A 144179-nucleotide genomic window follows, 5' to 3' on the forward strand; every position below is an offset into this window, starting at 1 on the left:
GTGGCCAGAATTTCTAAAAATTCGAGTTTGAGTCCAGATTCAGATGTGGGAGACATGGACGAATGAATGCCAACGGGAGTAATCCTGTTGAATTTATGTCTATATTTCATTTGGTCATGATTCCCACCTCCCCACCATCAGAAACAAATTGTCTGCTTTATGCCTAAAGTCGACCAACAGGAAAATGTTTCTTCTGTGGCTTTGTTGGAGTTGCTGTCTTTAGGATGAAACTTTAAACCAATGCGCTGTCTGCCCCCCAGGTGGTCATAAGATTTCGTGGCACTATTCAAATAAGAACAGTAGAGTTCTCCCTAGTGTCTTGGCCAATATTTATCCTTCTAACAACATTACTAAAACAGATTATGTGGTCATTATCGCATTGCTGGGAAAAATGTTTGTGGGAGCTTGCTGTGTGCAAGTTGGCTGGTGCTTTTCCTAGATTACAGCAGTGACTGAGGTAGCCGAAGGATTAGATCCCAGGCTGTTCGAGTAGGCACATGTTGGTTGTCCTGTGACATTTTAATAAGGTAATTCAGATCTTGAGGGAACGGGGCATATGTAAAATTATCAGCGAGCCCATGCTCGCTGGTATTGGTTTATTGAAAAGCTGATATAAAACGAAGGAAGATGCTCCATGCTCCATTTTAACACAAGTACAAGGGGATCTATGCCAGGGAGACTATCAGAAGCAAATGGAAACCATGGAGGACTACATGTCGGCAACTGGAGTGGGGAGATTGAGTTTGGATCAATACATAGACGAGTGTTGACTGGACATGGTATTATATATTTGAGGAAGACAAAGTGGACATTGAAAAGGCAAAGGAATAGAGGCATAAGTGACTGCAAGAAAACTTAAGTCTGCTGTTCACATTTATTAATCCTGTTTTGACCTTTCGTGTTTAATCTAGATTTGATTTCAATCTGATGTTGGTCTCATTTACATTTTAGATTTGACTGTATATCATCTTCACAAGTCATCGTGCCGCTATTTTTAATCAAAAAGGTGATTATAATCCTTGCTCACTATGTTGTCATAACTGAAACACTTCCCATGGTTACAGATCTATGCTGCAATAATCAGACCATTGTGAGGTCACTGGCACAACATACGGAACAAAGGTCATTAGGATTCATTGCTTTTTAAAAAAAACTCTTGCAAACATGGAAACAAAGTTTACTTAAATAGTGATATGTTGTAAAAGCTGATGGAGTATTCACTTGTGGAAACCTTCATCACTGATTATATCTGACAGAGGATCCTGTACAAGTGTTCTGTTAAAGGGCCCGACATTTTACAAGACAATGACACTCAACACTACCAAGACTTTTGTCACAAGTGCATGAGGGAGAAATGAATAGAAGGATATGTTAACAGGGTGGGATGAAGTTGGGTGGGAGGAGACATGTTGGAGCATAAACATCAGCAAAGACGAGCTGGGTCCATATGGTCTGTTTCTGTGCTGTCAGATCTTATGTATTTCTGTGTAATTGTTTAAAGCAAATATAAGTGAATGAATGGAAGCAACCTCTTTTGCCACAGATATAAAGATAGATACATACATATCTGTCAATTTAAACATTTTATATTGGACAGAATATTTTCGATTCAAACATTTGTTATCACTATCAAAAGAAAAGTCATGACTGTAGCAAGGACCTGGCTAATTTTTGCACTCATTGTTTGTGTGTGTATGTACTTAACGACTTGTATATAGATCTAGAGCCAGAGCAGTGAAGTGCATAAAAATGATCAGTTAAAAAAAAAACATTTGTGTAGCACCAGCAGGGAGGGAGGGCAGTGGTGAACTTTTTAGCCTTTTGGCTTTTACTGCTTCCAGCCCTGACCATTAACACAATACCATGACAATGATGCCAGCACCCTTGCAACAGTGGCAGCAGTCTTCACCTCTCAATCAGAAGTTCATGAGTTCTAAAGATTTGAGCACATAATCTAGGCTGACAATTGTGCTCAGTCCTGAGGAAGTGCTGCACTGTCAGAGGTGCTAAATATCAGATACTACGTTGAACTGAACTCCTGTCTGCCCCTTCAACTGTCCATAAGTTTCCATGGCACGGTTTGAAGAAGAGCAAGAGCATTTTCCCTGGTGCCCTGGCCAATATTTATCCCTCAACCAGCCAAAACAGATTCTCTGGTCATTATCTCTTTGCTGATTGTGGGATCTGGCTGTGTGCAAATTGCCTGCTATGTTTCCCTGCATTGTAACAATGACCACACCTCAAATGTACCTGATTGGCTGTACATTGCTTTGGGACATGCTAAGATTCTGAAAGTTTCAAGTGCTTTCTTTCAAATTAATAAACTGTGCGAAAAGAAATGTGGAAGAAAAAACTTGCAAGAGCTGTCAAAGCTAACAGTAAAAATTTGATAACTATATTAAGAATGAATATGGTGAGGTGAGGCTACAATGGAGCTATAAGGAAACTGCAGACCTGTTTGATATGTTTTCATAGTAGAAGATGATTAAAATGTTAGCAATACTGGGAAACCTAAAAAATAAATTCAGGGAAGGAAGCTATTGGATTGAATACAAGTAGTAAAATGATAATGGAGAAATAATGGAATTTCTGTGAGACAAATTTCCAGGAGTTGATGGTTTCCACTCAATGAACTTGAAGGAAATAGATGAGGAAATTGTAGGTGTGTTGGATATAATTTCCAAAGTTTTCTAGATTCTGCAATTGTATGGTTGGAGTGTGTATTAGGAAATGTCATTCCATTATTTATTGTTCAGAGAGGCAAGGAGAAACCAGGAATCTGCAAACTTATCAGTTGAAATTTGATTCCAGTAGTTTCCCTGCCATATCATCAGAAACAGAGTGACCGAGGATTTGGACAAGTATGAACTGATCAGAGAGTCAGCATGCATTTGTGAAGGATAGGTCACGTCTGACTAATCTAGTTGAATTTTTTGAGGTAGTCACTAATGAGGTAAATAAGGAAATGTCTGTGGATGTTGTGTATATGAGCTTCCAGAAGGCATTTGATAAGGTTCCATAAAAGAGGTAAATAAAAGCAGAATACTGCAGATGCTGGAAATCTGCAATAAAAACAGAAAGTGCTGGAAATACTCAGCATCTGTGGAGAGAGAAGCAGAGTTAATGTTTCAGGCACCTGCTGAGCATTTCCAGCACTTTCAATTTTTATTCCATACAAGTGGTTATTGGTAAAAGTAAATGTTTTCACTGTGGAAGGAGAAATAAAAAAACAGAATATTCAATTGAGGGACGAGGAAATGTTGGTATTCAGAGGAAGCTGGGTGTTCTTGTTCACAAATCAGCAAGTTAACATGTAGGGACAGAAGGCAAATAGTGTGATATCCTTTAAATCACCAATCCCTTTGTAATAGAGTGAAGAAATCTAATGACAACCGTGGATAGGGTCTTAGTTAGATCACACCTGCAATACTGTTTATAGTTTTGGTCATCATATTGTAAGGGAGGATACACTTCGCTTGGAGGGAGTGCAACAATGGTTTACTACGCTGATTGCTAGGATGAGGGGATTCTGTTATGAGGAGAGACAGAGTAAACTAGGCCTAGATTGCCAAGAATTTTTAAATTTCTTCATGGGATGTGAGCATTGATGGCAAGGCCAGCACTTGTTGCCCATCCTTAATTGCCCTTGAGAAGGTGATGGTGAGCTGCCTTCTTGAACCCCTGTGCTATTAGGAAGGAGGTTCCAGGATTTTGACCCAGCGACCGTAAAGGAAATGCGATATAGCTTCAAATCAGGATGGTGTGTGGCTTGGAGGGGAATTTGCAAGAGGTATTATTCCCATGTGTCTGCTGCCCTTGTCCTCCTAGTGATAGAGGTCACAGGTTTGGAAGGTGCTGTCAAAGGAGACTTGGTGAGTTGCTGCAGTGCATCTTGCAGGTGGTTACACTGTTGTCACTTTATGACAGTGATGGATCAAGCGGGCTATTTTGTCTTGGATGATGTCGAGCTTTTTGTGTTGTCGGAGCTGCACTCATCCAGGCAAGTGGAGAGCATTCCATCACACTCCTGACTTGTGCCTTGTGGATGGTGGACGGGCTTTGGAGAGTCAGGAGGTGATTTAAACGCTGCAGAATTTCCAGCCTCTGACCTGCTCTTGTAGCACGGTAATTATATGGCTGGTCCAGTTAAGTTTCTGGTTGATGATGTGGTTAACAAAAGAAGGTAAAGATTGCATTAGATGAAAGGAAGTGGTTTATAAGGTTGCTGGAAAAAGTGGTGAGCCTGAGGATTGGGAACAACTTAGATTCCAGCAAAGGATAAAGAAAGGGAAAAGAGACTATGAATGCAAACCAGTGAGAAACATAAAAGCAATTGTAAAAGCTTCTTTAGGTCTGTGAAAATAAACAGATTCGTTCGGACAAATGTGGGTCCATTACAGGTGGAGACAGGACACTTTGTGGTAGAGAGACTAAACAATGACTTTGTGTTTGTCTTCACGGAGGAAGATACAGAAAATCCCCCAGAAGTACCAGGGAAACCAAGGGACTTGTAACAATGAAAGAAATTAGTATAAATAAAGAGGTGGACCCGAAAAATTAATTGGATTGAAAGTTGATAAATCCCCTGGACCAGATGAGCTACATCCCAGATTATTGAAAGAGGTGGCTTTCGAGATGGTGGATGCATTAGAGGGGCTATCTTTCAAAATTCTATAGATTCTGGAAGGGTTCTTGCAGACTGGAAAGTAGCAAATGTAACCCAACTATTTAAGAAAGGAGTGAGAGAGAAAACGGAGAACTACAGACCTGTTAGTTTGACTCCAGTCGTGGGGAAAATGTTAGAATCTATTATAAAAGATGTGATAATTAGACACTTGGAAAATAACGATATGATTGGACAGAATCACCATGAATTGATGAAAGGGAAATTTAGGTATGCCAGGTGCTGTTCCTGGCCTGCTCTCCTGCACGGATCACTGAACTAAGATTGAATCCCTGGTAATGGTATGGTGAGGGATATGCCAGGCTGTGAGGTTACAGATTGTAGTTGAATACACTTGTGCTGTTGATGGCCCAAAGAGCCTCATGGATGCCCAGTTTTGTGCTGCTAGATTTGTTCTGAATCAATCCCATTTAATGCGGTGGTGGTGCCACACAGTACAATGGAAGGTATCCTCAGTGGGACAACTGAAACATCGTCCACACAAGGACTGTGTAGTGGTCACTTCTGCCAATACTGCCATGGTCAGATGCATCTGTGGCATGTAGATCGGTGAGGATGAGGTCAAGTAAGTTTTTCCCTCTTGTTGGCTCTCTCACCACCTGCCGCAGGCGCAGCCTAGCAGATATGTCCTTCAGTACTCTGCCAGCTTAGTCAGTAGTGGTGCTACCAAGCCACTCTTGGTGGTGGACATTGAAGTCCCCCACCCAGACATTCTGTGCCTTTGCACTCTCAGTATTTGTTCCAAGTGGTGTTCAACATGGAGGAGTCCTGATTCTTCAGTTGAAGGAGGGCAGTAGGTAGCAATCAGCAGGAGGATTGCTTTTACCTGATATCACGAGACTTCATGAGGTCTGAACCACATGTTTAGGACTCCCAGGGCCACTCCCTTCCAACTGTATACCACTGTGCTGCCACCTCTGTTGGATCTGTCCTGCTGCTGAGACAGCACATATCCAGGGATAGTGATGGAGGGGTCTGGGACATTGACTGGAAGGTATGATTCTGTGAGTATGATATGTCAAACTGCTGTTTGTCTAGTCTGTGGGACAGCTCTCCCAATTTTGGCACAACTCCTCTGATGTTAGTGAGGAGGACTTTGCAGGGTCGATTGAGCAGAGTCTGCCTTTGTTTCCAGTGCTTTGGTCGATGCCAGGTAGTCTGTCCAATTTCATTCTTTTTCAACATTTCTATAGCAATTTGATACAACTGAGAGGCTTGCTCGGCCATTTCAGAGGGCAGTTAAGAATCAACTATTTTGCTATGGGTCTGGAGTCACATGTCGGTCAGACCAGGTAATGACGACAGATTTTCTTCCCTTAAGGTTATTAGTGAGCTAGATGGGTTTCGAAAAATGAGAGGTGATCTCATTGAAATGGATGAAATTTTTAAGGAGCTTGATAGGGTGGATGCTGGGAGGATGTTTCCCTGGCTGCTGACCCTAGAACTGAGGATCACAGTCTCTGAATAAGAGATGAAATGAAACTGAGATGAAACATTTGTTCACTCAGAGGGTTGTGAATCTTTGGAATCTTCTACTCCAGAAGGCAGTGGATGTTCAGTCGGTGAATATAATCAAGATAGTGATCAATAGATTCTTGGAGACTAAGGAAATTAAGGGCTATGTGGAGGGTGTGGGAAGCTGGAGTTGAGGTAGAAGATTAGCCATGATCTTATTGAATGTTGGAGCAGGCTCAAAAGGGCTGAATGGTTTTCTCCTGCTCCTATTTCTCAGTTCTTTTTATGTTTTTTGGTCAAAGACACCCAGAAATCGAGGTAAGCTTGTGGCATTGATCGGTAATTGGTTGGGAGGTAGGAGGTAGTGTGGATGAGGGTTCATTATCTGATTGGTGGGAGGTGACAATTGGTGCTCCCCAAGTATCAGCATTGGGACGTCAACTTTTCAGCATATACATCAATGAATTAGATGAAGGAATGGAGTTACATATCTAAGTTTGAAGATGGCACTAAGTTAGGAGACACAGTAAGTTGTGCAGATGACTACCAGAAGTTATAAAGGGACATAAACGGATTAAGTGAGTAGGTAAAATTGGCGGATGGAGTTCAAAATGGGAAAGTGTGAGGTAAACCACTTTATATAAAAGAGAAAGAAATTGGAATAGTTTCTTAGTGGTGGGAGATTAGGAGAGGTGAATAAACGGAGAGATTTTGTGTCTTTGTTCAAATAACTAAAAGCTAGTTCATAGATATTAAAAGTAATCAAAAAGCTAATGGAATGTTGGCCTCTCAAGGAGGTTTCATACAAAAGAGAGGAAGTGATGCTTCAGTTGTGCAGAGCCTTGATCAGACTCTATCTGGAATACTGCATTCAGTTTAGGGCACCTCAGGATGGGTAGATTGGTTGTGCAGGAGATACTGCACAGAATGATATGGTGGGTTAAAGGGCTACATTATTCGGATAGATTGCATAAACTTGGCTTATAAACTTGAGTTTAGGAGGTTGAAGTGTTACCATTGATTTGTTTAAGATGATAAAGGGATTTATTGGGATAAATGAAGATAATTTCCTCTGGTGGGGGAATTCCAAAAAAGGTGGCACAATCTGAAAATTCGAGCTAAGCTATTTAGGTGTGAAATTGGGATGCAGTTGTTCATACAAAGAGCATGGAAATCTGGAACTTCTAAAAGGCTAGGAATGCTGGGTTAATTCAAAATTTCAAGGCTGAGAGATAGATTGTTTTGTTGGGTCATGGCTAAAAGGCAATGGAAAAAATGGAATTGAGATTCCAAAGAATGGAATTGAGAGAGAAAATAGTTATGATTTGATTGAATGGCCCAAGAGGCCTCCTGTTTCTATGAATGCAAATAAGATGGTTTAAGTCTTTAAGGTTTGCCACAGAGAATATAAGAAGAAGAGAAGGGTAAGGATATTCAAGGTGCCAGAATAGCAAGCTGCACAAACTTTGGTGATTAACATGAAATCAAGTAACAGTGTAAATAATTTTTAAAGAATCTTTCATGATGGTGGTCTAAATCTAATTTCCTGTATGTTCCAGACTTGATTTTTTCATCCTCTATGAAGGCAACACACATCAACTATATGCAACCACCAAAACAGTATTAGGCCACATGATGTAAAATGGTGGCCGGGATTTTAGGGTCCCAGTGAGGCAGAATCGGAGGCGGGGGGACACGGAGTATTGTGACCAGTAGCAGAGGGCAAGGCGGGCCAGAGGGCCCCGTTTACCAGCGATCTTCCTGGAGGCAGGATAGGCTGACAACCACATTTGCGCCCAGAGGCCAATTGACACCTTCAAGTGGCCAATTAATGGCCAATTCAAGGCCTCTTCCTGTCGCCGCTGGGATGTTACCAGCAGCGAGGGGGGCCTCCGCCGTGCAGGGAGGACACTTTGTAAAACAAGGTGCTCTCCCTGCATGCTTTGAGGGGGGGTGTCCCTCCTCCGTGGGAGGTGGAACAACTTTACCCCCCCGGAACCCCTGTTCTCCTGGACTGAATGACCACCTCCCCCCATCCTTGCTGGAGCCTTCCGGACTGGCCCCAAAGACCCCACCTCATCTACCTCTGTTCTGGGGTTCCACTGCTGGGCCTGGGTCTGAGACCTCAGCAGTACTGGCAGTGGCCACCGGTCATGGTGGCGCTGCTGATACTGCTGAGCTGCCTGCCCTCTGATTGGCCAGCAGCTCTTGGAGGCAGGATGCCCGTCTCTTTAAAGTCTTTAAAGGGATGGAAATCTCAACTTCTAAAACCTTGAATCAAAAGGACTGGAGGATCACCGCTGGGGGGCACAAAAAGGCAGAGGCGGGGTTCTCCCCATCTTTTTGGATGGGTGCAGTGAGTCCTGCCTCCAGCACAGAATCCAGCCTGGTGGGTGTAATGAAGATGACTGACTGCTACAGTTTTTGTTTCTGTTTCTTTGAAAATTACTTTTTAACCACTAACTGCAGAGGAACTTTTTCACCTTTTAATCGGGGTTAATGATGGATCTTGGACAGTGTTTCATTTGTGGCCAGCCTCCATTTGCTCTCCCACGTGTTCTCCCGAACAACATTCGGTAAACAAATTCCAATTTCAAACCAGATTTTCAAACCATCAGAGGTGTGCGACGAGGGAATATATTCACCAGAAATAACTAAATATTGCTTTTCCTCTCTTTAGTGCAATACAGTTCCACAGGAACCAGTTTCCAATATCAACCATAAAGCCCAGGTGATCTTGGACAGTGAAGTCATCAGTTCAAGCAGGAGTCTCTGGACTGCAACATGGTGGGTTTCCTGGCCAACTTTCCTCTCCCTATCCCAGAGATGCCGAGACTAATTCAAAGACTTTTATTGCTATTTCAGTGAACAGTAGCTACCTCAGCAGTCACTGGGCCTTTATAGATTGTATAACTCCTTTCCCTTCCCCTCCCTTACACCTCTGCAGTGCCTTAGGATGCTTCTCTGCATTAAAAGGTGCTAAATAATTGCAAGTTTCTGTCGCTCACTGGATAAACCTCCTGAGATGGAGGCTTGGGGGTAAACACTCCAACATTTTTGACCTCAGAATGTCCCAAAGCACTTTTCAGCCAATCAAGTACTTTTTGAAGTGTAGTCATTAAATGTAGGAAACACAGGAGTCAATTTATTCCCAGCAAGGTCTCACTAAGAACAATGAAATAATGACCAGTTCATCTGATTTTGAAGGTGTTGGTTGAGGAATAAATCTTGTTCAGGACACAAGATGCTTCCCTGCTCTTCCATCAAATAGTGCCATGGCATCTTTTACACTCTCCTGAGAGCATGGACAAAAAGAAACTTGCAAACAATAGAGTGTTATCTACAAATTTAGCCACCATAGATTCAGTCCCTACATCCAGGTTATTGATGTGGATTGTAAATAGTTGAGGCCCCAGCACTGATCCCCCTGGCACTCCACTAGTAACATCCTGCCAAACTGAAAATGACCCATTTATTCCTACTCTCTGCTCCCTGTTAGCCAGCCAATCCTCTGTCCATGCTAATATGTTACCCCCTACACCATGAACTCTTATTTTGTGTAGTAACCTTTGATGTGGCAGCCTATTTAATGCCTTTTGGAAATTCAAGTACACCAAATCTGCAGGTTCCCTTTTGTCCACATTGTTTGTTACATCCGTAGCTGCACTGATGTCTGTTCTTTTCACAACAATCGTACACTAATCTCTTGCTCCTTTTCAGGCAGGATTTAGAGAATAGAATCATTTAAATTTTAATTCTCCAAATCACATTTATACTGTTGATTTCTGTCTCTATTGTTTGAAAGTTTCTTTTTGTCCATGCTCTCAGGAGAGTGTAAAAGATGCCATGGCACTATTTGATGGAAGAGCAGGGAAGCATCTTGTGTCCTGAACAAGATTTATTCCTCAACCAACACCTTCAAAATCAGACGAACCGGTCATTATTTCATTGTTCTTAGTGAGACCTTGCTGGGAATAAATTGACTCCTGTGTTTCCTACATTTAATGACTACACTTCAAAAAATACTTGGTTGGCTGAAAAGTGCTTTGGGACATCCTGAGGTCAAAAATGTTGGAGTGTTTACCCCCAAGCCTCCATCTCAGGAGGGTTATCCAGTGAGCGACAGAAACTTGCAATTATTTAGCACCTTTTAATGTGGAGAAGCATCCTAAGGCACTGCAGAGGTGTAAGGGAGGGTAAGGGAAAGGAGTTATACAGACTACAAAGGCCCAGTGTCTGCTGAGGTAGCGACTGAACCTGTCCTGCCACCTTCAGATGCACATGTACACCTGGGCCCCTCTGCTCCTGCACCCGCTTTAGAATCGTACCCTTTATTCCAGATTGTGTCTCCATGAACTTCCTCCCAAAATGAATCATTTCACATTTCTCCGCATTGAACTTCATCTACCACCTGTCTGCCTATTCCACCAACATGTCTATGGCCTTTTGAAGTTCTACACTATCCTCCTCACACTTCACAATGCTTCCAAGTTTGGTATCATCTGCAAACTTTGAAATTGTGTCCTGTGCACCAAGGCCGAGGTCATTAATATATCTTTGGAAAAGCAAGGCTCCCAACACTGATTCCTGGGAACTCCACGACAAACCTTGCTCCAGCCGAAAAGCATCCATTAACCACTAATGTTTGTTTCCTGTCAGTCAGCCAATTTCGTATCCATGTTGCTCCTGTCCCTTTCATTCCATGTGCTACAAGTTTGCTCACAAGTCTGTTGTGTGGCACTGTATCAAATGCCTTTTGAAAGTCCATGTACACAACAGCAACAACATTGCACTCATCAACCCTCTCTGTTACCTCCTCAAATGACTCCAGCAAGTTAGATAAACATGATTTTCCCTTCATAAATCCATGCTGGCTTTCCTTAATTAAGTTGCATTTGTCCATGTGACTATTGATTTTGTCCCAAATTATTTTTTCTAGAAGTTTTCCCGCCACCGAAGTTAAACTGACTGGCCTGTAGTTGCTGGGCTTATCTTTACAGCCTTTTTTGAACAAGGGTGTAACATTTGCAATTCTCTAATCTTCTGGCACAACCCCCAAGTCTAAGGAAGACTGAAAAATTATGGCCAGTGCCTCTGTGATTTCCACCCTCACTTCCCTCAGTATCCTTAGATGTATCGCAGCTGGCCCTGGTGAAGGCACTGCACGCACACCCGAGCAGCTGACTGAGGCTGAAACAGAGTGGCCCCTGACAGTCAGGGAGGCCTGTGAGTGGTCAGGCCTATGCTGAGCCCCAGGCTACTTGTGATCCTCTGCTGTTGACAGGGCATGCTGGAGATGATAAATAAGTTATAGCAACAGGAGGCAAAGATGCCACTGACCATTTTTTTTTTTTTATTTCCAAAATATACTTTATTCATAAAAATCTGTAAAAATTACATTGCCAAACAGTTTCCAAATAGCACGAAAAAATACAAACATTGCAAAAGAGATCAGTTTCTTTCAATAATGTCATGAGTTTCTTCCCAACCCTTCCGTTTCACAATTGTCATGTCAATTACAGTTTTACATTTACAGCAATTGAGAATATTAACGATACAGTTCGAGGGGCTTCCCATGGTTCCAGCCCCTCAGTCCAGCTTGGTGGGGGAACCTTACACTGTGGTCTTTCCCCATTGAGCCTTTGCTGCGGCTGCCCCAAGCTTTAGTGCGTCCCTCAGCACGTAGTCCTGGACCTTGGAATGTGCCAGTCTGCAACATTCGGTGGTGGACAACTCTTTGCGCTGGAAGACCAGCAAGTTTCGGGCAGACCAAAGGGCGTCTTTCACCGAATTGATAGTCCTCCAGCAGCAGTTGATGTTTGTCTCGGTGTGCGTCCCTGGGAACAGCCCGTAGAGCACAGACTCCTGTGTTACAGAGCTGCTTGGGATGAACCTTGACAAAAACCACTGCATCTCTTTCCACACCTGCTTTGCAAAGGCACATTCCAGGAGGAGGTGGGCGACCGTCTCTTCCCCACCACAGCCAACGCGGGGGCACTGTGCGGAGGGGGCGAGACTTCGGGTGTGCATGAAGGATCTGACGGGGAGGGCCCTTCTCACCACCAGCCAAGCTACGTCTTGGTGCTTGTTTGAAAGTTCTGGTGATGAGGCATTCCGCCAAATGACTTTGACGGTCTGCTCGGGGAACCATCCGACAGGATCCACCGTTTCCTTTTCCCGTAGGGCCTTGAGGACATTCCGTGCAGACCACTGCCTGATGGACCGGTGGTCAAAGGTGTTTTTCCGCAGAAACTGCTCCACGAAGGATAGGTGGTACGGCGCCGCCCAACTGCACGGTGCGTTCCGCGGCAATGTGACCAGGCCCATCCTTCGCAACACCGGGGACAGATAGAACCTCAGCACGTAGTGACACTTGGAGTTTGCATACTGGGGATCTACACATAGCTTGATGCAGCCGCACACGAAGGTGGTCATCAGGATGAGGGCCACGTTGGGTACATTTTTCCCGCCCTTGTCCAGAGATTTGAACATCGTGTCCCTCCGGACCCGGTCCATTTTAGATCCCCAGACGAAGCGGAAAATGGCTCGGGTGACTGCCACGGCGCAGGAGTGGGGTATGGGCCAGACCTGCGCCACGTAGAGCAACAACGTGAGCGCCTCGCACCTGATGACCAGGTTCTTACCCACAATGGAGAGAGATCGCTGCCCCCACATGCCCAACTTTTGTCGTACCTTGACTACTCGCTCCTCCCATGTTTTGGTGCACGCCCCGGCACTTCCGAATCATATCCCCAGCACCTTCAGGTAATCTGACCTGACGGTGAAGGGGACAAAGGATCGGTCAGCCCAGTTCCCAAAGAACATGGCCTCGCTCTTGCCGTGGTTAACTTTGGCTCCCGAGGCCAGTTCGAACTGGTCGCAGATGCTCATCAGTCTGCGCACGGACAGCGGATCCGAGCAGAAGACGGCGACGTCATCCATGTACAGGGAGGTTTTGACCTGAGTGCCTCCGCTGCCTGGGATTGTCACCCCTCTTATGCTCACATCCTTCCTAATAGACTCAGCAAAGGGTTCAATACAGCAAACAAACAAGACCGGGGAAAGAGGACAGCCCTGTCTGACTCCAGAAGATGCCACTGACCATGTGCAGCCTTAAGCAGACAACAGAAGACTCCTTCCACACCATGACTGCTGCCATGTCCCAGGCATATAAGCTCCTGGCAACATCTATTAAGGTGGCGACGGCCCTCTTGATGAGGCAGTTCCCACTGAATGGCGCTGACCTGTAATCCCTTGTCACAGCCATGACATCCAATCAGCAATGGCAAAGCAAGAGAGGGACCAGGGGATGGAGACTGTCCCTGCCCCTGGTCCCTCGCAGGAGAGCAGAGGAGTTCCAACGAACCCTGAGACGGAGGAGACGAGGCAACGCACCAGATCTGGGGCCCCTCTCCAGGTGATTCCAGTGTGGACGCTGACCCCTCCGCCACTCCGCCAGACCCCTGTAATCCCCCCCACCTCCATTCAAGTATGAGAGTTCAGACCCCTGTAATCCCCCCTCCCACCTCCATTCAAGTATGAGAGTTCAGACCCCTGTAATCCCCCCCCACCTCCATTCAAGTATGAGAGTTCAGACCCCTGTAATCCCCCCTCCCACCTCCATTCAAGTATGAGAGTTCAGACCCCTGTAATCCCCCCCCACCTCCATTCAAGTATGAGAGTTCAGACCCCTGTAATCCCCCCTCCCACCTCCATTCAAGTATGAGAGTTCAGACCCCTGTAATCCCCCCTCCCACCTCCATTCAAGTATGAGAGTTCAGACCCCTGTAATCCCCCCTCCCACCTCCATTCAAGTATGAGAGTTCAGACCCCTGTAATCCCCCCTCCCACCTCCATTCAAGTATGAGAGTTCAGACCCCTGTAATCCCTCCTCCCACCTCCTTTCAAGTATGAGAGTTCAGACCCCTGTAATCCCTCCTCCCACCTCCATTCAAGTATGAGAGTTCAGACCCCTGTAATCCCCCCCCCCCACCTCCATTCAAGTATGAGAGTTCAGACCCCTGTAATCCCAGCTCCCACCTCCATTCAAGTATGAGAGTTCAGACCCCTGTAATACCCCCTCCCACCTCCATTCAAGTATGAGAGTTCAGACCCCTGTAATACCCCCTCCCACCTCCATTCAAGTATGAGAGTTCAGACCCCTGTAATACCCCCTCCCACTTCCATTCAAGTATGAGAGTTCAGACCCCTGTAATCCCCCCTCCCACCTCCATTCAAGTATGAGAGTTCAGACCCCTGTAATCCCCCCCCACCTCCATTCAAGTATGAGAGTTCAGACCCCTGTAATCCCAGCTCCCACCTCCATTCAAGTATGAGAGTTCAGACCCCTGTAATACCCCCTCCCACTTCCATTCAAGTATGAGAGTTCAGACCCCTGTAATCCCCCCTCCCACCTCCATTCAAGTATGCAGAGTTCAGACCCCTGTAATCCCAGCTCCCGACTTCATTCAAGTATGAGAGTTCAGACCCCTGTAATCCCAGCTCCCACCTCCATTCAAGTATGCAGAGTTCAGACCCCTGTAATCCCAGCTCCCACCTCCATTCAAGTATGCAGAGTTCAGACCCCTGTAATCCCAGCTCCCGACTTCATTCAAGTATGAGAGTTCAGACCCCTGTAATCCCAGCTCCCACCTCCATTCAAGTATGCAGAGTTCAGACCCCTGTAATCCCAGCTCCCGACTTCATTCAAGTATGAGAGTTCAGACCCCTGTAATCCCAGCTCCCACGTTCATTCAAGTATGAGAGTTCAGACCCCTGTATATCTGGACTTACTTTCACTGTCAAGTACTCCTGCTTCTGATGTCCCATCGGCTCTTATGCTTGTGAACGGGACAGCACGTGATGACTGACCATTCAATGTAAAATGTGGAAGTGTGCAGTGAGAGGCGGCGAGATGCATAATCAGGAGAGTTAAGTAGTGTTTTACATACAGTAATTGAGGTGCTGCTGCCGTGTGACGGGGGAGTGGGTGCCGGACCGAGGTCCCACCGCTGCCAGTAATATGCGGTGGGGCCTTCTTGGTGTCGTGGATCGAGCCGGGCCTCTCCCACAAGCATTTTACGGACCACACCTCCCCCCACAACCCCTCACCATGACCCAGGGTGTGGAGGGGCTGGTAAAATTCAGCCCATTGTCTGCAGTCAGTTGAGAGGTGAAAAGTGAATATCATCCCTCTCATCTCCCACTTGTCTGTAACACAGCAGATGTTTTTCTTTTTAATAATGCAATGTGAATGTTTCAATTGAGTTGGCCTGATTTTGTTTGTTCTTGCAAGTCTAAACAAGCAGTTAGTGCCTGAAAACCCGCCTCTTTCCGCCATTCCTTCCCTTTGTTTGAAGGCTGACAAAAGTGTCTTTTTCTGTTCAGAACCTGCCCCACAAGTGGCTCGGGTCCAATCTTGCTTCTGAAGTTTCGTGCAGATAAACAGAGTGTGTAAAGGAGACGGGCTGTTGTGTGGCCAGAACAGTGGGCTGGAGTTTATCATTCCGCCACTGTAATCGGGGTCAAGAATTAGACATAACATTGTATTTGAATTCTAGCTGCAAAATGTCAGCAGCTGCTCCAGAGGGATTTACTCTGTTTTGGGTTTGGTTCTTCCACAGAGCAATTCAATCCAAGACTGGGTAGAAGAGATAGAAGAAGGAGCCAGTTACAACGTCATCTTGAAGGAAGAGCGGATACAGCAAACACCGAACAAGAGTGCAAGATGGCAGGGAGTGAGTACAGTTTTTTTTTCCTTTCTTCCTTTCCTCCTCTGCAAATAACAAATTGACATATATATAAATGCCTATATCAGGATTATTCTGGGGCCTGGATAGTTATATTGTAGAGATTAGATGCGAATTGTCCATTCAATTACATCTGGAATATATTGACCAAAAATTTGGTTGATAGCGTATTGAGGACCGAGGGAAGGAAAACAAATTGCAGCAAGATGTAGCATCTAATGTTAGCAAGAAAACTTAAGCTTTCCCAGCTTTCCCATCTTTGGTAATTGCTGTAAATGTACTTGTATTCATCTTGTTGATCAGTTATTTCCCAATAATTGATTATGGTCATGTTTACATGTGTGCTTTCATATTTAATCTAATGCAAATTTCAGATACATCCAGTGCGCTCTATTGCCCAGAGGCTTGTGTGACTTTGGAACTCTCTGTCTCTGAAGGTGGTGAAGGCGGAGTCATTGAATATTTTTAAGGTGGAAGTAGATGGATTCTTGTTGGGCAAGGGAATCAAAGGTTATCGGGGGTAGATGGGAGTGTGGAATTCGAGATACAAACAGATCAGCCATGATCTTATTGAAAGGTGGAGCAGGCTCGAGGGGCCGAATGGCCTACGTCTGCTCCTTATTCATATGTTCGCATGTTCATATATTGATATTACACAGCCGATTCTTTTTCCAGTGATCTGGGGTGTCAATCAAATAATTTACTTTACCAATTCTCCTGACTACTTTATGTGGATCACTGAACCGTACTTTCAGCGGTTCACTCTGTAAAGGCAGGAATATTAATACCTCATTCCCTGTTTGAAATGTTCGGGTCTTGGCATGCTTGTCTGTCCATTTCTTCATGGTCATTTGGGAAGCTTTAAAGTGTTCCTGAACCACTTTGCAGGCTCTCATGAGCTGTTCCCAGACACGGATATGTAATGGAACACGGAATATTCATCCCTCTGTTCTAAAAACCTTTCTTTAATTAGTTTTAGAGGACCTCTTATCTCATGTCCATAAACTAATTCAAAAGACCTGAAACTGGTTGACTCATTAGGCGCATCCCTAGTAGCAAACCAAGGAAATTCTATCCCTTTATCCCAACCATGATATTACGCCCTGATCATCGTTTTGAGGGTCTGATGGTACCTTTTGAAAGTTCCTGTGTCTGTGGGTGGTAAGCTGAAGACTTTAACTGTGTTATACCCAATTTACACATCACTTCCTGAAAAAATTTAGACATAAAATTGGAACCTTGATCCAACTGAATTTCAATCAGTAATCCATATCTAGTGAAGAACTGGGTTAACTTCTCTACCACTACCTTAGCAGAAATTGTTCTCAAAGTATGGTCTCTGGGAACTGAGTAGCCATATCCATGATGGTGAGTATTGTTACGACCAGGTGAGAAGGGGTCTAGGGATTCCCTCTCAGCCTTTGCCTGGTTTATCCGTATCAGGGTTTAATTTTAAAATACCATTAAAATAGCTCTCCCTTAGTGAATCCTTGTTCACTGCTCCAATTGTAAGGCAAAGAAATCAAACAGGTTTCTTAAGATTTAAACAAGAAAGGCAGAAGTTTATTAATCTTAAACTCTAATGCAGTTAACTACGAATATGCGACGTGACAATGCGAGCATGCATACATGATAAACACACACGCAGATGGAAGGAATAAAGAGGAAAAGCTTGAGGCAATATCTGGTGGTTACCATCCTTTAAGTTTAATGTGGAGTCTTTGGTTGCCAGGAAGTCTTGCAATTCGTTGCGCCTGAAGTCACGCTTCAACTTGTTCCAATGTAGGAGTCTTTTCTGTCTTGAGGTTTACGTGTCTTCCATGGGTCCGGTGGCTTGGGAGAAGGTGAGAGAGACAGCCAGGAGAGAGAGGCTTTCTTATTCCAGGTTCCTCTTCAAAATTGCCTTCTGTTCCTTTCTCTGTTGTTTGACATTTCAAAAAACCCAGGTTGCCCAGCAGGTTAGTCATCTGACTAGCTCGTTATTTGGAACAGTCTCTCCTGTGAAGTTTGTGGACTTCAAAGATCTCGTGGTGGGGGGGGGGGGAATGGGGTGTAATGATATCTCTGACCAACGAGATGTGGAACCGTTGTCACACCAATCTCTGTTAATTGAATCGGTGATTAATTCCTTTGTCTCTCCAAGCACTGTATCTTAGTATGCAAATGTTCTTCCAGCCAGATTTCTGGTGACCTTCAAACACGTTATTTCTTCACTCCAGCAACAGTTTAAAATCAATGTTCATATGACAAAATCAAAAGCCTCATTCTTGGCAGGTGGGGGTCTACATGACAGTATATATTGATATTCCACTTCTGTTTTCGGTTAAGACACTACACAGGATACCAACACCCTACTAAATTGTTCCCCAATAACTGGTATGGAATTAGAGGTGCTGGTTTTATGGCAGGTTGTGGTTTTCCCACAATCTGGCACATATGGTAAGTTTTACAAAACTGCATCACTTCCTTGGAACAATCTGGTCAGTAGAAAGTTGACATATATGTGATTGGGTCTTCCGGATCCCCACATGTCCCACTATAGGAAGTTCATGGGCTATCCTTAATAGTTCCTGCTGATATTTGGGCGGTGCCACTATCTTCGTTCACAGGTCTGTGAGGAGGTCTCCAGTTCCTCAGCAGAACCCCATCTTTAATATAGTAACCTCCTGGAACTCATTTTGCCTCAGCTGGAGTTAGAGTGGATTGTGCCACTTTATTTAATTCTGGAACGGCTTACTGAGCCTTGATCAAAGAAGACTTACTGAACATTTCCTTCAGATTACCCAACTCCCCAAAGAAAGTTTCAGATATTCGGGTGCCAATTTTACCTCTGACAATGGAACTTGTTTAGCCATTGCTCGTGTCACGAAGTATGAAGGAAAAATTCCTGGAAACTTTTCCAGCAACTGTTCTGACATTTTAACTTCACTTGTTTTTTCTCTCCCTCCTGGAGAAGCTTCTACCTTTGCTCTGGCCAAATCATTCCCCAGGAGTAGGTCAACTCTGTCTGCAGGCAAACTATGGACAACACCTACAGTTAGCAGTCTAGACATGAAGTCACACTCCAGGTGCACCTGATATAAAGGTATGGGTATGCACGCCCCCCCCGATACCATTCACTCAAAACTTGGTATTCAATGCGCTCCCTGGTGGAAAAGTCATGCCTTTTTAAAATTCATTCATAGGATGTGGGTATTGTTGGCTAGGCCAGCATTTAATTGCCCATCCCTAATTGCCCATGAGAAGGTGGTGGTGAGCTGCCTTCTTGAACCACTGCAGTCCATGTGGGGTAGGTAGACCCACAGTGCTGTTAGGAAGGAAATTCCAGGATTTTTACCCAACGACCGTGAAGGAATGGCGATATAGTTCCAAATCAGGATGGTGTGTGGCTTGGAGGGGAATTTGCAGGTGGTGGTGTTCCCAAGCATTTGCTGCCCTTGTCCTTCCAGGTGATCAAGGTCACAGGTTTGGTAGGTGCTGGCTAAGGAGTCTTGGTGCATTGGTGCAGTGCATCTTCTAGATGGTGCACATTGCTGTCACTGTGCGTCGGTGGTGGAGGGAGTGAATGTTTGTGGATGATGTACCAATCAAGGGGGGCTGCTTTGTCCTAGATGGTGTTGAGCTTCTTAAGTGTTGTTGGAGATGCACCCATCCTGGCAAGTGGAGAGTATTCCATTACACTCCTGACTTGTGCCTTGTAGATGATGGACAGGCTTTGGGGAGTCAGGAGGTGAGTTACTTGCTGCAGGATTCCTAGCCTCTGTCCTGATCTTGTAGCCACGGTATTTATATCGCTACTCCAGTTCAGTTTCTGGTCAATGGTAACCCACAGGTTGTTGATAGTGGGGGATTCGACGATCATAATGCAGTTGAATGTCAAGGGGAGATGGTCATTGCCTGGTGCGAATGTTACTTGCCACTTATCAGCCTAAGCCTGGATATTGTCCAGGCTTGTCATTGACTGACCCACTGTGTGTTTGTGACATTTTCTGTTCTTACTCAAAATGCGTATAATTTTAGCCACATACCCAGTTGCACTTACTATAGAATAGGTAACAGTGGGGAGATCAGTGGTTTCCTGGAAGAAAAATTGCATGATCCTGACTTTTAGATGAGCCTGTATGAAAAAATAGTTTTAACAGAAACTGAGGCTGATTGCAAGTGCACTAAGAAATACAAGACTGATTACTCGAGAGTAAAAGAGCAAGCTGCAGGAATAAATATGTGCACGATTATTGGTAAGTAATGTGTGATTAATCTGGTGGTGTAAAGTGTTTATTGACTGAAGGAATAGATGTGATTTGACTAAAGCTGGTGTTTTGAGTTTGCAGAAGGCGAGCGACATTGCAATGCACATAACTCCACAATATCTGATTTAGTAAACTGCATAGAGCTCTCAGTACCAGTTCTCCTTCCTTTATGTTGAAGAAAAGACAGAAAAGCAAGGATGGATTTGAAATAAATCACAAATAAATTTTGAATTTTCTGTCTTTCTGTTGATTACTGACATTGAGGAGTCAGCCGGGAGAAGTCGGTGGACATTACTGTGTGAGAGCTAAACTGACACGGACAGTTCAAGTTGAAACATCCCAGGTTAATGGCTGGCTGACTCCAATGATCATTCCATTCCCACATTATCACCTGTAGTAACCCCCCTGAAGACCAATTCTCCTGAAATCACTGTTCAATGAAAAAAAAAACTTCAAGGAAAATCATAAAATTGTGAAGATGATTGGAATTCAACGTACAGTTTGATGTCAAAATTAAGTTCCCCTTTCTGGATGTACCACAGGCCAGCTACCCACTGGTACCACATCCAGGCGTCAGCCTGAATACGGCATTGACAGTCCATTCAACCAGGTGGGGGTGCAGGGGTATTGCAGCAGGTCCAATCCTGGACTTGTCTTATGAAAATGCATACTTTTCAGAGAGAATTGCTGGATTGCAATCACTATGATTCCGAGCTGCTCTTTCTCCCCCTCCCCTTCCCCCCGCCATTCCTGAAGTTAATTGTAATACTGCTATTACTGCTCCAACTGAACAGCTTTGAGCCTGGGATATTCTTGTTCTGTGTCAAGAGGGGAGCTGTTTGTTTTTTCTTTTCAAAAGCTTGGGAGTTAACCTAGAGCTGTTGGTGTACTTGAGTACAAAGGAATGCAATCACCTGAAAACCAGTCATGTGTCTGCAATGTTTCAACTTTAACTGTTAAAGGAGATCATTTCACTAATACATGAAATGACCAGTTCCTTTCCAGTAAGAGTGAAAGGGTCCATATTCTGATGGATTTCCTTCCTATCTCTGTATCCTCCTCCAGCTCTGAAACACACAGGTATGTGATGCTCCTCCAATTCTAGCCTCTTGTGCATCCCTGAATTTCATTGTTGGCGACCATGCTTTCAGCTGCCTTGTCCCAAAGCCCTGGAATTCCCTCACAAAACCTCTCTGCCTCTCCACCTCTCTTCTCCTGTCAGACACTCCTGAAAATAGATCTTTTTAACCAAGCTTTTGGTGATGTGTCCTATTACCTCTTCATGTGGCTTGCTGTCAATTTTTGCCTGTTTCCATTCCTGTGAAGTACCTTGGAATGTTTTTACTATGTCAGAGATGCTATAGAAATGCAAGTTGTTGTTGCGATATCTTTTGTTGCATTGCACTAATTTGTTTTTCAACACCCTGTAGGTGGAAGGAGACCAAGTTCCTCCAGGTCACACCAGCAGTCAGGCAACAAAAAAGATCCGTGCAATAAAGGCCGGCACATTACAACAGCTTGTAAACAATTTGTTGACAGCTTCTGGAGACGGTGATTCGAATTATACCAGAATCTTTTTGTCAACATACCGAGCATTTGCTTCTCCAGAAGCTGTATTGGATCTGCTGCTGGACAGGTGAGAGCAAATAATCTTTGTTTAATGGCAATGACAGGATTCTTCAGTCAGGTTATTTTCATATCATGAATCTACCAATCTGGATAGGAATTACTGAGGACCATCTACTGGAAGTGTCAAAGTTCACTGCTCATGGGCTGGGTGTCCCTCCCAGTTTTTGAGAAGAAGGGCAATGCTTTACTGCATGGAAGCTCTCCTGGTACAATACCATCTAAACACTTCTGCTTTCAATGCCCTTTCGTGAAATGACGTACAGTCCATTCCTTACTGATGCCTTGCAACAAACATTGGTACATTCCAGGCTGTAGACTCAGTTAGACAGAAGTTATTTGAAGGCTAACAAAAGATTGTGCCCACTACATTTGGTCTTTGCACGTATTTACGTTTTTACCCGAATTCACAAGCAATACACGACTATTCTAGTGTTCAATATGGAAAAATGTTAAAATCTCATAGTCTGTGACTTTCTTTTATATTCTCAAGCATTTGTGTAAGATACTTTTTAAAGAGGAAAAATTTGTGACTGTTTTGGACCCATCGGGCTGAATTTTACTGACCACCGCCGCCCCCCCCCCCCCGCCCACCATGTCGGGGGTCATCGCAGGGAAGCTCAAAAAATCCTTCCGGGAGAGGCGCGACATAAACCTCGAATCCGGGAAGGCCCTGCGCCATTTTACTGGCAGCGACGAGGCCTCAGGACGGCCCTCCCTCACCGCTCAGCAAAAAAAACCGCATTAACATATGTAAATAAATTAGAACGGAAGAATAATTACTTACCTCATCGTGACAGCCATCCCACGCCGATATTCTGGTCAACTGACGGAAATCCCACGCCTTCGGATCTCCATTCGGAGATCCAAGGCGTAACACTGGTGTGGAGGAGGGGAGGAGTGAAATTTTCAGGGCAGGAGGGGGTTGGAGTGGGGAAACCTCCGACTATCGGCTGAGGGGATGGTGGGAATGGGATGAGGGTCAAAGGTAACAAAGTTCAGGGCGGAAAGTTTGGTATCAGAATAAAAGTTTGTTTAGGGGAGATCGGGCAATTTATATATTGCGTACTCGTTGGCGGGTGGAAGAGTGGATTCAAAGTGAGATTACAATTTTTATTTTTATTTTTCACACACTGGCACCTTTAAAAATGTAAATGATCTGTCAGGACTTTTTGGCCCTTGAAAAATGGCATTGGCGCCTGCACGGTGGCACCTGATGTCATTGCTGGGGACGGACCATGATATTTCGTGTGGAGGCTCATTAATATGGAGTGGGTGGACCATCCACCCCCTATGACGTAGAGGGTGTGGGCACTTCACCTCCAGCAACGGCATTAAAAACAATCATAAAATTCATTACCTGCCGTCTCCCCCCTCCTCACAAAACACTTACCTTGTGCTCCGACCTTCCCCCCTCCAAAGTTCATCAACTTTAAACTTTACCCCTTCCCGCCAACCACTAGACCAATGAAATTAGTTTTACCCCACTCCCCCCACCCCATCCCCGTCCCGCACTGAGTAACGTACCTGCTCCCACCTCCCCATCAGTGTCCCACCTTACATCACCGGATGGAGATCCGATGGCACCGGAATGGACGGTGGGAGAAAGTAAGTATTTAATTCATGAATTGTACAAAAATATTTAAATTTAGGTTCTATCGCCAATTGGCGGGGGGCAGGGGGGGAGTCGCCTCAAGACCTCGCCGCCAACAATGTCAGATCTATAGTTGAAAAGGAAAACATTGTCGATGTGTGGGAAAGAGTGAGACTAATTGGAAAAGCTGCCTCAAAGAGCCGAGCACAAGTACAGTCGGCTGAATGGCCTCATCCTATACTGTACGATTCAATAATTCTAAACTTGGAAATGATGTAACCATGCTACACCCCACTCCTCTCTCCCCACAAGGCTTTCCATAAATATGTTTTCATGAAGATTTGTGTATCATTGGGCAAACAGGTGCAGGCAGAGTAGGCACATAATCATGTAAAAACTGTGCAAAGGTAATGATATTTCAAGATAGTGTTGTAACATGCTAAGTCAGAGTTAAAGTGAAAAGTTTGAACAAAACTAGCTGATTAAGGTTTGAAATACTGAATCTGTATCTTCAGTGTTTTTTTAATGTTTGACAGCCAATTATGGATCAAATAGTTGTTTAAAATGACTTAATTTATCTTTTATGACCAATTGCAGGTATAGAGAGTGTGACTGGGAGGAAAATGATGAACAAAGGTCTCCTGAAACAAGAAAGTAAGTTCAGCCCGATGTGTGACTGAAGTATGCTTCATTCAGAATACAATAATGTGAAAGGAAATTGCTGGAGAGCCAGCAGTTCCTGTAAATTTATGTAGGAACTTCCTCATGAAGGCATCCCATAGCAGTACAGTGAACGCCCTGCCAGACCATAGCAATCACATTAAAGAAGCTGCTTGACTGCCTCTCTAATATTTACATTATTCTGAAAGATCATAGAGTTAAAAAAATATTGGATCAGCACAAAACATCCAAAACTCTTCAACAGAAAATTTCTTGCCCTTCAATATCAAGGTCTTGAGTTGATTACCTCAGATTGACAATTCTGGACTAAACACCCAGAGTAAAAGAAATGGCTTTCGCTCCTCCTGCCCCCTCGCTTTTTGCATCGCCCAACCCGCTCCCGCCAAGCCACTCTCACTACGGTGTCCTGCGTACTTCCTGTGAAAGTTTGAAAAAATAAATCGCCATTTAGTGCAATCATACATCTAGAGTGTGACTTGTTCCTGGTATCATGGCTTTGGCAGAACTCCCATTCTGTTGCCATTGAATGTTTTGCATTGTGCCATAATCTAACTTGCCCATCTGGCTCCTGAATTCATGAAGTCAAGTACTTTGTCCAAGTAATGGTTACTCATGTTCAAATTGTGATAGTTAAAAGCTTTCAATGGTATTTGACAGCAGACAGCATCACATCCATGCAATTCTGCATAAATCATCAGAGATGAACAGGAACCCTGGTTAAGTTTTTGCACCCCACAAGATTGCTGTGATCATTTTAGTGCCCTGGATCTGGTCAGTTAACTGAGTAGAGGCCTGGGATTAAACCCAGGATTATTCTGGTCTGTACAGCTCATTAACTAAACTCAGAGCTATTAGAGAAACAGCCCATAATTGCAAATATGTATTCAGCTTCGGTGATAATTGGAGGATGTGCATTGTGAGAAATGCTTGATACATTGGTGTTCTCGATCAAACGTTAAGTTGTGTCTGCGATGCACGTTGCATGAGCAGTGCTCCATAATGAGCTTGATCAGTCATGATCTTATCAAATATGGAGCAGGCTCAAGGGGCCGAATACTCCTGCTACTAATTCGTATGTTTGTATGTATGCATTGGAGATGGAGACTTTAGTCCAGTGGGACTACAGAAGAGTGCTTTGGGCCAAATTTTCTAGACTGCACAGTACAGATTAAATTCTACACATTGTGAGTCAGCAGGGTAGAGCCTCTTTAACTTAGTAATTTATTGTCACCTGGGATGTTGTTCATAGGGTACCGTCTTGGAGTCGTGATCTTTTGAATTGATTTTTCTTTTAAAACTTTTTCTGGAGGGTTACTGGTTGAGTGTTTATTCAAGTCTATGTAATGTGTCCTCCTAAAGAAGTATGAAAATGGTTAAGATAGAGAGGCTTCCTTGACATAACAAATGAACCCTGGCTTCTTCTTCGGGTCATGTTTCCAGTGTGTTTTAACCTAGAGATGCTGTTTTCTTTAACAAAGTTAACTCGCCGCCCAAAAACTTTAAAATTTCCATGGCCTTGCCCTTCTATCTCTGCAGCCTCCTCAAGTCCAATACTGGAATTCCTGTGTTCCTCCAATTCTACCCTCTTGTGCATCTCCAGTTTCCTTTATCCTTCCATTAGCAGCCATGCCTTCAGCTCTCTGGGCCCTAAGTTCTGAAATTCCCACTCTAAGCTTCTCTCCTTTTCTAAGACACTCTTTAAAACCTACGTCTTTGAACAAGCTTTTGGTAATGCAGCTGTCTTCACTGAAGTGCATACCAATGTTTGCAAGAATTATAGTACTTCATTTCATAATCTGTATGTTTTGATAGCCAACATGATTCAGCAACCTTAAAAATGTGGACCATCAAGGTTTTGGAACTGATGTAAAAGAGTTTTAATCCCTGAATTTAATCTGTGCCATCTGACTTCAATGCTGTTGCACTGAATTCAGATGATGTGAAGACAGTTCCTGCAGTGCAAAATATTTCGACAAATATGAGGCATCTTTTTCTTTGAACAGTGCCAGTCTTTTACTGCATGTGACACTGCAGACTACTGCACCCCCCACCCACCCCACAACATCCTCTGCCTGCTAGTTTAATAGGAATGGAATCAGTTAGTCTCAGTAGAGCCCATGTGCCTGTATGATGGTCCACAGAATATGGAATTGCTGTGTAATTAGAATAGATATGTTATATATGCAACTTTTAAAATACAATTTCATCTGTACCCAGTAGTGGCAAGAGTCTGTAGAAGTGAAACTATGTGTTACTGGAACAGCACTGTCAGTCTCACTAAGTCTCAATTGTTGCAAGTAAATTGTTTGCTAATTGCGTGAAGAATAGTTTGCTTTTGGAGCTTATTCTTGGCAAAATATGAAGTGCCTGTCACATACCCCATCCATAAACTTCATGTCATTTCGAACTCTGTCCATATCCTAGTTTGCATCAAGTCCCATCACTCCTGTGTTCACTGACCTACATTGTCTCCTGGTCCACCAATGCCTCAGTTTGATTTTTTATTGATAATTCTCACTTTTATGTTAAAATCCCTCCACGGCCTCACCCCTCCCCATCTCTGTAATCCCCTGAAGCTCCAAATCTCTCTTGGAAATCTATATTTTCCACCAACTCTGGCCTGTTGTATATTTCTCACTTCCTTTTCCCCACCATTGGTATGGTTTTCAGCTGATTAGGCCATAAATTGCATAATTCCCGTCCCCTGCAAACATCTCCACCTCTCTCCTTTAAGAAGCTCATGACAAATCATTCACTGGCCAAGCTTTTGGTCACCTATCCTAATATGTCCTCCTTTGGCTTGGTATCGGGTTTTGTGTGATTAACCTCCTGTGGGATGTTATATTATGTTAAAGGTGCTATTTCAGTGTTGTCATGGCTTCACTGTACAACTGATGTCCTCTTCTGCTCATTTTTTATGACAAGACCAATTAAACTGCCTGGTAAGTAATGCTATATGGTCACCAGTACTAAACAAGGAGCTGAAAGTGAGTGGCAAGCTGACCATATTGGAGCATCTCATTAGATATCCTTATATCTAATAGGGAGGAATAGGGAGAGAGAGGAGTTGAACACGTGGCTGCAGGGATGGTGCAGGAGGGAGGGTTTTGGTTTCCTGGATAATTGGGGCTCTTTCTGGGGTAGGTGGGACCTCTACAAACAGGATGGTCTTCACCTGAACCAGAGGGGTACCAATATCCTGGGGGGGAGGTTTGCTAGTGCTCTTCGGGGGGGGTTTAAACTAATTCAGCAGGGGAATGGGAACCTAAATTGTAGTGCCAGTGTACAGGATGTTGAGAGTAGTGAGGTCAGGGATATGGTTACAAGGACGCAAGAGGGCACTGGCAAGCAAGAACCTGGTTTAAAGTGTGTCTATTTCAACGCCAGGAGCATCCGGAATAAGGTGGGTGAGCTTGCAGCATGGGTTGGTACCTGGGATCTCGATGTAGTGGCCATTTCGGAGACATGGGTAGAGCGGGGCAGGAATGGATGTTGCAGATTCCGGGATTTAGATGTTTCAGTAAGAACAGAGAAGATGGTAAAAGAGGGGGGGGGTGTGGCATTGTTAATCAAGGAGAGTATTACAGCGACAGAAAGGACGTTTGAGGACTCGTCTACTGAGGTAGTATGGGCCGAGGTTAGAAACAGGAGAGGTGAGGTTACCCTGTTGGGAGTCTTTTATAGACCTCCGAATAGTTCCAGAGATGTAGAGGAAAGGATAGCGAAGATGATTCTCGACAGGGGCGAGAGTAACAGGGTAGTTGTTATGGGGGACTTTAACTTTCCAAATATCGACTGGAAATACTATAGTTCGAGTACTTTAGATGGGTCAGTTTTTGTCCAGTGTGTGCAGGAGGGTTTTCTGACACAGTATGTAGACAGGCCAACCAGGGGCGATGCCACATTGGATTTGGTACTGGGAAATGAACCCGGCCAGGTGTTAGATTTAGATGTAGGTGAGCACTTTGGTGATAGTGATCACAATTCGGTTAGGTTTACCTTAGCGATGGGCAGGGACAGGTATATACCGCAGGGCAAGAATTATAACTGGGGGAAAGGAAATTATGATGCGATTAGGCAAGATTTAGGATGCGTAGGATGGGGAAGGAAACTGCAGGGGATGGGAACAATCGAAATGTGGAGCTTATTCAAGGAGCAGCTACTGTGTGTCCTTGATAAGTATGTACCTGTGAGGCAGGGAGGAAGTTGTCGTGCGAGGGAGCCGTGGTTTACTAAAGAAGTTGAAGCGCTTGTCAAGAGGAAGAAGAAGGCCTATGTTAGGATGAGACGTGAAGGCTCAGTTAGGGCGCTTGAGAGCTACAAGCTAGCCACGAAGGATCTAAAGGGAGAGCTAAGAAGAGCAAGGAGAGGACACGAGAAGTCATTGGTGGATCGGATCAGGGAAAACCCTAAGGCTTTCTATAGGTATATCAGGAATAAAAGAATGACTAGAGTTAGATTAGGGCCAATCAAGGATAGTAGTGGGAAGTTGTGTGTGGAATCAGAGGAGATAGGGGAAGTGTTAAATGAATATTTTGCGTCAGTATTTACAGTAGAGAAAGAAAATGTTGTTGAGAATACTGAGATTCAGGCTACGAGGCTAGATGGGATTGAGGTTCACAAGGAGGAGGTGTTAGCAATTTTGGAAAGTGTGAAAATAGATAAGTCCCCTGGGCCAGATGGGATTTATCCTAGGATTCTCTGGGAAGCTAGGGAGGAGATTGCAGAGCCTTTGTCCTTGATCTTTATGTCGTCATTGTCGACAGGAATAGTGCCGGAAGACTGGAGGATAGCAAATGTTGTCCCCTTGTTCAAGAAGGGGAGTAGAGACAGCCCTGGTAATTATAGACCTGTGAGCCTTACTTCGGTTGTGGGTAAAATGTTGGAAAAGGTTATAAGAGACAGGATTTATAATCATCTTGAAAAGAATAAGTTCATTAGAGATAGTCAGCACGGTTTTGTGAAGGGTAGGTCGTGCCTCACAAACCTTGTTGAGTTTTTCGAGAAGGTGACCAAACAGGTGGATGAGGGTAAAGCAGTGGATGTGGTGTATATGGATTTCAGTAAGGCGTTTGATAAGGTTCCCCACGGTAGGCTATTGCAGAAAATATGGAAGTATGGGGTTGAAGGTGATTTAGAGCTTTGGATCAGAAATTGGCTAGCTGAAAGAAGACAGAGGGTGGTGGTTGATGGCAAATGTTCATCCTGGAGTTTAGTTACTAGTGGTGTACCGCAAGGATCTGTTTTGGGGCCACTGCTGTTTGTCATTTTTATAAATGACCTGGAAGAGGGTGTAGAAGGGTGGGTTAGTAAATTTGCAGATGACACTAAGGTCGGTGGAGTTGTGGATAGTGCCGAAGGATGTTGTCGGGTACAGAGGGACATAGATAGGCTGCAGAGCTGGGCTGAGAGATGGCAATTGGAGTTTAATGCGGAAAAGTGTGAGGTGATTCACTTTGGAAGGAGTAACAGGAATGCAGAGTACTGGGCTAATGGGAAGATTCTTGGTAGTGTAGATGAACAGAGAGATCTTGGTGTCCAGGTGCATAAATCCCTGAAGGTTGCTAACCAGGTTAATAGGGCTGTTAAGAAGGCATATGGTGTGTTAGCTTTTATTAGTAGGGGGGTCGAGTTTCGGAGCCACGAGGTCATGCTGCAGCTGTACAAAACTCTGGTGAGACCGCACCTGGAGTATTGCGTGCAGTTCTGGTCACCGCATTATAGGAAGGATGTGGAAGCTATGGAAAGGGTGCAGAGGAGATTTACTAGGATGTTGCCTGGTATGGAGGGAAGGTCTTACGAGGAAAGGCTGAGGGACTTGAGGTTGTTTTCGTTGGAGAGAAGGAGGAGGAGAGGTGACTTAATAGAGACATATAAGATAATCAGAGGGTTGGACAGTTTGGATAGTGAGAGCCTTTTTCCTCGGATGGTGATGGCAAACACGAGGGGACATAGCTTCAAGTTGAGGGGCGATAGATATAGGACAGATGTGAGAGGTAGTTTCTTTACTCAGAGAGTAGTAGGGGCGTGGAACGCCCTGCCTGCAGCAGTAGTAGATTCGCCAACTTTAAGGGCATTTAAGTGGTCATTGGATAGACATATGGATGAAAATGGAATAGTGTAGGTCAGATGGTTTCACAGGTCGGCGCAACATCGAGGGCCGAAGGGCCTGTACTGCGCTGTAATGTTCTAATAAAAAAAAAACTCGGCCTGACTGTCCTCTATTATAGGGGTGTCCAAGTCTTGGTGATCTAACCCTCAGAGCCCAAGCAACCAAGTTATTTTTATACTTATATTTTTTATTTGCTTGGTTTGTCCTGTTTGAATATTGTTGAAGGTTTATAAAGATCTTTTTGTAACCCACTTCTGCCTTACTGTTGGAGAAAGCCAAATCCGAACCCCAAGACCTGTTTCTATAAGTATCTTCAAATGCATGCAAAATAATTTTATATGAGCCCCAAGGCTCATATATGTAACCTCCAAAGATGAAAACTTGGGAACACCATTACCTCCAAGTCCCTTTCCAAGTCAAACTTCATCCTGACTTGGATTTATATTGCCGTTCCTTCAGCGTCATTGGGTCAAACTTCTGGAGCTCCCTACCTGATGGCACTGTGGGAGTATCTTCACCACATGAACTGCTGCAGTTCAAGAAAGTAGCTCAGCATCACCTTCTCAGGGCAACTAGGAATGGGCAATAAATACTGGCCTTGCTAGTGACACCCTTATCCCAAGAATAAATTAAAAAGAAACAGCCTTAATTTATTGAGTTTAAAATTACAGTATTAGAAGTTTCCAAATTGCCAATTAGAATTTTATTTCTAAACATTTTTGCTTCCCCTGAAAAACAGCTACTGACTCTATCTTGCATGTATATTTCTAGTGCAATCACCTCAGTTCTGCGAGCCTGGCTGGATCTGTGCTCTGAAGACTTCTGCGAGGTGCCAAATTACACGTGCCTGCAGAAGCTTCTTGAACACCTGAGGCAGACAATGCCAGGCTCGGACCTGGAGAAACGTGCCCACCAACTCCTCGAACAATTTCAGCAGCAAGATTTGGCAGCACAGGAGCTGGACAGTAAGATTAATCCTTGTGTAGCAATGAAAAAAGTTGTTTCAATTTTAAAAGCTATGGAGGTGGAGGGTGGGACTGGGGGAGATATGTTCCCCTTTTTTGATGATGGCTGCAATTGCAATTCTGGAGCTTATTTTCAATTCATCACTGAGAAGTTATATTACACCATGCAGGTAGAGTAACATAAGAGCCAGAAACACTCTTACTCCAAATTCCATTCCTTCAAAAGAGAATCTGTTTTTTTACTGTATTGCAAATCTCACCAGTCAGCTTTTGATGTAACATTTAAACTATTGCAGCAGGACAAAGGAACCAGTTAGAAGAGTTTTTTTAAATGACGAGTTATTATAGTGTGGAATGCTTTACCTCAAATAACATCATTTAAGAGTGAATTGGATCATCATTTGAACAATATAACAGGATCTGGGAAGCAGGACAGGAAAATGAAATTGCAGTTGATGGATCCAGTTGAGAGTTAAGGACCAGCACAGACAACTTTGGCCAACTGACTGCCTTCTGTGTTGTAATTTCTGTGTTTCAAAGTGAAGCATCTTTATAAATAGCTTGAATTGCTGCCAGTTGAATAGTTAATTCCATGGCTTAATGGCAATCAAAGGTATTGAGTATTTGAGTCACTATGAAAGATAAGATAATTTAATTATGCAATGGATTTTGATGAAATTAATGAAATTGATATAATGACATTTTGCCACTAAATTCACCAATGATCTTTTAGATCAGTGTTGTCAAATGGAAATCACCAAGGTGCCAAACATGTGGCTACATCAGCACCATTTTAGCCATTTGTACTAATTATAGTAAAAACATCCCAGTGTTGCAGAATTACCAATTGAATATTGTAACGGCCGAGGTGGGAGGAGTGCACTGTTTATTCTAGTTCCCCTTCTCCACAGGTCACAACATATATTTACATTTTTTCCCACTTTCCGATACGGTCAATCATGGACTCCATTTTTATCCCAGAATAAAACACAGCAACCAGGTTTCTTTAATAAACAACAAAATGATTAGTTTATTATAAAACAAGTCTTAATTAGTAATGAATCAAAGCATAAACACACAGATCAAAATATAAATGCTCGCTTTTTTTATTAGTGCCACCCACCCACCTCCCTCTATCTCGCACACGCACACACACTCACACACTCACACACACACACACACACACACACTCACACACACACACTCACACACACACACACACACACACTCACACACACACACACACACTCACACACACACACACACACACACTCACACACACACACTCACACACACACACTCACACACACACACACACACACACTCACACACACACACTCACACACACACACACACACACACACACACACACACACACACACACACACACACACACACACACACACACACACACACACACACACACACCTCTTGTCCAAAAGAACAAAAAAGAATGCGTTGGCCAATAGACTTGCTAACCCTTGAAGAAAAACAGGGAAGATATGAAAAGTTGTCAGAAGTCCTTTTCTGGTTTGGCGTCCCAAATATGGGTAAACAGCTGTCACTGGGATCTTCCTAAAACAGTTCTTGTCAGGCAGCGTTGAAGATTAGTATGGGCAGGCTTTCCAGGGAAACTGCAGTCACAGGTTTCAGGAGGTTTCTTACACTTGCTTCTCAGCTTCTCAAGAGATGGAAAACTGGCATGCTTTTTCAAAGAGCTGGAACAGAGTGAACTGGGTGTTGCTTCCTTGGCAAGTTCCTTTACTCCAACTGCCTTTTCAAACCATTGTCCACATCCCAACTCACAGTCCAAAGTGAAAGCAAAACCAATGTCACAAGAATCAAGCTTCCTGACCCCTATCAATCTTGAGCTGTTCCTCCTTTGTGAATGTCTTTCTCCAAGTCAAAAACAACCCCTGCTGGGTAATTATTTGAAGATAATTCCAGTAACTTTTTATAATCCAGACCTCTCAGTGACCCTTGTTTTAAAAAAACCATACATGGACTCCTTTTCAGTTTTAAAACACAAATCGTCAAAATTTAACAAAAAAATGGAAGCACTCCGAATAATATGTCTGCACAAATGAAAGAATCAGTTCTGAATGGGATAGTGATGCAGCCAAGAGTTCATTTGGGCATGTTGTGTCAAACTTTTCATTTTGAACAGTAATCTGAAGTAAACTAATTCACGACACCCATGAGTTCATGCAGACTCTGTCCAATGGTTTTGAAGTTCAGTTGGGTTTCCTTTTGGATTTTTGAAATTACTTCAGAATTCATATTTCAGTTAATTTGATTAGAAATAAATCATGGAGTGAGTGCTGTGCTGATGTTGATTGGAAGAGGTTCCTTTTTGTCTTTTGTGCCAAATTCTTATTTTCCACTCAAATTTCAACTTTTTGTAAAGTCTAAATCTGTCCAAGTATCGCAGAGGCCCTTCCAACACATCACTGCACTTCTGGAAGGGACCCAAGAAAAGTTTACCTCTCCTTCTCCAAACCCCAACCTCAATTCAAGGGATTACCATTATTTAATACACAAGAGCAAATTCTGCGGAGTTCATCTTCCGCTTGAGGTTGCATTATCGTCTGATTCACAGAATTGTTACAGTGCTAAAGGAGACCATTCAGCCCATCGTGTCTGCACTGGCTCTCTGAAAAAGCAATTCCCTCAGTTCCATTCCCCTGCCTTCTCTTGTAACTTTCTGGGTAATTTCCTCTTCAGCTGTTGCTGTCAATGGTATTATTGTTATACTCTGTGACTTACTGTATTGCAAGGTTATTTTTGAAACAAGAACTGTTAAATCAGTTGGAAGATTTGATCAGGCAGAGATTACTTCCCCGTCCATTGTGTCTGCTTAATGGGGACGCATCAATAAACAAAATTGTTTTCTTGCCACTTCAGTGCTCTCATTAAGAGGCTTTGACTGAAATATTGTACAAGACTAATTTTACCAAATCTAGATTAAAAAATACAGAAGTAAGAACATTTTTAAAGCAGTGAACAATTTCCAATCACGCAAGTTTGAGCCAATTCTTTTGTTAGATGTTTTAGTTAAGTGCTGTGAACTTTGGGCACAAAATAAATGTTCTTTTTTCAATTTGCACAGATAGTTACCATGGAAAGATCATGTTCAACCGGGGTGAGGAGGGCGATGCAAAGGTTGAGGAAGTTGAAGATAAACAGGATATCTTCTCCTTCCCATCAGGCCTAGTTGCAGAACAACTGACATATATGGATGCTGTGAGTAAAGAAGAATTTGAGACCATTTTGTCGGTCCAGTTACTCAATTACTCTAACTGTGATGTTTCAGTCTGCAGTAAGCATTCTGATCTCTCTTCACATCATTAGTACTATTAGTGCTCCATTAGTCTCGATAACTCAGAGTTCACTTCACAATGCAGCGTTCTAAAACTTCAAAACATGTTTGACATGTGACTTCAGTATGAAGATTGGAATGTCTGTCAGTGAAAACTTCAACAGCCTTCTTCGTTTTTCTGAATATGAATGTCATGTGAAATAAGTAGCTTGGGAGAAGACTGAAAACCCCTTACTGCAACATGCAATACTGAGCTTCTGCACGATGGATAAGTAATAGTTCACGATTAAAGCGACAATGTTCAGAGTTGAGATAAAAATTGTAACAAATATGAGCAGGCCAGTGCATTTTTTTTTAAATTTGCAGATAAAACCTGATTCCAGCTTGTGTGAAAAAGCTTGGCAAACGTATCATTACAATGATATAACATGTTATACATGTCGAAATGCAACCAATCAGTTTGAATGGGATATGATTGTGACGAGGTTGATCTGACAGATTTCAATGGACAGTACAACTGAGCAGGTTGCAAAACCAACCTTTCACCCCATCCCAGCAGTTTCCTATGGGCAGGTTGTTAAAGTTATCACCCATGATCTGCTTCTCAAAGAAAATTTTTTTAGAAATACTTTTCAACAAAACTTTTTATAATCTAAGTTAGAAATATAGTGTAACTGAAACTCTTACTTTATGCAAGTCTTTTCAGATTTCGAGGATTTTGGAAGAGGGGAATTTTTTTTCAATAAAAGCATTCTACAAATTGAGTTCCTTTAACCAAAGTTAGCTCTCCCCCAGATCAGGTAGCTAAGTATCTGCACGTTTATCACCCTTAACCCACTCCCTTTCCTCATCTACATGCTGCCCCATAGTGATATCATCTGCAGACATGAGGGTTAGCTTCTACATGTACGCTAACTCTACCTCCCTGCCATATCTCTTGACCTCTCCACTGCCATTGTGCTGCTAGACTGGTAGTTTATTATTCAGTTGTGCATGAACTGGAAATTTCCTGCCATTGAACATGGGGAAGATTGAAGGCATTGCCTTTCTTCAATAGCCACCTGAAACTGCCGCCTGGCGGAACCAAACTGTCCACATTCTAAGTGTCCCATTCAAACCCATCAAAAAGAGAATTTACTTCCACCTCTAACATTGCCTCCCTTCATTCATACTTCAGCCCATCTTCCACTAAGACCATCATCCATGCCTTTGTCATCTTCGTATTCAACTGTTACAAAGCTCTCCTGTCCAGCCTCCCAAGAATCCAAATTTCTGCTGTCTGTATCCTATCCTGCACAAGGTCTCATTCCCCTATCATCCCTGTCCTCATTGACCAACACTAGCCCTGTCTCCCAATGCCTAGTGTTTAAATTTCTCATCTTTGTGTTTAATTTCTTTCAGTTTGTCCCTTCCTATCCATCTGAGCTCTTTCAACCCCTCACCATTTCTCTAACTCTGGCCTTTACACTGATGTCCCATGCTCAAGTTTCCTCTCTAAACCTTTTTTGCCTCTTTGCCTCCCTCTGCCCCTTTATGACCCTCCTTAAAACCTGCCTCTTCGACCAAGCTTTTAGTCACCCATCCTAAAATATTTTTTTTTGGACGCATCATCCATTTTTTCTGATTATGTGTTTTTGAATCTATTTGAGAGGGTCTCCTATGTTGAAGGTGGAGCCACTGAAGTTCCCTCTTGCCTTATTTTTGGCCTTTCCCAAAGCTTCTGTTCAGACAGTGATCTTGGTTTTCATTTGAAGAGCATGTCTACCAAGTGTATGAAGGATGAGGTGTTCTTTTGCATCTGTTAATAAAGTGATTGTAGTTTGTACTACCAAACATTTTAATTTGTGCATTTGTGGTTTGTGAAGAGTAGGTAATCTGGTCAAAAATAATCTTTGATTTCCCTTTGTGCACATTCTGGGCAGAGATTTGTCTCGAATGGTGGCACAAAAGGTGTGGTATTGGATCGGCCACCCGTGATACATAGCACCCAATATTAGCGGGCAGCCAATCCAATAGTGCACATTTTGTGCCACCAGCCAAGGCAAATATCTCCTTCTATATCTATGTGGTCATCATAAACTTGGTCGCTGTTAAACCATGTCTTTTAGCTTTAACTATTATTATGACCCAGTGAGAAATGTCTCGGGGTCACTCTCAGCCTTCACCTGGTCTTACCGTAACAGGGTTTAATTTTAAAAACACTTTTTTTAGCTCCCCCTTGGTGAATCCTTGTTCACTGCTTTCCAATTATAAGGCAAAGAAACTAGCACAAACAGGCTTTCTCAGGTTTAAAGAAGAAAAGTTGAAATTTCTGAAACTTAAAAATGAACTCTAATTCAGTTAACGGCTATGGCTACATGACACACCCATGCTAACATGCATATGCGATACACACATGCAAATAGAGACAGAAAAGAGTAGAAGAAAAATAAAGTGGAAAAGTTTGAGGCAATATCTGAAGAGTTGTTGTTCTGGTTCGTTGAGCTCACTGCAGAGTCCTTGACTGTAGGCAGATCTTGCTTTTTGTTGAGGCCCAGTATTCTTCTTAAACCTTGTTCGCTGTCGGAGACTTTTCTCTTTTGGGGTTCATATGTCTTCAGTGGATTCAGAGGCTTGTGAGAAAGAGATGGGAGCAGATAGGAGAGAGATCTTCTCAGTCCAGGAACAAACAGACACTCTGCCTTCAAACTCTCTGTGGCCAGTTCAAAAGAACAAGCTGGAATAGCGAGAGAGTCACGTGACCAGCTGGTCTAACCAGTCCTGGCCCTTGTGGATTGCATCTTCCTTAGCAGGCCCTGGAATGCACTTCCTCACCTTCGATGTCTGTTAGTATGTAAATGTTTTTTTTCAGCCACGACTGATCTGTTTAACAAGTTATTTCCTTGCTCCAACAAGTTATAAATCAATGTTCTTGACAATATTGATGTACCTTATTCCTGGCAGGTGGGGGCCTAGTATGACATTATGTTATTGCAAAGCAGCATGGCTATTTGACCTTTAAATGGATAATTTTTGTTTGTACTGCAGTGTTTAAGTGGTCCATGGTACTGGAAACATCTTTAGTCTTTGTCTTTTTCACTTTTGATCAGGAACTGTTCAAGAAAGTAGTGATCCACCACTGCCTGGGCTGCATCTGGTCACAGCGCCACAAAAAACAAAATCAGCACCTGGCGACAACCATCCGGGCCACAATCACACAATTTAATAACATCACTAAATGTGTGATCAGCAGCATCCTAAAAGACCGAAATCTGAAGCCAGACCAGAGAGCCAGGTTGCTTGAGAAGTGGATCACTATTGCTGAGGTACTGCATTGTTTATCGATGAGACTATATGAAAGGCCAAAGGCCACAGTAAGGGAAGCCACCAAGGTGGAAGAGAGCCTATAAGTCAAGACCAAGCAGCTCAGGAATCGGTGATTAGATGTTAAGCTCAGGTTTTGAAAGCCTATTAGTAGATTGTAGGAGAGGGAAGATCTGAGCAAGGGAGGTTTATGAGGAAGAAGAGTTTGAATGCTTCTGTAGAATGGTGAATCCTGGCACTATTTCCATTCTGCTAAACTTTGTCTTTGCCCTATACCTGAATATACGCACATTCCTACAGGTATGATTGGAAAGAGATAAAGAGTGGGAATTTTGACTGACTTATTTTTCTCTCTGCCTCCATTGGGCCAAGTGCATGGAGGACACTCTCGCTGCTGTCTTGGCTGAGATTAGCTAACTCAGTATCAACAGTTTTATTTTAGTCCAAACGTAGCAAATAGAAGTGCATTTGGTTTTCTGATTTTTGTATGCTTTTCTTTAGATGGTTGTCTTGTGCTGCCAGTCCTGCCCATCAGCTCGTTACACTAGACATTACAATTTATTATTCATCAGCCAAATACAATGAACAGGAAGGCTTCCCCCTCCCCTCTTCCCCCCCCACATTACGATGTCCCAGACACCGCCATCACCATCTCCGCGTATGTCCTGTTCCACCGGCATGACAGACCTAGCAGAGGTGGCGGCACAGTGGTATACAGTTGGGAGGGAATTGCCGTTGGAGTCTCATGGCATCAGGTCAAACATGGGCAAGGAAACGTCCTGCTGATTTCCACCTACCACCCTTCCTCAGCTGATGAATCAGTAGTCCTCCAGGTTGAACAGCACTTGGAGAACCACTGAAGATGGCAAGGGCACAGAATGTATTTTGGATAAGGGGCTTCAATGTCCATCAACAAGAGTGGCTTGATATCACCACTCCTGACCAAGCTGGCCGAGCCCTAAAGGACAAAGTTGCGATACTGGGTCTGGGGCAGGTGGTGAGGGAACCAACAAGAGGGAAAAACATACTTGACCTCGTCCTCACCAGTCTGCCTGCTGCAGATGCATCTGTCCATGACAGTAGGGTAGAAGTGACCACCGCACAGTCCTTGTGGAGATGAAGTCCCATCTTCGCGTTGAGGATACCCTCTATCGTGTTGTGTGGCACTCCCACTGTGCTAAATTAGATAGACTTTAAACAGATCTAGCAATGCCAAAGTGAGCAACCATGAGGCACTGTGGGCCATCAGTAACAGCAGAACTGTACTCAACCACAATCTGTAACTTCATGGCCCAGCATATCCTCCACTCTACCATCAAGCCAGGAGACCAACTCTGGTTCAATGAGGAGTGCAGGAGGGCATGCTAGGAGCAGCACCAGGCATACCTCAAAATGAGGTATCGACTTGGTGAAGCTGGAACCCAGAACTACTTGTGTGCCAAACTTCGTAAGCAGCATGCAATAGACAGAGCTAAGCGATTCTATAACCTACGGATCAAATCTAAGCTCTGCAGTCCTGCCACATCCAGTCGTGAATGGTGGTGGACAATTAAACAAATTACTGGAGGAGGAGGCTCCACAAATATCCTTATCCTCAATAATGGGGGAGCCGAGCACAAGTGCAAAGCTAAGGCCCTTCAGCTGCTTGATCAATGTAGAAATGTGTAGAAATGCAGCAAGACCTGGACAGTATCCAGGCTTGGGCTGATAAGTGGCAAATCACATTTGTAATAATCTTCAGCCAGAAGTGCCGAGTTGATGATCTATTTTGGCCTCCTCTTGAAGTCCCCAGCATCACAGATGCCAGTCTTCAGCCAATTCAATTCACTCCGCATGATATCAAGAAATGACTGAAGGCACTGGATACTGCAAAGGCTATGAGCCCTGACAACATTCTGGCAACAGTACTGAAGACCTGTGCGCCCAAGCCAAGCTGTTCCAGTACAGCTATAACACTGGTATCTACCCGGCAATGTGGAAAATTGCTCAGGTATGTCCTATACACAAAAAGCACGACAAGTTCAACCCGGCCAATTACTGCCCCATCAGTCTACTCACAGTCATCAGTAACGTGATGGAAGGTGTCATTGACAGTGCTATCAAGCAGCGCTTGCTTAGCAATAATCTGCTCACTGACGCTCAGTTTGTGTTCCGCCAGAGCAACTCAGTTTCTGACCTCATTACAGCCTTGGTTCAAACTTGGACAAAAGAGCTGACCTCAAGAGGTGAGGTGAGAATGACTGCACTTGACATCAAGGCAGCATTTGACCGTGTATGGCATCAAGGAGCCCTCGCAAAACTGGAGTCAATGGGAATCGGGGGGAAAACTCTCCACTTTTTTTTTATTAATTCATGGGATGTGGGCATCATTGGCCAGGCCAGCATTTATTGCCCATCCCTAATTGCCCTTGAGAAGGTGGTGGTGAACTGCCTTCTTGAACCGCTGCTGTCCCTTTGGGGTAGGTATACCCACAGTGCTGTTAGGAAGGGAGTTCCAGGATTTTGACCCAGCGACAGTGAAGAAATGGCGATATAGTTCCATGTCAGGATGGTGTGTGACTTGGAGGGGAACTTGCAGGTAGTGGTGGTGTTCCCATGTATTTGCTGCCCTTGTCCTTCTAGTTGGTAGAGGTCACGGGTTTGGAAGGTACTGTCTAAGGAGCCTTGGTGCATTGCTGCAGTACATCTTGTAGATGGTACACACTGCTGCCACTGTGCGTCGGTGGTGGAGGGAGTCATACTTAGCGTAAAGGAAGATGGTAGTGGTTGTTGGAGGCCAATCATCTCAGCTTTAGAACATCATTGCAGGAGTCCCTCGGGGTAGTGTCCGAGGCCCAACCATCTACAGCTAGTTCATCAATGACCTTCCTTCAATCATAAGGTCAGAGGTGGGGATGTTTGCTGATGATTGCACCATGTTCAGCATCATTTGTTACTCTGCAGATACTGAAGCTGTCTGTGTAGAAATGCAGCAAGACCTGGACAATATCCAGGCTTGGGCTGATAAATGGCAAATCACATTTGAGCCACGTAAGTGCCAGACAATGACCATCTCCAACAAGAGAGAAACCAACCATCTCCCCTTGACATTCAATGGCATTACGATCGCTGAAACCCCACTATCAACATCCTAGGGGTTACCATTGGCTAAAAACTGAACTGGAGTAGCCATGTAAATACCATGGCTGCAAGAACAAGTCAGAGACTGGGAATCCTGCGGCGAATAACTCATCTCCTGATTCCCCAAAGACTGTCCACCATCTACAAGGCAAAAATCAGGAGTATGATGGAATACTCTCCCCTTGCCTGGATGGGTGCAGTTCCAACAACACTCAAGAAGCCCAACACCATCCAGGACAAAGCAGCCCACTTGATTGGCACGCCATCCGCAAACATTCACTTCCTCAACCACCGACGCACAATGGCAGCAGCGTGTGCCATCTACAGGGTGTACTGCAGCAACGCATCAAGACTCCTTAGACAGCACCTTCCAAGCCCGCGTCCTCTACCACCTAGAAGGACAAGGACAGCAGATGCTTGGGAACACCACCACCTGCAAGTTCCCCTCCAATCCACACACCATCCTGACTTGGAATTATACTGTCATTCCTTCACTGTCGCTGGGTCAAAATCCTGGAACTCCCTTCTTAACAGCACTGTGGGTGTGCCTACCCCACATGGACTGCAGCAGTTCAAGAAGGCAGCTCACCAACACCTTCTCAAGGGCAATCAGAGATGGGCAATAAATGCTGGCCAAGCCAGCGATGCCCACATCTCATGAATGAACAAAAAGAACACCCCACCACTCCCTAAAAGAGTCTGTGTCTGGGTCATGCTCATTCTGAAGTCTCCTTTGGTGTCAATCACCATAGCTGTAGACCACCCATCAAAAATTGACAGATGATGAACTGAAGAGGTTGTTATAGCATCAAAATAAGTGAATAGCAAACTGTGAGTTGTCAAGAAGTGTGAAAATGTTTTTTCCATGAATCTGATTTTAATGCTGTTATTTTCACAGCTGACCTTTTTGGTAGAACAGTTCAAAGGTCTGAGGTATCAGGAAACTAGCAGGCACTGATATTTACAAAGAACTCTCTTGTTGTCCTTCTAGAAATCCAGAACAATTAACAATTACTCCTCACTCCGGGCCATTGTTGCAGCCCTGCAGTCCAGCCCAATTTATAAATTGAGGAAGACTTGGGCTGCTGTGTCAAAGTAAGTTCCTTTTCCAAAGTAGCCATGTAATGTTTGTCATAAAAATGTGATGATGAGTTGCAGATTCTACCCTGAGCTTCCTTGCACAGTGAGCGTCAGATTCTAGATGTGTTGGCAGGGCTACCAGAGACACTATGGTGCACCTCTAACAACTGGCTCATTGCCAGAAGTCTGTCTTCCTTTTGCTCGAGAATGTGAGTTACTGAGCAGTTTTCTTCAGTCGAATAATAAAACTGTTCAGCAACTTAAACTTTAAAGTACTGTGTTCCAAAATTGATCTGCTGTTAGATGTAACTGGCCATAAAATACTCCCTCTGTGGATATGTTGTGTCCAGTAAAGGGCTGCTACCTGACCTGAACCCAACAGGACCCGACGACATGTGTCGGTTTCGGGTCGGGTCGGGCTCCTCTTCCAGGTCCGGCTTTCAGGCTCGGGTCGGGTGGAGCCAGGCCGAGTCCAGGTCGGGCTCGGCTCGGGTCGGGTCGGGTCGGACACAGGCGGTAAGTGCTCTGCAGGTAAGTATTGAAATTAAAAAACTTACCTAAGCTGGGAGATCGGGACGAAACTGAGTCTGCGCAGTGAGCGAGTGACGTCACCATGACATCATCACGCATGCGCTGCAGCTTCCTGAATTAAGTAAAGGGATGGTCAGGTTGGGCTCGGGGGGGGTCGAGTTGAGGTCAGGCTTGGGTCGGGTCGGGCTCGGGTCGGCTGTGGTTCGGTCGGGTTCAGGTCGGGTTCTTTTTCCTCACCTGAGTAGGCCTTTAATGTCCAGTGATGTACGATGGTGGTTTGACACAATCTTTTATCTCCTGAGGAAGTGCACTAAATCCTTTAAAGCACGTTGCCTCAGACAATTTGATCCTGTCTGAATTTTTAGGTTTCTTGAAAGTTCTGCCAGGAGATTTACAAAAAGCTAGCTAATGCCCTGCATTGCATTTAGTTCTGAGAAATACTTAAACCCTTTTCAACCCCCCATTATCTCTGATTAAGAAGGGGAAAATCGAGTACGAGAGCAAGCTTGCAGGGAACATAAAAACTGACTGTAAAAGTTTCTATAGGTATGTGAAGAGAAAAAGATTAGTGAAGACAAATAAAGGTCCCTTACGGTCAGAAACAGGGGGATTTATTATGGGGAACAAAGAAATGGCTGACCAACTAAATGCATACTTTGGTTCTGTCTTCACAAATATCATACCAGAAATGTTAGGGAACACAGGGTTTAGTGAGAGAGAAGAACTGCAGGAAATCAGTATTAGTAGAGAAATGGTGTTGGGGAAATTGATGGGATTGAAGGCCGATAAACCCCCAGGGCCTGATGGTCTGCATCCCAGAGTACTTAAGGAAGTGGCCCCAGAAATAGTGGATGCATTGGTGGTCATCTTCCAAGATTCTATCGACTCTGGAACAGTTCCTACAGATTGGAGGATAGCTAATGTAACCCCACTATTTAAAAGGGAGATAGAGAGAAAGCAGGGAATTATTGACCAGTCAGCCTGACGTTGGTAGTGGGGAAAATTCTAGAGTCCATTATCAAAGATTTTATAGCAGAGCACTTGGAGAACAGTGGTAGAATCGGACAGAGTCAGCATGGATTTACGAAAGGGAAATCATGCTTGACAAATCTACTAGAATTCTTCGAGGATAAAACGAGTAGAATTGATGAGGGGGAGCCAGTGGATGTGTTTTGTTTGGACTTTCAGAAGGCTTTCGACAAAATCTCACATAAGAGATTAGCATGTAAAATTAAAGCGCATGGGATTGTGAGGGATAGAAAATTGGTTGGCAGACAGGAAACAAAGAGTAGGGAACAATGGGTCTTTTTCCGAATGGCAGGCAATGACTAGTGTGGTACCACGGGGATCGATGCGAGGACCCCATCTATTCAGAATATATATTCATGATTTAGATGAGGGAACTAAATGTAATATCTCCAAATTTGCAGCTGACACAAAACTGGGAGGGAGGGTAACTAGTGAGGAGGATGCAGAGAGGCTTCAGGGTGATTTGGACAAGTTGAGTGAGTGGGTAAATGCAAGGCAGATGCAGTATAATGTGGATAAATGTGAGGTTATTCACTTTGGTGGCAAAAACAGGAAGGCAGATTATTATCTGAATGGCTATAAACTGAGAGAGGGAAATATGCAACGAGACCTGGGTGTTCTCGTACACCAGTCGCTGAAGATTAGCATGCAGGTCCAACAGGCGGTAAAAAAGGCAAGTGGTATGTTGGCCTTCATAGTGAGAGGATTCGAGTACAGGAGCAGGGATGTCTTGCTGCAATTATACAGGACCTTGGTCGTGCCACACCTGGAATATTGTGTACAGTTTTGGTCTCCTTATCTGAGGAAGGATGTTCTTGCTATAGAGGGAGTGCAGCAAAGGTTTACCAGACTGATTCCTGGGATGGCGGGACTGACGTATGAGGAGAGATTGAGTCGGTTAGGATTATATTCGCTGGAGTTCAGAAGAGTGAGGTGGGAATCTCAGAGAAACCTATAAAATTCTAACAGGACTTGACAGTGTAGATGCAGGAAGGATGTTCCCAATGGTGGGGGAGTCCAGAACCAGGGGTCATAGTCTAAGGATACAGGGTAAACCATTCAGGACTGAGATGAGGAGAAATTTCTTCACCCAAAGAGTGGTGAACCTATGAAATTCATTATCACAGAAAGCAGTTGAGGCCAAAACATTGTATGTCTTCAAGAAGGAGTTAGATATAGCTCTTGGGGCGAAAGGGATCAAAGGTTATGGGGCGAAAGCAGAAACAGGTTACTGAGTTGGATGATCAGCCATGATCATAATGAATGGTGGAGCAGGCTCGAAGGGCCGAATGGCTTACTCCTGCTCCTATTTTCTATGTTTCTATGTTTGCTGCTACATGTCTGAGTCTTTGACAGCCATTGATTAATCTGCCTCTATTCTCTCATGATTAATTTGTCTCATTCTCTTGATTAGGAGCAGCATGGGATTGTTCGAGGAGCTTGAGGAACAATGCTGCCATCGAATTAATTATCATCTGGGTGAAGAGGTAAGATGTTGCACTTGGTCCAGTTTATCCATATTCATCGGGTGTTCAGTGTTTAAAAATAATACCTGCAATGTGTTAAACTGGTGGCTGACTGCATATGGGTGTTGTCAATCGATCAGGCAGCTGGCGAAATGTAAACTGTGTACTCGGTGGTCTGGCTTGGCTCAAGTCTTCAAAGCTTCTGTCAGTCTCGATACATATAATGGAGGTAGATATTATAATTAACTATTTAAATAAACATACTTCTAACAAGGGTATGTTGACAATGATGTAAACTCAGTAATAAACACAGAAAGAGAATCTACCTTTAAAATTTGAACTCTTCAACAAAGTTTAAAGTGGGATTTGTGCCAATGATTTTTCCTTTTGCTTTGTGCAGTGGGAGGGCCTTTTAAATGCAAGGTGGGGCACTTACACATTTAATTGGTTCCCATAAGTAATTATTAGTTGAATGATCACCTGTTTTTCTTCCTTTTCCTGTTTGTTCTGTATAATAAGGATAAGTAACTGCATGGGAACTGGGACATATTTAGAATATTGCTTTGTTCGTTGAATACTTCAGGCTATGATTATCTAATTTCAAATAGTTTGTGCCAAAACAGACACAAATTAGAGCATCTTGCATCTTCTTCAGTAAGTTCCAGAGAATACTGAATATGCCATATGGACTAAGACCACTTTCAGAACAACTCTTGTTCTCTCGTGTGCATAGCAAAAACATTTGATGGATTTTTGGTGGTACTATCAGAATATTTTGAAAGCTCTGAAAGACAACTACGTTTACCAAAGTTAGAGTTTTTAAAAAAAAGGCCGAACTGGGAAAACACATTGACCACATTTTGAAATTGACATGTAACACCTGACCCTTGGGCCAGCATTTAATCTGGGCAATGGGGATCTCGACGTCCAGCAAAAGTGCGAGTGAGAACCCCATGTCGTTCCTTCTGAGGGAGGCCTGCCGAATCAAGTGCCAATTAGGTACTTAACTGTACAAAGACGGGCCTTCCACTGGGTCAAGGACCCTGGTGACGGACGTCCCGCCCTCTGAGAGCTGCCAGCCACTCAGGCCAGCAGCTGTTTAACTGAGCAGCGCCACCACAGAGGCTGTTGCTGCTGCCAATGGAGCACTGACCCGAGGCCTAGGAGTAGCACTGGACCCAGAGCACAGGTAGGTCAGGGCGGGAGGGGTCTCGTGGTATGGGGGTGTGGGGTAGGGCAGTGTATGGGGTTTGGCAGAAAGGGCATGGGGGTAGCTATCAACAGGCCCCCCAACCTGATGCCAGGTCCCTAATTCAAGCCCCCCTCCTCCGCCCTGGAGCCGGAAAGCATCCCACATGGTTTTTCTTACTGTGCTCCCCAGGGCCGCCTGCCGCTTGGCTGATTGCGATGGCAGTGGGATGAGGCCATTAATTGGCGGTGGGGCAGGAAGGCCGTTCACAGGCCTTCCTATCCCGGACTTAATTATGGCGGAGGTGGGGAGGCAGCGGGGACCCACTGGCCACCACCCCACCCGATTACATGGTCTCCCCGTCTCCAAAGCCGTCATGGGGGAGAACATAAAATTCCCTCCTCGGTGTCTGAAAAAGAGCAAAATGTGTTCAATCAAATTGAGAGGTTTGAAAGGCTTGCCTGCTGCTGTTATACAAAAAAATGAGTTGATGAAGTAACTTTTTTTGCCTTACTGTGTTTGGCAGTCCAACAACAAATCAGTTTCGCTAAATTGTATTTGTGTTTTTATCCAAAAAAACATGTTTCACCTCGAGCACATGTTTTTTAGACTTCTAGGAATTACAACAACTCCATTCTTCTCTCCTCATCCTACTCAGAATCACAGAATAGTTACAGGACAGGAGACCATCTGACCCATTGAGCCCTTGCCGGTTCTACAAGAGCAGTTTAGTTCGTCCCACTACCCCACCCTTTCCTGTAACCCTGCAATTTTTTTCTCTTCAGGTTCTTATCCAATTTCCTTTAGAAAGTCATGATTGAACCTGCTCCACCACCATTTCAGCTGCTGCATTCCAGATCGTAACCACTTACTGCCTTCAAAAAAAAGTATTTCCTCATGTCACCTTTGGTTCTTTTGCCATTCACCTTAAATCCGTGTCCTCTAGTTCTCGAGCATTCTGCCCAATGAGAAAATTTTCACTCTATCTACTTTGTTTTGACCCCTCATGGTTTTAGACACCTCTATCAAATCTCTTCTCAACCTTCTCTAAAGAGAACAACCCCAGCTTCTCCAATCTATCCACATAACTGAAATCCCCCATCCCTGGAACCATTCGCCTAAATCTTTCCTCACACCCACCACCACCCAACCCACTGCCAACTCCCCCACCCCCCTGCCCCACCAATCGACCTTGCTACCACCAAGCTGTTGTTCAGTACTTGGCTCCATGAGGAGAATTTTTTTTACCTCCTCCAGACTTCCCGTTTTTAAACACATTAATTCAAATCAATAAAGTGAATAAAATGTTCAATAGGATTTTAAATAGAATGATTGGGCTGAATGGCCAACACAGTCGTTATGAACATGAAGAAAGTCTCCCATTCGTATAATGGCTTCTCTGCCAGTTGTAGCAAGTGTTCACTGTGTCTTGTGTGTTTTAGGAAACATTAGGCACCTAACACACTCAACCAAGTCCTCTGCATAGGGTGTAGTATCTGGCATCTTTATCACCACGATGATACCGAGAAGCCATGGTTTTTGGCTTCTGCTGTAGCTTCCTTCCTTGCTTAGATTGAACTGGACTGTGAAAAGTCTTTATATACTGTTTCATCTCGACCTAAACGTCACATCCCCTCCATCACCAAGACCACTTGCTTGTGCTTTTACATCATCACACGCCTCCACGCCGACTTCTCTCCATCTCCCTGGGACCTTTAAACCTGTTTTTGATGCCTTGACTAGATGTTTCCTACATCTTCCCGTCATTCAGCCTCCATAAATTTAAACATGGTTCACACCAGCCGGTACACAATCCTGCGAGTCGATCATTCCCACCACTGACCTTCATTGGCTCCCTATCCCCAATGTACTGAACTTAAAATACAAATTTTCAAATCTTTACAGCCTTGTTCTGCCTATTTCCTGAAACTTCCTGCTTCCACTCCCAATCCTTCACCCATCTCTATTTTCTTTTACATACACCCCCTCTCTTCACTGCACCATTGGTTGCAGAGCATTCAGTTGCTTCAGCCCAACTTTGGAACTCCTTAATTTCCTGACCGCCTCCACTTCTCTCCAGCTTCAAAAACCTTCTGAAATCCCATCTTTGCAACCAAGTTTTCAGTCATCTCTCCTAACTCTCTCATCATGCTCATTGTCCATTCATTTTTTATCTATTTCATTCCTCCACTTGCAATTAATCCTGATATTGGTTAGTTATAAAACTCTTTGTGCCAAATTGCCACAACACTGCTCATTGTTACAGTCAGAAAATAGTCAAAGCATGGGTTTTCTGTCTAATTCCTAATTGATTTTAAATGTAGCTTTTTGTTCTGTATTTGAAATGGACTAAATGTAGTATTTTTGTTAGAAAGATATGAATCTGAGTTCTAAAAGCAGACTGTCAGATGCTCAATTTTTCTGAACTCTAAGAAGACAATGTGAAATGACGTATTTCTGAAATACATTTGCAGGCTGGATGGAAACCTTTGGTGGGCCAATTCTGGCCCTTAGGCTGTATGGTGGAGGTGGTGGCGTAGTGGAATGTCACTGGACCAGTAATCCAGACACCCAGGCAAATGATCTGGGGAAATGGGTTTAAATCCCACCATGGCAGATAGGGTGAGATTTGAATCCAATTCATAAATCTGGAATTAAAAGTTAATCTAATGGTGATGGTGAAACCATTGTCAATTGTTGCAAAGCCATATTGTTCACTAATGTCCTTTAGGGAAGGAAATCTGCCATCTTTATCTGGTCTGGCCTACATGTGACGCCTGATCCACAGCAATGTGGCTGACTCTTAAATGTTTTCAGTGGGCAATTAGGGATGGGCAATAAATGCTGGCCTAGCCAGCGTTGCCGACATCCTATGAACAAATAAAAAAAATGTTTGACAACCTTGATCTAGACAAAATAGATCATTCAGAGAGGCATCACAGCTGTGGCAGACTAAATAGATTGGTTCCTGGGATGAGAGGGTTGTACAGATTGAGTAGTATGTTATGACCGGGTGAGAAAGAGATCGAGGGGTTCCCTCTCAGCCTTTGCCTGGTTCAACCGTAACACAGTTTAATTTTAAAAACACAGTGTTTTAGCTCCCCTGTTCACAGCTTTCCAATTGTAAGGCAAAGAAATCTTAGATTTAGACAAGAAAGGTGGAAGCTTATTAACCATAAACTCTAATCCAATTAACAACTACAAATTTGCGATGTGACCACGCTAGCGTGCATACGTGATAAACACACACACAGATACAAACAGAAAAAGTAGAAAGAATAAAGGGAAAAAGTTTGAGGCTGGGTGTATTTACAGTCCTTCGACTTCAACGTGGAGTCTTTGATTGCTGGTAAGTCTTGTTGTTCGTTGGGGTCCAGTGCACACTTTAACTTGTTTCGATGTCGGAGTCTTCTCTCTCTTGAGGTTTAAGCGACTTCAGTAGGTCTAGAAGCTTGTGAGAAAGCGAGAGAGAGGCAACCAGCAGAGAAGCTCTCTTGCTCCAGGTTCAGTTGCAATCTGCAGTCTGTCTTCAAACTGTCCTGCGCGTCCTTCAAAAATGCTTGGACCAGCAGGTTCGTCATGTGACCAGCTGGTTTAACCGTGCCTGCATTTGTGGATTCTATCATCTTAGCTGATCCTGGAATGCGAGTTTTCTTTCACTTTCAATGTCTGATCATCAAAATCCATTTGGGTTAATTGGACAAGGGAGTAGTTGCTTTGTCTCCACAAGCACTGTCTTTTAGTATGCAAATGATCCTTCAGCCAAATATTTGTTGATCTCTTTAAGCAAGTCATCTCTTCACTCCAGCAACAATTCAAAATTACTGTTCATATGACAAAATTAATGTGCCTCATTCTTGGCAGGTGGGGGTCTTCGACACCTCCATACCCAGTGGAATGAGATACGATATTTTTTTAAAAGAACATTTCATGAAAAGGGATCAGAGAGAAGATAAGTCCAGGAAAACACACATGCATCTCTCTCATTCATTCAGAATTCCTAACAGTTGTTACAGCCTATTTCTTCTTGGTAGCAGTGCTGCTTTAACCTGCCCTTTTTGGCATCCCAGTAAACATGTGATTTTTGGGGAAGTTTTTCAGTTTGCGCATTTCCATGACTGCCTAGGGTGTCTTTGTTCTTGTTAGGGTCTGCAGGGGGAGAGTTAGATTTAATTAGCTCTAAGTGGGAGTTCCGCTTATGTGCGTCGGCAGTGGGCGGTTCTACTTTGAACTCTCTTTCAGTGCTTTGAGGAGTCATACAAGGGCTTTTCACCTTAGGGGATGGTTGGTTCTCTTTTCCCCTGACTGTGGGGGAGGATTCCTTGCTAATCTTCCCTTTCACATCTGGTACACTCCTGATTGCAGGTATTTGTCCAGATTCTGCTGCACTCCAATGTGGCACCTCGACTTGGTGAAGCATCACCCTCATGGTTTCTCTGCCCTCTTGAGGACTTTCTTTGTCTCTGCAGGTTCCTGTAAATGCTGTTAGCATCTCTGGTGGGGTGCTTCTAGTGTCTGCATTTACATGGGAGGATGTGGGGTCTAACTTTTTAAATATTTTGGGGTTGGCTGACCGGACGGTAGGGGTTTCTATTTGGGATTTCTTTAACCTGCCCTCTTGGTTTCTTTGCCCCTTTCGCCAGCTGTGTGCCTGCCTGTGCCCTTTTGTTCTCGACAGGGTTCCCTTCCAGTTCACCAGCCCTCTGCTGGAGGGTCCTACAAACACCAATAAAGGACTTAGGGATGCTTGGGTAATGATCTGGCAGGGTCAGATTTCACTGTAGGTTGGGGTTTACCCTCAACCTGGCACGTGTGACAACTCCAACAGTATTCCACCACATCTTTGTGGCGTTTTAGCCAGTTAAAACACTGTACTGGCTTATATGGGCTTTGGTATTTCGTATACTGATATGTACAGCCACTGTAATCTCGTGTGTCCTTCTTAATATTTCTCTCCGGTACCTCTGCGGCACCACTAACTGATGAACTACTGTCTACTCCTTGCTCTCAGGTCTGTAAGGAGAACTCTATTTCCTCATCAGTACCTCATTCTTTAAATAGTAGCAGTTACGGACTCCCTCTGCTTCAATTTCAGACTGGGCAGCCTGTGCTAACTCTCGCAATACTGGGTCAGCTCGCTGAGCCTTGGCTAGGGAAGATTCATTTAATTCATTCCTGGGTCTTCTAACTTTCCAAAGAAAGTCTCAAACAGACAGACCTCATGGTCATCTGCCTGCAGTGCCAATTCAGTCTCCTCTCAGGGAGCTGGTTTGCTCATGGCTTGATTCACTACACATTCAGGGAAACTGCAGGGGTCACCTTCTGCCACTGCCCTGTCTTTCTGAACTCCTGCAGTCTGTCTTTCACTACTGGGGAAGCTACCACCTTCATCCCTGCCAGATCATTACCTAGGAGCAGGTCAACCTCATTCACAGGCAAACTAGGGACAATCCTTACAGTCACTGGTCCCGAAACTAGGTCGCACTCCAAGTGCACCCACTGTAAAGGTACAGGCATACACTGCCCTCCAATACCATTCACCACCATTCTGATGTTTATTGCACTCTCTGGGGGAAAGGTCAGGCCTTTTCCCAGTAAAAGGGATCTAATGGCCCTTGTGTCCCTGAGGATTACTATGGGCTTGCTTTTCCCACTCGAGGGGTGTGGGGTTACTCTCCCTTCAGACACAACACCCTGATAACCTTCTAAAATCCTATTAAATTTTCCTGCACTTGCAGCGGTAGGCTTCCTGGGTCTGATTCTTACTGCAGTTAAAGCCACAGCTTGTTCTGCTGTTCTTTCCATCAGGGTCCCTTCTCCTTCACTGAGTGGCTATGCCCTGATTAACCCTACAGGTTTTCTCTTTAGTCTCCAGCAGTCAGCTCTCAGATGCCCTGCTTTATTACAATGGAAGTACACAGGTGCTCACTCCTACTTACAGCACCTTCCTTTTTGGCTGGAGGAGAGGCCCCTGTGTCTCCTGCTTTTCTTTCCCTCTCAGGATTGCTTGGGCTTCTATCACCTTCCCACCCTTTGTCCTTTTCAGATTTGTGGAGATGACGAGGAATGGTTTTCCCCTGGAGAACCAACTGATAAATGAGAGCAAATTCATTAGCCAGCACTGCGGCTTGCCGGGCTCTTTGAACCTTCTGTTCCTCGACATGTGTCTTTATGGAGAGTGGGAGAGAGTTTTTAAATTCCTCGAGCAAAGTCACTTCTCTGAGATTTTCCTTGTTGAGCTGCACTTTCGGAGCCCTCAGCCACTGGTTCAAAAGCCAGCTGCTTACTTCTCTCAAACTCCAGGAAAGTTTGATCAGCCTGCTTCTTGACGGTTCTAAACTTTTGGTGGTAGGCTTCCAGTACTAACTCATATGCCCCAAGGATAGCATTTTTTTGCCAGTTCATAATCTGATGAACTCTCATCTGGCAACATGGAATAAAGCTCATGGGCTTTTCCTATTAACTTGCTTTGTATCTGCCGCGTCCAAGCCTCAACAGGCCACTTTAACTGCCTTGCCAGTTTTTCAAAAGTAACAAAAATCACTTCCACGTCTCCCTCATTGAATTTTGGGATCAGTTGGGAAAATGTTTTAATAATTCTGAACCCAGCCCTGAATTACGGTTCTCCATATTGGCCATGATTTCACTGGGGTTACTCTGTCGCACCCTAGTTAACTCAAGTCGCCTCAGCTCTCTGTCTTCGCATTCTTTCTGGAAGGCTCTTTCTTTCTCTCTCTCCTGTCTCTCTCTCTCTTTTTCTCTTTCCTCAAATTCAGGTTTCCTCTGTTCCAATTGTCGCTTTGCTCACAATACCCTGTCAGGGCTTAATTCTAACCCAGTTTCTGCTTCTTCAGATTCACAGGAAAAATGTTCGGCCACTAGTCTTAGGAGTTCAGACTTTCTAGCCTTGTCATGGACAGTGATCCCACACTGCTCAGCCATTTTTCTCAACTTTTCCAGACAGTGCTTTTAACTTATCACAAGTTACTTCACCCTGGCTTGGGGAACGACTGGCTTCAATCGCAGACAAGTTCGTACACTAGCACACACAACCACAAGAAAACCTGGATTGAAATCTTTTCTCTTTTTGATTGGGATCAATTTGACTTCCCACTTCCAATTTCCTCGCTTGCCTGTGGATCAATTCCAGATGCTACCACCCAAATTTCTGTTATGACCAGGTGAGAAAGGGGTCCAGGGGTTCCCTCCCAGCCTTTGCCTGGTTTGACCAGAACAGGGTTTAATTTTCAAACACGGGCTGAATTTTACCGGCCCCTTGATACCGTGGGTCGCAGTACAGGGGCTGGTAAAATTCTGCAGGGAGAGGCCCGCCTCAACCTGCGACGTCGAGAAGGGCCCACCACAAATTATTGATGGCGGGGGGACCTTGTTGCGGCCCATCCCCCCTGCTCCCCCCACCCCCGTCGCTCGGTGGCGACACCCCAATGAAGATATGTAAAACGGTACTTACCTCTGCAGATTATGCAGCCCACCGCCTCTTCATGGACACTTCCAGATTTTAAATTGAACAGGCAGCTATCACGTGCCATCATGTTCTGAACAGAAAAGCTGACGGGTTTTCAGAAGCAGATGTTTTCACGATGGAAGGTAAGTTCTGTTTTCAGGGGTCTCACTCTGCATTATGGAAGGGAGGAGGGAGGGGGGATTCGAGGAGTCTCACTCTGCATTATGGAAGGGAGGAGGGAGGGGATCTGGGACTACTCTGGGAAAGCTCTGCAGGCATGAAAGGAGCTACTGTGTACCCTCCCTCCGTAAACAGTGTACACGCTGCGTTTGTTTGTGTTTGTGAAGGAGCAATGGCACTCTGGTCACCCTGTGCGTGGGCAGGGTACCAGAAAGGGTAGGAGCGTTAAGATTATATTGATGGTAGGGGCAATCGATGCAGCTGGAAGATCTTGATGTGCTCATGCTGTGCCACTCTTGAGTGTTGGCCAAGATGAGCAATGCCATGCCACAAAGTTGATCCATGAAAGCACCTGATGTACCCGTCAACACCAATCCCTGCCCTCCTTGGAGCCTTCGAATAAATGAAGGGGTCAACTTTATTTATCACATGGAAATAGGTAGGCTCATCCTACATTGTGTGATGCTCTGCTCCTGAGGATCCATATGCGCCTGAGGCAAAATCAACAGGCAGGTGCGATCCATGTAGAGGCCCCCGGTCGTGAGCAGCAACCCCCAAGGGGAGCTTGCCTTTATGATTGCTGTGCATCGACAGGCTCCACATGACATGCCATCAGATGTCAGAGCACCAGTGTCAGATGCGATTGCGCATGTAGAGAGGGTGGTGACATGTCTCTGTGCCCTGTTCAAAGATGACCTGCAGCCCATCGGCTTTGGTAGACATCCTATCCCTTTCGTTCTCATAGTTTCAGTGGTTATCAAGCTTGACACCTTTGCAGCTTTTCAGGGGCCCACCAGAGACCTTTGTGGGATCACACAGTCAGCAGTGCACTGCTGCATCAGGGAGGTCACCAATGCCCTGCACCAGAAGGCCAGTGAGTATGTCCGCTTCAGGACAGTCTCTCACAGCTAGGCTAAGAGAGCCATCAATTTCGGCACCATTGCCGGAGAACCATAGCTTGTAACGTTCATAGACTGCATTCGTGTGGTCATAAGGCCTCCCGCCAGGCTACTACCTGAAGACGTCACCATTAAAGGATCCCTCTCAATCTGGGTGAAGCTGGTATGTGATCACCAGAGATGCTTCATGCAAATCTGTGCCTGCTTCTCAGGCAGCTGCCATGACCCCTGGGACCTGCGCTAGTCCCAGCTGCCACCGCTGTTCACTGAACTGGCTTAGATGGAGGGGTGGCTTCTTGGAGATCAGGGCTATCCTTTGCAGACATGGCTCCTGACACCAGTGACAGATCCCACCACTGCTGCAGAGAAGAGATACAACGCCAGCCACTGAACTGCAAGAGCTGGAGATCAGCATGCTGAAAGAGCGTTTCGAATTCCTGTACAGATAGGATGATGCCCTGTATGGGCTGAAAGGTCCAGCTCCTTTCTTTGCTGCTGTGCACAACTATGCACCCAGTAGGGACCAGGCCTGTCTTGATGAGGAGAGACATCAACAGCATTCCTCCTCGGACTATGAGGACGCTGAAGACCTCCAACATGAAAGGCGCATGGGAGGGCAGAAGGCACCCAAGCTCTGCACGCAGGGCTAGCAGTGAGCTAGGGATGTACGGCAGTGGCTTATCAGACAAAGGCTTTCTGCTCCAGAAGAACCGGCATTAGCTCTGCAAGTCACACATCACCCTTGCTCACCTGCTGTGCACCAGTCCACATCTGCAACAACCCTGTGTAAATCATCAGAGGCAGCAGCTGAGCGAGTGAATGTCCATATCACTGGAGACGTTCATGAGTAGTGGTGGCATAGCAATGATGTTATTGCATACATTGGTTCTCCTGAAGGGCTGATGGTGCAAAGGGATGTGACATTGGCGCTAGGTGCTGGCACACATCATTCACACAGAGAAAAGGACACAGATGTTGGCGAGGAACATTAAGTGAAAGACGTATTTGCATTGCTCTGTGAATTTGGTCAAGTTAACTTTGCTTCACTCTCCACAGATGCTGGCTGACCTGCTGAGTTTCTCCAGCACTTTCTGCTTTGCTGCCAGATTGACTGCAGCCCCACTCTTCAACAGTGAGCTAAATATTACTTTGACAGCTGTCAGGAAATGGGTGCTGGGACGCATTAAATAGGCCCCAGCACCCGCTACACAGCTGTCAAAAGGTCTCTCACTATGCCGAATGTCACACCTCTCCCCATGTAATATGGGGGTTGGGAGGGTGGTGCTCAGCGCAGTGATGCTAATGAGCCCCCGCATGAAATATCACCGGGGCTTTATGGCAGCAGCTGAATGCAGGCACCCCACCAAGTTTAAAGGGAGCCACTGCACAGCGCGGCACCCAAATAAAATTCCGCCCACTGTGTTGCAGCTCCCCCCTCAGTGAATCCTTGTTCACTACTTTCCAATTGTAAGGCAAAGAAATCCATCAGGTTTTCTCAGATTTAAACAAGAAAGGTGGAAGTTTATTAACTTTAAACTCTAATCCGGTTAGCGACTACGAATAGGCTACGCGACCACGATAGCATGCTTATGTGATAAACACACAAGTAGATAGAGACAGAAAAAGTAGAAAGAATAAGGGGAAAAATATGAGGCAATGGCTGGGTGTATTTACAATCCTTTGACTTCAATGTGGAGTCTTTGATTGCCGGTAAGTCTTGCTCTTCGTTGGGGCCCAGTGCACACTTTAACTTGTTTTGATGTAGGAGTCTTCTCTCTCTTGAGGTTTAAGTGACTTTAGAGGGTGCGGAGGCTTGTGAGAAAGCGAGAGAGAGCCATCCAGGAGAGAGGCCCTCTTGCTCCAGGTCCAGTTGCAATCTGCAGTCTGTCTTCAAACTGTCCTGTGTGTACTTCAAAAACGCTTGGACCAGCAGGTCAGTCATGTGACCAGCTGGTTTAACCACTCCTGCGTTTGTGGATTCTGAGCAGACCCTGGAATGTGAGTCCTTACACCTTTAATGTCTGGTGATCAAAATCCATTTGGGTTAATTGGACCAAAGGAGTAGTTGCTTTGTCTCCACAAGCACTGTCTCTTAGTATGCAAATGTCCTCCAGCCAAATGTCTTGTGATCTTGTTAGGCAAGTCATTTCTTCAGCAACAGTTTAAAATTAATGTTCATATGATAAAAATTAAATGCCTCATACTTGGCACATGGGGGTCTTCATGACAAGAACTAAACTGTCTTGAGTTTAGAAGAATGAGAAGTGATCTCATTGAAACACAAGATTCTGAGAGGGTTTGGGAGCATAGGTGCTGAGAGGCTGTTTTTCCCCTGGTTGGGGAGTCGAATGCCCTGGGGCACAGTCACAGAATAAGGGGTCAGCCATTTAGGACTGAGATAAAGAGAATTTTTTTCACTACATGTTGTGAATCTTTGGAATTCTCAACCCCAGAAAGTTGTGGATGTTCAGTTGCTGACTATATTCAAAGCTGACATCAATATATTTTTGGACCCCGAGGGAATCCCGGGATGTGAGGATCACTCAGGAAAGTGGAGTTGAGGTCTGAGATCAGCCATGACCCTATTGAATGGCAGAGCAAGCTCCTGGGGCTGATACGTTATCTTATGTTTTTCTGAACACCCTTCTTCTGTATTGTAAAATTATACAAAACTAGCTGAGTTCCTGATAGCTGTCCATTAGCTCCTGCTGGAAAGTTGCATATCTGAGTATCAGATGAGGAGCCAAATGAGCTCAGCGGTGATGCCCTCTAATGGAATAGGCTACAAACAGTCATCACCTAGGTTACCAAATGAAGGATGGCCTCTGGTTGTACCAGGTTCCAGCCATTAATTCAGTCAATTTTAGGAGATGAGGAGAAAAAGAAGAAAAAAAAGATAGAGGACAATCTAATGTTTTGCCTGTATTTACAAATAAGTGAACTGCCTGTGGTTTAGGGTTGAAAGAGACAATATTGTATTTAACCAATGCTGTTTATGTGCATTATCTTTGTATATAACTGAAGTGTTCACAATAAGCAAGAATGGTTAATGTTATTTATAACAGTAACGTGTGGAAGAGCTCACATGACAAAGTTACCCAAAGATTGAGATGGTTAACACAGTACAGACTAGGAATCAAACTTTCCTGGTCTATGTGGATCAAGCTTTGTATCATTATACCATTCTGTATTAAATGTTCTGAATGTTCTGGTTGCAAATTGATTTTGATGCATACTAAAGGGAACAAGTTAATTATGGGTAGTATGTTTAGGAAATGTGGCAATTAACACATTCAAAATGGGTTGAACAAATTTGCCTCTATTTTATAGGATGTGATGCAAGGAACTGTGCCTTACCTGGGCACATTCCTCACCGATCTCACAATGCTGGACACTGCACTTCCAGATTATGTTGTAAGTCTGTTTGTTTTACCACATGTTGGGATTCCTGTTTTGCTGATGGTTGCTATAGTAACCGTATCAATGCAGGTTTCTTGAAGATGAGAATAAAAGCAACAATAAAATAACTACTGAGATTGATCAAAGGTAGACATGAGAAAAAGTATATGCATGGCTATTGTAATTTAATGCTTTGCACTGTGAATCAAACACTGTAAATGAAGCGCACGCTAGTTGCTACGCAGCTGGTTATGAATATAGCCCTATTTTTTCCGTATCCTGAAAATTTTGCATAAATTGCCCAATTTTATTGTGTGCAGGTAATTTTCAGTTAATTGGACATCACACACCATTTCATTCTCAAATAGCTGCTGACTTATATAATCAAATTGGTGTTGATGAATTTGACTGCAGAGAAGGACTTGTCTATTTTATGAAATAATGACTTGGCAGTGCATCTATTACACCTTTGGTGTTGTATACATGATTGAGTTTTGACCGCATACTAATTTGGAGCCAAGTTTACAGGGTTGTATTTCGCTCTTGACCATTCAAGCCCATAATTTTGTCGTACAATCTAACCTTTCTACAAATCGCATTCATGTTTTTTGTCCTTGTTTCTCTCCTGTAGGGTGATTTGATCAATTTTGAAAAGAAACGAAGGGTTAGTATGAATTACTACATTTTGAAAAACTTTCAAAGTTGTGTGTGTGGGGAAAACATGCCCTTAAATGTTATTGGGCTTTCTTTTTCACTTGGATAGTGGTCGGGGGTTCCAAAACTAGGGGCCGTAAGTAGTTACTAGTAAATCCAATAAAGAATTCATGAGAAACTTCTTTACACAGAGAGTGGTTAGAGTGTAGAACTTGCTACCTCAGGCAGTAGTTGTGATGAATAGCATAGATGTCTTTCAGGGGAAGCTAGATAAGTGCATTTATTTATTTATTTAGAGATACAGCACTGAAACAGGCCCTTCGGCCCACCGAGTCTGTGCCTACCAACAACCACCCATTTATACTAATCCTACACTAATCCCATATTCCCTACCACATCCCCACCATTCTCCTACCACCTACCTACACTAGGGGCAATTTACAATGGCCAATTTACCTATCAACTTGCAAGTATTTGGCTGTGGGCATGTGGGAGAAAGAAATAAAACGATATTCAGATCAGGTCAGATGAAGTCGGTGGAAGAAATATAAACACTGACACAGACCAGCTGGCCAAATAGCCTTTTTCTGTGTTGTTAACTTGATGTAATTTACCTTTCAGCAGTTATTGCCGGTACAGCCTGTACCCAGTGTTGATACGTGATTGAGATTATTACTGAATTATGTCTCGGTGCGACTGCAAGTTTTTCATTAATCATGAAAGCGGATGAATAATTTCTCAATATTTCACACAGTATTTTCCTTCAGAAGATAGACATCAGTTACATTCATGACACATCAGAGATTCCAAGTGCAGCTCCTAGGTTATCACCGGTGATGGGCATTTTTCCTTCATATTTCTGATGTTGCTGGTACCAACTTTTCAAACATGCATTTATTGCCAAGGTTTTTGTTGAGGATATTTGAAGCAATTTCATTTCATGTCACAGCATTCTGCAGAGAACCTGAAAATGATAACATGATAAGAACTTGACGATGTGGAAAGCAGTGAAATTTCATTTCTAAAAGTGTAACGTGAGTTCCAATTTTAGCCTAGCCCGGGAATTGAGTGGGTTCAGGTAAGATGCAGTTTACACCCTGCTCAGTTTGACTTCAATAGATCATAAAATCAACTGGGATGCAAAATGGGCATCTGTCCCAAACCTGTAAGATTCCAGTGAGGTGAATAGGTTAAAATTGGGGCTATAAATCTATCAAATGGCTGCTCTAAGCAGTGGATGATTATAAAGTGTGCATATTTTAATGGGCCTGATGAATACTGGCTTACACTTTATATCCCAACAGTAACATGCTGTTGTCAACGTTTGATAGGAAAAGTCTTTCCCTTTTATCTGTCAAACTGTCACTGAATACAAGATGTAGCAGAGAACCCACAAGTCACAGAGTCGTAGAGTTATACAGCACAGAAACAGGCCCTTTGGCCCATCGTAAGTGATCAAAAGAAAACACTGCAGTGTTGTGGTTCAGAATATTCTAGCCGCTTGCAGTCTACAAAGTTCACTCTGGTGCAACATCTTGGATCAATAACTGTAGATGAGCTTCTACTCATCAGAATTTCTTTCAAATAAGCTCGCAATCTTGAATAAATTTTCTTCTCTCCCAGTCCTTTATCAGTATGATATTGTTCTAAAATGAATGTTTGATTAATATTTTTTCAGAAGATTCATCTTTCAGGCACTGCTTTGAGAGGAATTGTAGCCTGAAAGCAACCTTGGATAACCTGTATAGATTCATCTCTTTGGTGCCACGTCTGTGCCATTTTTTCCCACTGCAGTGAGACTTTGAGGCATGATTTACTGTGCATTGAGTATCCAGCAAACAAAACGTATTTAAAGTAGTTTTTGGTCAGGAGTTAAAAGTACCAGTGACTAGGTGTAGCAGTAGCAATGCTTTGTGTATTTTTTAAACTTTTACTGTTTCTTTCCATGCTCTTTCAGGAATTTGAGGTGATAGCACAAATTAAACTTTTAAAGTCTGCATGTAACAACTACTGCATCACCCCAGTCCCTAAGTTTCTTAGGTGGTTCAACAATCAACAATATTTGACCGATGAAGAAAGGTGAGTGGTATTGCGAGAATGGATGTTCATATTGTGTTGTCTGTGTCATCTTCTATGATTTTAATGGCTGTTCAATGTTTGTGAGCCTGTCAGTTCAAATAGTCTCTTCCCGTCACTGATTTCAAATAATTTTGTAATGGAATCTGACTGAGCAGGATAGTGCTCACAACCCATCACAAGAGTTCTATCGTTGTATCAAAATGGGTTTTATTAGTATATAGTAACACACACCATGACAAGATTGAAAATGCTGGTCCCTTTAATGAAACGGGTCTCATTTCAGTGTTAATAGGGAGCAGGTGATACTCATCATAGTTATGAATTTGAGGGCTGGGTTTTTGCCCAGTTGGGGAGTTGCCTCTGGACAAAGAGTTAGTCTAGAAATTGTAGAAAACATGGAAATCTAGACCAAAGCATTCCACATATAAAATTTAATCAAGACAAGAGAGATACATTTTAATGGTTGAAAATTAGAGGGAGAGAGTGAGAAAAGAATACAATGTAACAAATTCAAAGAAAAATCAACTTATTCACTTATTTACCAATAATTGGTAGTATTTAAAATACTTTCCTTCCAATCGTGGAAAAAGTCACTCATTTGGATTTCTTGAGTGGAAAGATTGTTTCAAACTTGTCGAAAAACTCTAGTTTGGTTAGAGCTTCGGAATTCGAATTACAGCAGCCTTCGGAACACCAACTTTGTTTGAATCTGATCAAGCTAGTGGTGATAAGAGATAGATACACATAGATATTGGGAAGGAGAGTGGATGGAGATACAAGGAAAATTGAGGAGATGCCAAAGGCAACAGCAAATGAAGCCAGACATTTCAGCATGGGCTGGGGGCAGACATTACAAAATAGGGAATGTGGAATCTGGCCACGCAAGAAGTTTGAAATCAGATTGTTCAGATCACCACTGAGGTGAATACCTTTTTGACTCTTCCACTAAAATGGACGGGGTGGGAGGGGGTGGGTGCGGGCTTGGTGGTGCAAGATATTCTTTGGATGTGCCCACTGTCATTTTGTAGATGACAATCAATACATTAAAAAAAACTTAGTGGTGAACACTAGTACAAATCAGGAAGCTGTATAAAATGCGAGTCAGGCCACACTGGAGTACTGTGTACAGTTCTGGGCACCACACTATAGGAAGGATGTGATTGCCCTGGAGCGGATGCAGAGGAACTTTACCAGGATGTTGCCTGGGCTGGAGCATTTCAGCTATGAAGAGAGACTGAAAAGGCTAGGGTTGTTATCCTTAGAGCAGAGAAGGCTGAGGGGGGACATAATTGGGGTATGCAAAATTATGAAGGGCACTGATAGTTTAGATAGGAAGAAACCTTTTTGCTTAGTGGAGGGGTCAATAACCAGGAGGCATAGATTTAAGGTAAGGGGCAGGAGGTTTAGAGGGGATTTGAGGGGGAAAAAAATCACTCATAGGGTGGTTGGAATCTGGAATGCACTGCCTGATGAGGTGGTAGAGGCAGGTGAAATGCCATAGCATTCCTGGCTAGGGCCAAGTGCTGGAAAATGGGATGAGAATAGTAGGTGCTTGATGGCCGACACAGACACGATGGGCCAAAGGGCCTGTTTCTGTGCTGTATAACCCTATTCCTCTATGACTCTAAGAGTGGGAACTGATATTTGGACTGAACTATGAATTGGCAATAAACAAGTTGTGGATCAGAGACTGTCATCAGCTTCCTCATTTTGGTGAATGGATATCTGCCTATTTAACACATCATAATAATAAGTCAACAAATACAGGAGAAATACAAAGACTTACTGAGAGACTGATACAGAGAGCCCATTTTGAAAACCTGGCCCAGAGTTTCCACTTTGGGCACAATTGATAATCCAGATGTAAATTTCAGCAGTTTTTGAGAAGTATTTCTTTTTCTCTCAAAAGCAATACTTCAGATTTGATATGCAAATATGTTTTTGCATATCACAAACATAAAATTTGCAATAGCCCAACACAACTGATCAGCTTTTTCGAAAGTGATTTTAAAAATATGTTTGCCTCAAAAAATATTCCTTGATCTAGTGATAATATGGTGCAGTTTTATTAATACAGCTGAAAATGGATGTATTACAAAAATTAAACATTTTAATCAGTGGCTAGTCCACCACCTGTGAGTAAGTAGAGTTTAAAGAACTAAAAATTACTGTAAAAAATGTTATGACCAGGTGAGAAAGGTGTCTAGGGGTCCCTCTCAGCCTTCACCTGGTCTTACTGTAACAGGGTTCAATTTTAAACACACTGTTTTTTTCTCCCCCCCCCCCCCCCCCGGTGAATCCTTGTTCACCACTTTCTAATTATAAGGCAAAGAAATCAGCACAAACAGGCTTTCTTAGGTTTAGAGAAGAAAAGTTGAAATTTATTAAACTTAAACTCTAATTCGGTTAACGCCTACAGATACATGCGCACCCACACTAGCGTGCATACGCGATACACACATGCAAATAGAGACAGAAAAGGGCAGAAGAAAAATAAAGTGTAAAAGTTTGAGACAATATCTGAAGAGTTTTTGTTACGGTTCTTCAAGCTCACTGTAGAGTCCTTGATTGTAGGTAGATCTTTATTTTTGTGAGGGCCCAGTATTCTTCTTATACCTTATTCACTGTCGGAGACTTTTTTCTCTTGAGGTTCATGTGTCCACAGTTGATTCTGAGGCTTGTGACAAAGAGATGGGAGCAGGCAGACAGGAGAGATCTTCTCAGTCCAAGAGCAAACAGACACACTCAGTTCAAACTGTATGTGCAATTCAGAAAACCCCAGGTCGCCAAGGAGGTTAGTCATGTGACTAACTGGTCTGACCATGTCTTGGCTCTGTGGATTGTATCATCTTAGCAGGGCCTGGAATGCTCCTCTTACAGACAATACCTGGTGATTAAGGTCCATTGTGGGTTGAATGTGTCAGGGAATGGTCCTTTGTTCTTCCAGTCATCATCTGTTAATATGCAAATGTCTTTTCCAGCCACAACTGATCTGTTTAACAAGTCCTTTCCTCACTCCAGTAACAGTTTAAAATCAATGTTCATGACAAAATTAATGTGCCTCATTCTTGGCAGGTGGGGGCCTAGCAGGACAAAAACAATACAAACTATTTACTTGCTACATTAGTTTGCAGACGGTGGTTTCTTAGTAAATGGGAAAAGAGTTTTTGAGATGTGCCTGTTAAGTATTCTTGCGCCTTTTTATGAAATAAAAGGCTTAATTTTAAGCACCTCCTTGGGCCACAAATCCACTTGACTAGCGGGTACCCACAATGATGATTAATTTGATCTGGGGACATGGTCAGTTTTGTGGGTGGGGCCAGCTTCTAGTATGATATTTAAACGAGCGCAAAGCATCACAGAAACTCAGTTTGCACTGAACATAAGTTGCACTTCAAATTCTAAGATTCCTTTGGGCAGTTTTGGATGATTTTCAATGAATTTCACTGAAGATTCCAGAGCCATTTAACATTAACTCTTGCTCCTATGTTTTGTCTTCTCTTTACTGCTGGTTAACAGGACCCGCTCCCTCATTTTAGTATCACTGGACCTAGCATGTTGATTGTTCGCTACCTGAGGTGACTGATCCTCCTCTTTCTTTCATTCCTTGTGAAATGTCCATTCCCAGCTGTGTGCATTCTCATAGCAGTGCAGTTGACGCCAGGTGCTTGCTTTGTTTGTTGTGAATCTGCAACTTTTTCTATCACTCGAAGCACTGGAAGTTCAACTTCCAATTCTAACCAGTACACTTTCTATAAGCCCAGTGCTTATTAACTTTCCTCCATCCAATGTACAGGTTGCACCATATTTCTGCTCCCTTCAGTGTGTCCTGCAAAAAAGCTGTGAAGGGTGATGGCGGCTGCCCTCTGAGAATGTCTGACACGTGGAGTTACATACTTCTCTTGCTGCTTTTCACACAGCAGAAAAGATTGTGGCTGCAATAGTGAGAACCATTCTGGTTGTTGCACCTGTCAATCATTAATCAAAGTAATATGAATTATTCTCTAGCCTGAAAAATAAGTGCCTTTTGGAAGTAAAATAATCATTAGTGTGAAAAATGAATTCTCAAAAATGACAAGAACATTAAACAAGAACATTGTTTATTTTTAGTTGCACCTTGTCTGAAATGTGCTTATCTGCCATCCTGCAGCTATAATGTGTCCCGTGAAATAGAGGCAGCCCCCGAAAGCAGTCCATCATCACCAAAGGACAGAAAGAGTTTGGTGAAGTGCCTCAGCCTGTAAGTATCACATAATAAGCAGAGGAGACACCTCATCTGGTTACTTCAGAGGACAGCATCCTTTATTATAGGATCAGTGAATAGACATGATGTGCAACAGCTGCACCGTGAATGGAGCCTTTTGATGTGTAGCCATTATTGTTTTACTGTCTTGGGAAGATTTGGTGGTTGATACAGTTTGAATAATTTGAGGCATGTGATAAGTGTAGCATAATTGGGAAGAACAAATGACTTTGGACTCAAATCGCTCCAACACTGGGGTTTCCTCACCTCATACCTATATCTGTTGTAGACTAATTGATAGAGATTGAACACTATGTCTAGTCAACAACTCCATTATCATTGTATCATATGATTATTGGGATGGTAGAAGGTGAACCAGATGGGCTTTTCATGTCTAGTGATTTCTATGTGTTATTCCTCTCCCAGTATCCATTGATTGCAATTTATGCACCGTGGTTAGATTCCACCTTTTTAAATGTCTATGTAGAAGATGGAAAAGAAAAAGGCTGCGTTTATTGACAACAGAACCACCAGGTGGTGTAGTACTGGCACATGTACAAATGCAGCCTCATCAACTGAAACGTCACTATCTGTGATGTCTCAGACAGCTGCCAGTAATAAAAATGCTGCTGCTCAATTGTCACAAAAAATTAAACCCAAACTCTATCAGTGTCTGTAGTCACCACCTCCATCACATCCCCAACAGTATCCCACTCCCTCCCACCATTGCACTTCTCTTCGTCGCTCCATCCTGCACCCGTCTCCTCACTGCTCACTACCTGCCTCGCCACTGCCTCCCCTCAGCTACCCCCTCCGTGCCTCGCCGCTGCCTCCCCTCAGCTACTTACTCCACCCTCAGCAACCTACTGCCAACCATTTCTTCAGTGGTGCCGCGGAGAGCGACTGGCCGGGGACGGAGAGGTGATAGCAGGGAGCGAGCAGCCGGGGTGGGGCGTGGTAGTAGAGAGCGGTTGGGGTGGGGGTCAGGGGGGCGGTAGCAGGGAGAGAGCGGTCGGGGTGGGGGGGTCAGGCGGGGCCGTAGCAGGGAGCGAGCGGTCGGGGTGGAGGGGTCAGGGGGGTGGTAGCGGGGAGTAAGCAGTCGGGGTGGGGGTGTCAGGGGGCGGTGGTCGTGGGGAGGGAGCAGTCGGGATGCAAGTCGGGGGCGCTAGCGGGGAGCGAGCGGCTGAAGCGAGATACTGTTGGGATAAATGGAGGCAGTGATTGCAGCCATTGAGGGGGTGAGGCAATGCGTCTGTTGTTATTGGTGGTGACGTCACCGTGTGCATGTGCAGATTCATCCTGGCAAGCTGGCAAATGTTCAGATGCACTGATGACGTCAGCGATCGCTCTGCGCATGCTCTGCATTGTCAGGAAAGACTCCGAAAGAAAACATGTATTAAAATGAAAGGATTTTGCACTTAGTTGTGAGCGTACGTGATGGAAATTAAATATTTGAACTATTTGAATGAAAATCAGATCTGCGTTCCACTTTGTCAGAAATTTAATCTATTGTCATGTGGGTCAGCAGCAGCAAAAAAGAACTCTACCTTGCTACTTTATCTTTAGGAATTCATGTTTGAAGCTTCACTGCAGTAATCAGATATGCTTTTATGTACAAGGTAACATAGAGCCGTGTTTGTGTGTGTGTCTGTGTGTGTTTGTGTGTCTGTGTGTCTGTGTGTTTGTGTGTCTGTGTGTTTGTGTGTCTGTGTATGTAAGTGTGTATGTGTCTCCGTGAATGTCTGTCTGTGTGTGTCTCTGTGTTTGTGTATGTGTGCGTGTGTGCGCATGTGTGTCTGTGTGCAAGTGTGTGTGTCTCTGTCTGTGTGTCTGTGTATGAGTGTGTGTCTCTATGTGTGTGCCTGTGTGTGTGTGTCTGTGTGTGTGTGTCTCTATGTGTGTCTGTGTTTGTGTGTGTGTCTCTCTCTCTCGCTCTCTCTGTCTCTATGTGTGTCTGTGTTTGTGTGTCTCTATGTGTGTGTCTGTGTGTGTGTGTGTCTGTGTTTGTGTGTCTCTATGTGTGTGTCTGTGTTTGTGTGTGTGTCTCACTCTCTCTGTCTCTATGTGTGTCTGTGTTTGTGTGTGTGTCTCTCTCTCTCTCGCTCTCTCTGTCTCTATGTGTGTCTGTGTTTGTGTGTCTCTATGTGTGTCTGTGTTTGTGTGTGTGTCTCTCTCTCTCGCTCTCTCTGTCTCTATGTGTCTGTGTGTGTGTGTGTGTCTGTGTGTCTGTGTGTGTCTGTCTGTGTGTGTCTCTATGTGTGTCTGTGTTTGTGTGTGTCTCTCTCTCTCGCTCTCTCTGTCTCTATGTGTGTCTGTGTTTGTGTGTCTCTATGTGTGTGTCTGTGTGTGTGTGTCTGTGTTTGTGTGTGTGTCTCTCTCTCGCTCTCTCCGTCTCTATGTGTGTCTGTGTGTGTGTGTCTCTATGTGTGTGTCTGTGTGTGTGTGTCTCTGTGTGTGTGTGTGCAGGTAAAAAAGCTTCGAAGTTATTAGCCTGGATTGTTGTCCTGTTGCCAGGAGTGGCAGCGGGTGCAGAAAATGGTGGCCACTCTGCACTTTGTATCTCGGACATTTCTGTGTTCCCCTCTTAACTCTGCAGTCTAATCCTCCAAAGGACCAACATTCACTTTAGCTACTGTCTTCCCTTTCATAGACTCAGAGTAGCTTTTGATATCCATTTTTATATTTTGCGCTCGTTTTCTTTCTTAATTTATCTTTGCTCTTTTTATTACCTTTTTAGTAACCCTTTATTGATCTTTAAAAGTTTCCCAATCTTCCAGCCTGCCACTGGCCTTTTCAATATGGTATGCCTTAGTTTTTGTCTTTATGTTATCCTTAACTTCCTTGCTGAGCCATGGATGTTTTTCCCCCTCTTAAAATCTTTCTTCCTCTCTGGAATACATTTTAGTTGGGAGGAATTGAATATCTCCTTAAACATCTGCCACTGCTCATCAACTGTCCAACCTTTAGTCTTCCTGCCCAGTCCACCTAGGGCCAAATCTGTCCTCATGCCTATGTAATTACCTTTGTTTAACTCCAGAACACTAGTGTGGGTCTCCAGTTTCTCGCCCTCAAACTGAATTTGAAATTCTAGCGTGCTATGATCACTCTTCCCTAGAGGATCCTTAACTATGAGATTAATTAATCCCAACTCATTACACAATACCAAATCTAGAATACCCTGCTCCCTGGTTGGTTCCACAACATATTGCTCCAAAAAACAATCTCTAATACATTCAATGCACTCTCCCTTGAGGCGACTCTTGCCAATTTGATTAATCCAGTCGAAATGCATATTAAAATCACCCAAGATTATTGCCGTACCTTTCTTACAAGCCCCCAGTATTTCCTGGTTTATACTGTACCCCATTGCGGAACTACTGTTTCGGGACCGATAGCTAACTCCCACCAGGGACTTCTTTCCCTTGATATTTCTTATTTCTGCCCAGGCTGATTCTACGTCTTGATCTCCAGTCCCGATATCATTTCTCACTACAGCACTGATCTCTTTCTTTACTAACAAAGCTACTCCGCCTCCTTTTCCTTCCTGCCTATCCTTCCGAAATACTGAGTATCCTTGGATATTCAATTCCCAAACCTGGTTTCCCTGCAACCACGTCTCAGTAATCGCCACTAAATCATACCCATTCATCTCTATTTGTGCCGTTAACTCATCTATTTTATTACGAATGCTTTCTGCATTCAGATACGAAGCCTTTAAGTTTGTTCTTTTATCAAAGTTCCCTACTCTTGTATGATTCCTTGGTGCAATATGACGTTCACACACTCTGTGGTGTGGCACATGGCTGCCTTGACCATATGTTATATAGAAACCAAGAAAGAGAAGGGAAACACTTCATTCACTGCCTGGTAGACTTCTCTCACTATTACGATATGGTTTTTATATGTGGTTTATGTAGGCTAATGTGGCTTCATTGTTGCCACGATCTAAGAACCCCAATGTACAGTCTAGTGTATTTGATCTACAATATGAGATTGCAAACTGTCTGTTCTTATTCCCCTGTAAATGTCAGCATGAGGGATTTAAAGTGCTCAATTATCATTTTGTTTGCATCATCCCATCTGTGCCAAACAACTGGTTTACTATTTATGCTTATTTCTGTGGATCAAGCTGCAAGGACTGGAAAGCAGCCAGTGGGGCTAATCAATTATTCCCTCAGAATTGCAGATCCTTACAGTAAATCATTAGTTGATGCTTCACTTTATTTCAAGTGACTATTCAGAAGTCATTAGCTAATTTGACTGTTGCTGTTCTGTAATTAGTTACTCATAGAGAATCACAGAGAGATACAGCACTGAAACAGGCCCTTTCTCTGAAAACAGGTGCCTTCCAGTAAAGGTGTGTTTGGGGTCTTAAATGGTCAGGAGAGAGGAGGTAAAAGGGCAGGTATTACACCTCCTGTGATTTCATGAGAAGGTGCCGTAGGAAGGGGACGAGGAGTCCGGGGTGATGGAGGAATGGACCAGAGGGTCGCGGAGGGAACGATCCCTTCGGAATGCTGACAAGGGAAGGGAAGATGTGTTTTGTGGTGGCATCACGCTGGAGGTGGCTGGAAGACCACGATATTCCGCGCATCTGTGAACTCCCGAAGTTGCTGTCAGTCTCCGTGGAGTAATGACGGCAAATATTGTTTTGCTGTTAATACACCCATAAATATTGGGTCTTTGTCTTTTACTTAAATATGTCACAACAAGCACTTGATAAATCTTTGGCCCAGTTCTGTGCTCCTGGACAGAATCGGCATCAGTTTCCTGTCCTTTTCAGATGGCATGAATTTGCTACATGTACAGTACCTGAATTTGTGAATGAAATGTTGTCGCAGCTTCCTAAACTACTTCTAATGCTGCTCTCCACCATGTTCCCATTTTGTGTAAAGTCAAAGTATCTGCCTTAACTTGTACATTCAATTCAAATTTGGCTCTATTTCTACATAGCTGGATTTGTGATGGGTTCCTGTCTGTCTGTTTTGTACGGGCCCAAAGAGATAGGGAAAATCTGCTCAGTTCTGTTTTATGTTGATGGATTTGTGCTTTAATCTACCAATGACAGAGCAGTGCAGAGGACAGACATTTCCCGTACTATGAAGCCAGCTAGATTCAAATCAACAATCTCATTGGGTTTTAATCAGGCACAGAAATCAAATACCTGTGCATTGAAACTCTACTGCCTTCAATGCAGACAGTTCTATACAAAAGCATTGCCAGATTCAAAAATGCTGTTAACATAAAAATATACCCTAATATCCCCATGTGACTGGGTGACAAAATTTATGGCCTGACACTCCTGTGAAGCATCTTGGAATATTTTATGATGTTAATAAAAGCTAGATAAATTAAGTTGTTGATTATTACTGTTACTACCTCTGAAAGAACCTTTTTCAAACGTAATTCTTTGTGATCAAAATATAAATGGGTTAATGGGTTCTAATGAAAGATCACAGACATGAAACACTAACTCAGTTTCTCTCTCCAGAGATGCTGCCAGACTTCCTGAGTATTTTCAGCATTTTCTGTTTTTATTTCAATAAGTTGCATTACAGGCCCAGGATGGAATCGAGCAGGTGATTCTAATAAATTGCAAAAACTATTCATTATATCGGGCCATTGTTGAGTGACCAACTACCAAGTGCTACCTGAATCAGCAGTAAACTCTTTCTGTACAGTGTAGCAACTTTAGTATTCTTTCAGTGTTTCAGCTGATGAATCCCTTTCCCTCATGCAGGCTATTTCACGGGACAGAGGTCGCAGAAAGGACTCCAAGCAAGAGCAGTGACCAGCCGAAATCCCCTCGGATCGGGAGCTCGGGGGAGAACATGGACTCGGTCAGTGATTTGATTTATGTGAAATACAAGCTTGGCTTGTTTTGTGTAATATTTTATATCCTTTAAATATGTTCGAAGGAAGCTTTGCGTGTTAAAACATATTGTCACACTAATAACCAAAATCTTTAATTTTAATTCTTTAAAGGTTATTAATGACTTCATGGTTGACCATAAAGTTAGCACCTGGGCTGTGACTGTAGCAGCTTAAAGTGCATAGTCCATCAAAAACGGTATTTTGGGATCAAATCTAGTAAACTGCTGCCCAAATCGCAACAACGTAATACACCTCCCTGCATGCACACCAGATTCCCTCTTGAATGCAGGCTTTGTTTTTTCTATAGTTGACCTTTAGTTGCTATTCAGCATCTTCTCTACAGAAGGGTGGTGTTTCCTGGAAGTTTATCAGTAAGCTGGTATCATTGATTTTAGTAGAAAGTGTCTCTCACCTGTTCCCTGGAAATTTCAGCAATTCAGTCTTTTAGCAGTTCAGTTAACCATTATTATATCTGTTCTGCGTCTTTAGGGTCCTATTTCTGTTTTAAAATACCCTCCCTATTTATGGATTCTCCTCTTTTGATCCTGATACACCCCCTCTTCAGTGCCTTTATTGCCTCTTCATTACCAATATTCTGCACTCACCTGGTAAGAGCTACATCCGAATGACCTGAGTGATTTGACTCCTAATTTCCTTCCTTCTAACTCTCTCTATTTCTAGTTCTTGCTATCTCTTTCTGTCTCTCGAGCTCTTGCCTGTATGTGCGCTGGCTGGCTTTCTCTTTCAGGCAAGCTCACCAATACTTTTTTGCACTCATGCTCTTTCTTGACTTGTTCAAGCCTAGCAGCACCACAGGATGTGTTTCAACTTCATCCTATATAGGTGGATGCTGCAAAGTTACAATGAGTAACTGGGTGAGGCAGGCAAGTAAACATCTGCATAGATATAGGAGTGTTCAAATACTGAGTGTTCAACTGAAAAGCAAAGGGATTATTTGATAACTTAGAGTTAAAACACTAGCAGAAGTATTCAAATGTAATGGCCGTGATGAATTTGTGCATGCCATGTGCTAACAATCTAACTGGGTAATTTACAAACGTGCTAAATGATGAACTGTCAATGTTGGCTTATCAACCAGTGGATGTGAGATGGCGGCATCATTCTTCGGAGCAGATTTTGGCTGAGCGAGGGAGGAAAACCAATGGAAAGATTTCACAGTTTAACTATCATGGAATCATGCATTACTTCCCCTTCTCAAGACCAAGCTGTTGTGTCCACAATGCCTCCATTTTTTGTTTTGGCGGGGGTGTGGTAAGTGCCAGGGAGTTTCATGGCACAATAGATGTAACTGGGAAGAGGGAACTTTCTGAGATATAACCATTGACACACTTTATCAAAAATAAATTTCTGCAGTCATCTGAAGTATCGTCTCATTCACCCATTCGCCCTGTGGACACTGTCTCCTCGGGAGTATCATCCTCGCTTAGTAGTGTGTCGTCATCATCATCATCATCGTCCCACACTCCCAAGGTTCCCAGGCGTTCCATCTTCACAGCCGTCTGCAGTTGGATTCAGAAGCGTTCTGTTAGAACAACTTCCGGCAATTGGGCTCTCAAGTGTTCTGCCTCAGTGACTGCCTGCATTTCAAAAGTGGCATTTCCTGGGTGCAGGCAGAAGAATGGCCACGATAACATCGGAATCAGGCAAGAGGATGACGATCTGTACCAAAGCACTTTGGTAAGTACATGGATTGTTTCTATTAGTCATGTTCATGCTGCTTAATGGCTGTTGCTTCGGTCAATATATTCACAGACATTAAAAAAAAGTTCCTCTTGTATTGAAGAAAAAAATTACCTCAGACCATTTGTTGCCATCTCGTCATATTGAAGATGGCGGTGTGGCTGCTATTAGTGCTAATTCGCAATGTCTAATTTCCACATTGTTGATATCTTTTCTGTCTCTTGAGTATTTTGGCCATCATTTCAACTTTCTTTTGGAATGTTGCAATACTGTTTGAGTTTTGCTGACATTACTCATTAAATATACAGGCCACACCAAGGTGTGGCACACTCATACCCTTATTCAGGGAATGAGCTGAAATCTATTAATTTCTGATTTCTCCCCATCCTTGTACCTGATTGCAACAATGTCCCAAGCAGTTACAGATTGAACGCTGGATTCTAGAATGAGTGTGTAGCTAACCACAGGCACCTCTGGCACCTCCTGTTAGTTAATTGAGTAATAATAGCAGAGTCCTTGAACAGTTTTTCTTCCTTGGCCTTGGCTCACGTGAAGTTTCAAAGATGGGAAGAGAGCAAATGAAAAATAGGAGTGGAGAAAGGTACAGTCCAAAATAAAATTGTCACCATGTGACTGATTCAAAAATGACTAATCAAACCTAAACATTATTGGTCACATGGGTAACACGCTGGCCATATAACTTAATGACCCACTCGTATATTTTATGTTGGGAAAAATTATTTCAAGCCTCTTTGATTGTGGTTTCTAAATAGCTCAGTGTGATTTTTGGAAACTTTCTTCTGATATTTAAGCATCATAATTCAACACAACCTCTGGATGAGTTCTGGCAAAGAAAATATTTGTTAGCTAAATGTTTAGCTTTACTAGGGCAAGCTAGCATTCAGACAGTAAACTTCTGTACGTCAGAGTTTAATAATTACCAGGTGAGTGTTGGCTGAGTGATGTCAATGAGTTGGAGTGGGCCGGGACTGGGCAGGTCTTAGAGCAAACATTTTATAGCAAACAGAATCTATTTAAACACAACATTTGCCAACTACTGCAAACTGAACTCATGACCAAAACTATAGCAAAGTCTCCTGATAGAAGTAGGATTATTTCTGCAACAACATGCAATGAGTGGAGGATAGATATAAAATTATAGAATGATACAGCATAGAAAGAGGCCATTTGACCTATTGTGTCTGTGTAGCCTCTTTGAATGTGCTGTCCAGTGCGTCCCTCTCCCTTGTCCTTTCCCCATTGCTCTGCAAATTTTCCTCCTTCAAGTAATTCACCAATTCCTTTTTGAAGGTTGTTTTTGAATCTGCATTTACCGCCCATTCAGGCAGTGCATTCCAAATCATAACTTGCTGCATTTAAAAAAACCCTCTTCCTCTTACCACTGATTCTTCCACCATGACATTATTTTTTTTTAAATTTTATGTTTACTGGCCCTTCTGCCACTGGAATCAGAGTAAATAAGGAGAAGTTATCAAATTCTTCATGATTTTGAACACCTCCATCAAATCTCCCCCTGACCTTCTAAGCTCTAACAACAACCACCCCATAACTGAAGTCTTTCATTCTTGGTGCCATTCTAGTAAATCTGGTGGCGCAATGAATAAAGATGGAAGCTACTTCTGTTTCAAAGATAACGTCACTATGTTGTGCTGTTTATTACACCTCTGTCTTCTGCCATATGCCCCAAGTTCACATAGCTTCAAGGCCTCCTTTGTTAATCCCTTGTGTCGATTTGAAAACATGGAATCAGTCCATTGCAAGATATGAAATGGGAATTTTTAATACAGCAGAGTGGGTGTATAAAGGCAACGAATGGTCAGAATTTTCATCTTATTACTGATCTAATCAGCCTTTACAACCTGTATCAAATCTTCACATCACCTTCTCTGCTGTAAGGAGAACAACCACAGCTTTGAGTTAGAATTTCAGGTGAGAAAGGAGGAATGAGAGGAGAGGGAGAGAGAGAGTGCTTTCCAGAGGGAAAAGTTTGAGAAGGAATTACAAGCACAAAAAGACAGTGAAATCAGACAGATTGAATTGGTGAGGGAAAAATTGTCATTGCGTAGTGGAGAAGCCGCTGGTAATTCGAATGATCCTAGTCCAGAGACAAGCTGTGATTTCTTACACTGTTCCCGATTAGTATCCAAATTTGAAGAAGATGACATTGAAGCCTTTTCTCATATACTTTGAGAATAAGTTGCTGAGACAGAACACTTGGGAACCTTGCCTTTTGGAAAGGTCTTGCACTTTTCTCTCTCTCTCTATATATAAAATATATTCATGAAAAGTAATTAATTTTCTATTTCTTCATGTTACTGACCAAGATAGGACACCTGTTATTTTGCAGAGAGCCTCATCCAAGCAGACCGTGGAAACAGAACCTCCTGAGGATTCTCAGTTCACACAGGCCATTTCACAAGATCAAGGTGAGGGGTGAAAATTGTCTCAATTTGATAAATCTATCCCAAAAGATACATAAACCTCTGCCAGCAGATTTATATTTTCTTCTGATTTCACAAAAAGATGGGAAAATCCAGATTCTTATAATTGAACTTACCCAACTGCACTCAGCAGGATCCAACTTGGAGTCATTTAGCTTCACATTACTCAGTAACAAGCTATTTGTCAGCACCTAATGAAAGCATAAAGCCTCCTCCAGTTTAGTAACTCATGTCAGCTAATCCCTCGAAAAGCTATATTGTGTCATGGGGACAAATCTGGAGTTGATTGTGGATTTAACTAAAAATAATTCAGAATTTATCAGCATTATTCTGGTTTCTTCATTGTAATTCAAATTGATTATTCAACAATGCATTAAACATTTTATTTTACTGAAATCAAGAACCATCTTTTTTCAGTTGGCTGCAGAGCACCTTGACGATGAAGCAGGAAAATTCAATGGGGTCCTCAGCACCTAATGTGCTAATCAGTAACACCCTCCCCACCACCTTTTCTGGTGAAAAGTGGAGACCAGAAAAAAGTTGAAGACAGGATCAGCCTTCATGGCTGTGATTCTCTCATGATTAAAAATCCTGTCAACTCTCACTGTCCAGATTCCACCAAGCAGAAGGCCTCATTAGGTGAGGATTCCCAGTGCCTGTGGAATGATATTCCAGTCAGGGTTTAACAAAATTCTCTGGATACAAGCTTCACTGGTAAAGCTGTCATTTATTGTTCATCCCTCATTGCCCTGAGAAGGTGGTGGGACAGGCCCTATCATTGAGCCGCTGCTGTTTTTTTGATGATGGTGTTTCCCCATTTTTATTAGGTAGGGAATTCCAAGATTCAGACCCAACAATGAATGAAGAATGACGTTTGTCAATGTTTTGCAGTGGTAACTCAATAGCTGTTTAACTGTTGGACCAGAGTAAAAACCCAATTGTTCATTCATGTTCTTTAAGAAAGGAAACCTGATATCCTTACCTGGCCTGGCCCATGCATGGTCGACCCTTAACTGCCCTCTGAAGAGGCTTAGCAAGCCACCTAATTCTATCAAACTGTGACGAAAAAGGCAGCCAGTACTGATCTTCTCGGGGGGGTAACTAAGGACAGGGAATAAATTCTGGTTGTGCCAGCATATCCTGAGAATAGATTAAAAAATGTTTTTCTTTTCAGTTATTGGGCCTATGCAATAATGGTGTAAACCTTCAAACTTTTCACTTGTGGGTTTGTGATATATTCTGAATCCTTGCAACAAATTCTAATCCTATTACTCTCAGCCATTCATAATTCTACATCTAGATTATAGTTGTATGCTTTATCCAATCAACACTATAAAAATGAATGTGTAAATACCAATCTACATTTCTCCTGCTTTTCAGAGTTGGTGATATCAGAGAAGGCCAATGTGTTCCATGCTTGGTACCCTGCGAACCTTGACCTTCTCCTGAGAATTCCTAACTCAGACGAACAGACTTGGCTGCGAACGCAATCGTGCTCAACACTACCCAGAGCACCCAAAGAGGGAACCTTGACGCGCACACTAAGCAGGATTACAGTGTGAGGAGACGAACGTTTTGTGCAGGTGTGACCTACCACTCAGTCGTGGAATAGCCCTTGAGATCTTTAGCAGACCTTTCCTGCCTTCTCTTATTTTTCCAGTTCTTCAATCTCTTCTGCAGGCACAGAATCAAACTTATCTACAACAAAGGACAGCTGCTAGAAATTAGGAAAAAGTTTATGATTGCCATGATGTTGCAATTATTTTGAATTCATGTTCAGCTTTATATTTTACTGTTATTTTGTATACATTGTTATGACTAAGTGAGAAAGGTGTCTAGGGGTCCTTTTCAACCTTCACCTGGACTACTGCAGCAGGATTTAATTTGAAACACACTGTGTTTTGAACTCCCTCTTGGTGAATCCTTGTTTACCGCTTTCCAATTATAAGGCAAAGAAATGAGCACAAACAGGCATTCTTAGGTTTAAAGAAGAGAAGTGAAATTTATTAAAACTTAAACAAAAACAAGAAATGCTGGATTCACTCAGCAGGTCTGGCAGCATCTGTGGAAAGAGAAGCAGAGTTAACGTTTCGGGTCAGTGACCCTTCCGAAGAAGGGTCACTGACCCGAAACGTTAACTCTGCTTCTCTTTCCACAGATGCTGCCAGACCTGCTGAGTGAATCCAGCATTTCTTGTTTTTGTTTCAGATTTCCAGCATCCGCAGTATTTTGCTTTTATTAAAACTTAAATTTGAACTCTAATCCAGTTAACGCCTACGGATACACGTTGCGCCCCACGCGAGCACGCATACCTGATATGCACATGCAAATAGAGACAGAAAAGAGCAGAAGAAAGATAAAGTGGAGAGGTTTGAGGCAATCTCTGAACAGTTTCTTGTTACTGTGCTTCGAGCTCACTGTCGAGTCCTTTTGTAGGCAGTTCTTGCTGGAGGTAATTCTTGCTTTTCGTTGGGGCCCAGTATTCTTCTTAAATCTTGTCTCTCTCTCTCTTAGGGTTCCTGTGTCTTCAATGGATTCCAAAGATGGGGAGAATGAGACGAGAGGAGACAAGATCGAGATGTTCCCAATCCAGGAGCCAACAGCTTTCTGTCTTCAAATTCACTGTGGCGAGTTCAAAACCTGCAACAACTAGTCCGTCATATGACTAAACTGGTCTGATCACGTCTTCTGTGTATTGGGAGAAGGGACTGGTTCCTTTGTTCCAACATTGTCTGCTAGTGTGCAAAAATGTCTTTCCGGCTAGGGGCCTGGCAATTCCTTGTAATAGACCCTCTTTTCTTCCCAGCAACAATTTGAAGTTGAATGTCCATGTGGCAAAATTTATGTGCCTCATTCTTGGCCTGCACAACACCTTCACACCCAGCGGAACGAAATGCGATTTGAAAAAAAGACACATTTCATTAAAAGGTATGAGAGAAATATAGAGAGAAAGAAAACCATGTATTTCTCTCATTCATTTCCATGCATTCATAAATCTTAAAGCTTATTAACATTGTCTTTTCTGGGTGCTGCTTTAATTTCCCCTTTTTGGCATCCCAGTAACCAGGTGGTTCTTTGGGCAAGCTTTTCTTCAATTTGCCTAATGCCCAATGACTTCAGTGGATGGGTGGTTCCCTTTTTCTCTGACTGTGGGGGATGATTCTTTGTTAATCTCCCCTTTGTTCTCTGAGACACTCCTACCTGTAGGTAGTTGTGCAGACATGACCGTATTCTCCTGTGGCACTTTGGCTAGGTGAGGCATCACCCTCATGGTTTCTGTGCCCCCCCTAGAGGTCTGTCTCTCTTTATCTCTGCAGGTTCCTGTAAATGATGTTAGCAATTCTGGTGGGGTGCTTCTAGAGTCTGCATTTACGTAGGAGGATGTGGGGTCACACATTTCGGGGTTGGCTGACCAGACAGTAGGGATTTTCTTCAGGACTTTCTCTCGGGCTTCCTGCCCTCTTGGTCACTTTTTCCCCTTCTCTTTCTAAACTTTTGCCAGCCTTGCACATGCCTGTCCCTTTTTGTTCCTGGTCAGGGTCCCTTACAGTGCACCAGCCTTCAGATGGAGGGTCTGCCTAACACCAGTACAGGACGTAGGGGGTGCATGTTTCATCGTAGGTCGGGGATTCCCCTCATTCTGCCATATGTAGCAACTCCTGCAGTACTCCGCCACATCTTTGTGCAGTTTTACCCGGTAATCAGGTACAGTTATACACTGCCCTCCAACACCATTCACCACCATTTTGGTATTCACTGCACTCTCTGGGGGAAAGGTCAGGCCTTTTCCCAGTAAAAGGGACCTAGTGGGTCCTGTGTCCCTGAGAATTACTATGGGGTTGCTGGCCCCACTTGAGGGGTATGGGGTTAATTTCCCTTCAACCACAAAACCCTGATAGCCTTCAGGAATCCTATCAACTTTTCCAGCACTGGCTGTAGTAAGCTACCTGGGTTGCATTCTTGCTGCAGTTAAAGCCACAGCTTTTTCTGTGTTTTGCACCAGGTCCCCGTCTTTACTGAGCAGGTGTGCCCTGATTAACCCTATCGATTTTCCCTTTAGTTTCCAGCAGTCAGCTTTTAAATGCCCTGCTTTATTACAATGGAAGCACACAGGTCTTCGGGTCTCACTCTTGCTCACTGCACCTTCCTTTTTGTCTGGAGGGCCCCCTGTGTCTCCTGCTTTCCTTTCTCTCCCAGGATTGCCTGGGTGGAGATCACCTTCCCACCCTTTGTCCTTTTCGGATTTGTGGGAGTGATTAGGAAAGGTTTTCCCCTGGGAAACCGACCTATAAATTAAAGCAAACTCATCAGCCAGAATGGCCTCTTGCCAGCCTCTCTGGACGCACTGCTCCTCTACATGGGTCTTTATTCAGAGTGGGAGAGAGTTTTTAAATTCCTCCAGCAGAACTACTTCCCTGAGATTCACATAGCTGTGCGGTATTTTAAGAGTCCTCAGCCACTGGTCAAAAGCCAGCTGCTTACTTCTTTTAAACTCCAGCTAGGTTTGATTAGCTTGCTTCTTGAGGGTTCATATGCCCCAAGGATAGCTTTTTTGGTCAGTTCATAATTTGCTGAACTCTTATCTGGCAACAAGGAATAAACCTCATGGCTTTTCCAGTTTGCTTGCTTTGTAGTAAAAGAGACCAGGTCTCAGCTGGCCGTTTTAGCTGGCTTGCCAGTTTCTCAAAAGAGACAAAAAAGGCCTCCACATCTTCATGGTTGAATTTTGGAATTAGTTAAGTGAGTTTTTGCAATTTTTTGCCCAGCCTGAATTCTGCTCCATATTGGCTATTATTTCTCTGGGGTTACTCTGTCACCCCTGAGTTAACTCAAGCTGCTTCTTTCTTCGGATTCGTTCTGGAATATTCTTTCTCTCTCTCGCTCCTCTCTCTCTTGTTCCTTCTCCTGTCTTTCTCTCTCTCTCTCTCCTGCCTTTCATTCTCTTCTCATTCCTTTCTGGAAGGCTCTCTCTTTCTCTTCCCGTTCTTTTTCGGAAGGCTCTCTCCTTCTCCCACTCTCTTTCCTTCTCCCACTCTCTTTCCTCAAAGTCAAGTTTCCTCTGTTCCAATTGTACCTTTGCTAACAATATCCTGTCAGATTCTGCTTCTGACCCTGTTTCTGCTTCTTCAGATTCAAGGAGACAATGGTTGGCCACTAGCCTTTGGAGTTCAGACTTCCTAGTACTGTGATCCCACACTGCTCAGCCGTGTTCCTCAACTCCTCCATAGACAGTGCTTTTAACTTATCCCAAGTTACTTCACCCTGACTTGGAGAACTGCTAGCTTCAGTTGCAGACATGTTAGAATTCAATCACACATGACCAGGAGGAAACCTGTATTGAAAACTTGCTCTTTTTGATTGGGAACAATTAGGCTTCCCATTTCCAATTTCTCTTGTTTGTCTATGGGTAAAATTACGGACACAGGCACCCAAATTTCTGTTTTGACCAGGTGAGAAAGGTGTCTGGGGATCCGCTTCAGCCTTCAGCTGGTCTTACTGTAACAGGCTTTACTTTTAAACACACTGTGTTTGGAGCTCCTCCTTTGGTGAATCTTTGTTCACCGCTTCCAAATATCAGGCAAAGAAATGAGCACAAACAGGCTTTCTTAGGTTTAAAGAAGAAAAGTCAAATTTATTAACATTTAAACGGTAATTCGGTTAATGCCGATGGATACACATCACGCCCCACGCTCTGTAGGGTGTTTCACATCGTGTGAGGTTCATTCAGCCTTGCTGGTCATGACTGAACCCACTTATTTACAGTCGAAGGTCTGGGCTTACCTTCATGAATCACACAGAAGGCTGATGAATGATGCAATTGACACAGGTTTCAGATTTTTCATAATGAAAGTATGTTCAATATGTACTGCGGATCTCAATATGGCAAAACCCATGCTAATGTTCCTATATGACGAACAACAAATAGATTACTTCCCCTTGGACTTCTTAAACTAAGCCCCTCTATGTTCCCTAACCCACAGTCGGTTAACTGCGAACACTACACTAACCCCCTTTTCTAAGGTTTGTTCGGGACATGCAGAGGTAACTCTCCACATGGCTGTGAGTTGAGTATTCTGCAGGCTGTGGATGAAATGCTCACCCTGCTGACTTTGGATGCCGGGTCGTGTCTTCTACGATCGAAGTCCTTGGAGCCGTAACCATTCCTTAGGGCATGCGACTTCCTTTGGTCCTGGTTGTAGAGGGAGCAGCGTGCTCTGATCTTCTGTCCTGTAGAGCTGTGTGGCTGCTGTCCATTTGACATTAACTGTTTAATCCTCTCCTTCCTCAGGCTGCTTCACTTCTACTGATCAGCGGTCTTGCTTTTTCCACCAAAACCGGAATGTTCCCTTTTTTTCTGACTGATCTTGTCAGACGATGGAAAATGCTTTGATTGGTCCCTGGAGAGAAAGCTTTGTTTGAATCTGTAGTATTTTCCCGCCTCTCATCTAGCTGGTTTCGTTGGGGGAGCGGGGGACGGACAGTGGCAACTGTTGGTCTTGCATCATCTAGTTGAGTACTATACGAGGTGTGAACTGTTTCCGATGGGTTCTGTTGTCCGATTGACTTGATTATATATAAAACCGATGGATTTCATTGTCTCCTTAGCCAGCTTGGAGCCAGTGATGATGTGGGTGGCTGGCTGAGAGCAGAAGGCAATGTCTCTGGTGCGTGGAGTGAGTTTTGGTTTAGCATTTGAAAAGCTTGTCCTTCCTGGTCTGAGACCAACAGCCTGTCCTCTGGTAACTGTGTTTTAATCACTGTCCTTTTTACAGCCATTTTCCCCAAACTGGGGTGTTACTCCTGGCGAATAAAGTCTTGGATTAAAATTTTTTTTTTTTTATTTCCAAAATATACTTTATTCATAAAAATCTGTAAAAATTACATTGCCAAACAGTTTCCAAACAGCACCAAAAAATACAAACATTGCAAGGGAGATCAGTTTCCTTCAATACTGTCATGAGTTTCTTCCCAACCCTTCCGTTTCACAATTGTCATGTCAATTACAGTTTTACATTTACAGCAATTGAGAATATTAACGATACAGTTCGAGGGGTTTCCCATTGATCCAGCCCCTCAGTCCAGCTTGGTGGGGGAACCTTACACTGTGGTCTTTCCCCATTGAGCCTTTGCTGCGGCTGCCCCAAGCTTTAGTGCGTCCCTCAGCACGTAGTCCTGGACCTTGGAATGTGCCAGTCTGCAACATTCAGTGGTGGACAACTCTTTGCGCTGGAAGACCAGCAAGTTTCGGGCAGACCAAAGGGCGTCTTTCACCGAATTGATAGTCCTCCAGCAGCAGTTGATGTTTGTCTCGGTGTGCGTCCCTGGGAACAGCCCGTAGAGCACAGACTCCTGTGTTACAGAGCTGCTTGGGATGAACCTTGACAAAAACCACTGCATCTCTTTCCACACCTGCTTTGCAAAGGCACATTCCAGGAGGAGGTGGGCGACCGTCTCTTCCCCACCACAGCCAACGCGGGGGCACTGTGCGGAGGGGGCGAGACTTCGGGTGTGCATGAAGGATCTGACGGGGAGGGCCCTTCTCACCACCAGCCAAGCTACGTCTTGGTGCTTGTTTGAAAGTTCTGGTGATGAGGCATTCCGCCAAATGACTTTGACGGTCTGCTCGGGGAACCATCCGACAGGATCCACCGTTTCCTTTTCCCGTAGGGCCTTGAGGACATTCCGTCTTGGATTAAAAATGATAATCCTTTAGTTGCCCCTACGAGGATCTTCTGTCTACCGAGACTGAGACCCCTCGCACAAATATCTTCCTTCGTCCTCTTCTTGTCGTGTGTGAGCACCCCTCATGTTCAAATCAAACCGTATCCTTCCCCGTTAAACTAAACTCTGGGGAAACCCTCCCTCCCGCTTTAAACAAACTTACTATTGCTAAAACACATACAAACAAGACAGTACATTCCTCTTGTCAAAACATATAGTCTTGGCAAAAACTCTCCTCTCTTATGCCACACAGAAACTTCACTTTACAGTACACAGAAAAGAGAAAAACCTTTGTACATACAAGTACTGGTTTTATACAGTCTGCAAAAACAACTCTTCCCTCCCGACCCAAATCTTTAAAATCACAATTTTCTCTCGCTGAGAGCAATCCATTGACGTCGGAGGGCTTTCTTGCGTTTCTGCAGTCAATAAAAACCAAGTAACACACTACTCTAGACTGTGCCACTGCCAGGAGGTGAAACATCAATTGGGATCTCTACATTTAAACTGAAATCCCACCATGGAGGGGACGTTATGTCTTTTATTTCTTCCACCTTCTCCCACCTTCTCTCTGTTGCATTGTTCGAATGTGTAAAAATGTTTTTGGGACACCTCCACTTGTTTTAGGAGTTTTTTGAGATGTACGGGCAGGGCTGGTATCTCATACCCGTACGTGGTGATGTAACTCTGTAGATTGTCTACAGAGTTGTTAATGTCGAGGTGAACTGTGGTCTCGATTGTGGGAAGAATTCTGAACCTCTGTGCGGGGTTTAAAGCAGAAGGGCTGCTTGTTCACAGGACACCAGGTGTCGTTGTGAACCCTGTCGTGGTCGAGGCGAGTCGTCACACAGTATGTTCCACTGCCAGAATATGCTACCTGAGGTGACACGTGGGCCAGGACCATCACCTCCATGGTGCAATTGACTGGCTCTAAGCCTTTGTATTTAAACCTACACCTGGCAGCCTTTGAGGTCACTGTCAGTCATGGCGTGCTCCCACCTAACCACGTACAGTGGGACCTCACGATAGTGCACGTATACCCCAACTCAGATGACGCCAATGCTCTCCACGTGGTACACCGGCGCAGGCGTTTGGGTCTAGCTCAGTACTGGCATCCGCAACACTATCCCCATAATCATATGGTTTGACTGACCACAGTCCACAGGAACCGGGTAGGCTTCTGAAGCCAGCCTGAGCTGACACGGGCTCAAACGGTTGCTGTACAGACTGAGGTGCCTGTTACTAACCCAAGAAGGAACGTGACCTTCCCTCAGGTCCTCCAATTACTGCGTCCTTCATTTAGCAACCAGGCCCCATAAAGTACACACGTGTCATTCCTTGCAGTCTGAGCCGAGGCATTCCTATCCTCCTTGATTAACTCGTTAATGGAGTGTGCCTGAGACTCCAACTGTGCTATGACCTCCCTCAAATGGATAGTCATAGCCTGGTCTTCATGCAACTCCCCTGCCTCGACCGCGTTCCCCTCTCCCAGGACCTTTCGTAACTGGTTCTGAGGGTATTGACCTGAATCTGCAATTCAGCATCATCTAAACTATTGATGGCTGACGTTCCTGTGCCGAAAGCGGTCGCAGCATCATTTATCAATCCCCATTTGTACCTTATAGAGCCAACGCTGCTCTCCTTATCCTGTGTATACAATACATCTAACTGTACATCCCATTAACTTAACTCATTAAATTGATGGTACATTTCACGGAGCAGGGTTTCATACAAATGCTCCGTTTCCACCAGACACCATTCTGGCTGTTGCACACAGATCAGGTTTAAAACAACTGAAATGACCTGATGGTGCACCATGTGGTACAGTATCTTTCCTGTGGGGACTAAAACCAAGCCATTCCCTGAGCCCGGTGTGGTGGCGGGGCAACCGATCTCAGCTCCCCTTACCAGTGGGGCTGTGGACAGAGGCTTTCTTTCCTGGGCAACAAGTTCTGTGGCATTTACTGTGTTGGGATGTCTCAGGGTTTCCCCGGAGACCATACTCCTGTGCCAACCCACTCCTGCCCTGAAATCCTCCCATTGCCTTATAAACGCAATCGACATTCCTTTGGGGCAGGCCCTCAGAGACCCCCCCACACACACACACGTAAATGCCCTGTTCCTCCTTCCACCACTTGTTCCAGCACACCTCTACACCCCTTTCTACCCCGTGATCATCCGTTATGTGTCGTTCCTCAGTCATTCCCGGTCCGTGGTCTGGTTCCCTTTTACTGGGTCTAACTTTCTCAACCACCACCAAATTCCCGGGGAATGTTCCCTTCACGTCTGAGATAGACGCTCTTCCCTTCAGTCACCCTAACCCTCGTGGCAGTAACCTTTATTTTTACACACGGCATGGAAGCCTCCCCGAAAGTGTAGCCAGCGTGGTTCATGTGCCTGGCCGAATTCGACCCCACCCACCCTGGCCACCTTCCCTTGTGGAAATAGACCCTCTGTCCGTCCATCACCCCTGTATCACCTTTAGTCACAGTGGGTCCGTGTCCTCCAGAGCCCCCGCACAGAATGGATGCTTCAGTGTCTCCCCTTCTCACCCTGCCGGTCTATACGGCCATCAATAATATGAATTCCCATCGGGAGGTCTGCATTGTTCATTCTTCTGATGTTTCCCTGCTTGAAAACAAACTGACAGAATGCATAATCCTCTGTTAGAGGTTTGATCCTCCACTGGTCCAACTGCTTATTTACAAAACATGGTAAAACTATCTACAAAACTCCACTGCCTTACTTGAGGCACCCACGGCCAGATGGTATCCAGCCAGGGCCTCTTGTGTTTCTGCACTGGCTCGTAGGGAGACGGCAATGGAACTCTTGGCCTTGAGGTCCTGTTGCTCCTCCTTACAGCCCCGGATATTGGGTCCTCGTCATCGTCCCAGATGAACAGTGACAGGCCCGTATCCACCAGACTCATGACTGGGCCTGGGCCCCTTTTGACCGTTACCTTCCCTTCCTCAGGAGTAAACAGTTTACACTGGTTGATGTGAAACCATTTTGTCCACCTGGGAAGCTTCACTGCATAGACCATGGGGCTCACCTCATCAACGATGTTGTACGTCCCCATGTACAGTGGTTCGAAAACCCCTACCCGGGCGTAATTCCTCAGCATCATCATGTCTCCTATCTTCCATTCCTGGCAGCACTGTGGTTCTTGCAGCAACTGGCTCTGGCGATGCTGCTTCCCCAGATTGCTGACAGCCTGTCAGTGAATGCTCTGGAGTGTCTCGTACAGATTCTGCACAAAATGATCCTGGGTGACCTCCCTCACCTGTAGCTCTGATAGCCCTGGAGCTGTCACATGTATGGGAGCTTTCATTACTCTTCCCGTCATGAGCACATGCGGGCAGTACCTTGTGCTTTTAGAGGGACTGGATCGAACTCCCATTAGAATCAATGGAAGGAATTCATCCCAGCACTGAGGGAACAACCCTATCTCCTTCCTCAACCTTTCTTTTAAAGTTTGGTTCATACGCTCCACAATCCCTGAAGACTGTGGATTGTGAGACACATGCCACCTTCCGTGTATTCCCAAGAGTCTGAGGGTATTCCTCCTGACCTGGCCTGTGAAATGACTCCCCTGGTAGGATTCCACCACATGTGGCAATCCCCACCAGGAGAACAACTCTCTCCCCAGCAGCCTCACAGTTGCTAGTGCGGTGGCTGATCTACAAGGAAAAGCTTCGACCAACTTGGCGAATACATCGACCAGGACCAAGCAGTACTTGTTCCCAGCCTTTGTCCTCGGTAGCAGTCCAATAAAGTCGATCTGCAAAGACCACCATGGCCCCTCTACCCTTCTCGCGTGTCCTAAGGGTGCCTTTCTTTTCTGGGGATCAGGGTTGTTCACCGTGCACACCAAACAGTTCACACAGAACTCCCAAACCTCTTCCCTGAGCTGGGCCCAACACCCTACCTCCTCTACCCTCTTCCAGGTGATTTCTGGCCCTGGCTGCCCTGTTCCCAGACCCACGTGGGCCAACTGAAGAAATTGTTCCCGGTGCTGTTCGGGAACTACCCATCGATCCCCCTTAAAGAGCATACCCTCTTTGACAACCACGTCCGCTGCCCCGACCGCACCTTCAACCTTTTCTTCCCTCACCAGCTTTTCTCGGACCGCTCTGATAGCCGAGTCCTCTGTCCGGACCTTGGTTAGGTCGGGGGCTATCACTGTCTCCTGGGTCCCTCCTTTGTCCCAAAGTGCTGTGAACGGCCCTGCCTGATAGGGATCCCAGAATTCTCTCTCCCTTGTTCCCTGTTTTTCAAGCTCATTGGCCTTAAAGTTTCCCTGCCACCTCGGCTCTGACCTGGAGTGGGCTTTCACTTTGTGGATGTAAAAGTCCTCTCCACTGCCTACGGCCGCAAGGATCATTTTCAACAAAGGGGCCGTTGTAAGGGGTTTCCCGTCTGCTGCTTTAAAGTCACGGTGGCTCCAAATCGCCAGATATTCGGTACACAGGTTGCAGGTGAACATCAAGTCCAAACAAATGGTGTAAGGAGGGGGGAATTCCTCGGGATGTGTAACCACATACGCCACCACTGAGAATTCTGTGTATCGGACACTCATGGTGTCGGGGAGTTTAATTGCCTTGGCCACCTTGGCCTGAAGGTCACAAATCCCACATCCCGTGAATCGCGTCCCGTTTACGACAGAACCTGATCCAGCAACATAGGTGTCCCTACGGTAGGTTGGACTGCGGCCTTGACCCCTACATCGTGATCCCAAACCCCTTCAACGGTGCACCTAAGAGCTTCCCCTGCATATGTGAGGTTCATGGTGAGTTTGGGCTCCGTGAGCCCCAGCACTTTCAAATTTAGCTGAGACAGTAGTAAAGTCCAGCGCGCAATGTGAGCACTGGTCTCTGTGCCGTCCTTTATCCTTCCGTCCAGCAGTATTTGAGTGGGGATATGGATAGTTAACAATGTGATGAGCGAGCACCCCGTGAAAAGCTGAGAGTGTTTCATGGCCCAATAGGTGGTCTAGAAGATGCCTTTCGCAATTGGAGTATCCTTGCTCCACGTCTATGAGGACCCTTGAGGAGTACACTCCTGGAGCAACACTGCACCTAAGGTATCCCCACTGGAGGTTACTTCCAAGAAGAAACTCTCACCCCCATTAATCACCACTCGTGCTGGTGCCATTTGGAGGTCCTCCTTGGGGCACACTAACACTGCCTGGCAGTTCTCATCCCACTCCCATCCGACTCCCTTCAGGAGGAGCCGGAGCAGAGAGGCTGCTGTGGTGGTGTAGCGCTCAATGAAGTTGTGGCAGTACCCTGTGAGCCCCAGGAAAGACCTTACCCCAGTCACGTCTTTCGGCGCTGGCAACTCCTGTATTGCCTTCCTCCTTGCCTCATCTATGCAGCGCTTTCCTGCCAGCATGGTCAAACCCAGAAATTTTACTTCAGGCTGACCAATCTGGGCTTTCTTGGGATTCACCTTGAATTCCATCTCCTTCAGTAGCCCTAGCAACTCTGCTAATAATGGGCCATGTTTCTCCTCCCCCTCTGAGAAGAGCAACAAATCGTCCATGTATTGGACCAGTTGGTGTGGCCGGCTGAACGCTTTGAGTGCATCAGCCATGCTCTGGTGAATGATAGATACAGTTGTGGAAGCCCCGGGGAAGACTAGGCCAAGTATACTGTTGGCCTTTAAAAGTGAAAGTGAACTTATACCATTCCTCCTATTTCAAGGGGATTGAACAGAATCTGTTTGAAATATCCAGCACTGAAAACGTGGTTGCGGTGGCTGGAATGCTCCCTATGAGGTCAGCTACTGCTGTCACTGCAGGCGCGTATGCTGGAATGTTTTTATTGAGGACTCGATAGTCCACAGTAGCTCTCCACGAATTGTCCGGTTTCGTGACCAGCCAAAGTGGTCAAAGGTCTGGGCTTAGCCTTATGAATCACACTGAAGGATGATAAATAATGCAATCGACACAGGTTTCAGATTTCGAATCATAAAAGTATGTTTAATATGTACAGCAAATCTCAATATGGCAAAACCCATGCTAATGTTCCTATATGACTAACAACAAATAGATTACTTCCCCTTGGACTTCTTAAACTAAGCCCCTCTGTGTTCCCTAACTCACAGTCAGTTAACTCCCAACACGACACTAGCCCCCTTTTCTAAGGTTTGGTCGGGACATGCAGAGGTAACTCTCCACATGGCTGTGAGTTGAGTATTCTGCAGGCTGTGGAAGAAATGCTCACCCTGCTGACTTTGAATGCCGGGTCGTGTCTTCTACAATCGAAGTCCTTGGGGCCGTAACCATTCCTTAGGGCATGCGACTTCCTTTGGTCCTGGTTGTAGAGGGAGCAGCGTGCTCTGATCTTCTGTCCTGTAGAGCTGTGTGGCTGCTGTCCATTTGACATTAACTGCTCAACCCTCTCTTTCCTCAGGCTGCTTCACTTCGACTGATCAGCGGTCTTGCTTTTTCCACAAAAAGCCAAATGTTCCCTTTTTTTCTGACTGATCTTGTCAGATGATGGAAAATGCTTTGATTGGTCCCTGGAGAGAAAGCTTTGTTTGAATCTGTGGCATTTTCCCGCCTCTCATCTAGCTGCTTTCGGTGGGGGAGGGGGCGGACGGACAATGGGAGCTGTTGGTCTTGCATCATCTAGTTGAGTACTATACGAGGTGTGAACTGTTTCCGATGGGTTCTGTTGTCCGATTGACTTGATTATATATAAAACCGGTGGATTTCATTGTCTACTTAGGCACCTTGGAACCAGTGATGATGTGGGTGGCTGGTTGAGAGCAGAAGGCAATGTCTCTGTTGGGTGGAGTGGGTTTTGGTTTAGCATTTGAAAAGCTTGTCCTTTCTGATGTGAGACCAACAGCTTGTCCTCTGGTAACTGTGTTTTCAACACTCTACTTTTCACAGCCATTTCCCCCCAACTGGGATGTTACCCCTGGCGAATAAAGTCTTGGATTAAAAATGATAATCCTTCAGCTCGCATGCATATGTGATAGGCACATGCAAAGAGACACAGAAAGAGCAGAAGAAAAATAAAGTGGAGAACTTTGAGGCAATCTCTGAACAGTTTCTTGTTACTGTGCTTCGAGCTCACTGTAGAGTCCTTTTGTAGGTAGTTCTTTCTTGTAGGTTATTCTTGCTTTTCATTGGGGCCCAGTATTCTTCTTAAACTTTGCTCACTGTTGGAGACATTTCTCTCTCTTGGGGTTCTTGTGTCTTCAATGAATTCCAAAGCTGGGGAGAATGAGATGAGAGCAGACAGGAGAGAGGTGTTCGCAATCCAGGAGCCAGTAGCTTTCTGTCTTCAAATTCACTGTGGCGAGTTCAAAACCTGCTACAGCCAGTTAGTCAGGTGACTAAAATAAAAGCACAATACTGCAGATGCTATATTATAATTATTTATTACAGTCATGTGACTAAACGAGTCTGACCACGTCTTCTGTGTATCGGGAGCAGGGACTGGTTCCTTTGTGCCAACACTGTCTGCTAGTTTGCAAAAATGTATTTCTGGCCAGGGGCCTGGAAATTTCTTGTAAGAGGCCCTCTTTTCCCAGCAACAATTTGAAGTTTAACGTGCATGTGGTGAAATTAATGTGCCTCATTCTTGGCTGGTGGGGGCCTGCATGACAATGTATATATATATTTGTAAATGTAAGCCTTTTTAGGGAAAGAAATCTTCAAAGGATGCAGAGGGGGGACCAGATCCCTGAGATATGAATACTTTTACACTTATTTTTGTCCCTCATTTATCCTTATTTGTGGTCAATTACTTGGAACTGCCATTATCCCGTGTGGGCTAGCCTACAGTGATCTGTTAAAAGAATAAGCAATACCCTTTGTGAGTGAAAGTGCAGGGGCCTTGATGTTCAAGATCCTAATCAGACACTAATTCATTGACCTCTTCATTTTAGTGCAATCACTTCACAGGTGTAGGATAGCATTGATTCTGTATGTTCACTCAATAGATTTATCCAAAACAAAATCCCTTCAAAGTAGCAAAAATGCCAAGAATGTCTTAACAGTATATGAGACCCTATCAAATTCAGTTTTGCACTATGTGTAAATTAACCAGCAGAGAAAGCAAGTGTTGAAGCACTTTAACATTTCTAGTGTCTTCCACACACACTGTTCCAGTGTCCTTTCCCAATCTGAATCTATGTGCTGTGATGAGGAGGGTCTTTATGGAGCTCATTACCCTGGTTTTGGGAGGCCAATGTATTTTCTTTCCTCCTTCTATCCGTCACTTGGTGCCCTGTGAAGGATTTACTAATCAGACACAATTACAGAAAGCCACTCACTATAAAAAGGTTCAGAATCTGGGCTATGCCAACAACAGTAGACACAGATATTAAAGGAAATCATCTGAGTTATTTGTGACATTTTCTAAGTGTACATTTTTGTAAATATTTTCCATATTCCTTTTATATTATGTAATTTGTTTTTAAAAGTTACTAAAATACATTTCAGTGCATAAATGTTTTGTGATTTTATTTTGAAATGGAAGCAAAGTTCTGGTATGATGTGTGTACTTCATATATAAATAATGTTACTTCACTGCCCATAATTACTGCCATCTGCATGTTTCATGAATTGAGAGCTCACCTACTTGAATGAGACCATCTGACCTTTATTGATAGCCGTATCCTCGAAACCAAGGCCAGTGACTGGGTAACAGCAGTGTTACCATGTTTTTACAACAGCTGATCAAAACAGAGTAACAAAACCACATACACTTCAATAGTCTAGTCGCTGGCTGGAAAACAATATAGTGAACGATTTGAATTCTTCATATGCAAGGTCTTTGTTTTTCCTCCTGATTTGTACCAGTTTTCCCCAGTAAGTATTTTTTATTTTTGATCATCAGCTGGAAAATGACACTGGGCATATCTACAGAATATCTGATGTGGTCAGTATGACTTCCAACATCAGCCCACACCTCCAACCCCCCACCAAAACCCTCCGAGATATCTGCACTCCTCTAATTCTGGCCTCTTCTGCATCACTGATTTTAATCGCTCCACCATTGGTGTCCGTGACTTCGGTTGCCTCGGCCCCAAGCTCTGGAATTCCCTCCCTACACCTCTCCGCCTCTCCATCTCACTTTCCTCCTTGAAGATACTCCTTGACCAACTACCTCTTTGACCAACTTTTGATCACCTGACCTGATATCTCCTTATGTGGCTCGGTGTCATATATTATTCTGTGGCTGTGAAGAAGTTTGGGGCATTTTCTTGTGTTAAAGGCACTATATAGAGTTAACTTGTTGTTGTTTTTGCATGCTTTGAGCAGTATTCTGGACAGGAGTCAGCCCTGCCTTTTACCCTGATTTCTCAGTCATCATTTATAACCATTCTGGTTTGATCCCTTCTATCTTGATTGTACGTTTGGGCTTGAGTATTAGAGATAAAACAGTTGCTGGTAGAGAAACAAAAAGTAACTCGGTGGGACAACACCTGACCTGGGGGTTGTTGTAAGGTCAGATAGGCAGATGCAACAACAGTGAACAGGAATGTTTATGAAAGCTTGTGAAATCTCTGTTCAAGTTAAAACTGTGATTTCAAGTGTGATTCTTCAGCCTGAAATGTGACACCTTCCTTTAATGATGCACAGCAGCAGTGACAATAACCTTGTTACTTTGTCAATTTGATGGTTGAGTCAAATGCAAGTCAGAGAAGGTTTACTAGACTAATACCTGGAATGGGCGGCTTGTCTTACGAGGAAAGGTTGGACAGGCTAGGCTTGTTTCCACTGGACTTTAGAAGAGTAAGAGGTGACTTGATTGAAACATATAAGATTCTGAGGCCACAAGGCCACTAACATTAACACTGGTGGAGACGATCTTCAAAGGGTAAACACTGAAACAGTGGAGACTTGAGAGATTGGAATTTAGACATGATCTAATAAAATTACAAAAGAGAGAAAACATTGGACAATCATGTGACAGTCTTTCCATCTGTGTGAAACCTGGCAGTTTCTTTTCACTATGGGAGACAAGCACCTGATTTTGACCAGTGCAGATGCAAGTGGTAGGTCTGTCTGTCTGTCTGTCTCCCTCTCTCTCTCTCCCCAGGCAGTGCTGTAAATTCAAACCCTGCCTGGGGCTGCAAAACACCCAAGTTTATCATTGCTGCAGACAGAGACTTTGAACTCTGCGGGGTGCCCGCATTCAGCTGCGGCTGCCAAACCCACGCAATATTTCACACAGGAGCTCATTAGCATCACTGCGATGAGCCGTCCCCTGCCCCCCATATTACGTGGGGAGAGGCGGGAATCTGGCACAGTGTGGAACCTTTTGACAGCTGTGTAGCAGGTGCTGGGGCCCTATTTAAAGCGTCCCTGCACCTGCTTCCTGACAGTTGCCCAAGAAATACTTAGCTCTCTGTTGAAGACTGGGGCTGCTGTCAATCTGGCAGCAAAGCAGAAAGTGCTGGAGAAACCCAGCAGGTCAGGCAGCATCTGTGGAGAGAGAAGCAGAGTTAACATTTCCGGTCAGTGACCCTTCTTCAGAACTGGCAAATATTAGAAATGTGAAAGGTTATAAGCAAGTAAAGCGGGGGTGGGGTAAGAGATAACAAAGGAGAAGGTGTAGATAGGACAATGTCACAATAGCTGACCAGAAGGTCGTGGAGCAAAGGCAAACTATATGTTAATGGTGTGTTGAAAGACAAAGCATTAGTACAGATAGGGTGTTAATGGACTGAAAATTGAACAGCCACAAGCACCAACATGAGAAAAACGGTGGGTAAGCAAACTGAACAAACTAAGATGAAATAAAATAAAATAAACATAAAGAATATACTAAAAAAGGAAAAAGATAAAAATAACTAAAAATAAAAGTAAAATGGGGGGCCTGTCATGCTCTGAAATTATTGAACTCAATGTTCAGGCCGGCAGGCTGTAGTGTGCCTCATCATGAAATGAGATGCTGTTCCTCGAGCTTGCGTTGATGTTCACTGGAACACTACAGCAATCCCAGGACAGAGATGTGAGCATGAGAGCAGGGGGAAGTGTTGAAATGGCAAGCAACCGGAAGCTCGGGGTCCTGCTTGCGGACTGAGCGGAGGGCAAGTGGTCACCCAGTCTGCGTTCGGTCTCTCTGATGCAGAGAAGACCACATTGTGAGCAGCGAATACAGTATACTACATTGAAAGAAGTACAAGTAAATCGCTGCTTCACCTGAAAGGAGTGTTTGGGGCCTTGAATAGTGAGGAGAGAGGAGATGGGCAGGTATTGCACCTCTTGCGATTGCAGGGGAGGTGCCGTGGGAAGGGCATGAGGTGGTGGGGGTAATGGAGGAGTGGACCAGGGTGTCACGGAGGGAACAATCCCTTTGGAATGCTGACAGGGGAAGGAGGGGAAGATGCCTTTGGTAGTGGCATCACGCTGGAGGTGGCGGAAATGGTGGAGGATGATCCTTTGGATATGGAGGCTGATGGGGTGGAAAGTGAGAACATGGGGAACCCTGTTGCGGTTCTGGGAGGGAGGGGAAGGGGTGAGGATAGAGGTGCGGGAAATTGGAAGGACACGGTTGAGGGCCCTATCAACCACAGTGGGGGGAAATCCTCAGTTGAAGAAAAAGGAAGACATATCAGAAGCGCTGTCATGGATGGTAGCATCATCAGAGCATATGCGTCGGAGATGGAGAAATTGGGAGAATGGAATGGAGTCCTTTCAGGAGGCAGGGTGTGAAGAAGTCTAGTCAAGGTAGCTGTGGATATTAGTAAACAGCCTATCCCCAGAAATGGAGATAGAGAGGTCGAGGAAGGGAAGGGAAGTGTCGGAGATGGACCATGTAAAGCTGAGAGAAGGGTGGAAATTAGAAGCAAAGTTGATAAAGTTTTCCAGTTCGGGGCGGGAGCGGGAAACAGTATCGATACAGTCATCAATGTACCGGAAAAAGTGTTGGGGGAGGGGGCCTGAATAGGACTGGAACAAGGAATGTTCGACATATCCCACAAAACGACAGGCATAACTAGGACCAATGCGGGTACCCAGAGCAACATCTTTTATTTGAAGGAAATGAGTGGAGTTGAAGGAGAAGTTGTTCAATGTGAGAAAAAGTTCAGCCAGGCAGAGGAGGGTGGTAGTGGATGGGGACTGGTTGGGCCTCTGTTCAAGGAAGAAGCGGAGAGCCCTCAAACTGTCCTGGTGGGGGATAGAGGTGTAGAGAGATTGGACGTCCATAGTGAAGAGGAGGCGGTTGGGGCCCAGGAAACTGGAAATTGTCAAAATGACATGGGGCATCAGAAGAGTGACAGATGTAGGTGGGAAGAGACTGGACCAGCGGAGAAAAGATAGAGTCAAGATAGGAAGAAATAAGTTCAGTGGGGCAGGAGCAGGCTGACACAATGGGTCTGCTGGTACAGTCCTGTTTGTGGATTTTGGGAAGGAGGTAGAAGCGGCCTATCCGGGGTTGTGGTGCTTTGAGATTGGAAGCTGCAGAGGGAAGATCTCCAGAGGAGATGAGGTCAGTGACAGTCCTGTAGACAGTAGCTTGATGTTCGGTGGTGGGGTCATGGTCCAGAGGGAGGTATGAAGAAGTGTCTGAGAGTTGGTTCTTAGCCTCTGCAAGGTTGAGGCCACACAACAGCAGCACCACCCATGTCTGCAGGTTTGATGACCATGTCGGGGTAAGACCTGAGAGAACAGAGTGCCTCAAGTGCAGAGGGGACAGGTTAGAGTGAGTGAGGGGGGCAGAGAAATTGAGATGACCAATGTCTCGTCGACAGTTTTCAAAGAAAAGATCAAGAGCGGGTAAGAGGCTGGGAGAGGGGTCCAGGTAGAGGGAGAATGCTGGAGGCAGATGAATGGGTCTACTGATCGGGGGAAGGACTCCTAGTCAAAGAAGTGAGCCCGAAGGCGATGGAAGAAGAGCGCAATGTCATGTCCAGCGCGAAATTCATTGAGGTGGGGGCGTAAGGGGATAAAACTGTGTCCTTGCTGAGTACAGAACATTCAACGTCAGAGAGAGGGAGGTCAGAGAGTATAGTGACTGCACGGCAAGGTGTCAGATCAGAAGGGGTGGGGTCAGAGGGAAGTGAAGAAGGATCTGGAGGGGCATTAGTCCCCATAGTACATCGTTTTAAGATGTTCTTTGCACTTTTTAATTTACACTTGGGGTAGGTAGAGGTTTTTAGTCAACATTCTCACTTATTAATGTTGTAGGTCCTCAGTGTCTTCATAGTCCGAGGAGGAATGCTGTTGATGTCTCTCCTCATCATGCCAGACCTGGCCCCTATTGGGTGTGTAGTTGTGCAGGGCATCTCCCTATCCGTACTGGCATTGGAAAAGCTCTTTCAGCATGTCAATCTCCTGCTCAATGGCAGCTCCTTTAGCTCAGTGACTGGCGTTGTAGCTCTCCTCTGCAGCAGTGGTGGGGTCTCTCACTGGTGTCTGGTGCCATGTTTACAAGGGATAGCCCTTATCTCCAAGAAGCCACCCCTCCATTTGAGCCAGTTCAGTAAACAGAGGCGGCAGCTGGGACTGGCGCAGGTCCCAGGTGTCATGGCAGCTGTTTGTGAAGCGGGCACAGATTTGAATGAAGCATCTCCGGTGATCACTAACCAGCTTCACCCAGATTGAGACGATTCCTTTAATGATGACATCTGCAGGTGGTAGCCTGGCAGGAGGCCTGATGGCCACATGGGTGCAGTCTCTGAACCCTAAAACCTTTGGTTATCTGGCAATGGTGCCGAAACCGATGACCCTCTGGGCCTAGCTGTGAGAGTCTGTCCTAAAGTGGACATACTCAGTGACCCTCCGGTGCAGGGCATTGGTGACCTCCCTGATGCAGCAGTGCACTGCTGACTGTGTGACCCCACAAAGGTCTCTGGTCGGCTCCTGAAAAGCTGCAAAGGAGTCAAGCTTGAGAACCGCTGCCATGATGAGGAATAAAGACATGGGATTTCCACCAAAGCCCATGGGCTGCAGATCATCCTTGATCAGGGCACAGAGACATGTCACCACCTTCTCTACACACACAAACTCCTCTGACACTGGTACTCTGACATCTGATGGCATGTCATGTTGAGTCTGTAGATGCACGGCAATCGTAAAGGCGAGCTCCCCTTGGGGGTTGCTGCTCACGACCGGGGGCCTCTACATGGATCGCACCTGCCTGTTGATTTTGCCTCTGGTGCAGACGGATACTCAAGAGCAGAGGATCACACAATGTAGGATGAGCCATTCCTATTTCCAGGGCAGGGATTGGTGTTGACGGGTACATCAGGTGCTTTCACGATCAACTATGTGGCATGGCATGGCATTGACCAGATTTGCCAACACTCAGAGCGGTACAGCTTGACCACATCAAGATATTCAAGCTGCATTGATTGCCCCCACCATCCATATAAGCTTAATGCTCCCTACCCTTTCTGGCACCCTGCCCACACACAGGGTGACTGGAGTGTTATTGCTCCTTCACAAACACAAACAAATGCAGTGCGTACCCTGTTTATGGAGGGAGGGTCGCACTGAGGTCCCCCCACTGCCGGTTATATGCGGCGGCCTTTCTCAACGTCATGGGTCGAGGCAGGCCTCACCCCGCAGAACTTTGCCAGCCCCTGCGCCACAACCTGCGGCATTGAGGGGCTGATAAAATTCAGCCCTATATTCTTTTATTTGTTCTGGACTCTAATCCAACCAATCTATTTTTTTCAGTCTGTAATGTGTGTGTGTGTGTGTGTGTGTGTGTGTGTGTGTGTGTGTGTGTGTGTGTGTGTGTGTGTGTGTGTGTGTGTGTGTGTGTGTGTGTGTGTGTGTGTGTGTGTGTGTGTGTGTGTGTGTGTGTGTGTGTTGGAACATAGTTTATTGTTTTACTTCGATTGCGTTTTGATTTGAAGTATAATAAACTGACCTCTTTCTTGTTTAAACTCAAGAAAACCTGTCTGATTGGTTCTTTTATGATCATAGCACCTAAAACGGTTAAACACTCATTGAATTGGGAGGCACACCTACTGCTTAAAAGAAAAACCCTGTTGCCATCAAGCAAGGAGAGGGACAAGAGGGGAGCCATTCAACCCCTCTTCACCTGATCATAACAAGAGTTTTTTTTAAAGTTTGATACAATCTTCCCACTCTAACAAATCCAAATGAGTGACTTTCCCCCAAATAAGATTGGAAGGAAAATATTTTAAAAACTAGGAATAATTAGTAAGTAACTGAATGAATTGATTTTGCTTAGTATCTGTAACATTGTATTCTTTCTGCCATACTCTAGCTCCATCTCTCTTTCTCTCGCTCCCTCTAATTTTCAACCATTAAGAAGTGACTGCAAGGCTGGTTGAGCAATGTTTCACTTTATCAGCTTCAGAACCATTTCTTTCAAAGCCAGGAAATCCTCCCATGTCCTGCAAGTGGTGGATTTCGGGGTTCAAGACCTACTTGCTTGCTATGGGGATTGACAGCCAAGATGTAGCAGCGATTCACAAGAAAGCGATCCTGTACATTGTGAGCAGAAAGACAGCGCATATTCAAGCAGCTCACAGAAGATACGTCTACGTTTGATACAACAGTAAGTGCTCTTGAAAAATACTGCGGGCCAAAGAAAAGTGTGATGATAGAGCCAGATACATTCCACCAGAGATCGCAGAGACATGGTGAGTCCATTAAACACTACGGGCAGCATTGCAGCAATAGGCATCTACATGTAAATTTGGCACACTAAGTAATGAACTAATTTGTGACCAATTAATTGAAAAGGCTTCAATTCCATGAATTAGGGAATGCCTCCTCATGGAGGATGATGATTTAACCTTGGAAAACGCCACAACCTTGGCAGTCCAAATCGAATCTGCCATGTTAGATTCAAAGAGGTTACACAAACATGCATCCTTAGACTCAGGGTTGCAGACACAGCTTCTCCAACCAGTTTCAGTGCAGGGGTTAACACAAAGAGACTTTAACAACCTCATCAAAGGTGTCCAATCAAGGTCAGTTACCTTCAAAACTGTGCCCATATTGTGGAAATGCTCATCAAGTCACAAGACCATGTCCCACTCGAGGGAAAAAGTGTAATTCATGTTCAAAGCAGAACCATTTTGCAAAGATTTGCAGGTCGTCAAAGAAAAAGGCATCATCAGTTCGACATGTGGGGGGAGTCTCTTCCTGAGAGTGAGGTATAACATGTATATACCATCACAAAAAGTAAAGCACCAGGTCATTTTAAGGAGAGCTCAGTCAAGATCGCAGCCATCCCTTTGTCATTTCTTATTGATGTTGGCGTGAAAGTATCTTATTTTGAGTGACAAACTCTAGAATCAGTATTTTTTGCAATTCTCTCTCACTCCTGCAACAGACACATTTCAAGCTTATGACTACACTATCTTTTCAGTTTTGGAAATGATCACAGTTTCAGTACACTGTAAAAATATCACCCAAGACAGGTTCATTTTCTATGTAGCCAAAGGCCGAAATCTTATGGGGTAAACCTTTTCAATAGGCTTGGATTCAAGCTTAAAGGTCCGCTGCAGCACACATTAACAGGATTGACGATGCAGATTATACACACCAGTATCCTTCCTTATTTACTGGATTTGGGAACTGTCATGTTCCTTGCATTGACACATTCAATCAACCAGTTTCACAACATTTCAGGCAGTTGCCGTTTGCAATCCATGCTGAAGTGTCACAGGAGCTGAAACGACTAGGAACAGATGACATCATTGACTAAATCGATTCATTGCTGCGGATATCAAATCTAGTCATTCAACAAAGAAAAAATGGCAAAATTAGACTATTCATTGACCTTAAGACGGTCAATAAAGCTATCATACCAGAAAAGTAACCACTTCCTACAATTCAAGAACTGTCAGCATCATTTCATGCCTCCACAATCCTCACAAAGCTTGATATGCAAGGGAGTTATCTTCAGATACCTCGAGCAGAACAAAGCCGATAACTTACAGCTTTTGTTACTCATGAATGTGTGTTTCAGTACTGCAGAATGCCCTACGGAGTAAGTTCAGCACTGAAGGCATTCCAGAAGATCGCTTCTTCACTCTCCACTCTTCTCTGCTACTCTCCCCACCTCTCTGTTCCTCTCCACTCCTCTCTGCTCCTCTCCCCACCTCCCTGCTGGCCTGATCTGTGTATTCAAAAACTCATGAAGAGGTGTCACCAACCTCGATCCTGAAACCATCAGGAGACATTCTTGAACTGAATGGTTTTCTACTAGGACAAAGAAACTGATTTCCTTAACCCTTCTCAGGATGAATATCTTACAACAATAAACCCAAATGGGGCTAATAAAACTAGACCCCCCACCATATTTTTTTTTTTTTAGAACATTACAGCGCAGTACAGGCCCTTCGGCCCTCGATGTTGCGCCGACCTGTGAAACCATCTGACCTACACTATTCCATTTTCATCCATGTGTCTATCCAATGTCCACTTAAATGCCCTTAAAGTTGGCGAATCTACTACTGCTGCAGGCAGGGCGTTCCACGCCCTTACTACTCTCTGAGTAAAGAAACTACCTCTCACATCTGTCCGATATCTATCACCCCTCAACTTGAAGCTATGTCCCCTCGTGTTTGCCATCACCATCCGAGGAAAAAGACGCTCACTATCCACCCTATCTAACCCTCTGATTATCTTATATGTCTCTATTAAGTCACCTCTCCTCCTCCTTCTCTCCAACGAAAACAACCTCAAGTCCCTCAGCCTTTCCTCGTAAGACCTTCCCTCCATACCAGGCAACATCCTAGTAAATCTCCTCTGCACCCTTTCCATAGCTTCCACATCCTTCCGATAATGCGGTGACCAGAACTGCACGCAATACTCCAGGTGCGGTCTCACCAGAGTTTTGTACAGCTGCAGCATGACCTCGTGGCTCCGAAACTCGACCCCCCTACTAATAAAAGCTAACACACCATATGCCTTCTTAACAGCCCTATTAACCTGGTTAGCAACCTTCAGGGATTTATGCACCTGGACACCAAGATCTCTCTGTTCATCTACAGTACCAAGAATCCTCCCATTAGCCCAGTACTCTGCATTCCTGTTACTCCTTCCAAAGTGAATCACCTCACACTTTTCCGCATTAAACTCCATTTGCCATCTCTCAGCCCAGCTCTGCAGCCTATCTATGTCTCTCTGTACCCGACAACATCCTTCGGCACTATCCACAACTCCACCGACCTTAGTGTCATCTGCAAATTTACTAACCCACCCTTCTACACCCTCTTCCAGGTCATTTATAAAAATGACAAACAGCAGTGGCCCCAAAACAGATCCTTGCGGTACACCACTAGTAACTAAACTCCAGGATGAACATTTGCCATCAACCACCACCCTCTGTCTTCTTTCAGCTAGCCAATTTCTGATCCAAAGCTCTAAATCACCTTCAACCCCATACTTGCGTATTTTCTGCAATAGCCTACCGTGGGGAACCTTATCAAACGCCTTACTGAAATCCATATACACCACATCCACTGCTTTACCCTCATCCACCTGTTTGGTCACCTTCTCGAAAAACTCAATAAGGTTTGTGAGGCACGACCTACCCGTCACAAAACCGTGCTAACTATCTCTAATGTACTTATTCTTTTCAAGATGATTATAAATCCTGTCTCTTATAACCTTTTCCAACATTTTACCCACAACCGAAGTAAGGCTCACAGGTCTATAATTACCAGGGCTGTCTCTACTCCCCTTCTTGAACAAGGGGACAACATTTGCAATCCTCCAGTCTTCCGGCACTATTCCTGTCGACAATGACGACATAAAGATCATGGACAAAGGCTCTGCAATCTCCTCCCTAGCTTCCCAGAGAATCCTAGGATAAATCCCATCTGGCCCAGGGGACTTATCTATTTTCACACTTTCCAAAATTGCTAACACCTCCTCCTTGTGAACCTCAATCCCATCTAGCCTCGTAGCCTGAATCTCAGTATTCTCAACAACATTTTCTTTCTCTACTGTAAATACTGACGCAAAATATTCATTTAACACTTCCCCTATCTCCTCTGATTCCACACACAACTTCCCACTACTATCCTTGATTGGCCCTAATCTAACTCTAGTCATTCTTTTATTCCTGATATACCTATAGAAAGCCTTAGGGTTTTCCCTGATCCGATCCACCAATGACTTCTCGTGTCCTCTCCTTGCTCTTCTTAGCTCTCCCTTTAGATCCTTCCTGGCTAGCTTGTAGCTCTCAAGCGCCCTAACTGAGCCTTCACGTCTCATCCTAACATAAGCCTTCTTCTTCCTCTTGACAAGCGCTTCAACTTCTTTAGTAAACCACGGCTCCCTCGCATGACAACTTCCTCCCTGCCTGACAGGTACATACTTATCAAGGACACACAGTAGCTGCTCCTTGAATAAGCTCCACATTTCGATTGTTCCCATCCCCTGCAGTTTCCTTCCCCATCCTACGCATCCTAAATCTTGCCTAATCGCATCATAATTTCCTTTCCCCCAGTTATAATTCTTGCCCTGCGGTATATACCTGTCCCTGCCCATCGCTAAGGTAAACCTAACCGAATTGTGATCACTATCACCAAAGTGCTCACCTACATCTAAATCTAACACCTGGCCGGGTTCATTTCCCAGTACCAAATCCAATGTGGCATCGCCCCTGGTTGGCCTGTCTACATACTGTGTCAGAAAACCCTCCTGCACACCCTGGACAAAAACTGACCCATCTAAAGTACTCGAACTATAGTATTTCCAGTCGATATTTGGAAAGCAAAGGAGCTGTGAGAAGTCACATGGTGGAGCAGCAAGATTGGTCTCCTTGTAAAGATGTTTACAATACAATCTTCAGGAAAGAAGTAGCAAGCAGACCAGGCAGTACGAACATGCCTTAAAAGAAGAGGAGACTGTAACATCTGTAAGGTCTCCAAGACTGTTTCTTTTCAAATCCACCAGTACAGAAAACCAACCTCCAAGTAATGAGAGTACAAGCAACTATCTTCATGACTTGCTGAAAATCCATCTCTTCGAGAGAATCCTGAAACGACTTTGATGTACAACATCGGCTATCGAATTCACCTCATTACATTTCAGCAGTAAAAACACCTTCTTCACTGGGCCCACAATGCATGCCTTTTCCCCAAGTCAAGACAAATCAGGTGAATTACAAACTGTTCCTTTGCTTGTAATTTGTAAAAGTGCACTATCCTCTTTAATGCCTTTCTTTCTTGAGTGTGTGTGTGGTGAGTAACCTAGTGTCAGACTTTCAGGGTGAACATGTAAATAAAAATAATCCTCTTTATTTAAACTGACGAAAAGCGTGCTGCTGCTTATTCAAATTGGCTCTACACTCAGGAGTTCAGAAACACACAAATCTTCCTTTTCAAAAACACACTGATTCTGGGCAGTAAAGGGAAAAGAACAGGGGTTTCAGTTCTCTCTCAATTCTGTCTGTAAAAGAATTGGGAACTGCATCCACGATCCAAACCAACTGGACTTAAATTAGCTGAATCTGAACTTAAAAGAATAAATTGGAAGAAAGAGGGAAAAGTATAATCGCTGAAATTGTTTCTTTCAATAAAAAGGATTACAGTAGCAGGCTTCGCGTATATTAACAGTAAAAAATAGAATGGCTGGCTTTAAATGAAATAATTTGAAGAACAGGATGATTTAACTTGGCATAAGTGAGCTACCTTAAACATCGAACAGTTCAGAGCAGTAGCTGACCAGGTGGAACTTCGTGTGAGGGAAAGGGCAAAAAGACCCGAGGTGCTAAAAATGCTGGCTGAGCATTTCTCCCTCACCCCAGAACTGGAACAGGCAGAAGATCGAGAACCTGAAACAGACCAGGTTACCTCAGCAAAAATTCACCTGGAAGAGCAGAGGCTTGAGTTAGAATTTCAGGCCACAGATGAGGAATGAGAGGAGAAATAGAGAGAATGCTTTCCAGAGAGAAAAATTTGAGAAGGAACTACAAGCACAAAAAGATAGTGAAATGAGACAGATTGAATTGGCTAGGGGAAAATCATCTTTACATAGTGGAGAAGATGCTGATAATTCAAATGATCCTAGTCCAGAGACAAGCTTTGACTTCTTAAAGTATTCCTGGTCAGCACTCAAATTTGAAGAAGATGATACTGAAGCCTTCTTCATATCCTTTGAGAGGTTTGTAGATCAGTTAAAGTGGCCTGAAGGAACTTGGACTCTCCTGCTACAGGGCCAGTTCGCGAGGTTTATTCCCTGTTGTCCGAGAGCTCCTTAAGCTAGGAGCAAATGAAAAATGCTATCCTGATTGCGTATGAGTTAGTAATGGAAGCATTTCATCAGACATTTTAGGAACTCTTGCAGAAAGCCCACTCAAACCTTCCGCAAATTTGAGTGAATTAAGCAACTTGCCTTCAACTGGTGGGTGTGAGCACTCAAAATTGTCCACAAGTACGAGGGATTAAGAGAGTTAATCCTGTTAGCGAAGTTCCAAAACTGCCTCCTGTACAGCCTTAAAACTCATACAGGGGAACAAAGTGTTTCAAAATCCATGGAAGCAGCTAGCATAGCAGACACCTATAAATTACCACATCGGCCTGTAACTCAAAATAAACTTGGGTCTAATAACTCTTATAGGCTGGGGAGAGATAGGATGGATATAGATGAAGCAGAAATGGGCTCAAGAGAAAAGGAGAGTAGGGAAGGAAAAACAGATCCATCTCCAACCTTTAAAAGAAGGAACCAAGATGGTAAACCAGTTGAGGCACGTCTGATGTGTTTTCAGTGTGGAAAATCTGGGCATATCCAGGCAAATTATTGGTATTCCAAGAAACCAAAAGGAGGCACTGCTGTCAAGCCAGTGTCCGTAGCTATGAAAGTAGTAAGCATACATTCCACAATAACCCAAGAACACATCCCAGAATATTTTACAAAAATGGAAAATGACTCCTTTTGTATCCCAGACACCAGGCGAAGCGATAACCGTCCTCAGGCAAACCAGTTATTTGCAAACTCTACTGGATCTGCGCTTGCAGAAACACCACCCAAAAGCAGAACAAATACCATGGTACCAGTAAAAGGGCTTATTGGAAAATGCTTAAGGGTTCCCTTAGTTAAAGTATACCTGCATAGTAAGTTGCTCACCAGTGTCGTGATGGTCAGTGTCATTCTGAGTGTACCAATTCAGGGGATAGATCTATTGCTGTGCAATAACTTGCACGAAATACAGTATTGTTTCCAGAGGGTCTACAGCAATCCATGGATACTGGAAAAACTGAGGGGAATGATGCAGATGCTGAGGGTTGAGGAAGTCCCAAAAATCCCACAAGAAACCAATACAGAGCCAGAGGAAAGGAAAAGAATGGAGGTAAAAGCAGATTAAGGGAAATGCTCCAGAGAGATGGTTAGCAGAAACCTTTTTTACAGATTTCAGTCGAGACAAGGAAAGTTCCCGAACAGCAAGCCAAATGTGAGGGAGATGCCTCACCTAGTTGAAGGGCCACAGGGGAGTGCAATGAAAGCTGGAGCAGAAATGTCCTCGAGGACATGGGCCAGATTAGGGGGGAAAAAACCCTCCCCAAAGTAAAGAAAAAAGGGAAGCTAAAATCCCTAAGGTAAACAGCACTTGTGAACCATAGAACCAAGGAAAGATTACAGCACAGAAGGAGGCCATTCAGCTCATCATGTCAGTGTCAGCTGAAAAACTAGCCACACAATCTAATCCCACCTTCCAGCACCTGGTCTGTAGCCTTGCAGGTTATAGCACTTCAGGTGCATGTCCAGGCACCTTTTACAAGGGTTGAGGATTTCTGCCTCCACTACCATTCTTAGAAGTGATTTCCAGACACCCACCATCCTCTGGGTGAGAAAGATTTTCCTCTTGTCCTCTCTAATCCTTCTACCAATCACCCTAAATCTGTGCCCCCGGTAATTGACCTCCCTGCTAGCGAAAGCAGTCCTTCCTGTCCAATTTTGCACACCTCAATTAAGTCACCCTTCAGCCTCCTCTGTTCTAAGGAAAACAACACTAGCCGATCAAATTGTTCCTCATAGCTGCAACTTTCAAGCCCTGGCAACTTTCTTGTAAATCTCCTCTGTACTCTCTCCAGAGCAATTCTGTTCTTCCTGCAATGCGGTGACCAGAACTGTACGCAATACTCCAGCTGTGGCCTAACAAGCATTTTATACAGACCCAGCATTACATCCCTGCTTTTGTATTCTATACCTTGGCCAATGAAGGAAAGCATTCCATATGCCTTCTTCATCACTCAATCTACCTGTCCTGCCACCTTCAAGGACCTGTGGACATGCACTCCAAGGTCTCTCATTTCTTTTACCCCTCTCAATATCCTCCCTTTATTGTGCATTCCTTTGCTTTGTTTTTCCTCCTCAAATGCATTAACTCACACTTCTCTGGATTGAATTCCATTTGCCACTTTTTTACCCACTCAACCAAACCATGCATATCATTCTGGAGTCTCTAGCTATCCTCTTCAATAACAACTACATGGCTAATTTTTGTGTCATCAGCAAATTTCCCAATCATGCCTCCCACATTTACGTCCAAATCATTAATATATACCACAAACAGCAAGGGATCCAACACTGAGCCCTGTGAAATGCCACTGGAAACTGCTTTCCATTCGCAAAAACATCCATCAATCACTATCCACTGCAGTACCCTCATCAATCCTCCTTGTTACTTCCTCAAAAACTCAATCAAGTTAGTAAGACATGACATTCTCTTAACAAATCTTTGCTGACTATCCCTGATTAATCCGTGCCTTTCTGAGTGGCAGTTTATCCAGTGTCTCAGAACTGATTCTAATTACCCACCACCAAGATCAGATTGACCAGCCTATAATTATTTGGTCTATCCCTTGCACCCCTTTTAAACAATGGTACAACATTCGCAGACCTCCAATTCTCTGGCACCACGCCTGTATCCAGTGAGGGTTTACAGATGATCCTCAGCGCATCCGTTATATCCTCTTTGGCTTCTTTTCACAACCTGGGATGTCATCTATCTGGCCCTGGCAAGTTATCCACTTTCAAGGTGTCAGACCCTCGAGTATTCCCCTCTCATTTTGCTTATCATATCTAACATTTCACACTCCTCCTCTTTTACTACAATGCCTGCAAAATCCCTCGCCTTTGTGAAGACAGAGACAAAAAGCTCATGAAGAACCCTGCCCACATCTTCTGCATCCTTGCGTAAGTTCCCTTGTATATCTCTGATAGGCCCTACCCTTTCCTTCGTTATCCTCTTGCTCTTAATGTGCTGATAAAACATCTTTGAGTTTTCCTTGATTTTACATGCCAATAATTTTTCATGTCCTCTCTTTGCTTTTCTAATTTCCTTTTTTACTTCACTCCTGCACTTTCTATACTCTTCTATGCTTTGTAAAGTGTTAAGGTTTTTGTGACCATCATAGGCTTTCTTTTACTGCTTTAACTTACCCTGTATGCTTCTAGATATCCAGGGGCTCTAGATTTGGCCCTATCACCCTTTATCTTTGTGGGGACATGCCTACACTGTACCTGTAGAATCTCGTTTTTGAATGCCTCCCAATGGTTTGCTGCTGATTTTTCTTCAATTAGCTGTATCCAGTCCACATTCGCCAGATCACCTCTTAGTTTTGTAAAATTTGCCTTCCCCCAATTTAGAACTTTAACTCCTGTTTTATCTTTGACCTTTTCCAAAATTATGCTCAAACTAACTGTATTATTGTCACTATCTCCAAAATGGTTACCCACTGCTACTTCATCCACTTGCCCAGCTTCATTACCGAAGATTAATTCTAGAATTGTGTCCCCTCTCGTTGGGCTTGTTATGTGCTGGCTGAAAAAAGTTCTCCTGAATGTAGTTCCAGAATTTAATGCCGTCTGTGCCCTTCGCATTGTTTGTATCCCAGTTGATATTTGGGTAATTGAAATCTCCAACTATTATTGCTCTATAGTTTTGCATCAGAAACTTGTCGACACATTTGTTCTTCTATCTTCTTCTCATTATTTGGGGGGTCTATAGTACACTCCTAGCAGTATGGCTGCCCCTTTTTTATTTCTGACCTCAACCCATATGGCCTCATTTGCTGATTCATTTACTGTATCATCCCTCCTCACAGCTGTTATTGATTCCTTAACCAATAATGCTGCACCCACTCCTTTTTTATCCCCCTCTCTCTATCCTGCCTGAAAACTCTCTATCCAGGGATGTTGAGGTGCCATTCCTTCCCCTCTTTCAGCCAAGTTTCCATTATAGCAATGATATTTTGTTGCCATGTGTCCATCTGTGCCCTCAGCTCATTGGCTTTATTTACTATACTCCTTGCATTTCAATAAATACCTTTTAACACGGCCAAATTTCTGTGCTGCACACTTTTTAAGCTTTGCTTCTTCTGGATTTCAGAATCACTCACTAATTTTCTGTCTCTCGTTCCCTGCCCTGAAAATGTCCTATCTGAAACTGCCCTCAGATTCCCATCCCCCTGCCAAACTACTGTAACCATCCCCAACAGCAGAAGCAAAACTTCCTGCAAGGATATTCCTTCCAGTCCTGTACAGGTGTAGACTGTCTGGTTTGTACAGGTCCCACCTCCCCCAGGACCGGACTCAATGCCCCAGAAATCTGAAGCCCTCCCTCCTGCACCATCTCTCCAGCCACTCATCCATCTGGTGTATTCTCCTAATATCTCTTCGTGGCCTTGGGAGTAATCCGGAGATTACTACCTTTGAGGTTCTGCTTGTTAATCTCTTTCATAACTCCCTAAACTCAGCCTGTAGGACCTCATCCCTCTTTCTTCCAATATCGTTGGTACCAATGTGGACCACGACCTCTGGCTGTGCACTCGCCCTCCAGAATGCTCTGGAGCCACTTGGTGATACCCATGACCCTTGCAGCAGGGAGGCAACATACCATCCTGGAATCATATCTGTGACCACAGAAACGCCTATCTGTTCCCATAACTATAGAATTCCCGACCATTCTTGCTCTCTTGTCTTTTCTCCTCCCTCCCTGCACAGCTGAGCCACCTATGGTGCTCTGGTCATGACTCTCATTGCATTCTCCTGAGGAACCCTGTCTCCCATCAGTACTCAGAACTGAATACTGGTTAGAAAGTGGGATGCCCTCCGTGGACTCCTGCACTACCTGCCTTGACCTTTTTGTCTGTCTGGCAGCCACCCAGCCCCTCTTTGCCTGTGCTCTCTTAAGCACTGGGATGACTGCCTGCCGAAACGTGCTATCCATGTGGTTCTCTGCCTCGCGGATGTACCACAGTGACTTCAACTGTCGGTCGAGTTCCAAACCCAGAGCTCAAGCTTCTGCAGCCAGTGACACTTCCTGCAGATGTGTTTGTCAAGGACACATGGTGCGTCCACGATTTCCCACATACCACAGGAGGCACATTCCACTTGGTCGAGCTGCCCTGCCATACCTTCGCTTTACAAACTAATTATTGCTAGTGTAGTAAGTGTAATAAGTAGAATGACTTACCAGTTTCTTGCCAATTGACTTCTTCACCTGTACCATGGATGCTGAAATTGCAGGAAAGAAAAGAGACCAAAGAGCACCTCATTCTCCTAGTCACACACAATTCACAACCTTTCACTCTATCCAAACAGCACTTTCTAATTTGTAATTATCAATAAATTCAGCAAATTAAAACCTTAGTAGTACTAACCTTACCACTTCCAAGGTAGCTATTTGAGGGTTTTAAGCTATTTACAGGCACTAACAGCTGTTACTTTCCAACCAATCAGCTTACAGATTTCCCATGATGTCACAGAATCACAGAATTGTTCCAGTGCAGAAGGAGGCCATTCAGCCCATCGTGCCCACACTGGCTCTCTGAAATATCAATTCCCTCACTGCCATTCCCCCACCTTCTCCCCATAACCCTGCACATTCTTTCTTTTCAGATAACTGTATAATTCCATTTTGAATGCTTCAATTGAACCTGCCTCCATCACGTTCTCAGGCAGTGCATTCCAGACTTTAACTACTCGCTGTGTGAAAAAGTTTTTCCTCATGTCACTTTTGCTTCTCTGACAAAATATTTTAAATCTGTGCTCTCTCGTTCTCTATCCTTTCACGAGTGAGAATAGTTTCTCTCTATCTACTCTGTCCAGAGCCCTTATGATGTCAAATATCTCTATCAAATCAGCTCTTAGCCTTCTCTTTTCCAAGGAAAACAGTCCTAACTTCTTCAATCTATCTTCATAACAGAAATTCTTCATTCCTGGAACCACTCTTGTGAATCTTTTCTATACTCTCTCCAATGCCCTCACGTCTTTTCTAAAGGGTGGTGCCCAGAACTGGAAGCAATATTCCAACTGAGGCTGAACTAGTGTCTTATACAAGTTCAACATAACTTCCCTGCTCTTGTACTCTATGCCCGTATTAATGAAGCACAGGATACTTTGTTAACCACTCTGTCAACCTGTCCTGCCACCTTCAATGACTTATGCACATGTACATTTAAGTCTCTCTGCTCCTGCACTCCCTTTAGAATTGTACCCTTTATTTTATATTTTCTCTCCATGTTCTTCCTACCAAAATGAATCCCTTCACATTTCTCTGCATTGATCTTCATCTGCCACCTGTCTGCCCGTTCCACCAACTTGTCTCGTCCTTTTGAAGTTCTATACTGTCCTCCTCACACAATTCACAATGCTTCCAAGTTCCGTATCATCTGCAAGCTTTGAAATTGTGCCCTGTACACCAAGGTCTAGCTATATATCAGGAAAAGCAAGGGTCCCAACACTGATCCCTGGGGAACTCCACTACAACTCTTCCTCCAGTCCGAAAAACATCCATTAACCATTACTCTTTGTTTCCTGTCACTCAGCCAATTTGGTATCCATGTTGCTACCATCCCGTTTATTCCATGAGCTACAAGTTTGCTCACAAGTCTGTTGTGTGGCACTGTATCAAACGTCTTTTGAAAGTCCATGTACACCACACCAACAGCTTTACCCTCATCAACTCTCTCTGTGACCTCCTCAAAAAACTCCAGCAAGTTAGTTAAACATGATTTTCCCTTAAGAAATCCACGCTGGCTTTCCGTAATTAACTCACGTTTGTCCATGTGACTATTAATTTTGTTCCGAATTATTTTTTCTAGAAGTTTTCCCAACACCGAAGTGAAACTGACTGGCCTGTCATTGCTGGGCTTATCTTTACACCCTTTTTTGAACAAGGGTGTAGCGTATGCAATTCTCCAGTCCTCTGGCACGACCCCGAGTCTAAGGAAGACTGAAACATTATGGCCAGTGCCTCTGCGATTTCCACCCTCACTTCCCTCAGTATCCTTGGATGCATCTCATCTGGTCCTTGTGCTTTATCCACTTTAAGTAGACAGCCTATCTAATACTTCCTCTTTATCAATTTTAAACCCCTCTAGTGTCTGACTTACCTCCTCTTTCAACATTGCCTGGGTTGAATCTTCTTCCTTGGTGAAAACAGATGCAAAGTATTCATTTAATACCTCAGCTACGCCCTCTGCCTCCATGTGTAAATTCCCTATCTGGTCCCTAATTGGCCCCACTCCTCCTTTTATCACCCTTTTACAATCTGTATGCCGAAAGAAAACTTTGGAATTTCCTTAATACTAGCTGCCAGTCTCTTTTCATGTGCTAGCTTTGCTTCTCTTATTTTCTTTTTCATTTCCTCTCTGGAACTTCTATATTCAGCCTAGTTCTCAATAGTATTTTCTACCTGGCATCTGTCATAAGTAAACTTTTTCTTCTTTATCTTAATTCTGCCTCTTTTGTCATCCAGGGAGCTCTGGATTTGTTTGCCCTACTGTTCCCATTCGAAGGAACATAGCTGGACTGTGCCCAGACTATCTCTTCTTTGAAAATAGTCCATTGTTCATCTACCGTTTTCCTGACAGTTTTCGACTCCAATTTATTTGTCCCAGCACCATTCTTACCCCATTGAAGTTGGCCTCCCCACATTTAATTATTCTTACCCTGGATTGCTCTTTGTCCTTTTCCAAAGTCAGCCTAAACTTTATGATACAATGATCACTATCCCCTAAATGCTCTCCTACTGGTACTGATCCTTGATCCACTTGGCCCACCTCATTCCCAAGATCCAGGTCTAGCAGTGCCTCCTTTCTTGTTGGACTAGCAAACATAGTATTGGAGAAAATTTTCCTGTACACACTTGAGGAACTCTTGCCTCTCACTGCCCTTTTTACTACTATTATCCCAGTCTATGTTTGGATAATTAAAGTCCCCCCATTATAACGACCCTATAATTTTTGCATCTCTCTGTAATTTCCTTGAAACTTTGTTCCCCCACGTTATTCCCACTCGCTGGTGGCCTATAGACAATACTAAGCAATGTAACTGCACCTTTTTTGTTCCTTACCTCTAGCCAAATTGATTCTGTCCTCGATCCCTCTGGGACACCCTTTTTCTCCAGCACTGCAATGCTCTCCTTAATCAATACCACCACCCCTCCCCCATTTTTCCCTTTTCTATCTTTCTCGAGCACCTTGTATCCAGCAATATTTAACACCCAGTTCTGCCCTTCTTTAAGCCAGATCTCTGTTGTAGCCACAACATCATATTTCCACATGGCAATCTGTGCCTGTATTTCACCAGTCTTATTAACCACAATCTGTACATTCACATACATGCACATTAACCCTGATTCAGACTATTACTTTCTTCCTTACTCTGACCCCACATAATAATTGACAATTCCCTACTTTGGTGCTATCTGTCTCCCCCAGTATTCTGTGCACTTTGGTATTCCTCTCTGATACTTGCTCCTGGTTCCCACACCCCTGACAAGTTACCACGTTTGCTTCTCTCCAATCTGAGCTCCCTCTCAGGTTCCCGTTCCGCTGACAATTTAATTTCCAAATTGATTCTTGACATCGCAGCCGGCGGGGACGTCATCCGTCTGCGCCAACCTGCGCACATGTGCAAACGGGCTCCTGCTCTCTGCGTGTGCGCTGCGTTCCGCATTGCCAGGACCGGTTGGCACATGCGCTGATGACATCATCACCTAAATTGCCAGGACTGGTACACGCATGCTCAGATGACGTCATCGCATAACGCGGGAGAGAGAGCAAGCGGAGAAGCGGGGAGATAGCGGGGAGAGAGTGGGGTGTGGGGGAGAAGCAGGGAGAGAGCGGGATGTGGGGGAGAAGCAGGGAGAGAGCGGGGTGTGGGGGAGAAGCAGGGAGAGAGCCGGGTGTGGGGGGAAGCAGGGAGAGAGCGGGATGTGGGGGAGAAGCAGGGAGAGAGCCGGGTGTGGGGGGAAGCAGGGAGAGAGCGGGATGTGGGGGAGAAGCAGGGAGAGAGCGGGGTGTGGGGGGAAGCGGAGAGAGAGCGGGGTGTGGGGCGAAGCAGGGAGATAGCGGGGTGTGGGGGGAAGCAGGGAGAGAGCGGGATGTGGGGGAGAAGCAGGGAGAGAGCGGGGTGTGGGGGGAAGCGGAGAGAGAGCGGGGTGTGGGGCGAAGCAGGGAGAGAGCGGGGTGTGGGAGACAGTGGGGGCGAAGCAGGGAGAGAGAAGGGTGTGGGAGACAGCAGAGGGAGGGGTGGGAGGGAAGTGGGAAGAGAGCAGCTGAAGGCATTGATGGCGGCAGGTGCACTATCGTCTTACCTCCCCGCCCGCTCTCTCCGGCAATTCCCCCCGTTCGATCTCCCGCTCTCTCTGGCCATTCCTCCCGTCCCCCGCTCTCTCCGGCCATTCAGCCCCCTCCCCACCCCCCACCCACACCACCCGCCCTCTCGCCCTCCCTCTCCGGCCATTCCGCCTGCCCGCTCTGTCCGGCAGCTCCCCCCGTCCGCCCTTTCCTCCCCCCCCCCGCCCGCTCTCCCTGTCCGGCCATTCGCCAGCCAGCCGATCTCTCCGGCCATTGTGTGCTGCCATGTGTTTACGTTGCCTTGGTGTGATTATTTGAGCTGCGCCATCTTTAGTCCTGGCAGCTGCCTGAACATCGCTGACTCTGACCTTGAGGTTGAACACGCTGCATTTGCACATGTCTCAGTGCAGCGCCACCTAGTGGCTGCATTGTCAGCAAACGCAGCCTTTAATTTAAACCTTCCCCAACCGCACCAGCACATCTCCCTGCGAGAATATTTGTCCCAGTCCTGCTAAGATGCAACCCGTGCATCATGTACAGGTGCCACCTGCCCCAGAACAGGTCCTAATGTCCCAGAAAGCTGACGCCCTCCCTCCTACACCAGTTCTCCAGCCATGTGTTCAATCGTTCAATTCTCCCATTCCTTTGCTCACATGCAAGTGGGACTGGGAGTAATCCTGAGATTACTGCTTTTGAGGTCCTGCTTTTAATCTCCTGCCTAGCTCTCTTAAATCTGCTTTCAGGACCTCATCCCCCTTCTTACTTATGTCATTGGTACCAATGTGGACCATGACCTCCGGCTGTTCACCCTCCCCCAGAGAATGTCCTGCTGCCACTCCGTGACATCCTGGACTCTGGCACCAGGGAGGCAACACACCATCCTGACGTCACGGTTATTGCCTGTCTGTTCCCCGAACCACCAAATCCCCTATCACCACTGCTTTTCCACTCTTCTTCCTCCCCTCCTGTGCAGCTGAGCAATCTGTGGTGTCTTAACAATCTTTTTAGCTACCAGATTTTCCCCTTTTGGCTTCCAATCAGCTTGTTTTAATTTCTGATTCAGGTCGTGTCTCATTTTTGGTCTTTTGTCTTTGGTTCGCGGACTGGAGCTCCCAATTTCTTATTACGGACAGGTAGTTAATTTTACTTTAAATAAATTTCTCCTTTTCCAACCAACTGTCTGTAAACAAGATTAGTGATTCAAATTTTCCGTCTCTTAAACCCGGACTAGTAAATGACCACAACAACAATGCAGCTGTTAAAGTTAAATCAAAGAATTAGGGTTTATTAACACACACTCTTAAACTCAGGAAGGGTTAACTTCACAATACATGCTTACAAACATACAAGGAAAGGTTAAAGCCATAAAAAGGCAAGGACAGTTACTAAATAGCAAATTATCTTAATTACAAGCTAACATGGATTTCAGTTAAAACTAGTGCAAGTTTAAATTATCAAAAAGTCTAAAATTGGAGATTACTGACTCGAAATGTCAAGTGGGTGCAGAAGTCATTGGTAATACCTCTTCTCTTAGGGCGGCACAGTGGCGCAGTGGTTAGCACCGCAGCCTCACAGCTCCAGGGACCCGGGTTCGATTCTGGGTACTGCCTGTGTGGAGTTTGCAAGTTCTCCCTGTGTCTGCGTGGGTTTTCTCCGGGTGCTCCGGTTTCCTCCCACAAGCCAAAAGACTTGCAGGTTGATAGGTAAATTGGCCATTATAAATTGTCACTAGTATAGGTAGGTGGTAGGGAAATATAGGGACAGGTGGGGATGTTTGGTAGGAATATGGGATTAGTGTAGGATTAGTATAAATGGGTGGTTGATGTTCGGCACAGACTCGGTGGGCCGAAGGGCCTGTTTCAGTGCTGTATCTCTAATCTAATCTAATCTAATCTAATCTTACAAATTTCTTCTTCTTGCACTCTCAGATATAAATGGAGGCAGCGTAATTTGCTAAAGTCACCTTTTTCTTAGACGGAGAGTAAGCTAGCAGAAAGCAAGTTCTGTTGCTAATTTTAGCAGACTGTGTTTTATTAATTTTTTGCTGTTGGCAGACTGTGGCTTTTAATTTTCTTGCTTCTTGCAGACTGCGCCTTTTTGAATTTTCTTGCTTCTTGTAGGATGTGTCTTAGAGAGGAGTGCAGAGAGAACAGCTACAGGCAGCTGTGCCGATCTGAAACAAGGCAGCTGTGTTTTCTTTGAGCAAGCTGTACCTTCAACTGCAGGCAGGCTGGATAGGGTGGCTCCTGGAGAAACTGTACCACATGATATCTCTCCTCTATTTTAATAATTGGAACAATTTGAAGTAAAAACTTAAACATGCTGTCCAAAAATGGCGGTTGATATCAATACTCAAATGCACAACACACGGTTTACAGTTGGTTCTCATCTATTTGTGACACTTGGTGTATGGACAGTGTTCTGAAAAGGAGTTAAAGAATCAACCTGCCAAGGACAAACCCCAACTCAGTTTGTTTCATCTCTTTGAAAAACCTGCCAGTTTTTTCCATCTCTTTGCGAAGCTTTTAGAAGCGAGTCTTAGAAATAGAGAAATTGATGCTGCATTCCTACTGCAAGGCCTGCCTGAAACCCCTGTTGCTGCACTTCTCCTGGAAACCCTGCCCAAAGTGATCTTGGAGAGATTGGGTCGATTAGGCTCATATTCACTAAAGTTTAGAAGAATGAGAGGGAATCTCATAGAAACATACAAAATTCTAACAGGAATGGACAGACTAAATGCAGGAAGGATGTTCCCGATGGTGGGGAAGGCCGGGACCAGGGGTCATAGTCTAAGGATAAGGGGTAAGCCATTTAGGACTGAGATGAGAGGGATTTCTTCACCAGAGAGTGATGAATCTGTGGAATTCTCTACCACAGAAAGCAGTTCAGGCCAAATCATTAAATATATTCAAGAGTCAGATATAGTTCTTAAGGCTAATGGGATCAAGAGAAAAGGGGAGAAAGCGGGAACAGGGTACTGAGTTTGGATGATCAGCCATGATCATATTGAATGGTGGTGCAGGCTCAAAGGGCCGAATGGCCTAATCCTGCTCCTATTTTTCTCTGTTTCTATGTTTCTACATGAGATAAGGAGCAGACAGCTGAAGGAGTTCGGGGACAGAGCATCAGACCGTAGTGAGTGTGAGTGTCGGGGGCAAGGTAAAATCATAATAGTATCATCAGCAGAAGAGAGAGTGCTGACTGATGAGGTTTTTTTATTATATGTCTTTCATAAATCGTTAGTTTATTTCTGTTGAGCTTAGTTAGTCTGATAAGTAGAGGCATGGCAGGTAATCACAATCCCATGGAATGCACATCCTATAAAATGTGGGAGCTCCAGGATGCTTCTCATGTTCCGGACAGTCAACCACTTGTACAGGAGGTGTCATCAGCTAGAGGAGCTCAAGCTCTGGGCATCACTGTGGTATATCTGCGAGGCTGAGACCTATACGGATGTGGTCACCCTGCAGCTTAATAGTATGCAGGTAGAGAGGGAATGGATGACCACCAGGCAGTCAAGGATGACCAGGCAGGTAGTGCAGGAGTCCTCCAAGAGCATCTTACTTTCTACCTGTACTCAGTTCTGAATACTGGTGAGAGTAATGGTTCCTCTGGGGAGTGCAGCCAGAGCCAAGTCCACAGTACCACAGCTAGCTCAGCTGTACAGGGGGTCAGGAGGAAGATTGGGAAAGGTGGACTTCACACATTCAGGCAGTTTGAAGACAATGAAGGTACTTTACAGGCCAATTAACTGCAATTTTTCAGCACATCTGAATTTTACTAATGGTACATGGGAACCGTGGTACTTCAGAGCCTTGCCTGGTTAAAGGAAGCAGCGGGATCTCAGTGCTGGCTCACTCCAGCAGCCATCAAGAGAGATAGTGTGCGTGCCAGGAAGGGTGCAGCAGTATAGGCACCAGTAAACGAAGGCAGGAGGGTGGAAAAGGTACCAGTACTGTGGGGGCATGCTGCCAGTGTGCCATTGGGGCAGTGGCACTTGATCCAAGGAAAGGAGTGAGGGAAAGTTGGGGATGTCCCTTTTGGATAGAAGGCCGTGTACAAGCAGAGAGGCTACATTCCGTGGGCCTCATTCACCCAGGCTTCAGGCCCCCATTGAGGAGGAGCAACAGCAGAGAAGGAAGGAGGGAGCTCCAGGCACCGACTGCGAAACATCAACAACCTAAGGGCCAACAAGATGACCAGGCTTGGGGTGTGGCCACTGAAGAAGGGTGCAGAGGACTATACAAACTGCCCCATGCATGCAGAAGAGGCTATCTTCATGGCAGAGTCCACCATCCAAGGCTCAACCACCTCCAGATGTCTGAATGGCAGTGTTTGTGCCTCCCCAGGAAGGCCGTCACTGATCTGTGTGCCATGTTGCAGAATGAGATGAGACCCATGGGGGTTAGCAGACCCCCAATGCCAGTGGCGCTGAAGATCAATGTGGCTCTAAACTTCTACATCTCCAGATCTTTCCAGGGATCCACTGGAGATGTGTGGATCTCGCAGTCTCTGGTGCATTGGTACATCAAGTAGGTGACCAATGCCATGTTAGAAGGGCAGTGACTATGTATACTATCGCACTGATCCAGACAGGTAAGCAGAGAGGCTCATCAGCTTCGGAACCATCGTTGAAGACACCCAGGCGCAGGTTTGATGGACTGCCTGCATGGGGCCATCAAGGCTCCCACAAACCAGCAGCCTTCATCAACAGGAAGGGCTTCCACTCACTCAATGTACAACTGGTCTGAAACATGCTCTTTGCCTTCCTAATAGCCTGCTGAAGCTGCATGTTAACTTTGTGTGTTCCTTGTACAAGTACCCCCAGGTCTCTCTGAACATCAACACTTACCAGTTTCAAGCCTTTTAAAAAATATTCTGCGTTTCTATTTTTATGACCAAAGTGAACAACTTCACACTTCCCTACATTATACTCCATTTGCCATCTTGTTGCTCACTCACTTAACCTGTCTATATCTCTTTTCATCCTCTCTACGTCCTCTCTGCCTACCTTTCCACTCAGCTTTGTATCATCAGCAAACTTAGATACATTCCTCTCTGTCTCTTCATCCATGTCATTAATTTAGAGTGTAAATAGCTGAGGCCCCAGCAATGATCTTTGCAGCACCCCACTATTTACTGCCTGCCAACTTGAAAATGTCCCATTTATGCCCATTCTCTGCTTCCTGTCTGTTAACCAATCCTCTTTCCACGCTAATATATTACCCCCAACACCATGAACCCTTACCTTGCCTCTTAATCTTTTATGTGACACCTTATTAAATGTCTTTTGCAAATCCAGCTATACTACATAAATGGTTTCCCTTTATCTACCCTACTAGTTCCATTCTCAAAACATTCTGAATAAATTTGTCAAACATGATCTCCCTTTAGTAAAACCATGCTGACTTGCTCTAATTATACCATGTTTTTCCAAGTGCAATGTTAAGCCTTCTTTTATCATAGTTTCCAGCATCTTCCTATCGACTGATGTTAGGCTAACTGGCCTGTAGTTCCCAGTTTTCTCTCTACCACCTTTCTTGAAAAGTGGTGTAACATTTGCCAACTTCCAATCTCACAGGCCATTCCTGACTGTGAGGAATTCTGGAAAATCATAGCCAGTGCATTCACTATCTCTGCAGCTGTGTCTTTTAGAACCCTAGGGTGGAGGCCATCTGGTCTCGAGGACTTGTCAGATTTTAGTCCCTCAAGTTTCCCCAATACATTTTCACAGCTGATATCAGTTTTGTTAATTTCCTCACTCTTTTTAGCCCCCATATTACTGCCTGTTTCTGGTATGGAACTTGTGGCTTTTGCTGTGAAGACAGACACAAAATATCTGTTCAATGCCTCTGCCATTTCCTCATTCCCCATGATGATTTCTCCTGTCTATGCCTCTAAGGGACCAATGTCTACATTAGCTACTCTCTTCCTTTTTATGTGCTAATGAAATCTCTAACAATCTGCTTTTATATTGCTGGCTAATTTACTCTCATATCCTATGTTTTCCCTTTTTATCAACTTTTTGGTGGCCTTTTGCTGGTTTCTAAACCATTCCAATTCCTCAGACTTGCCATTATTTTTTGCAATGTTGTAAGCCTCTTCTTTTAGTCTAATACTCTCCTTAACTTCCTGAGTGAGACACAGATAGGTCTTAGCGAGTTTTTGTTTTTGAATGGAATGTACTTTTGTTAACCCTTGGAATTGTTTCTTCAAATGCTTCCCATTATCTATTTACAGCCATACCTGCCAGTCTATTTACCCAATTAACCTTAGCCAGTTCTCCCTTTAAACAAAGCCAAATTCAAAGGTGTCAGTTTAAAGTTCTTGCTCGTGATTGAAATGGGTCACTTTCAAACATAACATAAAATTCAATGGTATTATGATCACTATTTCCCAGGGGATCTTTTACTAGGACACTGCTTATTAACCCTGCTTCATTACACAATATGAGATCTCAGATAGCTTTATCCCGAGTCGTTTCTACAACATATTGCTCCTGTCACGAAACTGTCACGAAAACATGCTACAAATTCATCTTCTCGACCACTGTTGTCAATTTGATTCTCCCAGTCTATATGCGGATTAAAGTCCCCCACAATTAATACAATACCTTTTATACATGCCCCAATAATTTTTCATTTAATGTTCTTTCCTGCTGACCTGGGAAGCATGAGGACCTGACACAGACTCCAGGCACCTCGTCGCTCTCTTGCTTTGCCACTGCTGCATGAGCTCATGGACAAGGTGATGGCATTCAAGTTTGCGTACATCTCCAGCATCCACTGAGTGGTCTGTTGTATCAGCCTGTCCATGAGGGTTGCCAATCTCTCCCTGGAGAAGGCCATACTCACATACACCAGGGATACGGCAGCACTTATGGCCTGGACGGACTCTTCCATCGTCCGCATGTGGCTGTGCATAGCCTCTGGAAGCTTCCCAGATGTTTCGGCACCACTCGTTGCAGCTGCAGCAGTTGCCATGTTGCCAATGACTCCAGAGCATGTCATCACCCTGGGGCTCAGCATCGGCCTGGCCTCCCACAGTCCTCCGACTGTCAGTGGCCTCAACTTTCACAGCCTCCGTCAGTTGCTCAGGTGTAACTGTGCTGTTCTCACCAGGTCATGTGTGTAAGTTCAAGCATGAATGGGCACCCACCAATGTGAGAGTATCTGTGCTGGTTGAGGATGTGGAAGAATGATGTGACATTGCATCTTCTGAGGATCCCTCCTCCTTCTTAGAGGCACCTGGCTGACCCTGGTCTCTCCACCTGTCTGCTCATCAGCATAACCCTGACCTTTATGAGAGAACAGATAGATTGAAGGGTTATGGGCTTCCCATTATATCATTCCAACTACCCTACTGTGCAGCTCCAGGTGTCCAGTGGTGCACACATGAGCATTATGCCTCTTTTGTGCCAAATACACCCTTGTGCCCCTGCATTCGTTCACTCACTCTCTTGAGTTGGCACTCATCATTTGCCATCAGTGACGGATTGACCATCCTGGTGCCCTGCCAGTTCCAAGGCCTCCTCCTCCATGGGGTTCAGGATTTGTGTGTCCAGCACCCCTCTGCCAGCCTTGACCCTTTCCTTTATGTTATGGGCTGTCCTGTCCTGCAAACACAAAAATGAACACTGTTAGTTTCCACATGGAGACAGGCACAATGCCTGTGCTGGTGGCAGCCCAGCTGTCCATAATGGGGTCACATAAATGCCTTTTGCATGCGATCATTCTCGAGGAACCTTGTGGGGATCACAAATGCATCTCACTGAAATGCAGTCATGCCTCTGGCAGTATATGAAACTGCCTAACGCTATTTCTACTGACTGGGTGGTCACTTCCTCTCCACCAAGCACCCCCTCTCTCATTGCCACATGCAAGCTCCAAATGGAAAAGAGTTATGGAGGAATTACCTTGGTGGATGAATTAGCTCATTGACGTGCTTGTGGCACTGGAGTTAGGTTCTTTGGGTGACCCCATGGCTGTGGACCTCCTCTGCAATCTCCGCCCAGGTTTGTTTGGTCATGCTTGCCGGTCTTCTCCTCCTCCTGTCCCTGGAGGAGAACATGCAGGGAGGGATCACTGAACCGTGTAGTCACCCAATGCCTTCCATCTGCCATTGTGGCTGCAGGTTTCCCTTCAGTTTTCCAATCACAGTGAGGCAGGCTGTAACTCCTGGGCAGAAGGCAGGCTGTAACTCCTGGGCAGAAGGCAGGCTGTAGCTCCTGCCTGGAATGCAGTCTGCAGTTCCTGGCTGGAAGGCAGGCTCTGTGTCCTTGAGTTCAATAATTTCAGAGCATGACGGGCCCCCAATTTTACTTTTATTTTTAGTTATATTTTCTTTTTTTATGTATTTTTTTGTGTTTATTATATTTTATTTCATCTTAGTTTGTTCAGTTTGCTTACCCACTGTTTTTTCAATTTTCAGTCTGTTAACAGCCTATCTGTACTAATGCTTTATCTTTCAACACACCATTAACATATTGTTTGCCTTTGCTCCATGACTCTCTGGTCAGCTATTCTATGGCCTTGTCCTATCTACACCTTCTCCTTTGCTATCTCTTGCCCCGCCCCCGCTTTTCTTGCTTATAACCTTTCACGTTTCTAATATTTGCCAGTTCTGATGAAGGGTCACTGACCTGAAACGTTAACTCTGCTTCTCCCTCCACAGATGCTGCCAGACCTGCTGAGTATTTCCAGCATTTCTTGTTTTTATTTCAGATTTCCAGCATCCGCACCATTTTGCTTTTAAATATAGGCTGTATCTCCTACCTGAAATGCAGGCTGTAGCTCCTGGCTGGAAGGCAGTGGTGAATTCATAGGGCTAGTAGCCCTATGAATATGGTGCCAGTACCAGCTGCCGCACTTCCTGCCTCTGCACTGTATGTGGACGGCACCCACGGCTCTCCAGTCTTCATTGATTCAAAAGTTGAAACTCATTTTCTGCAATAACAATTATGTGTGCCCTGGTTTTCCTGGTTGTTGTGACTTATTTTTTCACTGACAAATATTCCCATTGTTTTTACCAACTGAAATGTCTGGTCAGTAAAATGTCAAGGATTAACTTTATAGTCTGTCTAACCAGGCTGATGCAGTTCTAATGAAGGGTCAGGTTTACCTGAAACGTAAACTCTGCTTCTCCCTCCACAGATGCTGCCAGACCTGCTGAGTATTTGCAGCATTTCTTGTTTTCATTTCAGTTTTCCAGCATCTGCAGTATTTCGCTTTCATTACTGTGACGAATTTCACAGGAGGTTGTAATGCAACATGCACATATGGTGAGTTACAGCCAGTAATGGATTAGCAGGTGTGAGTGCAGTTCTTTCATAAAACTTCAAAATAGTTGAACACAAAAAGAAACTGACATTTACATAGCACCTTTCACATCCCCAGTAGGTCTCAATGTATTTTTACAGACAATTAATTACATTTGAAGTTCAATTACAGTTCTCATGTAGTAAAATGCAATGGACATTTTGCACAGCAAGGGCTCACATTCATCAAATGAGCTGAATGACTGGAATAATGGGTTTTGGTGGAATTTCTCGAGGAAGAACTATTAGCTAAATATCCTGCAAACCCGGAGAGGGAGAGGGAGAGAGAGAGAACACAGCTAGCTTTTATTCTGGATGACATCGAGTCTCTTCATTAAAAACTTTGCATTGTTCGCAAATTTTATAATCCCAGCAGTATCCATCGAAATATTCGAAACAGCAGGAGTCCCAGAACATATCCCTGTGAATACTTGCTTTGGATATTTCACCACAAGTCAAACTATATGGGTCAAGTATATCTAATATTCTAAACAATCTGGACAAAGTAAGTAACAGGGCTAAGGAATTGGCAAACAGATCTTGATGTCGATAAATGGAGATATTTAAAATAAAAATTTGTTCTTGGAATGTGAGCATCACTGACAAGGCTGGCATTCATTGCCTATCACTAGTTGCCCTGTGTTTGCTACAACTAAATGGTTTGCTCAGTCATTTCAGAGGGCAGGTAAGAGTCAATCACATTGGTGTAGGACTGTAGTCATATCAAAGACGGATCGGGCAAAGAAAACAGGTTTCCCTCCCTCAAGGTGGGATTTGAACTCATGTAGATTATTAATCCAGACCTTTAGTTTGCTAGTCCAGTAACATAAGCACTATATTACCATCTTTTACTAATGTGCATTACTACAGGAAGCAACTAACTGTACAATAACTTTGTCAGGAACCTCAGACTATTGCCTGCAGGTGGTCAGGACTGATGAATGTTAGATTGACAAATTTCTTTAGTGCAACAGCTTAAACTGAATGAGAAATTGCCATTTTTTCCCTTGGACATTGTCTGGTACAGTAATTTGTTCCAATAAATGTTGTCCTTTCTAAAAGCCCATCTCAGTTTTTGAAAGACAGATTTCAAACTCCCTCACGGACCATCAGCAGCAGCAGCCAAGATAGAATGAGCTCCAGTAATTTAAAACTATCCATAATATCAAAATGTAAAGGTGGCACCATCACGAATCATCACACAGAAAGCATGCCTGTTTGATTATCTCCATCAGGCTGGACTCGATTCAGACCAAGCTCTCTGGGGTAAAAGAACAGTGTTTAACCCATTGTGCGATCCAACTGCCATTAGTTACAATATATAAAAACTTACATTATGTAGCACCTTTAACAATAGAGAAACTGATCAAAAATACAAAGGAGGTGGATTTTAAAGAGTTCAATTTCAAAGATGAGGGGGTTTATTAAGACAGAGAGATTTTCACAGAGAGTCCCAGAGTGTGAGGCCAGGATGTCTGAAGGCTCTGACATTGATCATCAGGACATTTAACAAACCAAATTTGTAAGAGAAGAGGGTGAGAGCTGGGATTTCGGGCTGGAGAAGCTTACAGAGGCAGGGTGGAGTGAGGACAAGAATGTTGAACATCATATCAGATAGATTTAAGAATTATTTGAGGAAATCACAGTGCATTGATAAAGCAAAGACAATGGATGTTAGAAATTAGAATTTTCAAAAGTTATTTTGTTTTGTGCCCTGTAGGAGGCTGATTGAGAAAAGGAAGGCACACGGTAGTGAGGGGAAAGTGGCTACATGGATAGGTAGGTGACTACACAACAACTTACATTTATATAGCACCTTTAATGTGGTAAAATATCCCAAGGTATTTCACAAGACTGTTATCAAACAACATTTGACACTGAGCCACATAAGGAGCTATTAGGACAGCTGAGTGAAGGCTTGGTCAAAGAGATAGGTTTATAAGCAGTGTCTTAAAGGAGAAGGGAGGGCGAAGAGGTTTAGTGAGGGAATTCCAGGATTTAGGGCTGGATAGCTGAAAGCACGGCCAACAATGGTCAAGCAACTAAAATCGGGATTCGCAAGATGCCAGAATTGCAGAATACAGAAATCTCAGTGGACTGTAGGACTGGAGGAGATTGTAGAGAAAGGGAGGGAGCAAAGCCATGGAGGGATTTGAAAACAAGAATGAAATATTTAAAATCACAGTATTGCTGGACTGGGTGACAGGATGGGAGACCAGCCAGGGGAGCATTGGAAAAGTTAAGTCTCGAGGCATTGATAATGGTTTCAGCAGCAGATGAGCTGAGGCAGGGGTGGAGATGGATGATGTTACAGAGATGGAAGGACACAGTCCTGGGGATATGTGATCAGACTAGAAAACAAAGTGGTGATGTTTTCTAAACTGGAGAAATATCCATTGTGGTGTCCTCTGAGGAGTCAGTGCTTATTTACAGCAATTAGGTTTAGAGAGACACACACCAGGATACCCATAGCCCCAACTCAGAAGCAGGAAAATACACTGGTGCTAATTCTACTCTCTGTGCCTTCCCTGTACACCCAACAGTTGCAGTGTACTGCAGGTTTGAGAAGTACTCCTGGCTGCTGATGGACAGAAACTCTAAGGCCTGGAAGTCATCAAGGGACATATGTGGAGAGATTATCTCAATTACCTTGCAGAAATCTTAACCCTAACCCTCTGCTTTGTATGGTGTGTTCCTCTACTTGTGTACATGTGTTCAGGCAGAGGTTGGCGAGGTAGCAAGCCAGCAACACCCCTCCTGCTTCATTATCTTACACCAGGTCTGTGCCCACAAAGCCCCACTCTGTCCATTTAGGAATGCCCAGAAGGCTCAGGGTAGCATAGTGAGGACACAGGCGCAATGTACCAGCTTTTGGCCTCCATTGCCTCTTCACCTTGCTTGGGAACTGAGCATTACACAGGCAGAACAAAGAGAGGAATATACGACACTGCACACTCCAGGGTACAACACTCTTGTCATTCTAAAGCAGGATAGTCTCTGACTTACCATGGGGAGAAGGTGGCACAGTGGTAAAGTTACTAGATGAGTAATCCAGAGGCCCAAGCTAATGTCCTGGGGACATGGGTTCAAATCTCACCATGGAAATTAAATTCAATTCATTAATTAAAAAATCTGGAATTGAAAGCTAGTCTCAGCAATAGTGTCATGAAACTACTATCAATTGTTGTAAAAACCCATTTCATTCACGAATGTCCTTTAGGGAAGGAAATCGACCATCTTGTCTGGTCTACAATGTGACTCCAGACCCACAGCAATGTAGTTGACTCTCAACTGCCCTCTGAATAACCCAACAAGCCATTCAGCTGAAGGGCAATTTGGGATGGGCAATAAATGCTGGCCTGGCCAATGAAACCCACATCCCAAAAAAGAATAATTTAAAAAAATGAACACATATTTGTTATTAAATGTCTCGCTTTTTTCTATAAAACAGCAAAAACCCACTGTTCATTATCAGGGAATGAATTAGATGTCTAGCAATTACAAATCTCAACATATGATGAAATGTTAATTTAAATAGTGATGCATTTATAAACTCAGGATTACCTCACATTTATCTCCCATTTTATTTCAAAAGTGTTTAATCAAACTTTAACTCTTTCAAGAACAAATCCTTGCAAATTGGATTGTAATTTCTCAAGTGTAGGAGATTGAGGGGGTGATGTGATTGAGGATATAAAATTTTAAAAGGACTTGATAGGATGCAACCATATAAATTAACAGGGAGGAAAAGATCAGCTGGTGCATCAAGCATGCTCCACACCTCATGATGGCTGCAACATCACGATGACACTTTTTACCAAACGCACCTCACCCACGCACCTCCACCCACCCTCACCAAATCGTCCAAAGCCTCCATCTCTCCACCTCCCGCCCATCCACCCTCCAATGTCTGTCTATTTGCCTGGATGGGTGCAGCTGCAACAGCACTCAAGAAGCTCGACACCATCCAGGACAAAGCAGCCCACTAGATTGGCACCCCATACACTAACATTCACTCCCTCCACCACCAATGCACTGAAAACTTCAATAAAATACAGCAGTGTGTACCATCTACAAGATGTCCTGCAGCAATGCACCAAGGCTACTTAGACAGCACCTTCCAAACCTGCGACCTCTTCCACCTAGAAAGACAAAAGCAGCAGATGCAAGGGAACACCACCACCTGCAAGTTCCCCTCCAAGCCACACAACATCCTGACTTGGGACTATATCGCTTTTGACTGTTGCTGGGTCAAATTCCTGCAACTCCCTTCCTAACAGCACTGTGGGTGCACCTACCCCACATGGGCTGCAGCAGTTCAAGAAGGCAGCTCACCACCACCTTCTCGAGGCAATTAGCGATGGGCAATAAATGCTGGCCAGCCAGCAACATCCACATCCCATGAACAAAATCAAAACATTTTCTTTTTAAATATTTCTTTGTACTTATTTTCGACAATGAATCATTCATGTGTGATTCTGTCAGGTAACTGTTGTGTGTGTACACCATTCAGAAGATCATGTTGGTTATGTAAGAGTTATAATGTAACACAACATGTGATTGAGTGTTGGTCAGTCTTGATGATACACGTGTACAGTTACTATCTCAATGTATTTGCTGCTCTCTCAGTAATTAACAAAGAACCCACAATACTGCATTACTGATCTCATCTTGAGTGACTGTCTTTGTGTACAGTCTATACAAACACAGAGGTTCAAGGAACATGCAACATGTTGGCTGCGGTGAGATTTCTGAAGACTCAAAGACGAAAACGGTGTTAAGATTTTGAAGAGAGCACTTTTCTTTTACTTTTAGAAGATCAGACCATATTGCAAGCTTTTTCTCCTCTCAAATCTACTCAGCAATGATCTGGATCTTCAACACCCCAACCCATCCAGCTTTCTGACCTTTGAAGCAGTGCAGTCAGCAGCAACTGGCTCAGCTTCTTTTCATTTTGTCTGTGAGGTCGGGTGTGGCTGCAGACTCCGATTAACTTTATTTATCCAATGATGATTTTATCTGTATCTTTCCATAGGCTTGACATGGACCACAACATTGACAACACAACAGTGATACTGTGGGAATGGTTAAAGAATGTTCAGCGGGCCGACCACGATGTGGAGTGGAGGACACTGGATAATCCCAACTGAGTCGTCTGCTTTGCACAGCCATCTCACCCAATGCTTGTTCCCTCCTTTAAATCTTTACAGCCATATTTTAGATGACTTCCAGATATTTTCAGTACCTAAAACACCCGTCAACAATTACCCTTTGTTTCCTGCCACCATGCCAATTTGGTATCCACCTTGTTGCATTTCCCTGGATCCCATAGGATTTTATTTTTTTAACCAGTCCACCATGTGGGACCTTGTTAAAAGCCTTGCTAAAATCCATGTAGACCACACCAGCTGCACGACACTCATCTATCTTCCTTGTTACTTCTTCAAAAAATTTGATCAAGTTGGTCAAACAAGATCTTCCCTGAACAAATCCATGCTGATTATCCTTCACTAATTTGTGCCTCTCTAAGTGACAGTTTATCCTGTCTCTCAGAATACATTCCAATGGTTTGCCCACTACTGAGGTGAGACTGACTGGCTGTAAGTATTCAGTCTATCTTTCGCTCCGTTTTTAAATGGAGGTACAACGTTAGCAGTTCTCCAATTCTCCAACACAACATCTGTATCTAGTGAGGACTGGAAAATGATGGTCAAGCCTTCTGCTATTTCCTCTCTTGCTTCTTTTCACAGCCTAGAGTACATTTTATCTGGACCTGGTGATTTATCAACTTTCAAGGATACTAATCCCATTAATACTTCCTCTCTCCCTAGGTTTATCACATCCAATACTTCACACTCCTCGTCCTTAACTGCAATATCTGCATCGTCCCCCTCTTTTGTGAAGACAGATGCAAAGTATTCATTAAGAACCATACCAACATTTTCTGCCCCTACGCATAGTTGTAAAACTGACTGAATTATGATCACTACCACCAAAATGCTCTCCCACTGCCACCCCTTCCACCTGCCCATCTTCATATCCTAAAACTAAGTCTAAAACTCCGCCCTCTCTTGTTGGACTTGCTACACACTGGACAAAAAAGGTTCTCCTGAATGCACCTCAAGAATTCTGCTCCCTCAATTCCTTTCACAGTAAAACTATCCCAGTTAATATTGGGGTAGTTAAAATCCCCTACTATTACTGCCCTATTGTTCTTGCATTTCTCACAGACTTGCCTGCATATCTGCTCTTGTATCGCCCTCTGACTGTTTGAGGGTCTATAGTTCCATTCCAGCAGTATGATTGCCCTGTTTTTGTTCCTTAGCTCAATCCAGATGACCTCATTTGATGAACCTTCCAACATATCATCCCTCCTCACAGCTGTAATAGTTTCCTTGACCAAAATTGATACTTCCCCCTCCTTTCTTATCCCCCTCCCCATTGCACCTGAAAATCCTGTAACCAGGAACGTTGAAATGCCATTCCTGTCCCTCCTTAAGCCATGTTTCTGTAATAGCTAGGATATCATGCCACCACGTGTTTATCTGTGCCATCAGCTTTATTTTCTATACTGCTTGCATTAAAATAGATACCCCTGAGCATTGCAAAACTCTTTTTTTATTTTCTAACCTTTGTTTCCTCTGTCTTCCAGACTCATCCATTAATTTTCAGCCTTCCATATTCATTTCTGATTTTGTTCCAATTGAGTCTACCCTCAGGTCCCCATTCCCCTTCCAAACTAGTTTAAACCCACCCCAACATGACTAGCAAAACATCCCTCAAGGAGCTCTGTCCCGGCTCTTTTCAGGTGCAACCCCTCCGGCATGTACAGGTCCCATCTTTCCCCAGAGCCGGTCCCAATGTCCCAGGAATCTAAAACCCTCCCTCATGCAGCATTTCTCCAGCCACGCATTCATTTGTCTTATCCTATTCTTTACTCACTTATGCATGGCACTGGGAGTAATCTGGAGATTATTACTTTTGAGGTCCTGCTTTCTAATTTCTTACCGAGCTCCCTAAATTCTGACTGTGGGATCACATCCCTCTTTCTACCTATGTTGTTGGTTCCAATGTGGAGCATGACAGCTGGCTGTTCCCCCTCCCCCTTCAGGATGCTCTGCAGCTACTCCGTGACATCCTTGACCCTGGCACAAGGGAGACAACAACCCATCCTGGATTCACGTCTGCGGATCCAGAAACGTCTGTCTGTTCCCCTGTCTATTGAATCACCGATCACTATGGGCAGCCTGCATATAAAGAAAAGCCATGTTTGCTATCTGAAACGTCATAAAGTGATTGGGTTGTTCAAGAAGTGGCTCCGCTGCCTGGACCACTTTGGAGGAGCCCTCGTTGTAGCATGTGTCACGATTAGTCATGGTCTGCTGTATCCTGTACAACCTCAACATCATGAGGGCACAGCCCTTTCCACCAGGGATCAGGCGAGCGGCTGAGGAGGAGGAAGGCAGGAGGCAAACGCATCCCCTTTCCAGTCAGGCTGTCTGTTATCACCTCATGGACTGAGGTACCAGTGAGCATAACCCCAATTCCCCATTCACCAACACTCCCACACCTTAGTGACCATCTGTGTCCTCTTGGAAGCAATGAGGAAATAAAAGCCACCACAGAACCATTGCAAACTGACCTTATCAAGCAAAACATCTAATATTCCAAACAAAAGTCAAGTGATCACCCTTGTGCATTCCCTTAATGCCTGTATTGCAGGTGCTTAGACTGTCCTCGTGCTCCTATGCAGTGCTACCAATGTGGCTGCAGCCTTGACTGGGGGAGACTGCAGATGGCCTTGGAGGACACTCTCGAGTATCTGAATCTAGAAGGCCCAGTTTCACACTGCACTATCTCAGTATGGGAAGTGGCAATCTGGGCTGGCTGACGGACAGGCAACAACAAGGGCACTGGTGGAGTGTCAATGGTGAAAAGACATACATACGTACAAAGGAACATACATGAAATTAGGAGCAGAAGTAGGTCATTTGATAAGATCATGGCTGATTGAATGTGGCCACACCTCTGCTTTCCTGTCTGCCCTTCATAACACTTGCCTCCTTTGTCTATCAAAAATCTATCTAACTTTATCCTGAATATATTCAATGACCCTGCCTGAACTGCTCTCTGAAGAAGTGAATTCCACGGATTAACAACCCTCAGAGAAAAAAATTCACCTCACCCCCATCTTAAATGGGAGATCCCTTATATTTTTAGCAGTTTGAGTATCTGAAGCCATGATAGGTGCTATATAAACATGGATTCTTCTTCAATAAAACCTGGGGCGGAAACCAACTAGAAGTTAAAAAAGGGCCATTATTGGAAATTGCATGACCCATGAACCATTTCGGCCTCCTGAATTCCCCAGCATCATAGATGCCAGTCTTTAACCAATTTGATTCACTCCACGGGATATGAAGAAATGGCTGCAGGTGCTGGATACTGCAAAGGCTATGGGCCATGACAACATTCCAGCAATAGTACTGAATACCTGAACTCCAGAACTTGCCGTGCCCCCAGCCAAACTTTTCCAGTACGGCTACAACACTGGCATCTACCTGGCAATGTGGAAAATTGCCCACGTATGTCCTATACACAAAACACAGGACGAGGAACCCGGCCAATTACCATCTCATCAGTCAAGTGACGGAAGGTGTCGTCGGTAGTGCTATCAAGCGGCACTTGCTTCGCATTAACCTGCTCAGTGATGCTCAGTTTGGGTTCCGCCAGGGCCACTCGGCTCCAGACCTCATTACAGCCTTGGTTCAAACATGGACGAAAGAACTGAACACAAGAGGTGAGGTGAGAGTGACTGCCCTTGACATCAAGGCAGCATTTGACCGAGTATGGCATCAAGGAGCCCTAACAAAACTGAAGACAATGGGAATCGGGGGGGTGGGGGGAGGTGAAAGCTCTCGGCTGTTTGGTGTCATACCCAGCATGAAAGAAGATGGTTATTGGAGGATCATTTCATCTCAGCTCCATAACAAGACTGCAGGATTTCCTCAGGGTAGTGCTCCAGGCCCAACCATCTTCAGCTGCTTCATCAATGACCTTTCTTCCATCATAAGGTCAGAAATGGTGATGTTCACTGATGATTGCACAGTGTTCAGTACCATTCGCGTCTCCTCAGATACTGAAGCAGCCCGTGTCCATATGCAGCAAGACCTGGACAACATCCAGGCTTGGACTGATGTTTGGTGCCAATGTTACTTGCCACTTAAGTGCCAGGCAATGACCATCTCCAACAACATAGAATTCAGCCATCTCCCTTTGGTGTTCAATGACATTGACATCACTGAATCTCCCACTATTGACATCCTGGGGTTACCATTGACAAAAAACTGGATCAGCCACATAACTACTGCGGCTACAAGAGCAGATCAGAGGCAGGGAGTTCTGCGGCGATTAACTGACCTTTTTCCCCAATGCCTGCCCACCAACTACAAGGCAGAAGTCAGGAGTGTGATGCAATACTTTCCACTTGCCTGGATGGGAGCAGCTCCAACAACACTCAAGAAGCTCGACACCATCCAGGACAAAGCAATCCACTTGACTGACCTTCAACATTCACTCCCTTTACCACCGACGCACAGTGTCAGCAGTGAGTACCATCTACAAGATGCACTGCAGCAACTCACCAAGGCTCCTTTGACAGTTTCCAAACCTGCAACCGAGAAAGACAAGGGCAGCAGATGCATGGGAACACCACCACCTGCAAATTCCTCTCCAAGATACACACCATCCTGACTTGGAGCTATATCACCGTTCCTTCACTGTCACTGGGTCAAAATCCTGGAACTCCCTTCCGAACAGCACTGTGGGTGTACCTACACCCCAAGGACTGTAGCATTTCAAGAAGGAAGCTCACCACTACCTTCTCAAGGGCACATAGGGATGGGCAATAAATGCTGGCCTCGCCGATGATGCCCACATCCCATAAACAAATTTAAAAAAAAGTAGAAATTTCCTTCTAACATCCACTGTTATTGGGTGCTGGAAGTTGCCAAGTTGGAACCAGCTCCTCCGTGTTCCTTGACAGTGACCGCTACCCAACCTGAACCCACCCAACTCGATGACATGTCGGGGTCGCGTTGGGTCGCTCTTCCGAGTCCGGCATTCGAGTTCGGGCTGGGTCGGACACAGTGACAGCCAGAACGCCAAGGCGGGAAACGTGCATTTGGACTCCACACTGGTCTGCAGTGAGCGATTTCATCCAAGGTAGAGCACAACCTCTTTAATATAAACAACTTTATTCTGGTGGTCGGGTCGGGTGTGGGAAAAAATTCGAAGGACAAAATTTGGGCTCGGGTCAGATGTAGTTCTGTTTGGCTCGAGTCGGGTTTCATTTGCAGACACAAGCAGGCCTTTAGCGACCGCAGGCTTTCTGACAGGCCTGAAAATGCACCAAGTATTTCATTGTGCTGAACCAACAGCCTTTGTCTGTACTCTGCCCCATCAAAGTCCTCATCTGAGTCCTCTGCAACAGAACTCGTATGTGACCTCGCTCTGCAGTGCATTGGTACCTGTGCTATCCTTTCCCTTGTGGCTGGTGTCTCACCACATGCACATCTCACCTCTGATCAATATCTGAGTTAGTGGCTGCGAATGTGATATTGAGTGACAATATTTCATTGTCATCAGTTTCCTGCTGCACTTGGACTTGACACGCCCATAACATTGTCTGGCCAGGTGACCGTTCTTGGGTAGCTGAAAGGGGAAAGGCAGAAGGGTAGGAGATTGAGAAGGAAAGCAAGTGGTGCATATTGACACTATCTGCGGCTTGTAAATCAGAAGAGATTGTGGGATGAGGGGGAAGTGGGATGTCAGAAGGTGGATTAAGTAGGAACATCTGCTATTATTTCAGCCCCATCTCTGGCCATGATATTAGTTACGGCTACTCCAATAATTGCAAGCACTGTCTCCTCGGTCAAGGTGAAGACATATAGCCGAGCCTACACCCGCCGGTTAGCTGCTGCAGTCTAGTTATACCCCACCTTGTCATGCAAGAGAGAGGGAAGTGTTTCAGTGAGTGTGGTGCAATGTACCTGTCATTGATGAATAGGTGGCAGTGTGTGCAAGCTGTCAGGTGTGAATGTGAGGCTTGAAACTGTGTGTGAGGGTGAGGTGAAGTTTATGAAAGGTAGGAGTCTTTGATCAAGAATTTTGTTAAGTGAGTGAAGGGTGGTGGTGAATGGAGGAGTGTGTGAGGCTTGTTTTGAACGCTGGACTTTGTAGCATGACTCTTTTAAAAACTGGTTTTAATGTTGTTTAAAATGGAATTAGAGAAATCAGGTGATCTTACATCAACTCCACTTAAAGACAAGGATCTTGGTTACCAGGACAACAAAGAACCCAGATCAAAGACCTTTTTTTTAACAAGCAGAGGCATCTTAACATACAAAGATAGATTTGTTAAAGGGATACTGGCAAGTTCCTTTAACACCCCAAGCTAAAGAAATATCAGCTTTTGTCACACCAGACGATCTTTACCAGCGCTGAGTGATATCATTCGGGCTAAAAAAAATGCTTTGGCAACCTTTGAGAGACTAATGAGTCAAGTGGTAGTCAGTGTTCCTAACTATAGTTAATTCTGATGATGTGCTGGTATACAGTCTATTCTTGGAAGGAACACTTAAAACAGCTAGAAACTCGGTTTAAAAAAATTACAGGAAGCTCATTTTAGTGGTAAATCTGGCGAGAAGTGAATTCACAAAAGTGAGAGGGACCTACCTCGGGCATATAGTCGGACAAGGACAAGTGTTGCCAAGAAAGGTGAAAGTACAAGCCTTGGTGGAGTTCACTAACCCTAAGTCTAAGCAAGAAACCAAGAGGTTTTTGGGGATGTGTGGTTTCTACTACTAATAAGTTCCTTGACTTATTCCCCTTATGCCACACCTACATGCTTCTGAAATGCGGAATACTTTTAAAGAAGGATGAAGCTGAAAAACGGTTGTACTGAATTGCATTTCTAACTTCTAACAGTCACTGCTAATCCACTGCGGGGATTGGTGTTCTAACTAGTGTTCTTCTCTCCAGACATGGCCAGTGAGGAAGAATGCCCTGCACCATCTTGCTCCCATGCCCACAGTGACAGTTCTATTCCGGAGGAGGTTGGAAGCCTGCCTGCACAGAATGTGGAATCAGCATCAGTAGTCCTTAGGATGTCCACCAGTCCTGACCACAGTGTTTTCACAGATGATTGCTATTCCCAGGACTTTGAATCTGTGGCAACACTCAATAAACAAGTAAGAGATATTTCATATGTTTTCAAAAAACAGTTACCTGATAGTCTAATGGGTCCAGAAACTGCTCAATGTAGTATTAAGGCCATAAAGCATAGAAGTTCCCTGGCTTCGATCCTAGTAAGTCCTAAGTTAGCTGATCATAACATCAACAGGGGCACTGCAATTAGCCTCAGTACCTCTGGGCTACAGAAGGGGGGGGAGGGGGCGAGGAATTCTGCCTGGATTTCTGCTCCTGATGGCTATCTCGGTATTCCTGCTGAGGTGTGTGTGTGTGTGTGTTTGTATCATTGACTTGAGGCCTACTATCTGGGGAATGGCTATGTGGGTGAGGCCTCAGTGGGCTCCAAGTGTTCATGGAGTTCTATGACTGGGTGCTTTCAAGAGATGGGGAAGGAGAACGTAAAAGATAGTATCTTGCCAGCTTTTGATCGGATGCATCCTTTGACCCTGAAGGGGACGAAAGAGGAAATGGCAGAGACTCAAGTGTGGGTGTGTGCCAGCGGACTGGAGAATGGTCTGTATAGAACCCGTTTTAATGAAGGAAACAGTGCTAATCTGGGTAACTACAGGCTAGTAGGGAAATCTTAGAGTCTTCAAATAGCAATTAAATTGCTGCAAATCTGATTAGAACACTTAATTCCACTTATGTAACATTGCCCGTCTCCGCCCCTGCCTCAGTTGTTCTGCTGCTGACGCCCTCATCCATGCCTTTGTTTCCTCCAGAATTTACTATATAATGGGATATTCTAATCGAACTTCTTGTTCTATTCCAGAAAGCCAGTTGACGAAGGATAGAACTGGAGCCAGTCTTTGCACATGTTTTGCTTTATTTACAGAGTTACACAATACACAAGAACTCAGGAAATTAGCACAGGAGTAGACCATCTGGTCCATTGAGCCTGCTCCACCATTCAATATGATCATGGCTGATCTTAGGCTTCAGCACCACTTTCCCACCCGCTCGCTATATCCTTTGATTCCCTGAGAGACCAAAAAACTGTCTATCCTGGCCTTAAATATATTTAACCATGGAACATCCACAACCCTCTGGAGTAGAGAATTCCAAAGATTCACAACCCTTCGAGTGAAGTAATTTCTCCTCATCTCAGTCCTAAATGATCAGCCCCTTATCCTGAGACCATGCCCCCGTGTTATAGATTCCCTGACCAGGGGAAACAATCTCTGTGTCTACGCTGTCAAGCCCCTTCAGGATCTGGTATGTTTCAATGAGACCACCTCTCATTTTTCTCAACTCCAGAGAATATAGGCCCAATTTACTCAGCCCCTCATCATAGGACAGCCCCTCATCCCAGGGACCAATTTAGTAAATCTTCTCTGCACTGCCTCCAGTGCAAGTATATCCTTTGTTAAATGTGGAGAGCAAAACTGCACACAGTACTCCAGATGCGGTCTCAACAAAGCCCTGTACAGTTGTAGCAAGACTTCTTTATTCCTGTGCTCCAATCCCCTTGCAATAAAGGCCAACATGCCATTTGCCTTCCTAATTGCTTGCTGTACCTACATGCTGACTTTCTGCATTCCTTGTACAAGCACACCCAAGTCCCTCTGAACATCAACATTTACCAGTTTCAGACCTTTTAAAATATATTCTGCTTTTCTATTATGACCAAAGTGAACAACTTCACACCTCCCTACATTATACTCCATCTGCCATCTTGTTGCCCATTCAGTTAACCTGTCTATATCTCTTTGCAGCCTCTGTGTCCTCCCCACAGCTTACCTTTCCACCTACCTTTGTATCAACAAACTTAGATATGTTACTCTCTGTCTCTTCATCTAAGTCATTAATATAAACTGTAAATAGCTGAAACCCAGCACTGGTCCTTGTGACACTCCACTACATACTGCCTGCCAACTTGAAAATTCCCTGTTTTTGCCCACTCATTGCTTCCTCTCCGTTACCAATCCTCCGTCCATGCTAATATATTATCCCAACTCCATGAGCCCTTATCTTGTCTATTAACTTTCTGTGCGACACCTTATCAAATGCCTTTTGGAATCCAGGTTTACTACATCTACTGGTTCCCCTTTATCTACCCTACTAGTTACATTCTCAAAAAACTAATTAATTTGTCAAACAGGTTTCCCTTTAGTAAAACCCTGTTGACTTATTCTAATTGTAAAGTGCTTTTCTAAGTGCACTGTTAAGACATCCTTAATAATAGATTCCGGCATTTTCCCAACGACTGATGTTAGGCTAACTAGTCTGTAGTTCACTGTTTTCTCTCTCCCTCCTTTCTTGAAAAGCGGTGTAACAATTCCCAACTTCCAATCTGATGGGACCATTCCTGAATCAAAGGAATTTTGGAAAATCATAGCTAATGCATCCATTATCTCTGCAGCTATTTCTTTTAGAGTCCTAAGCCATAGGCTGTCAGGTCCCAGGGACTTGTCAGATTTTAGTCCCTTAAGTTTCTCCAATACTTTTTCTCTGCTGATATTAATTTCCTTAATTACAAGCATAAACCTCCTAACCCTACAACTACGGTTGCAGAAATAAAAACAGAAAGTGCTGGAAATACTTAGCAGGTCAGGCAGCATCTGTGGAGAGAGAAGCAGAATTAATGTTTCTGATGATAAGTCACAGACCTGAAACGTTAACTCTGCTTCTCTCTCCACTGATGCTGCCTGACCTGCTGAGTATTTCCAGCACTTTGTTTTTAGTTCAGATTTCCAGCATCTGCAGTATTTTGCTTTTATTTAACTACAGTTACAGTGTGTATCGATTTATGGGTACTAAAGTGAGTGCCCACCACCTGCATACAATTAAACACAATTAATATACAAGTAACACTCCTGACCAGCCTCCCATATTCTACTCTCTGTAAACTTGAGGTCATCCAAAACTCCACTGCTCTACTAACTTCAACAAATGCCCGTCACCCATAACCCCTGTGCTCCCTGACCTACATTGGCTCCTGGTGAAACAACACCTCAATTTAAAAATTCTCATCTTGTTTCCAAATCCCTCCAAGGCCTGGCAGTTGCCTATCTCTGTAATTTCCAGCCGTAAACCTTGCGAGATGTCTACGCTCCTCTAATCCTGGCCTCTCGAGCATTCCCGTTTTCAATCACTCCAATATTGGTGGCAGAACCTTCGGTTGCAAAGGCCTTAAGCTCTGGAACACCCTCCCTAAACCTCTCTACCTCACATTCCTCCTTTAAGACACTCCTTAAAGCCTGTCTCTTTGACCAAACTTTTTGTCATCTGCCCTAATATCTCTCTATGTGGCTCAGTAACATGTCTTGTTTTACATTGCCTCTGTAAAACACCTTGGGACGTTTTATTACTTTAAAGGTACTATATAAATACAAGTTGTTGTTCAAGCTAAAACAGTAGCAGTTAGAGCCGATTTCAAAAGGGATAATTGTGCTCAACAAACCTCCATTTTTTGAAGAGCTGACTGAGATAGTAGATGTGGAAATATGGTGGATGTGGTTTACATGGATTTAGAAAATCTTTAACAAGGCATGACATGAGATTACTGGAGATTAAGGGGTATGGAATTAGGGGGAGGATAACAAACTGGATAAAAAATTGGTTAGAAGGAAGGGAATGGAGAGTAGGAATTGAGTGCAGTTTTCCAGAGTGATTGGAAGTGGGTAGCTGTGTCCCACAGGGTTTTGTTCTGGGGCCACTTCTGTTCACTCTGTCATTGATTTGGGTCCAGACTAGAGGGAGTGGTGTTGTAATGTGCAGATCGTATCAAAGTAGGAGGAATAGCTAATTCTTTGGAAGACCAAAGGAAGCTGCAAAGGGAGATTGAGATGATGATGGAATGGGTTAAAAAGTGGCAGGTAGAATTCAATGTCACTTTAGTGTTTGGTTTGCAAAGAATAACAGCAATAATTATACTCTGAGTGGGAGTAGGTTCAGTGTTATGAAGAGCAAGGATCTGCAGGAACAGGTTCACAGGACATTAAACACAATACCTTTGGTTGATAGGGCTGTTAAAAAAAAAGGCAGGCTAATAGAATTCTATGTTTTAGGAACATAGGAACAGGAGTCAGCCATTCAGCCTCTTGACCCTGTTACACCATTCAATTAGATCAACCCCATTTTACCCACCTTTGATCTGTATCCTTTAGTATCATTGCTCAAGAAAAATCTATCACTCAGTCTTGAAATTTTCATTTGATCCCCCAGCATTCATTGTCTTTTGGAGAGAGAGTTGCAGATTTCTGCAGCATTTGTGTGAAGAAGCATTTCCAAATAGGCCTCAATGGTGTAGCTCTAATTTTAAAATTGTACTTCCTTGTTCTGAATTTCCCCCAAAAACACCAATTCTCAAGTGTTTCTTTGTATTTGTATTTCCCCATACCAGATAGTATCCGAATGAATCTGCATTCTATCCTCTCTAAAGCCTCAATACACTTCCTGTAATGTGCAGCCCAATACTACAGACATTACTCTAACTGAGGTCCTCAGGTTTAAATAGTCTCATCATTACCTCTTGGCTTTTATAGCCTAAACCTCGAGATTGGCTTTGGAGTGGGGACAAATTCACTAGATTCACTAGAATGATGCCAGTGTTTAAAGGGTTAAATTATGAGGACAGATTGCATAAACTTTAAGTTTTGTGGTAGTGAAAGTCTGGATTAGATTAGATAGGTGGATAAAGAAAATTGGGATGAAATATGGGAACAGAGTGGGTAAATAAAAGAAAAGACAGACTTGCATTTATATAACACTTTTCACAACCTCAGGATATCCCAAGGATCTTTCCAGCCAATGAAGTACTTTTGAAACATGGTCACTGTTATAATGTAGGGAACATGGAAGCCAATTTGTGCACAGCAAGCTCCCACAAACAGCAATGTGATAATGACCAGATAGTCTGTGATGAGGACTGTTTGTTTGTGTGAAGGGTAAATGCTGATACTCACTAGTGGTCCGAATGGCCTGTTTCCATGTTATAACTTCTTTGTATGCCAATCCCTCAGGTCTCTGCATGCTACCTTTTACAGGAGCTGGCTAGTTTCTAGTTCTTTACCTCTGTCAAAGGCCACAGTGAGGTCAAGAAATGTATATGCGCCAGTATACTCAGAAATAACTTAGATTTCTATAAAATCTTTCACGTCTTCAGGACATCCGAAAACATTTGATGGCCAGTGAATTAATTTTAAAGTGCAAACAATACAATCAATTTGTACACAGTCTCTGCTGCCCATATTCAAAGCCAATCCCTCAACTTTACCACGAGGAAGCTTGTGTGGAGTAGAAGCAATGGCTGTTGGGCTGAAGTCCTATGTGTGCTGTAAATACTGTATAATACCATGTGGTCTCACTTAGCCTCTCTAAGGTGGTGACGTAGTGGTATTGTCACTGAACTAGTAATCCAGAGGCTCTGGCTAATGTCCTGGGGACACAGGTTCAAATCCGACCATGGCAGCTGGTGGAATTTAAATTCAATTAATAAAAATCTGGAATTGAAAGCTAGTCTCAGTAATGGTGCCATGAAACTATCATCGATTGTCGTAAAAACCCATCTGGTTCATTAATGTCCTTTCGGGAAGGAAATCTGCAGTCTTTACCCAGTTTGGCCTATGTGTGTCTCCAGACCCACAGCAATGTGGTTAACTCTTAACTGCCCTCTGAAATGGCAATTAGGCATGGGCAACAAATGCTGGCCATGCCAGAGACACCCACATTCCATGAAAGAATTAAAAAAACCTCCCATCACGTCAATCAAAGATACGACCATTTCTGATCACCTCCCTTTCCATTCACATTCTGGTTCCCATCCCAATCTCACATCCTTTTGTGTCTTTCCAAGTCACATACAACAGCATTTCAAATATGCTGGCATCACCCCCTTCCTCAAAAAACCCACACTTGATCCATCTGTCCTTACAAACTACCAGCCCATCTCCAACTTCCCTTTCCTGTCCAAAGTTCTTGAACGTGTTGTTGCTTCCCAAATCCTTGCCCAAATTTCCCACAGCTCCATGTTTAAACTTCTCCAGTGAGGTATCCATTCCTGTCACAGCATCGAAACATTTGTCAATAAGTCACAAATGGCATTCTTTATGATTGTGACTGTCATTAATTATCACTTCTCATCCTACTCGACCTGTCTGCTGCCTTTGACACAGTTGACCACACCATCCTCCTCCAATGCTTCTCTGTCATCCAGCCTGAGACTGCCCTCACCTGGTTTCATTCCTAGCATTCCAGTAGTGGCCAGCGAATCACCTGCAATGATTTCTCTTCCTGCTCCCACATCTTGGTTTTCCCTACCTATTTCTCATCTACATGCTGTCCTTTGGGGACATAAACCAATGCACAGTAAGATTCCATTTGTACAGTGGCAACAACCAGCTTTTACCACCACCTCTTTCATCTCCTTCACTGCTTCCGATTTCTAACACTGCTTCTCTGACATCCAATACTGACATAGCCACTGATTCCATCCACCTTCCGAGGCACTCTTGAGCCGAACTCGTCTGCATTTCCACCCCCTGCTGTCCCTTCATTCTCCCCGTCATTCATGGCCATACTTCCCAAAATTTAGGCCCCACATTCTGGAATTGCCTCAAAACCCCATTGTTCTTCTCCGTAAGCATTCTCCTTAAAACAGCTTCTTTCACAAAGCTTTTAGCCACTAGCTCCTAATTTCTGTTCCTTTTGACTTGCTGTGGGTCTGACCAGATCAGTGTGCAACACAGTCAGAGTTTACAGTGGGACTGCGGGTCCGCTCGGTCAGTGTGTGCAGCGGGACTGCGGGTCTGATTACAGTTACTGAAGAGGTTATGATGAGTGAATCTAGGAGTTATACAGATGTGGATTTACATTTATCTCTATCAGTTAATGTTAGTGTGCAGAGACTGGATGCATGTTAACTGGAGATTTGACTAAGCATAACTATCTCTGTTTTTAAACACATGGACCTAGGACATAATTGAGTTTCAAAGTGGATTCCTTCCCTTACTGCATTTGATTTTGAGTGCTATTGCTACATGAGTGTGGTTGTAAGTAAAACTGTTATCATCTTAACCTGAGTGGATTCTTTACAGAAACAACATCAGACCAGAGTGATATTGAAAGCAGAATCCGTGCTCTGAAGGATGAGCTTAGGAAACGCAAGTCAATTGTGGATAAGTTTAGTTTAGAGATACAGCACTGAAACAGGCCCTTCAGCCCACCGAGTCTGTGCCGACCATCAACCACCCATTTATACTAATCCTACACTAATTCCATATTCCTACCACATCCCCACCTGTCCCTATATTTCCCTACCACCTACCTATACTAGGGGCAATTTATAATGGCCAATTAACCTCTCAACCTGCAAGTCTTTGGCATGTGGGAGGAAACCGGAGCACCCGGAGGAAACCCACGCAGACACAGGGAGAACTTGCAAACTCCACACAGGCAGATAAGCTGAAAAAAGAACAGAAGAAACGTCAGAAGGAGAGATTGAAAGCCCAGGAGGCTAGCCTCCTTAAACAACTGGAGGTGAGACTATTGTGGAAGGGCCTGACACCCCACACTGTCTAACCAGTTTTCAGCTGGCGATAGAACATCAGTCACTGCAGAAGCTGCAATTCAGCCAGTTGCACATAATTCATATTCTCAAAATCAACTCAGCATCTACAAAGTAGATGCTTTTACAATTTTTAATTAGAAAATCATTGAGGGCTATAAAGTGTTTTGGGATGTCCGGCGGGCAAGAAAGATGTTATTCAAAAATAGGTTTTCTCTTTTGGTCTGTCTCTGCTCCACCGTTAGTGGCAGAGTCTTCCACATTATGTCCAAAGCTCGTTCAAAACCATTTCCCAAATCCATCTGCATTGCCACATCACTTCCTACTTTCAGGAGGTTCCTGAAGATCTATGTTTTTCAATGGCACCTTGGGTAGCCTCTCCGTAGGCTGTCACACTCCTGCTCAATGCCCACTTCTTCTTTGTTAAAGCAGTTCGGGGCATTTTGCTATATTAAATGCTGGATAATTAGAGGTTGTTGTAGTGTTGGGATTTAGTGTGTTAAGTGTTTGGTAGGGTGGGGGGACCCTTAACTAACAGATTGGTTTTGACACCATATGACCATCCAGGTATTTTGTCACCCCCATTAATCTTTTTAGTTACTTACTTGGGTGATTAGTTTTACTTGCTGCTAAAATTCACTTTTTTTATTCAGGAATGGTTTTGCAGTTTGTCTAGTGCAGTTAGCAAACTATGATTGACTTGTGGTTCTTTAAATCAGAATGTTTGACCTCACATGTCTCTCTGTGTCTCTGTCTTCACCAGTCCTATGATGAATTTATTAAGAAGACCCAGGCTGAACTAAGTAAAGACCTTGATGTGGCCTGCTCAACCAAACCGCAGATCAAAAACCTGTACTCCACTGGTACTGAGAAACCCAAGATTAAACCACTCTCTCTACTGTCAGTGTTGGGTGCTAATTGGAAAATCTTCTGAAGAATTGTCTCTTCTATTGCACTTTTATATGATAAATATGATAGTAACGGTGGGTCTTCTACCCGAGTGGAATTCCTGTTGTCGAAATAAGTTAGTGGTTGAAGGGTCCCCAGTTATCTTGCAGTTTTATGTTGGGGAAGCTGTGCATTTACCTAGACTTTATAGCACACAAATCAACCATTCGACTCAACAGGTCTATGTCGGTATTTATGCTCCACCTGAGCCTCCTCCCACCTTACACCATCTGACCCTAATAGTGCTTCCTCTTCCTTTTTCTTTCAGGTACTTATCTAGATTACCCTTAAATACACCTATATTATTCACCTTAAGCACTCCATGTAGTAGCCAGTTCCATAATTCTCACCACTCTCCACTCCACACTCTGGGTAAAGAATTTTCTCCTGAACTCCCTGTGGATTTATTCATGACTGCCTTATATTAATGGCCCCTAGTTCTGGTCTCCCCCACAAGTGGAAGCATCTTCTCTATGTTTACCCTATTTGAACCCCTTCATATTTTAAAGACCTCCATCAGGACACACCTCAGCCTTCTCTTTTTTAGATTAAAGACCCCCAGTCGGTTCAGCCTTTCCTAATAGTTATAACTAATGTTCCTCTCAACAGTTTAAAACCTTTCCAAAAACAAGCCTGTATATCTGATGCAAAACCGATCAGGTCATTCTGTATGACAGAAAAGAAGAGCATTGTTCAATAATTTTATTTTAAAGCAAACCTATGCAATTGCTCCAAAATGTTAATGTTCATACATTACCTGGGCAGGTCAATTGGGTGAGTTTTGGGATGTGCCATGAGGCAGTCCTGGGAGTGTAGTATTTCCA

The 144179-nt window shown here is 44.3% G+C and overlaps 2 protein-coding genes across 2 annotated transcripts; both read left to right on the forward strand.

The window, feature by feature from the left end:
• Positions 1-4796: 4796 nt before the first annotated feature.
• LOC137373245 (ral guanine nucleotide dissociation stimulator-like 1) lies at positions 4797-72496 on the forward strand. The gene is made up of 24 exons (XM_068038095.1): positions 4797-4894; positions 6442-6457; positions 8820-8926; positions 13403-13604; positions 15763-15876; positions 16548-16654; positions 17675-17732; positions 20000-20126; positions 20681-20748; positions 21569-21774; positions 23956-24012; positions 30923-31116; positions 34226-34359; positions 37525-37740; positions 41850-41953; positions 42043-42147; positions 44913-44985; positions 58028-58111; positions 58728-58760; positions 60708-60829; positions 64980-65069; positions 70813-70912; positions 72321-72421; positions 72463-72496. The coding sequence occupies exons 1-24, from the start codon at positions 4797-4799 to the stop codon at positions 72494-72496; spliced, it is 2550 nt and encodes an 849-aa protein (XP_067894196.1).
• A 62193-nt stretch (positions 72497-134689) lies between these two features.
• On the forward strand, positions 134690-143341 carry LOC137373246 (centrosome-associated protein 350-like). Its single transcript, XM_068038097.1, has 2 exons — positions 134690-134899; positions 143171-143341. Exons 1-2 carry the CDS (start codon positions 134693-134695, stop codon positions 143339-143341), a joined length of 378 nt encoding a protein of 125 aa, XP_067894198.1. The 5' UTR covers positions 134690-134692.
• The last annotated feature ends 838 nt before the right edge of the window (positions 143342-144179 follow it).

The sequence above is a fragment of the Heterodontus francisci genome, chromosome 8, assembly GCF_036365525.1.
Source record: "Heterodontus francisci isolate sHetFra1 chromosome 8, sHetFra1.hap1, whole genome shotgun sequence".
NCBI lineage: Eukaryota > Metazoa > Chordata > Chondrichthyes > Heterodontiformes > Heterodontidae > Heterodontus > Heterodontus francisci.

Coding starts and splice junctions, on each gene's coding strand:
- LOC137373246 (XM_068038097.1), top strand. CDS start 134,693: ATGGCCAGTGAGGAAGAATGCCCTGCACCATCTTGCTCCCATGCCCAC. Junction 134,900..143,170: donor TGGCAACACTCAATAAACAA/GTAAGAGATATT, acceptor TGTCTTCACCAG/TCCTATGATGAATTTATTAA.
- LOC137373245 (XM_068038095.1), top strand. CDS start 4,797: ATGTTAGAATCTATTATAAAAGATGTGATAATTAGACACTTGGAAAAT. Junction 17,733..19,999: donor GTCCGGTGGCTTGGGAGAAG/GTGAGAGAGACA, acceptor CCTGACTTTTAG/ATGAGCCTGTATGAAAAAAT. Junction 21,775..23,955: donor TTGGATCTGCTGCTGGACAG/GTGAGAGCAAAT, acceptor GACCAATTGCAG/GTATAGAGAGTGTGACTGGG.